The sequence below is a fragment of the Ornithodoros turicata genome, chromosome 2 (genome assembly GCF_037126465.1).
Source record: "Ornithodoros turicata isolate Travis chromosome 2, ASM3712646v1, whole genome shotgun sequence".
Taxonomy (NCBI): domain Eukaryota; kingdom Metazoa; phylum Arthropoda; class Arachnida; order Ixodida; family Argasidae; genus Ornithodoros; species Ornithodoros turicata.
Window position 1 is genome coordinate 9,976,728 of NC_088202.1, and position 144,179 is coordinate 10,120,906.

The 144,179-nt window shown below is 45.8% G+C and overlaps 6 protein-coding genes across 9 annotated transcripts in view; 3 read left to right on the plus strand and 3 right to left on the minus strand.

The window, feature by feature from the left end:
- Window positions 1-21,402: 21,402 nt before the first annotated feature.
- Window positions 21,403-55,931, plus strand: LOC135385181 (uncharacterized). The gene is made up of 3 exons (XM_064614370.1): window positions 21,403-21,549; window positions 49,416-49,572; window positions 55,444-55,931. Exons 1-3 carry the CDS (start codon window positions 21,504-21,506, stop codon window positions 55,664-55,666), a joined length of 426 nt encoding a protein of 141 aa, XP_064470440.1. The 5' UTR covers window positions 21,403-21,503; the 3' UTR covers window positions 55,667-55,931.
- Window positions 55,932-82,777: 26,846 nt separating this feature from the next.
- On the plus strand, window positions 82,778-83,632 carry LOC135384312 (uncharacterized). Its single transcript, XM_064613516.1, has 2 exons — window positions 82,778-83,045; window positions 83,121-83,632. Exons 1-2 carry the CDS (start codon window positions 82,778-82,780, stop codon window positions 83,345-83,347), a joined length of 495 nt encoding a protein of 164 aa, XP_064469586.1. The 3' UTR covers window positions 83,348-83,632.
- Window positions 83,633-89,009: 5,377 nt separating this feature from the next.
- LOC135383089 (uncharacterized) lies at window positions 89,010-91,181 on the minus strand. 2 transcript variants are annotated; one of them, XM_064612714.1, is made up of 7 exons: window positions 91,025-91,181; window positions 90,891-90,968; window positions 90,363-90,741; window positions 90,175-90,195; window positions 89,868-89,974; window positions 89,775-89,798; window positions 89,010-89,371 (listed from the first exon to the last, which is right to left on the minus strand). In XM_064612714.1, exons 1-7 carry the CDS (start codon window positions 91,095-91,097, stop codon window positions 89,286-89,288), a joined length of 768 nt encoding a protein of 255 aa, XP_064468784.1. In that variant the 5' UTR covers window positions 91,098-91,181; the 3' UTR covers window positions 89,010-89,285. The 2 variants fall into 2 exon arrangements, with proteins under 2 accessions (XP_064468784.1, XP_064468783.1); XM_064612713.1 differs by having other exon boundaries at window positions 89,010-89,798; window positions 91,025-91,178.
- A 5,635-nt stretch (window positions 91,182-96,816) lies between these two features.
- On the minus strand, window positions 96,817-98,049 carry LOC135384313 (uncharacterized). Its single transcript, XM_064613517.1, has 3 exons — window positions 98,039-98,049; window positions 97,816-97,927; window positions 96,817-97,728 (listed from the first exon to the last, which is right to left on the minus strand). The coding sequence occupies exons 1-3, from the start codon at window positions 98,047-98,049 to the stop codon at window positions 96,817-96,819; spliced, it is 1,035 nt and encodes a 344-aa protein (XP_064469587.1).
- A 19,126-nt stretch (window positions 98,050-117,175) lies between these two features.
- On the plus strand, window positions 117,176-120,802 carry LOC135383090 (sulfotransferase 1E1-like). The gene is made up of 2 exons (XM_064612715.1): window positions 117,176-117,336; window positions 119,623-120,802. Exons 1-2 carry the CDS (start codon window positions 117,231-117,233, stop codon window positions 120,588-120,590), a joined length of 1,074 nt encoding a protein of 357 aa, XP_064468785.1. The 5' UTR covers window positions 117,176-117,230; the 3' UTR covers window positions 120,591-120,802.
- Window positions 120,803-132,813: 12,011 nt separating this feature from the next.
- The window catches only part of LOC135385183 (adenylate cyclase type 10-like), an 11,870-nt gene continuing 504 nt past the window's right edge, over window positions 132,814-144,179 (minus strand). The window contains exons 3-31 of one of the 3 annotated variants that reach the window (XM_064614371.1): window positions 143,954-144,157; window positions 143,750-143,848; window positions 143,642-143,680; window positions 142,232-142,378; window positions 141,957-142,174; window positions 141,072-141,212; window positions 140,732-140,879; window positions 140,628-140,659; window positions 140,433-140,545; window positions 140,281-140,357; window positions 139,867-140,062; window positions 139,346-139,549; window positions 139,053-139,251; window positions 138,814-138,921; window positions 138,081-138,367; window positions 137,823-138,009; window positions 136,205-136,268; window positions 136,012-136,142; window positions 135,560-135,882; window positions 135,195-135,366; window positions 134,945-135,058; window positions 134,740-134,870; window positions 134,528-134,675; window positions 134,111-134,205; window positions 133,921-134,048; window positions 133,594-133,690; window positions 133,423-133,538; window positions 133,221-133,362; window positions 132,814-133,064 (exon numbers count right to left, since the gene is read on the minus strand). In XM_064614371.1, the coding sequence (XP_064470441.1) occupies window positions 132,926-133,064; window positions 133,221-133,362; window positions 133,423-133,538; window positions 133,594-133,690; window positions 133,921-134,048; window positions 134,111-134,205; window positions 134,528-134,675; window positions 134,740-134,870; window positions 134,945-135,058; window positions 135,195-135,366; window positions 135,560-135,882; window positions 136,012-136,142; window positions 136,205-136,268; window positions 137,823-138,009; window positions 138,081-138,367; window positions 138,814-138,921; window positions 139,053-139,251; window positions 139,346-139,549; window positions 139,867-140,062; window positions 140,281-140,357; window positions 140,433-140,545; window positions 140,628-140,659; window positions 140,732-140,879; window positions 141,072-141,212; window positions 141,957-142,174; window positions 142,232-142,378; window positions 143,642-143,680; window positions 143,750-143,848; window positions 143,954-144,157 (4,199 nt within the window). In that variant the 3' untranslated portion in view covers window positions 132,814-132,925. The remainder of the gene's footprint in view (window positions 133,065-133,220; window positions 133,363-133,422; window positions 133,539-133,593; window positions 133,691-133,920; window positions 134,049-134,110; window positions 134,206-134,527; window positions 134,676-134,739; window positions 134,871-134,944; window positions 135,059-135,194; window positions 135,367-135,559; window positions 135,883-136,011; window positions 136,143-136,204; window positions 136,269-137,822; window positions 138,010-138,080; window positions 138,368-138,813; window positions 138,922-139,052; window positions 139,252-139,345; window positions 139,550-139,866; window positions 140,063-140,280; window positions 140,358-140,432; window positions 140,546-140,627; window positions 140,660-140,731; window positions 140,880-141,071; window positions 141,213-141,956; window positions 142,175-142,231; window positions 142,379-143,641; window positions 143,681-143,749; window positions 143,849-143,953; window positions 144,158-144,179) is intronic. The other 2 variants (XM_064614372.1, XM_064614373.1) reach the window with 2 other exon arrangements.

The following is a 144,179-nucleotide window of genomic DNA, read 5'->3' on the forward strand; positions in this document are numbered from 1 at the left end:
CTGGTAGTTGAGATCAACTACCGGGTGTGGATTTCTCGCTGCATTGCAGCACAAGGTGGCCGCGTCCGTACTGTGGCAGAAGTCTTGTTCGAGCCAGGGTTCGTCGCGCTCTTCGTAGAGAGAGAGCTGTGCACTTTCCAAGGCGATGGCAGCCATCTTCGGTCCTCTTTGAAGGTGAGAGAGGTACGTATGTGCCTCACTTTTAGGTGGACATGTTCGTTCTGAGCACAACCAGGTTTGCTCAGGAGGAGTATACGGCAGCTGTTAAGGCTTTGCGAACTGGTAGGTCTCCCGTCTCAGATGGTCTCCCTGCTGAATTCTATAAGTGTTTCTGGGGGTACTTCGACGCCCCCTGACCGAGTTATTTAACAGTTGCTTAGCTACTAGCCTCCTCTGCCCTTCCATGAGGCAGAGTATAGTGTCTATGCTTTGCAAAGATCCTACACGGAGACGCGACCCAAATGCTTACCGACCGGTATCTTCTCTAAAAACAGACTACAAGATCATTTCTACTGCAATTCTAAATCGAGTTTCTCCAGTTCTGGGTTCTGTCATCCCTTCTTCACAGGCCTGCGCCGTCCCTGGGCGGTCCGTTGTGATTCACACTCAGGCTATGCGAAACGCAATTTATTGGGCTCATAGTCGCCACCACTCCGCAAAGCTCTGGTTTCTTTCAACCAGAACAAAGCTTTCGATAGAGTGAATTACGAGTACATGTACCGGGCGTTGGGAGATGCCGGTTTTCATCGTGCGGTGGTGTATTGGGTCAAAGCTCTCTATGCTGATGCCTTTGCCTGCATTGGAGTCAATGGGGAAATGTCTGGTACCTTTTCCATCAAATCAGGGGTGCGACAGGGACGTTCGTTATCTCCTGCGTTGTATGCCATGGTCTTTAGTCCGCTTTTGGAAGCTCTCGCAACTTCGCTTCGGACTAGTATGCTACAGCTACCGGGTTCAGTGGCCCTTCCGTTGTTTGCATATGCAGATGACTTATCCTTAATCCTTAGTAGTGAGAACGCCATAGGTCAAGTGTTACCCATTCTGGACGCCTACCGTAGAGCCTCGAACGCGCGGATAAACAGGGATAAAAGTGCAGTGCCCTTTATCAATGCTGTTCCCTCCTGTCCGTCTCCATTTGGTATTCCTGTTAAAACGGAAGTGGTGCGCATTCAGTATTACTATTTCAATAGTCGGGGAATCGTCGCAGCATCATCGTGGATGCGGATTCACTAGCGAAGCATTCCTGTTCTTCGTGACCTGAAGGGTCTGGTTCTTCCACTTATTTCTAAGGCCCGTCTAGCGGCATCATATCACCATATCATCATATCACCACATCATAGCGGTACCATATCACTTCCACCAGGTCAGGTCTTTCTTACTGTGACCCATGTAGCTTTTCAGTTCATATGGGGTAACAGTGCGGAATGGGTGTCACGCGCGCGTCTGTACCAGTCGCGGGAGGTTGGTGGCTCGCGAATGCCACACGTAAAAGTGAAATGTATTGCTTTAGGTATAAAGGCAAGTTTTGATGCCCTCAGTGAGCCTAACCATCCTGCACACGACCTTTTCCACTACTTTCTTGGCCCGGAGATTCGTTTCTTTTGTTCCTTTCTACAGAATAGGCCGCGCTCAGAGTTTACAGCTCCCCACTTGAAAGGGTACGTGTCATCAGTCCGGCGCCTCCGCGAGAGTTACGTGGACGCTGATCTTTCTACCTGGTCGGTGAGGCGGTTCTATGTGTCTCTGCTGGGGTTACTTCCGGCACCTACGGGTACATTGGGGCTATCTGTTCCGCATCAGATGGCGTGGTGCTACGCTACAGCAGGATGGTTGGACTCTCGTCGTGCAAGTTTGCAGTGGAGACTTGCGCACGATGTCCTGCCACTTAGGGATCGTTTGTATCGCTATGGTGTCACCTCGCCTCGCTGTCCTTTCTGCTGTAGCCATGAAGCTGCGCAGCACGCTTTTCACGAGTGTCTCGTTCCTGACGTTTTGTGGCACAGAGTTGAGGAGCTGTATGGAGTTCCACAGGTTCGCTGAGGGACCATTCAGACGCTCCTTCAACCACCCGTTCCAATCCGGGATAGACGGCAGTTTATTATTTTAGCCGTAGAGATAAAGTACCAGGTGTGGAAAGCACGCTGTATAGCGGTACACAGTGGTCGCACTCGGGGGCCGTCACACGTTCTAAGCCTCGTTCGAGCGGGCGAGAGCAGTTCTTGGTGCTGTGGTGTTCGCAAGACGCTGGCTAACTTCGTCTGTGCTTTTCGAAGAAACGCATGGAAAGTACAGATCCCGACAAAAGTTTACGGAACACCAGAGCGAGGTATTTCTTGATCTCAGCGACACCCCAGCGGCGAACGGGAGTGGACACACTTACTGAGAGGTGCGTCGAGTACCCGGTCACCTGTTTGCAGCAACCGTGTCGCTCAGATGACTATATATACACCACTCCAATGCTCCGTAAACTTTTGTCGGGACCTGTGCGTTGTCCACTACTAAGCATTACTTTCCTTCGTGTGGTTATCCCGGACGCAACTCTCCGCAGTCTTGGTCTGTTGCATGGCGACGACAAGCACGAACACCAATCCTTAACATGATGTGATATCACAGGCAGGAGTTGGTATTGCACTAGTTCTAGTTTTGGTCATAGTTTGTTGAGACAGTTATATGGGAACCAGTCCATGTGACTGGACTTCCGCTTCAATGCCAATACATAAGGTATATCCTCCGTAACATCAGGCTGACGAAGGATCCATGGGGGGCAGCTTGTGATTGGGATACGCAACGCTTTGTGGGGCGGAATTTCATGAAACAGCGGGATTACGAGCCTATGTATGCCAGAGTTAGTGCGACGGAGGATAGCCCTGGCAAGCGGGTGACGTCGATGACGGGTGACAAGACGAGTGTAGTGACGCAGGGCTTCAACATTTCGAAGTGTAGGTATGGGTGCCTTTCTTGCCTCAGCTAAGGTTGAAATGTTGGACGTTGCAGTAGGGATTGTGAGGCACAGCTTTACACTTTTTGGTCAGGACCCGCTGCAGAATATTTTCAGCAGAGCGGCACCAGCCAGTCAATACAGGAACGTGATACGCTAGCATCTGTCGAATTAGGGCCACTTTTTATGACTTTGGTGTAACTGTGTCACCTGGCGCTGAGAGATGCCGATAGCTATGGAGGGCCGAGCGCAGGTCTTGTAGTGTGAAGTCCACAGTCATCGTTTCACCTGAAAATAAGATAAGTTCAATATATTTGTAATGAAATCTTGAACTGAGGAGTGTACCATTTACGCTGTATGAATAAAGGTAAGGTACCCGCCTCCGAGAAAATAGAAGACTTTATACTGGCACTTCGAGATAATCAGGGCTTCAACCAGGTGTCACAGCACTCTTGTAATTTGTAAAACTGTAGTGCCACTCTGACAGCCTCTGTATGAATTTTTCTGTAAATGACGCTGTCATCCGCGTAGAGTCGCACAGAAGATGATATGCAATTTGGCAGGTCATTCACATAAATAAAAAATAAAATGGGCCCGAATACGCTGCACTGAGGAACCCCCGAAGTTACCTTTGATAGAGCGGAATTGGAAGCGTTAACGCTGGTAAAGTGCACACGATTTGTCAAAAAAGTTTAATTCATGTGAGGAGATAGGGATCAATATTGCATAACAACAACAACTTGTAGAGTAAGAGCCTGTGAGGCACACGGTCGAATGCTTATGAGAACTCGGTAGAGATAGCATCAACCTGCTTATTTTCTTTCTTTTCTTCAAAAGCAACGTGGAAATTGTGAGCAAATCATATTTTTGTCTTGCGTGACAACCAATTTCTGAATCCATGTTGAAGTTCACAAAAATATTTGTGTTCTTCTTGTAGATGCAAACAGAGCTTTGAATATAGGACATGTTTCATTATCTACAACGGATAAGCTGTGGATAACTAAAGATATCTACGGATTAGATATCTTAAGATATATTATATATCTTAGATATATTCATAAAAAATAAAAGAGTGATATTAAACGGTAGGAACAACTTATTTATTTACACATGGTAAACAAGACTTACGTGCACGAGACTGCACTTCTTCAGGTTACCTTCAGGTTACCTGGTAACCTGAAGAAGTGCAGTCTCGTGCACGAAAGTCTTGTTTACCATGTGTAAATAAATAAGTTGTTCCTACCGTTTAAGATCACTCTTTGATTTACTCACCACCGGCAACTTGACATCGCCTATTTTTTCTGCCTTCATATATTCATGTATAAGATATCTAGATATTTATGTTGTCGCTCGATCTAAACACCGGCGCCAACCGTAGCGGTGTTGACAGGAGCCACGCGAACTACCTTGCAGCCATCGTGACAGTTCTCGCTCCGCTTAACGACTGTATGGCCCCTTATAACGACAGGGTGGAGGCAGTCGTTCCCGTGAGCGACACCGTCGGTTACGGGCGACGCGCTTGGAGCGCAGGGAATACCAAATTCTCATAGCATTACGTTACGTCACATACCACGTGCTCTCGCTCCCGAACGACCACGACCTGCTATATACTGAACGACCGTAACACTCGCGCTCCTCCCCAGCGCCGCGGAAATTGCTTTGCCGAGTGGCCGCTGCGCGTTTGGGGCGCTCCATACGAGCCCCCGAGCAGACGACGGATCTCATATCAACAGCGTGGTTTCGCATGGTGGAGTGTACTTCCCCTGGTCAATTTCTAAGGTCAGACTTCACTGTGTCTTCGTTACCATGTTATGGTGTACTTCACCGTCCCTCTTTGCAAGTCAAAGAAGGGGCATTGCGCCCCAGGAATTTCCTTTCACGAGTACCCGTCGGACGCTACTTGAAGAAATGGCTGAATAACATATCCAGGGGTCCAGGTGCAGGTGAGCACGAAAACATATTCATTTCTTGGTTCTTGCGCGGCATCTTGTCCTTTGAGTCACAAACGGTTAAATACTGCTCGTGGTCATATAATCCTCGCCTTTATATTTATTTAGGCACGAATGAGCCATTACCCCCCCCCCCCCCTCAACCTACGAAGAAAAACAGTCTCTGTTCGATATATCGGCGGCTCTGGTCCTGAGACAACTCCCTTCATACTTCCCCACCGGCTCGCTGGATTTCTACCCGCGTACATTGCAACCTACGGGCTTTTCTACCGTATGCTCTCGGCACTTCGCAGACGACGACTTCGTCGTAGGTGCCAAGAGGGCTACTGCAGCTTTTTGGACTAGTTCTTTACATGGGAAGCGACAGCACCTCCGAAGCTCGCCTTTCTGACTGACATGACGTACGAAATCCTAAAGACTACAACTATGTCTACTGTTCTGTGCACTCGCCACCTCCCAGACAAAGGATACCACTATTAGTTGCGAAAATTGTAGCATGATAGTGCTTGCTTGTGAATAATGGGACTGGTCGTTAATTCTCTTCATGTTTCCAGGCTTGTGCTTCCTCATGTGACAGCCAATCCCTTGTTCAGCTACAGGAAAGATACCAGCGACACTGCCAAGCTAGTTACCCTAGTCGTAACAAAGTTTATGAGGCCATGCGTATCGCATGATGTCACGAAAACGCAAGCACCACAACGCGTTTTTTGTGAAAAGCCTTCGTCACGTAAAGTATTAAAAGTGACGACTGTAGCCTAATAGTGCGCCAATAAAAGCCTCGTCGCCCTGGTTAACAACATTTCTATGATTATTTACGTTGTTTAGGGTTCAGACCTCGCCTGGCCCCTAACCTTTTTCAAAACCTGCCGTTACCTGGGCTTCACAATTGACCAAGGCCTCACATGGTCATCTCACGTGAAGACGCTTGTTACGAAAGCCTCCAGCCAGGTCAATGTCCTCAAGCGTATCGCATGTGCGTACTGGGGCCCGTGTTGCCAGGACCTCCACCGGGTTCATACGGCTCTTGTTTTGGGCACACTGCGATACAGCCTCCCGATCCTTCATGCCCTCAGCTGCACCCAAGAGCAGGAGCTCCTGAACCTCCAAGCCCGCAGTCTCCGTGTTTGTCTTGGTGTCCCTCGAACAACGGAGACATATTCCGCACTCGCCGAAGCTCGGGAGCAGCCTATACCCATTCTGCGGGTCGCAGCCACCCTCCGCGTCTACGCCCGCTGTCTGACGCAACCCTCTCATCCACTTCGCTGCATTGCTGTGGGCTGCCCTGCATCCGCTTTTGCCAATGCTGTTGCCCGCTTACGAGACTATCTCCCGTCCTCGACACCGGCCACTACCTTTGTGCCAGCAATGTGGACCTTATAACGGCCTCGCATCCATGCCACTATACCAGACCTTCCCCGAAAACAGGCAATCAGCCCTGTGGTAGCCCAACAACTCGCTTTGGCCCACTTCACCTCTCATCCGATGCCGACAAATCTTCACCGATGCTTCCGTAATGCATGACGCATCGGGCGCGGCCTTTTACGTTACCGATACAGACCATGAACAGGTCTACAAACTGCCCTACCCCATGTCGTCCACCGAGGCTGAACTGTTCGCCATTCTTACCGCCCTAGAATACATTATACTGACTTGCCACCTGGGAAATGGGTCGTCCTCATCGACAGCAAGGCGTCCCTCCTCCGCCTGATGTCGGCCCGCCCCAACCTCATACAGGATATACCCAGCATGATCATTCAGATGTATAACAGACTCCGTGCCAATGGTCATGCTTTGTCCCTTCAATGAGTGCCCGGTCATGTGGGCCTCACCGGGAACACACGCGCAGACGCGGCTGCAAGACGAGCCGCCGCAGCTGCTACTCCTGCCACTGCACGTCCACCACTTAAACTTTCGGCTTGCCATTTAGCTATTCGCCGCCGGTGTGCAGCCCGTGCCCAAGCATTTAGATCTCAGGCCTTCGCCTACAACAGTCAGGTGCAGTCCATCGGCCCCTCGGTTATCTTTTTCATTGCGTGTCACTGCAGTCGTCAGGAGGAGTCATTGCTGCAGCGCCTCCATCTCAACGTTGCCCGCACCCCATCGCTTCTTTACAAAATGGGCCAATCCAGCTCCCCCTTGTGTTCCGGCTGTGGCGAGGTGGTCGACATTCCTCATTGTCTTCTGCACTGCAAGCAGCACATTCCCCAACGGCAAGCCCTCCATCGCCGTCTAATACAGCTGGGCTGCAACACATTGTCCATGGCCACCCTCCTCGGTTCCGTCCCCCGGCGTACTCAGTGGGCCATCACCACAGCCGTGCTCCGCTTCTTAAAAGACTCGGGCCTTGCGTCTGCCCTCTGACTGGATATTCTTGGAACTTTCTTTCGTACCTGTACGTAGTGTATGTTCGTGCCTGTATGTAGTAGGTCGTGCGAATGACGCGTTCACACTACCGACAGAGCCCGGAATAGGGCCCCTGTATAGAACGTGTGCATCGACTCGGTCATAGACAACATGGAAAAACGCGTCCTGTAATCCTGAAACTGTTCAACTTTGCAGAAAAGGTGGAAATTTTAAAGAATTGTTGACGGTTAAAAGTGACTCCCTTCTTGATCAGTGAGGACTTAATTGTTACGAGTGCGACAGGAACGTAAAACTTTGATGGCAAGCGCCCCAGACGAAAAAGTACGAGGTAATAAAGTACGCTTAATTTACGACAAGCTGTTTGTTAACGATAACATTTATATATGGAATCCTAATACTCAGCAAAGGGAGCTTGTCAATGCCAGGAACACATTGGCTTCGGCTGATGCACACGAGCAACTCACCCACACCAACAACTCTCTTTTGGATAATGAACCACACGCCTCTGCATCCCTAGCTCGTGTTACAATATCTCAATCAGGCCTCACTTCCATTTCTCGCACATGAATGCATTCTACGGGCATTTCTGCTCTCTTTGGCATTGTAGTGTTGTTGACAGAGTTGTTGAGTTACAATCACTAGTTAAAAACACTAATGGTGATGTCATTGCTTCAACTAAAACGTAGCTTCCACCCCGGTATCAGTGACAATGAAATCCTGCCTATTTTACTGTGTTCCGACGAGACCGAGAAGACCGTAGAGGCGGTGGCGTTTTGTTGGCCTTCTAATGCCCTATCACCGCAGCCCGTCCATATTCTTTGTTATCTTGAAATTTGTTGTGCTAATGTGTCCAGTAGTTGTCTCGTAACATTATTTTTGGTGTTTGCTACCGGCCGCCAGATCTTCCGGAATTTGTTGATAATCTATATGTTGTGCTAAGCATGAAATATCCATCACATGACATACCTCTTATAGGGGATTTTAACTTCCCTAACGTTAAATGGCATAGTGCTCTCCAGTCCCAATGTTCTCCGGAGGAGCGCGGCTTTGTTGAACTGTGTCACCTCTTCAACCTTCAACAACAACAACAATTATATTGTGACGCAACCTTGAACAATTGGTAACACAGCCTACTCGTGTGTGCAGTGTTTCGTCTAATAATCTTGATCTGGTCCTTACAACAGCACTGGACATTTCCTCTCTTGTATCTGTATTTACCGGCACGAGTGATCACACATTCATCCACCTCTCAGTGTCTATCAATGTCACACGTTCAACGTAACTAGTCTTTGCAAAATCATAAAAGGCTTCAAGAATGGCAATGTTGATGCCATTAACACAGAACTTGCAGTGTTCCTTCCGAAGATTTCCACAAGTTATGTAATTTAAGGTCAGTCGATGAGAATGGGTGTTTATTTAAAAACAAATGAGCTGACTTAGAGACTTCCAACGTTCCTACTGTATCCGTGAGTGTGTCGCATGCGGTATCATGGTTCAACAACACATGAAAACGCCTTCGAAATAAGAAAAAGAGATTGTACAAGAAAGCCAGACTTCGGAAAAACGATCACGAGTGGAGTAGAGATTACGAAGCTGAATCCGATTTTAGGGTTAATATGCATTCAGCTAAACGCTCGTTTTACCACCATACATTACCTTCTATGCTACGTGATAACCCCAGAAAAGTCTGGAACATGGTTGGGTCAAGCCAGTATGAAACGTTACGCACTCATAATCACTCTGGTGCTTCAGTAACCGATCAAGACTGCGCTATGGTACTGAACGATTTCTTCGCTTCCATTTGCTGCGTTGATACTATTGCAAGTACCCCTTTCTCCACGCTACCAGATCTCCCCACCATGGGTAACATTGACATAACGTACTATGGTATCTCGAATTTAATAACTTGAAGATAAGTTTATCCTGTGGACACGACGGTATAAACTCTCAAGATGCTAAAGAATAGAAAACCTAATAGCGCAGAATTTCTACATCTTATCCTAACCCAGTCATTTACTACAGGTGACATTCCTTCTGATTGGCTAATCGGGAATGTTATTCCAGTTCACTGCCATCACCACCACCATAAGGCTGGTGATAAGCTAAATCCGTGCAATTATAGGCTCATTTCCCTCACCAGTATACCATGGAAGTTGCTTGAGCACATTATCGCCTTGCATGTTTTAAATTTTCTGGAAAGTAAGAAATTATTATTATATATTATTATTATTATATATATATATATATATATATATATATAATATACAGGGTGTTACCCTATAAAAGTCTACCCGTGCCGCCATGCCGTATTCGCCAATTACTCAATGCAGGTGGCACATTGTGCGATCTTTATATAACGCTCATAAGGACAATTAATCTTGGTAAATTTCAAAGTGATTGAGTGCCGCAGCACGAAGTTATAACTCAAAACGTGCAATTCCCATAGTCAAAACAAACAAGATGGCGGCGTTGAGAAGAGCACTTGACATGCTGCTCCCCACACGACAACGTGTCGCATATCCTGCCAGCCGGATGGAACTGCAGTTTTCATTTCGCTTTCGTGTAACTGTCCTATTCTGCTCAGAACTAAGCAACGTGAGGAACGAAAAATGCCGACGCATACTCAGCAGACGACACCCAAAAGGGATGTCGTCTGCTAACTCAGAGGCGCCATCTTGGCTGTTTTGACTACGGGAACCTCACGTTTTGCGCTATAACTTTGCGTTACGGTGCTCAATCACATCGATATTTAACATGATGGAGTGTCCTTATGAGTTTTATACGTAGGCAACACATTGTACCGCCTGCATTGAGTAATTGGCGAGCACGGCATGCCGGCGCGGGTAGACTTTTATAGGGTAACACCCTGTATATATTATAATATTATATATTATATTATAAATTATTATTATATATAAATATACGGTGCTATTTTGACAAAATAGCTGGTATCCAATCCAAAATCCTCCGTCATATACTCGCGAGAAAAACGTGGCGTCGTGCACACCGGATGATACTGTCTCTGTAAAGAATGTGCTGTTAGCGTTGGTATGCGCGCGTGCCAAGCGGAGGTCTGAAGAGCGAATGCTAGAAATGGATATCGAAGCGGCGGCGGACTTTGCGAGACAGACCGAGGGACAGCTGCTTGCAAATATGTTCACGATAGCTTCCGTAATGTTCCACGGTGTACCGAGATTTCGGCGACAGCAATGGGCATTCGAGCGAAACGACCGCTGGTTTGAAGAAACACTGCCATATTTAGGAGACAAGCACTTCAAGCAGGCTTTTCGCGTTTCCCCGGCCACATTCAGGTACCTCTTGGAGACTCTTCAAAGTCTCGAGCGCCAAGACACGAACATGCGAAATGCTATTTCGCTTGAAAAGCGTGTGGCAGTCGGACTGTACCGTCTCTGTTCAAGTGCAGAGGACAGGACTATCGCACATCTGTTCGCAATAGGCCGTTCAGCTGTGAACGCAATTTTTAAGGACTTCTGTGATGCTGTCATCATCCACCTTGAACAGCAATTGATCTGTACTGTGCGCCGTAACGAAATGGAATCACACATGCGAGAGTTCCACGCCGTCACTGGCTTCCCCCAAGCTATCGGAGCCCTTGATGGCTGCCACTTCCCTGTCCCTCCACCAAAACTCCATGCCACAGACTACTATAACTATAAAGGATGGTAAGTTTATTTTGTTTTCTTACTAACCTGCAGTTCTGACTGGCGTTGCATGATGCTTTTACATGCTGCACAGGTACATGCTGGGTATGCATTGAATGAGATAGGGAGGCAAAGAACAGTGGGATTTGGGTTATGTTGGCAGCTCAATGCGTTGTTGGCTAATGTGCATTATAATTTCATTATTTTTCTCGATCATACTTCTGGCACTCGTAGACCATCAGTACAAACTCAAGTACATCAACGTTGGAAGTCCTGGAAGATGCCATGACGCCCATGTTTATGGGAGATCAAGACTTCGTTCATTGGTCGATGGTGATCACTTCCAGTCACCTGTCGTCACCATAGAGGAAACCTTGATTCCGCCAATTATATTGTGCGACAAGGCGTTCCCCCTCACGTCAAACTTGCTGAAGCCATTTGTCAATGCACCAAAAGGAACTCCGCAAGCATCTTTCAATTATAACCTATCAAAAACGAGAAGAATCGAAGAAAATGCTTTTGGAAGGGTCAAGGCCCGGTTCAGGCATGTGATGAAGAGGATGGAGTGCAACACAACACTAGCAAAGCGTTCCATCAGAACTGCTTGTACGCTGCACAACATCTGTGAGACATTAAGGGACACAGTTGAAGTTCAGTGGGAACAAGACGCACACGCACTCGATATGCTGTACGCTCAGCCATCTCGTGGTACCGATGTGTGCCACAGTGGTGGGCAAGCAGTAAGAAATGCCCTTGCCACATACTTTTGGAAAAGGTACCAGTCATAGGTACCAGTTTCATCGAACTGATCTCTCGATGTTTCACTCATAGTAGGGGACAGAGAGACACGGAACAAGAAGGACGGGCGACAAATTCTCAGACTCAACAAAAGGTTTATTACAGAGACCCAAATATATACCCAAGAGGCGACGCTGGGGGGAGAAGGCAAAAGGACGGATTACCAATCACATTGCAACGTATCTCAACAGACTGTCACAGTAACCTCCATCGTTTATCGCTCTCAACCGCAAGTCACTGGTGTCATAGAACAACCGAGCGCACGGGCAGATGAACGACCAACTCCGAGAACACTCTTGTGATGTCAAAAAAAAAAAAAAGTTCTCTGAGTTGGCCATTCATCTCAAAGAATGCAGTGGGTGTGCCCTGTTGTTTCGTGAGACCAGTGTACTTGTGGTTGACAGGGATAAAGGACGTAGGTTACTGTGAGAGTCTATTGAGATAGCCATACGTGGCAATGTGATTAGTAATCCATCGTTTTGTCTTCTTGCTCCTCTGAGTCGCCTCTTGGGTATATAGTTGTGTCCCTGCAATAAATCTTTTGTTGAGTCTGAGAATTTGTCTTCCGTCCTTCTTGTTCAGTGTCTCTCGGTCCCCTACCATGAGTCTATACCAAACTGCTTGATGTGAATAAAACTGTTTTGGATACTGTTCGTACACCAGTGTTTAGCAGATGAATGATTCGGACATGCCGGAAGGGTTTCATTTCTTTTAATAATATATTTTTGTAATAATGCCATTAAGACATCGAGAAGCTTATCCTCCCTTTCAGCAGCACGCTGTTGGAAGTGTACCTGTCGCTTCCTCAGTTCGTGCTCTTGGTTCCTCGTTGTTTCGAGTGTGTGCCTCAGCTGGCGTTGCTCTTGAAGAAGCAGTGCCAGTAGAGTGTCATGTGCTGCTTGGCGCTTCTTTTGTGCCTTTTTCTTTGGCTGTGAAGGTGGCGGCATATCCATTGATGAGCTGGTGCCACCACACAACTCTGTTGAGGAAATGGGGCTCTGTGATGGATCCTGAAGATGCACAGTGGGGGTCGCTGGCATTGGCATGTTATCTTCCTCCTCCTCGTGCTGGCCATCTTTCTTTCCTGGTGTTCCCACCATGTCCAAGAAGAGCTGAAGTTGCGTGCAGTCATCAAAATGAGACACTTGCGGAAAAAAGCACAATGTGCCAGCGGATGTAGGGCATATTGTTTCACCAGGGTGTAGAGAAAAACTTTAAGCTGTGCTATGCCTATACGAGACGTGATTTTGTTGTGACTAGGAACCCCTATCTTTTGTAAATTTCCTCTAAGTGACAACGAAACCACAGTTTGAACAGCTCTGAAGTAGTGCAAAAAGTGTGCATATCCTCCTCATCAGTGTCATGCGACATTCCGACATTCTTGTGTAAAAACTATAGATGCCGTAGTGAAAACCAATGATCTAGCCAGTGTGGATGGAATGTTTAACATGAAGATACTGCTATAGAATGTGGAATGGAAGTGCTGTATGACATCCTGCTTCCTTGCGTGTGCTCACCTTTCCGTATACGCTTCCATTTCGTTTGGTTCGCCGTAAATCTGGTAAGTGGTCCTCCCAGGTTCTAATCAGAGCAAACGTTTCTTGTTCTGACAAAGACTTGTCATGTCTTTTGGGGATTCTGTTGTCACAGCAGTCACAGCATCGGACATCATATCGCAGTCGATATTTTCGTTCGGCCAGCGATCGCTAACGATGAAATTTTCAATTATGGCGCGGTGTGATAAGCAGCGGATAGGCCTAGGTCTGCACTACAGCATGCTGAGAACAAGATTAGCTACATTCTTTTCAACAAGATTTTACAAGGCGTATAACTGTGTGGATCTAAGTCCAAAAGTAATACTACGAACTAATATTTTCAGCTACATCAGCTCTTTCTTTTTGTGTTTGTTTTAATGCGCACTTTTAGCGCTGCCGACGAGGCTACGTAATCTGCCCACTCAAGCGAACAAAGTGTGTTTTGCGAACTCACTTTGTCTTTAGTGCACTTTCCGCTGAGTGTCACTAAAATATGTCGTGTGTCGTTACATGAATGACACTAAGTGCAAGTGCACTCGTTGAGAATGACACTAAACTAGCCCGTGTGGAAGGTGTATAACTGATCTTCTGGGCACCACCATCATATAGCACATTGTTACCAGTTGTACGGTATACAATACATGAAGAATTCATTTTATCGGTTAAAGGGGCCGTAAACAGGCTGCCAAACATATCGGAAATAATGGTACCCCATGAAAGAACGCACGTCATAATACCCAAATATACATTTTGTTCGGCTCGTGCCAGCTCAATGGACCATATAAATGCTTTCAAAGATGAGTAACCCGCACGCCTCTCTCCACCACGCATACGTACACGGCTACGTAGCCTTTTGCCGTCCAATCAAGGGACCGATCTTCGAACATGACGTTTCATATCACCAGCAAATAAACAGGCTTCATTATCAGCTGTGTGGCGGAGTGCTCCGTTTGTTTGTGTGGAACTACATTTTGCGTTCCGTGGGTCTGAAATTCAGCGTCATGACATCTACAACATCTTCGGCTAGCACAAACCTCAACACTTCGGCTGCTATCATATGAGGCGATTCGAACCCGGGTACCTTCGCGTGACGACGTCATATGACCAGCGCGCTAACCACTGTGGCAAGCGAGCTGGTGACGCGATGCCGCGTGGCTCAAGCCAAAGTGCGACAGACCAGTCGTTGGAACCATTCGAAGATGACGAAGCGCCGGATATTCATTCGCGCTCGCGGTGTGCGGCGTGCTATTGCGCGGAAAACGTAGTGCGCGTGTGATATCTAAATTGAACGCATTTCTTTTCCAGTTTGAGGTTGTAACTCATCAGATTTTGAATAGAATAAGACCCACGTTCGTCTAGTCTACTTCCGCAAGTGAAATAAAATGATACGTGCAACCCTTGATCGTAATTGGTGAGGAAAGCGCCACGTCAATATGACGTAAAGTTAGAGCGCAGGGCGGAGATAAAAAGCGAAAGAGTGCAGTGAATATTTCAGCCGTATGCAAGCGCATTTTGGTTTTGAGCGCTAGTCATTGCAAGGAGCTTTCACTGCCTAAGTTGCAATAATATAACGCAGAGAAATGCGCACCTTGTATACCTGTTTACGGCCCCTTTAAGGAGTTAATTGCGTTCTGCCTGTCGTGTCATCTTTCCCGTTACTACTCATCCTTGCATAAGTTATTATGTTTTAGTTCATATAGTTCAACATATAGTTCACTTTGTCATTAAGAGAGAGAGAAAGATACATGATGACGATGATATGGGGGTGATAAGGTATTCATTTTGCTTAGTATAATTAATCATCTTCTTTGCTAGTGTTCTGATACCTGTCTTGATAATATGTAGCTCTGTCATAATCCCTGTCATGTACTTGTCATTGTCAAGCAACTTATCTTCTTAGATCTTCGTATCAAGTGTATAGTGTTTCACTAACTGCTACGATAACTTGTAGCATTGTTATTATCTCGAACTAGGAACTCACCACTCCGTCATGTAATGGCCCTGTGAGGCCTTTCATCTAAATAAACAAATAACTAAAGGGTCGACGCCATAATGGAGCTGAACCCGAACTGAATCGATAAAAAATACCGGTAACCGGTTCAAATAACGGTTCATACGAACGGAACTTTGCATGTTATGTTTGTTTGTTTATGTTTGTGGCGAATTTCCCCATTCATTATCATTAATTTATTTGTTGTTGTTGCTTGTTATAACATAAAACATTTTTTTTGTCTCTTTCTTCTTCTTTTATTAGCTTCGTAGCCTTCCTCTTTCTTGCCGAAAATGTGATGCCCTGCAGGAATGCTCTGGACCTTCTGGAGTCGCGAAATAACAACGACGAAGATGGTAACTTAAAACTCTTGTGACTACTAATGTCTAAGACATATACACATGAATATACGGTTTATAGGGATTAGGGATAAACGACAGTTTCGGGTAGCATTCATGAAATGACATATATCATAATATCCTAATGAGCATCAGCTATACAGGGTGTCCACCCTAACTGCAGAACTGATCGCTGACACATAGCGCACCCCTTACAAAGTAAAGGGCCAGCCACACTTGTCAGAATGAAAATATCATACCAAGTTGGTTTTCTTTCTGTATTTGAAACAAAAGTGGTAAAAACAACCACACTGACATCGTATTTAAGAATCGGCAATGGGTCAAAAATGGGTCGAACTCTCTGTTTGCACTTGCTCTTGCGCGCTCCACGGACACTTTACTCTAACGGAGACGTGGTAGCACGGCGGAGGACAGTGATAACACGATAACGCGCCTTTTACATAAAGACCTCGTGCTCAGAATTGCACCGTTCCAATACAACATAATTAAACACGCTAAAAAGAAACCCGTGGTGGGTAGCTAAAATGAGCCAATCCAACTACCATGAAGCGTCGTTTGCTACTTAATGCGTATTTGTGTCTATGGACTGGTAATCGATAATATCAACGACTTACACTTTACTTCAACGACTTAAATGACTTAGGCTAAGGTAGCGGGCTTGGTTGAGTGTTATATTCCTGCCGAAATTCTGCGAACAACACGGTGGGTTAGTTAACCACCGCGACATCAGCTACGTGCTGGGGCAGTCAACTCAAACCGGTAAATCAAGCTCCTGTCGTAACCATTACTAATGTTGTCTTTCATATCGCGCAAAATCTTTCAAAATCTTGAACGACCGTTGACGCGTTCCTGCCCACTTCAAGCACTGTGCCACACAAACTTTAACCTACCTGTTGTGCTTGATTCTCACCCGTGGCTCCTGAACCGGTTTGTGAACCGAACCGTTTGGAAAAAACCGGCTCGAACCATTACATTGCCTCCCTGAGTTGAACCGGAACTGAAGCCTTATCGTCGAACCTAAACGCGAACCGAACCGCTAAACATTTCGGTTGGACTCTCTGGATGCCGGTACGTCGCTCGCGCCGACGCGGGCGTTTCGAAAGCGCTGTTTCTGGAGGGTATACGACCTTTCCTGCCGAAAAGCTGACGACTGAAGGTAAGCAACCTTTTGTATTTCCATTAGAAGGGTGTCATAGAGCAGTAAACGTCTAATAAGGAGGCTAAGGCACACAGGGAACCCAGTTCCATGTGAGAGTTCGCGCTTTCGTCGACATCAACATGAACGCCCGTGCATCATGGTGAAAACATGTAGTTGCATTCCCATAGTATTCTTTGGATATTGGTATATCCTTATAACGTTCGCGCATGAACTATGTAGCGCAGTACCTGTGAACGTCCGGCGTCCCTGATTGCGAGCATGTGAATTTAAGGTTAATCGCTGTGCTCATTTAAACCACTTGGGCGAAGAGTGCAGTGAAGGACATGCGGATGACCGATATTCGAAACCTCGAGAGGGATATGATATGACCGTACATCTTCACTCTCACATGTCGAACAACAAGGACATTGCAGGACAGCAGTGAGAGGAACCTGCAGTTCCTGTGACTGTTCCACCGCAACGACAGTGATGGCCCACTAATTTATTTATTTCACAGTACCCCAAGGGCCCTAATGGACATTACATGGGGTTGGGAATGCAGTGATAATTAAGAAAGGAATGTTTGCTATACAGTTATACAATGTGTGATACAGCAGTGTACACAGTGTTACAATAAACAATAGAAAAACAAGAATGCGCACAGAAAAAAGTATGAACAGAATAAAACAATACTATACAGGGTGTCCCAGAAAACGTGTCACTGAATTGTAATGAAAAAATTACACCACCTAGAGTCATGCGGTCAACGGCATTTGTTCTTCCTAGGTTTTTGACACCTCCCGATGTGAATGTCGTGTAACGTAAGTTTAATTATGTAAATTTTTGCGAACTGAAGTCGGAAATGCATCGAAGGTCAGCCACAAACTGAACAGGAAAACCGGTTGGAGCCGCTTGCTGATTGGAGAAGAGAAGCGCCGGGACGCCGGCTGTGTTTCTGGGCACGCCGAAAGTGTTTCGCTGAACAGCCGCTAGGATACGACACGAGTGTGAAAAAGGTCCATTACTGCAGACTCATTACGCATTATATAAACATCATTGTCGAATCTAGACAGCCTTGTAAGTCGAATTTCTTATAAGAAAACACCTTTCTTCTACTTCGGGTACAAACCGACATATTCAGAAAACTTCTAATGCAAATAATCACTCAATCCTTGCTTAAGCACAGTGTAGTTGCATGCAGCCAACCAACAACACTTTGAGCTTGATGAATAAAGGAAAATATCGTGAAATTCTCAGCATCTTGCCACATTCAAGCTTCGAATTACCAGCACAACACGCACATGCACAAAGTCAACAAACACGGCTGCCTTTGACCTCGCTGCAGTAAAATGTGTCCTCCGTAGGCAAAAGAAATACCGAGGGGGCACTGCGAAAAAAATGACGTATTAATACGTCATTTTTTTTAAAAAAGAAATATGGCAATTGCAATAAGCACCAGAATCATTCTGGAGTTTTTAGTGGCTGTGATTTGGGACATTCTTGCTGTTTTCTTCTCTGATGTTAACATTAGAATTCTCTGGTGTTCCTAGTGTATTTTCTCTGATGTTCCACACCAGGATCTCTGATGTGTGTGCTCTGGTGTTACACACCAGGATCCCTAGTGCTTTCTGGTGCTCCACTGTTGAACATTATGATGTATCATGCATTCCATCCCGTGATGTGCTTGGTTCCTCAGCATCCTCACGAGACACTGAAAGGTGTGCATGGTTGAGAACGTCAGAGAAAAAAAAGCAAAAATACACAGGACAGCACAAGCACGGCACAAACACGGCACGAACACGGTGGAAATTGATGTTCTGAGGCTGGAACACAGAACAAAGACCAACACAATACACAAGCCTCAAGTGCCTAAGAGCAATGAAAGAATACGTGGGATCGAATCCTACAGCTGGCTTACCTTTCCAGTGACTTCCTTCTTTCACGAACACGTGTTTGTGCTGCCCTGTTCGTTTTTTAGAGCCTCGTGAGGGTGCTGAGTAGACAGTACCTCACAGGGTCGAATGCGTGAAACAGCATAATGTTCAACAGTCGAGCGTCAGAAAACACCATGAATACATGAATATGCAACATTCAACCAACACGCTCTCCTCGTTATTTCTTTACTAAAGCTGCTTGGGACGCACTCATTAGACATCAAAGGTTTGTGACTCATCTAATCAGTTAAAGATACAACAGGGCATCAAAGGTTTGTTTATAGTGCGAAGGTGTCCCATCTGTTAACCGGCTGTTAATTGTTTGACATATAGTATACTGAATTTAATCTGAAATAGAAACAAACAAGTACGTGTAATAAAACTGTGTGTATTATGGCTACCGTTGATGGTACACATTTAGGAGAAGCATGCACACCACAATATAAAAGTACAAAAAGGTGCGATGTTATTTCTTCTGCAAGTGTCAATATACCATATGCGGTGCAGTTATAATTTCGAAAAACATACTCGATCGACTCTACTGTCACATCTTCCATCCTCTCCTCTTGTAGTTCATAGCCAATGAAAAATCACAGTCCACGTGAAGCCGGATGAAACGCACATTCAAAGACATCACACCAACGACCAGTCGTCACATCAGCCCCGAAGGCATCGGTTATAATTTCTCATGCTTCCGCTCGTGCACAGGTTGGAAAGCAAAATAACACACGCAATACAGAACTTCAGCAACACATATTCAAAGTTGTTCACATTTGTGCGCGGTTTCTATGTTGAAAACCAGGACGGAACGCTACCACAACCACCCCGACCATGCTACCAAGCTCCACGAGATCGTATCATACACTAATGCCATTGATGCTGGCGCTGTCTTATGTGACAATGAGAGCGCAAAGTTTAATTTTCAAACTCGAACGAAAGCTGCGAAAACATTTCACTTTCGACGCTCGAGGAAATTATTTGCGAAGCGAATTATCATTCCTCTCGAAAGTTGGGCTATAACGACCTCATGATAATTGTAAATTGAGATTTTCATGGTAACTACGCATAGTGAACGTACTCTAGCGCCTGTGTGTCTGGTATCTGTTATCCACAGCAGACCGCTGTAACGGTCACATGAAAACACTACGTCAGTCAAGTGCGCACACCATGCATACTACAAGGCACCAGAATATTCTGGTGTCATAGTAGGCCACTCAAAAATAGCATACAACTCTATAGTATGCACATCAGGAGAACCCGACAGCATCAGAATAACCCTGTTGTCGCGCCAGACAATTTTGACGTTGAAGATAGACCAGAAGCCAGGAGTCATGTTTAATAGAAAGATAGCACTGGCTTACATAACAAACAAAGTAACAAAATTTGTCTGGACGTTTCGTCGTCTATGCAGACGTCATCATCAGCTAGAAAGAAGAAAAAAAAAACAGCGCGCGAGTTTATGTGGGTGAAACAGGAAGAAAGCCGGCCACACGACTGAAAGAACACAAGCTCAGACCCGTGGCTCAGATAAAGAAGCCGCCAGCTGATAATCGCCGCACAGAACTCGTGGAGCATGCAATAAAAAACCAGCACACATTCAATTTCGACAATGTCACCACTCTGGCACGTGAACAAAGGTGGGCAGCGAGAAGATTCCTTGAGTCATGGCACATCCACCATGAGAAGAATTCCCGTAACAACCACAAGGGGCCATTGCCAGATTGTTATAAGACCTAAGGACTCGCGCGCTGTTTTTGTTTTTCTTTGCTGATGATGACGTCTGCATAGACGTCGAAACGTCCAGACAAATTTTGTTACTGTGTTTGTTATGTAAGCCAGTGCTATCCTTCTATTAAACAATTTTGATGTGCACATTACAAACACCACAAGAGTATAGTGTTAACGCCAGGAACACCAGAAAGCACCGGGATAATTCTGGTGCTTTTTTTTTCTTGTATTTTTTTAATCGAGATTCTAGAGGGTACAATATGCGGATCTGCAATGTCAAATAATTTTGATGGAAACGTTCGCAAAATAATGCAGTGTCAAGGCAATGGGTTTCGGAATCTGGCCTCCCAAGGCACGCGAGCGCCGCGGCGCGGCCGGAAATTATGCGGTGAATTACGGGTCAAACGTTGAAACGTAGGGGTCAAGCTGGGTGAAACGGTCTCTTTCCATTTGGTGTGCGAAGGAGACTCCTTCTTTCTACTCCGTGTATCCGCTACATTGCTTTCCGAGCCACGCCGTAAATAAAACAATGAAAAAAGAATTCTCCTCCTCCACTTTTGTTCTTGCAGCTGTTGTTAACGTTTCGGTGGCGTGGCGGATAAGGCTGGCGGGCAATCAACAACAGCAGCAAAATATAAATATACGCCTCTTATCCGCTCCGTATCCGGCACTGGTTTCAGAGTGTATGCATAACCTTTGCTTGGTGCGTTGTTGTGGCGTTTCTTTCTCACATCAGTAGCTTCAAGGCTTTTCGAGTAATGTTATTGCGTCATTTACTTTTGTGACGGGTACAACTTTCAGAAAGGCAAAGCGACGTCCGGACGCTGTGCTCCTCCCGCAGTCCATGCACACTGCTTTCCTTCACGTCTCCAATATCGCGCAAAGACGCACACATGCAGCTTCACGTTACCCCCTTGGAAACTTTCGAGTCGAGGTCTCCCGTAACGAGCGATATATACGCGATGACCACGCGTGAAGGCATGTGACTCCGTTCAAAGCCAAAGTGTGAGGGAAGAAGAAAGGGCGGAAGGAAGCAGCAACGTTTGTGCCGCGCCCTGACGCATTAAGTCTCACATGCTATTTCAGCGAAGGCCCTCCTGCATTCAAGATGAATCCCATATCGGTGTACGGCATCGTTCTCTTCTTTATGCTTGGTGGGTTCGTATCTCTCGTTTTGCAATTCGAATGTCGAGTAGACGCGCGGACATTTCGATGTTCATTCACCGCAATGCGCTTTTCAAAATGGCTATGAAAACCAAAAGCAGCGGTTAGGCGAAAGTAGGGTTGCCACCAGGCCGGTATTATACCGGCACGGCCGGTTATTTGCTCGCTCTGCCGGTAGCCGGTAGGTGGGTGATACCGGCAGCCTTTTGCCGGTATTTGCGGCTCAAAACCTTTCATAGGGCGGGCTTTTCCCTTCAACATTCCACTACAGCTTGAATAAATCTGGACCACAGACCCAACTCCGCGCAGTCACCAGTTGTTTCCTTAGTTACTCATTATTATTATTATTATTACTATTACTGTTATTATTGTTGTTATTACACACAGGAACACGTTTCCTCCTATTGTCTTGAGCTCTCTCTCTGGTTTTCTGTGTGTGGTTTTTTACCCCTCACACACTTCCCTTTCCCGCGAGCATTTCCTCCTTTCCCTCTATTCCACCTCCTCTCCCTCAGCCGGTATTTTTCACTACGAAAGGTGGCAACCCTAGGCGAAAGTGAGCCGTGAGTTGCTTTCGGGGATCCCCGGTTAGCTCGGAGACGTCCCAGCGAAGTAGGTCAACCGGCTGCGGAACTCTCCCCCCCCCCCCCTTTCACACGTTTGTGCAGGGCGTGGTGTCCCTCCCTGGTGTTTGGTCTGGAAGGGCAAGGAAGACTGCGAACAACGGTGTGTGTGTGTGTGAGCTGTGAAGGGGGGGGGGGGCGAGGTGACAACGCGTTTTATGCAATGCACACTTTGATGCACTAATGAAGGTGCAATTGCGGTTTGCGTAAATGAGATTCAGTCCAGTCTTATTTAACAAACGGGAATTACTTAAAAAAGGATATGTGACGATATCTGTATATGTGCATCAGGGCGAAACGCTGTTAACGTGTCAATCAGCATCGAACTAATGTTTAACGTTTCTTACCGATTAGTTGAATGTGCCGTTGATGACACATCGGAACCAATGTGCTATTGAGCTCTTTCAAAACGGCAGAAGGGTTCTTTGATGCGGTACATTCCTGAAATGGTACTGTTGAAGATGACAACTTGTGACTGCATAGTTGGGTGTGAAGTAACAGACGCTGCCTTGTTTATCTAGGCAGGTTCAAATGCACTTCAGTGTTCCAGTAGGAGGTAGAGAGGTAGGTTTTAAGAGCGATTTTAAAGGGAACTCACACTTGCGTAACGTGCGAAAGATCTTTAGTTACTGAAGCTCTTCCTGGATTTAGAGCGGGCATTTACTAGAGATGGCAACACAAAAGCGAGAAGCTTTACTTACCTTGCTTAACCTATAGGACACACTTCGAAAAGGGTTTATTCTTAACAGTAGATTGTGATGAGGGCAAGCTTGTGTTTTTCTCTCACTTTCACTCTGCAGAATATAAGAATAAAACCCCCCAGTTAACTTACTGCTGGTTAGGCAGTGCACTTAATGTCGAGTCGCTGCGGACTATAGCATATGTTATTATAAACTGACATATGTTCAACGTCGATATCCGTATAGTAAGTCAAGACTAGCAAACGAGCGAAACGTGCGTATTAGACGTAGTGAAAAAACGAACAAACAAAAAACACACACATAACAGGTCACCCTGGCCAGCAAAAATGCACAAGGAATCAACCAAACCAATGAGTGTTTCTTTTCCTGCCAGTTGTCGCGACCTTGGCTACCACCCACGCGCGAGTATGATGCGGCAGATATTGGGTAACCAGTTTCCTCCACCTTCTTTCTCCTTTTCGTAAGAATGCAGGTGTTCGGTCTTTAATGTGATGGCCAACATCGTATTTGTGGAGGAACCATGTTGATGATGCGGTGGTTTGTGAACACACAGAGCCAAGTCTTATGCTATCCCGCTTTTGCCAGTTCATGCGCACCGAAAATCTGGCACTGAGACAGAGACGCCCTGGCGCTACCTATCAGTTTCCACAAATATAACACGTTTTATCTTCGATAACGACACGCGCTCCTGTTCGTGGAAAAGTGCGAAGAGTACCCGCTTCCAAGGCAACTAACACTAATCATTATCTAACGAATCATTATCTCGGAAAGGTTAGCCAACATCGCTTTTAACGACGCTAGCTGAAAAGGGGCGAAATATTACTAATAACCAGTGATGGCCACTAACTACTTCTACAGTAGTTTAACTATAACTGCTAACTACTTTGCGATTGAGTAGTTTAACTAGTAGTTCAACTACTTTTCAGTGGTGTAGTTAAAACTACTTCTTTAACTACTGCAATGTAGTTTAACTACATCTATAACTACTTAACGTTGTCCATCAACACCAATCCCTTGTAGTGTTCTTGGACACCTAAATATGAATCACAAGCAATGATAAACTTTGGCTCAAACCATTGCTACGATCGTCAAACACAAAGCTTGCGGCGAAATTCTTTTTGTGCCTACGCGATAAACTAAATTGCAGAATTATTTCACAGCAAATGAGGCTTCACTAGACAAGCATTATTTATTTATTTATTCACATACCCCAAAGGCCATACCCTGGGGGACACCAGTTGATACGTGACAAAAGGACGAGGAATGGTTGTTCACGAAAGTGGACTGGAGGCGGTCAGTTAAGAACATATTAATCCACGAGAGAACATGTGCATCAAGGCCTAGTTGTGAGAGTTTAACCATTAATCTAGCGTGCGGTACAGAATCAAAGGCTTTAGCAAAGTCCAGGAACACGGCATCTGTTTGAGTAGAACTGTCCATATTTGAGTGGAGGTCGTGGATAAAACCAGCTATATAGTTGTGAGAAATTTTTACGGAAGCCATGCTGGCAGGGGGAAAAGTAAGCATTTGACTGTAGGAAGTTGATTACCTGCGAATATATAATGTGTTCCATGATTTTGCAGGGGACGCGGGTAATGGAGATTGGTCTATAGTTCAACGGTGAATGAGTGACACCACTTTTATGCACTGGTATTATCATTCCCCGACGCCAGTCTTCTGGCAGAACTGAACTATTAAGTAGGAAGGGAGTTGCCTCAGGAGAGAAGCCGCCGATATTTCGAACAGGGACTGTTCTTTTTCTGGGCACCGTCCTCATCATTGGCATGGTATATAAAGGGTTAGGTGTGACGTGTTCAAAGGTTCATGCGAATTGTCCCTTTAAATCATGCCAATGATAAGGACGGTGCCCAGAAGAAGAACAGTCTCTGTTTGAAATATCGGCGGCTTCTGTCCTGAGGCAACCCCCTTCCTACATCTCTACCGGTTCGCTGGATTTCTACCCATCTATGAACTATTAAGTGATTGTTGGAATATTGCAGCAAAAAATCTGCTCGAGTGAGCCTTTGTGTTTTTAAGAATTTTGCTGTTTATTCCATCGAAACCAGCAGAGGAGGAAACCTTGATGGACGAGATAATCTTTTCAATGCCAGCAGGAGATATCGCTATCGGTGACATGCTATTGAAGATGGATGTGGGAGGCGCGGCAGGGGGAGTTGTGTCTTCGTTGGTGAACCCGCTTGCAAATGCGTTATTGAAGATAAGAGAACATTGGTTATCTCTAACAAAATTACCATCACGATCTTTCAGTTGGATGTTTACCGATGGAGATTTTGGGTTTATAACTTTGTAGAATGCTTTGGGGTTGTGCTTCAAGAGGTTAACGAGGCCCTCGCTATAGAACCTGCGTTTTGAAGAAGTCACCAATGAGATGTATTTCCGGGCGCACTCTTGATATTAGCAGTGATGATGCAGACTTACAGCGCTTAGCAAGCCTGTACAGACGTTTCTTTTTACGGGCGAGCAGTTTGATTTCATGATTGTACCATGGGGCATGACAATGTGTCTTGATGATAATGGAGGGTATATAGGCTTCAATAAGTGCATTAATCTCGGATTTGTATAAATACCAGTTTTCCTCAACTGTCCGTACTTCAAAATTAGCGAGAAAGTTAGCCAAGTAATTGGATAATTCAGAATTTATTTGGTCGTAGTTACCCTTATCGATCTTATGCGTTTGCACGAGGAACGACGGGGCACGCTGGGGACAGGTATTGTAAAGTGTAGTACTTTGTGATCACTCAAGGCGCATGGAGAAAATACAGAACCTACTATATCTGGGTCGTTAATGAGGATGAGGTCTAGGATGTTTGATGAGGTGGGAGTTACACGGGTGGGTTCATGAACCACCTGATGAAGGTCAAACACATGACACAAATCAATGAAAGAACGTTCTTCACTGCCAGAGGCTGAGGTGGATCTCCAATTCATTGAGGGGTAGTTGAAATCACCAAGAATAATAACCTTTGAATTTGGGAATTTGGGAAATATATGATGTAGTGATTTGTGTAATTCTGGGATGAATGCATTGCTTGAGGGAGGTCGATAGCATGCACCAACTACTAATCTACACATGACGCAGTCAATCAATACCCAGGTTGTTGACAAAGTTACATACATACAAAGTACATACACAATACAAAGTTACTTCGATAGGAAGTGTACAATGAACAGCATATGATTTAAAACAGTTTTTAACGGCGAGTCAAACACCACCTTCTCGTCTATTTACCCGATCACAGCGATAGAAGGTAAAGCCAGGACACTCTGGTAACAGCTCACTGTCTCTTATATCTGGCGATAACCAAGTTTCAGTAAGTGCAACAGGGTCACATTCACAGGATTGCAACAAACTACACAAATCCTTACGCTTTGGAATCAAACTGCGGACGTTACAAAAAAAAACAACAGATAAAGCATGTGCGGTAGTACCGTGGTGGGAAACAGAACAGATCAGCTATGGTGTACGTTCAACAACCTGTTTTAAACATTGTTTTAAAGCAACCTGTTTTAAAGCATTAAAAGTGAATATTTAGTACACATGCACGACACAATTGCTCTGCACCTCCGTTCTCATCAAACAAGTAGCTCAAGGTAAAAGTCGGAAGCACAATCGTGCCGTAAAGGTTACGGCAAAATCGGAAGTAGTTGGCGCCTTCAGTAACCTAACTACTGTAGTTAAATACTTAAAATAGTAGTTTAACTAGTAGTTGCCACTACATTTCTGCAAGTAGTTGATAACTACTTTTTAACTACAATCAGGTAGTTTAACTAGTAGTATAACTACATGTAGTTAACTACTGGCCATCACTGCTAATAACAGCATAGCAGTATGCCTTAGTGTACTGATGCCGGGAGCCCGATAGGCTACCGTGTCTACCCACCCAATCAACAGATAAGATTTTGAGTCACACATGCTGTCGTTGATTGCGGTAGGTACGGAAACTTAACAGTGACGCTACCAACGGGACACTAAAACGCGCTGTTAATACTTTCCTAGTACTCTTACTTACACTATACTAGCGCAGAACAAATGTATTTGCATTGTATTATATGTACAAAATATGTGAACTACATGTACTACAATAGTCTCGATCTTTTCATACGATCCGGTAGCACCACTCCCACGGCAGCATTGTCTCAGAAAAAAAAAAGCAACCTTGCCAAGAGCACCTGTCCGACATTCCTAGCTTCTGCCACCAAAGCGGGTGTCTCCCCAATGTGCCGAATCCAGAGTCCAGCATAGTGTGTCGGAGATTTCCGGTGCACGTCAAACGAACCCCAGACGGTCGAAATTATCCGTAGTCCTACCCTGCGGCACGTGCACCATGTCACTACACGAGGCAGACAAACATTACGTGTAATATTACGGCACCGTTATTATTATATTATCTAGGTGCCATTGACCAAGCTGCTCCTCAAACGTTTCACCGCTACATTTCTGTTGTCTGCTTTTGTTTTCTTCTTTTCAGATGATAAGTTGAATAGCGCATTATACTTTGAAATGCCCAGTGACAAGACACCGCTATTAATAGATTATTTGACAAAAAAAAAAAAAAAGAAGCCCGTCTTTAGAGCAGTCTCAAGTGTCACTTCCTTGCTCCTTCGACTCGTTCTTGAGGACTGGGAAAACACCGACGATGGCTCCGTGGTAAATAAGCCTTATGGAACGTACAGTGTGCTCACACGTACACTTCCTCCTTATTATTTATTTATTTATGGATCACGCACTCAGTGCATTACGCAGAACGTTTGAGGTCGTATACGTTGCGTCTAAAATTGCATTTTTGACGAGAACCGTTGTAAATACGGATACTCTGTTGCGTTGTTCTGCCTCGCCGTCGTTTTTTGATGGTGATGATGATGGATAGAAGAAAAAATAGGGAGGTGAGTCACGACTAAATCGTACTGGCTACCCCGTACACCCACGTAGAGCAAAAAAGGCGATGCATCACTCGCTATATCTGACCATCACGCTGTGACTTTGTCTGTTTAGTGCCGAAAGCACAAGGCGGGAAAAAAGCTTAAAAAAACGAGCGTCGTATCTGCAATCACTAAACAAATCCAATTGATAAGTTAATAAAGGAATTGTACCTAAGTATAGTCGTCCAGTGCGTACGCTCTCCTATAGGATGTCCGCCTTGCTGTATAACCCACCTGCCAAAACGAAATTTATGTAGCTTCAATAGTATTTTTTTATAAAAAAATCTGCGCCGCAAAAAAAAAAAAAAAAAGAAAGAACTGTACATATCTGGTTGTCCAAACCTTTTGCTTCATAAATAGCGCAAAATATAGAGATTTAATAAGTTGGTTGGCGGAATATTTAGGAGCCCTTGATTGTATTTTTTTGTAAGCGTGTTTACAATGCCTCGGAAGAGTGTGTCCCTTTCTTGTAGTTTTGGCGGTAGTGGGCGCTTGACATACATATATCAACGGTGCTCCTCTCCGGTTTCTGAAATATCCTTTTTGCGTCCCTGCATCATGCGTGAGGAAAGGGGAAATTCCTCCTTGGGGGCGATTCATTCTGCTCTCGAAAAAAGTTTGTCGAATAAGTTTACGCATATACACCATTCCACAATGCACGAAATGATAAAAACGCTCCCTTAACCACCCGGGAACGGTACGAGTGGTGGTGCTGGTGAAAGGGCTCACCCAGTGCCGTGTATGCCAAAGGGAGTCTGGCCGTTAATGGGACCTGCCTATACCTGAGGCTCCACCCACTTTTTGAGGTATCTAGCCAATCACAGGTCGAAATACAGTTGTCTATTATTACATCCATCCAGTACTTATACCTCACCCTTATTTACTGGGTGCCAACATTTTGGAGAAACTCGATTGGTTTGGATTGAAATGGATATCACCGGTGACAGATCAAAACGACGGATTTTGCGCCCACTTTTATCAACGCCGTCTACATGGAGAGAGAGGCATGTTGGGAAAGCTCAGAATTGCAGAAATGGTTGCTGGCAGAAATGATTGGCCAGGAGAGCGGTACAACCATTTCTTCGTAGCAGACGACTGCCGGTATGAAGTTATAAATTACGTAATGTAAGTAGATCGAATCAAAAATGAGCAAAGATGTATGTACAAATAAAATGCAATTATATAATGCAAAGTCTTACTTGCGTATAAGGGTCTTCCTTCTTGCTATTTTCTTGGTATCACGGTCTTAACTAGGCCTAATGGTACGACGAAACATCCCATTTTCGCGTAAATAACAATGGCGGAGCGAAACTTTAAGCTGATTTTGCAGATGCGTACATGAGGATATATACTCAGAGTATGAAATTGAAGTAGTCTGTGAAAATTTTTTGTCACGAAATCTCCGCTTCGCCGTTCCAAGCACCATCCTCCATCTTGGAGAAAATTTGGTGTCATAGCAGCACCCATGGAAAACGGTAACCAATGAAATGCGCCCAAGTTTGATTGACAGGTCGAGCCTCCTCCTAATGGCCAGACTCCCTTTGGCGTACACGGCACTGGGTTCACCGTTGCCGGCCTCACAGAGGTGGACAACGTCACGACTGACGCCCTGGGGAATGTGCGTTGTGGGCCGACTTCTAAGGGAACTGTGCCGACATATGTCTGAAAGCCCGTCTGTGGAAAACTCAGGAAAACCCCAGACATCACAGCAGGCACCGGAATTCGAACCCGGGTACCTCGAAAGGCGTACGCCCCATGCTTTCCACCAATCAGTAGCGAAAACGGCATCATTCTGTGCAATGATTGGCCTTTATTGGCCGCCATCACGAAGAGTGTGGGCGCCTGTTGAGTACCGAGAGGTTTGCCTGCCTGTACATGTCCTTGCCGTGGTCATGGTTGATGTTCGGATGACCTAAGAAAAAGAAAATAGAAACACATTTATTTTTGTGCACATATTACTTATACATTAATTCACTCTCATGCAAATAAGCGCCACGACGATGCGAGACACCAGCTCATGGGAAGACGTAGCAAGTGCGCAACCTGGAAGGCTGCCAAGTCGCTCTGGCGCAATCATGCGCAGAGCAGTGTTGGTCGCCATTTTGGACACGTTCCCAAGGCAGGCGTCCTTGAGTCCCACCGGTGCAAAATACAATAAAATCTGCAAACTTGAAGCCACCTTTGTTGTTTAAAGCATAAGCACTTCGCTGACAGCTGAGGCTTGCGATATTGTGACCCGGATGCGTATTTCGAAACCCTGACCTATACAGAAGAGCGGCGCCGGCGGCGGCAGAAAACCCTGAAAACCCGATGCCGATGCGTCGCGTTGGCGCAGGACGCTGCTGACATAATGGCGGCCGTAGGCGGTGTTACGTTTTGTGGTGTTGGTTGGGTTGAGGGGGGGGGGGGGGTACAGATGGGTTGAGCGAAAAGAAACAGATAGAAGGTTGACGTGCCTTGAGATTACGCGTTAAGTAACGCGCTAGTTCTTACAACATTTATGCTCCTTGTGGTTGAAAGCGTGAGTCCGCAGAGAGCTGGTGTTTTCAGTGTATGAGAGGGGTGTTATGTTGTTATTTGGGTGGTCGTTGCCATTAGTACACGGCATGGAAGTTGAAAATGTGGAATGTCAAAGTGGGACAGAAACTGAAAATGGGTCCCTGCGACGTGTAGAGAAGTTTGAAGTGAATCTGCAAAAGCAAAGGCGCTGTACTGAAGTCTGTGCGTAGTGCGTGCACAAAGACTGTGTGTGTGGTTCCGACTAGAGTCACTCTGACGTTTTCAGGTTAAATTCTTTTTGTATTTTTGTTTTTTCTCTCGCAGAGAAAGTTGCATGTAGTGGTCTTGAGCCTCAAATCCAAATAATGTGCACCCACTTTAGTTCATGACTGAAACGTGGTTTAACTTGGTTTAACACGAACTCTTCAGAGTCTGGGGTAGAATCGGGTATAACACGTAATCAGGCTGTATTTATGGTGCATTACAGTGCACTTCACATATCTTTCTGACCAATATTTATAGGCTTTTATGACCATAGTGTTGATACAGCTTACCTTTGTGGTTACATGTTGGCAAAAAGTCGATTACACTTGCCTTTCATTACTAAATGTTGTTGATAAATGTACACAGCATGACAAAGAATGTACACATATTGCTATATTTTGCCCTTTATTCAGTATTTTTGACTGCTAACAGGGAACTGTGGCCTGAACTTGAGAAAACATTATGCGTAATATACACATGCATACCTAAAGCTAGCAAGTGCACCAAAATAGCAAGACTAAAACGAATGAAAAGCATACTTCTACAAAAGCTACCAGTAAAATCAAAAACAATAATGAAGTCAGTATCACTGCATTGGTCATCTTATGATGAGGAGTGGCATTCACATTGTTTGTTTTCTGGAGAGAGAAGGGATGCTTCGAGTTGGAACATTTAGGTATAGCCACTTGTGTCTCACTTGATATCACCAAACCAGAACTGACCAATTTTGTCAAACATTTATTCCTGAAATGTTTGTTTTCTCACTTGAACTGCACGAACTGAACGCAAGTATTAGTTCCGTCACTTGTTTTAGATTAGTTCATTACTACGCAGCTCAGCAAGACATTACTTTGGTAACTTTGTGACTTAACAATTGCATGTTCCATGAGGAATATTGAAATCGCCATTTGTGGTGTAAATTATATTATCTGATTTCATTTTTCACTATATCCCACGGCTATGATAGTCTCTGTGTCTCATGGTCCACTCTCGTCTCTGCTCATGACTGTGATGGTAATGGACAAAGAGACAAAAGTGGTTATCACCTCAGGACGAAAGATCATCAGTTTCACCCGTCACCTGTTTATGCAATACCTCACGCACATACCAGATTCACTACGGAATTGTTCATTGGACACAACCATTGACCATTACCAGTCATAACTAGAATTGTAGCTCCAGAAAAACATGTCTAAGTTAATTTGGTTAGGAATAGTGACAAGATGTATTTGACATGGTCATGAGATGCCTACAACTTGCTTTTCATGTTTGGCTGGGGCCATTGCTGGTTGGGTATTACTGGGAGCCCTCTGTCTTGGCAACTAACACATTACACATTGCTCTTGTTTTATTATCTAGGAAAGCTGTCATACAATGGTTTCTACAAGGGGATATGTAGCAAACTTAGAAACTTGTTAACTTATCAAACCAAGATGGGAAGGTGTCTAGGTTCACATGTTTACTGATCAAGGTAAGGGAGTGGGTTAACTATAAAAAAAAAAAGAATACAGTGCCAGTGTTTGCACCCACTTGACCCAATCTTGATCATACCCACACTATCACAATCTGTACGTATGTATGCACATAAATTAAGCTTTAAGTACAACATGTTGCTCACAAATGCACTGCCAGGTTATGACACAAAAAGGGCTCGACTAGACAGCAGTGTCTTCAATATAGTGAAGGTGTTGGGACTTTGGGCACCGAACACTAGGGATGCTGCGTTGGAGGCACTTGTGCACAGAGCTGTGGGATGGATACAACCTTTTAGGATTCTCTGTGCATGATCCTGGGATAATTGTGAATTGTGGGCTGCTAGTGAACGTATGACTAGTGGACTTCTGAACAGCGACCATGTGCATAGTGAATAGCAAACTTGCGAGCAGAGCACATGAGCAGTATTTTTAGGGAGTGGGGGGGGGGGGGTGAGAATTTATGTTAGGAGCAGCAGAACAAGTCGGGAGACAAGTTCAATTTCTCCTCTTTTTTTCATTACAAGCAAACAAAAGGGATTATTTATTCATGTCACTAGAGTTATACTTGCAATGTCACACAGCAATGTCGTTTCCACGAAACCCCCACATGTTGCAGGATAAATTACTTGCTTGGGCTTCATGCATGTCGTTGCAGTTGGACGGCATCAGTGAAGTCCGTAATTCCGTGTAATACAAAAACATTACAACTGTATTCCCCATGTTTTGCCGCTAATAATGGCCTTTTAATATTTCAGTTTGCTGTGCACAAACAACATATGAGTTACGATAGCGCCATATCGCTAGAGTTGCAACTTTTTTTGGTTTTCCTATGGGCTGTGTAAACACCTGCCAGAAAGCTTTAAATCGATGAGATTTTCTTTTGAAAAGTGTTGATTTTTCTGTGCTTAAGAGCATGGTTTTGATGAATACTGGTCCCACTCACTGCTATAACGTTCAGATTGTAGGGGGAAACTCGAACACACAGCCTCAACAACACAAAGACATCCATTGGTTAGTCGTATAAGGTCACCAGGGGGGGGGGGGGGATATCTTTATTACTTAAAAAAATAGGAGTGAAAGGTTAGCTTGCGCCATAGCGGGTTGCTATTCCCAGCAAAGAAAGGCAAACAAAAAGAAAAACAAACCACCAAGGGCAATGCGATGAACATGTACAGTACTATGGCTATCAGGTAACAGTTGTTTTAGTGAGCTTCAGGGCGTGTCTTTAAGCGGGCCATCGTTGCATAAGAAAGGGTAAATATATTGCGTTTTATGATGTATGGTGCTAATGCCATACAAGCATAGCCCAGGCAAGTTCATGGCAGTTAATAAGATAGACCTCAAACAACCAACAAAAACTTGTCTGGTACCTGCTACATTTTAATGTAGGTATTCTCTCATTACCTCGAGCTACGATAATTCATACTTTTGCATACTTCACACAAACTTCATGTCACCTCAATGTTTAGCCCACAGTTTTTAGTGTATTGAAAAGCTTATTAACTGAACGGCATTTTTGTCTAATCAACATTTTTCATTCCCTTGTGAAGCCCTCCTACTGGCAGAAGATGGCTTCCGCATGTTGCTGACGCCACCTCTTGAGACACCCTCCTTTGAACATAATGCTCACCTCCAGATGCCTGTCTCCTAAAGAAGGCACCCTTACTGCTTGGGCATTAGCTGACATCAGACATTTAGTTTTGAGAACTGATTTGTTAAGCTAGCAACCATCGACATGCTTCTTTTGAATATCTCTGCAGTTATTAACTTATGCCTGCTTTCTTGTGTCCCCACTCATAATAATGCTTATTTAGAGGAAAGGCTAAAAAATGTGAGCTGCAACATATATTTGGAGTAATTTATGAGAATTTGAACAAAAATATGAAATGACCTGGAGTTTGAATTAATGAGTCTACTGTAATTTGGTGTTCTACACAACGTCTTGCAATTATGCCCATATGAAAAAGTTGCATGCAGGGCCAGTCCATTCGTTTTGCTTCGTTATGCTGCTTCCTTCTGATTTGCCTCCTTTATGCCCTCAGGGCAGAGCAATGTGATGATTGATGAACTTTGGCAATTGCTTTTGTACTGCACCATTTTTTGAAACCCACAAAAAAAGTATTTTAGAAGTTTACGCAGACTCTTCTGCAAATCTTGTAGGTCATGCTTTGTGGTAAACAGGCCTCATCAATGGACGTACTCTGGAAACAACATGACAGGATGGAGTCTTTTCGTGTTGTCTTCAACATTTGCCCATTGCTCAGGGTTGTTTGCCACAGAGTTTGTCCACCAGCTTGCCTGCATTTATGCTGTTCTGTCAGTGATAGTAGGTCAAGTTTTTCTCATGCAACCACATTATTGATGAAAGATGGAAGTCACTGAAAAGGCTAGTCAGCTGTAGGACTCGAACCCACATCTTCTGGATTACCGGTCCACGGCTCTCCCAATTGAGCTAAGCTAACACACCTCCCCAGCGACTTCCAAGGGTGCGTCATCTGAAGGGACAAACCAGCGACTCTCTCTCTCTCTCTCTCTCTCACGCATCCTTCTTTCACTCTTACATTTTTGCTCACTCATACACACATTCATACGACGGTATCGACGCAAGCGGCAACTGTTGAACATGAGAGAATTAATGTTGTGAGGCTGGAACACATAGAAAGGACAAATACATAAAAAGACATTATTGTTTGTTTGTTACTGTCATGCTTCCTGCTTCTAAGACCTGCACTTATAAGCACTTAAGATAGCACTTGTCTTTGCTATACTATCTGAAAGACAGATGAAGAAACACAATGTTGTAACACAATTGTGTTTAATAAAGCTCATGTCTTGCAGCCACAGCAACCATTTTGTTGAGTGAAATGATCAAGCCCACACATGCTCTGTTATATTTGTTGTGTATTATTATACTATTATTGTTAAACTAATATTAATAATATAACTAATTATATACTATTATGCATTATTATTAAACTGCATTGTCTTATATGTGGTTGCAGATACCCAGTGCAGGTCTCATTCATCATACAGGCTACACAGCACACTTTTCGTAAAAGCAAGGGATAATGGTGTGTGTGTGTGGGGGGGGGGATATGTTCATTTTACTAAAAAATAGTAGGGAAACGCTAGCCTCTGCTATGGCGGCTTCCTATTCCCAGGAAAGAAAGAAAAGTGAAAGACAAACCAAAACAAGTGGTGTAAGGTTTTTAACAAAAGCTCTGTCTTTCCAATGCAGTCAACTTTTGATCAAACACAAGCATGCGTGATGACAATGAAAACATCATAACCACGAGGTCTATCAACGCAACCCCTTTGTTTACATTGATATAATGTATGTCTGTATGCATGCAGGTGTTGGAAGGTGGGTGCAGGAGAAAACTTTCCTCTTGATCTCAGGGCTTTGCGGGAACGGCCCCCTTTTCGTACATAAGGATTAGACAGGGCACCTTATATTCTTTCATAAGGCATATTTTTACAGGATTTACACGCATTTTGATTACTACAGGTAGCGTCTATTAAATGAGAAGGTTCTGTTATGTGTCATCAATATATTTACTAATAGAATCACTACCCCTCTGATACCAAACATACCTAAATATGGCCTCACATCATGTAAGTCCTACCAGAATTCTGCTTAGCACAATTTACAATGTTGCCGATTACATTTCAAAAACTGCAGCTGCTACATGGAATAAACTGCCAATGTGTAAACACCCCATTTAATTGTTACTCCTTTTGTTGTCCACATCCCATTTCTTTTGGACTTCTTTCGTGAAGGTCCCCAGTCTGGATAATTCATAAACAGTTGGTGCTATTGGAGAGCTTTCTTATCGCTAAAGATGAGTTGTGCAGTGAGTGGCTTATTGGCATAACTAATTAAATAAATATCATAACTTTTGAATTTTACTTTGGACACTTTTGGGTAAGTACCTGTGCCTGCTTGCACTAGACTTCTGCTAAGGTGCTAAACTTTAGGAATTCTCTTTGGCGCAGCCTTGCTAGTGCTTGTTTCACATGCTACTGACATAAACTTTCCTATAAGCGAAATGCACTGCCAGAGCTGTGTCAAAGGAAATGCCTCAAGGTTAGCATCCTAGCAGAAGTTTCGTGCAAGTGGGCCAGTACCTCCACCAAAAAATATTCTGAGAACGAACTGCATTGACACTCAGTGACTTTTGTCGCAAAAAAGCGCGCATGGATGGTGCGGCGAGAGGAGGAAGTGTTCCCGCCTCTTGTTTTATCTTTCTTTCCCCCGCTTTGACCTTGATGCCGGTGACGACGGTCTTATCACAAACAATGCAAAACAAATGAAGGCGGGTACACTTCCTCCTCTAACCGCACATTTCGCAAGCACTTTTTGCGACAATCAAGCAGGAGGGGCTAAAGCAGCATTTCTACACATTTTTTTCGACTGTAGCTATACTGTGCACAGTTTTTCTTGGGTCTGCGGTTATCCGTGAGGGACTTCATATTTCTGTAAAAAAAGTGAGGTTAGCCCTGCAATTTTCAAAGTTCGATTGAAAAAATAAATTTTTTACTCAATTACAAGATGTTCAAAGCCTTTCTCAATGGCGGCAAAAGCTTACAGAAGCTAATTGCGGAAAGTTCCACTATCATCCAGCGCGTTCGTCGCCAGTTAGAATTTTTCGGTGGAGCACCCCGTATACTTAATAATTTCTGTGACTAACTTCACACTGCAACATCTATTCAGCGCACAATGTTATGGAAGGCAGGCACCACCTATGTTTGCTTGTGCAGGCATGTAGCAGGTTTGCTTGTGCACACAGTTACGTCTTTTCCAGTCGAGCGTTTAGCTATCATGAACCTAGGACATGTCTGTCATAAAAGTGACACGACCTTCACTGCAGAAAAAAATACATGGGCACCTAAACCAGTGTATCTGGGACGCTATGCAGGTTCAGTGTACGTAGGCTCTAATCAGGTCAACGTGCAACAACAACAAGGACAATCACATTGAGTCCTACAATGCAAGCATGTACGGCGTGCATGTTTCGATGTTCCCACACCCGAAATATGCCTCTGTCTTTCCTTGCAGAGGCAGTGGCTAGGGTTGTCAATCCCGAGTAATTTTTGCAGTCCCGGGATTTGGGGATTTTTTGCTGTCAATCCCGGGATCCCGGGACGGGATTTCGGGATTGTGACGAGTCCAGATGGTGCTTCCAAGTATAGTCCTGCACAGGTCAGAATTATCTAATCCGGCATTATCTAACCAAGTCCATTTACCTCAAGTGCTTTACCTCAAGGTTTCTTCAGGTCGTGCTATATTCCCGATCGTGGGTTCCCTCCAATAACATAACTTGAGACCCTCTGGCCTAAGGTATTACCCGTGCACCGAGTATGCGATGTTCTCGCTTCACTTCTTTGAGGTCTGTACTCTGAACCAGCTAGCAATAAACATCTACCTTTGCGGGCTATTGAGAAATAAATAAGTACATATCAGCATTTATGCAACTGCTGTGACCCGATACGCAGCAACCGATACTCGTTTCTAACTACAGAGAGCGAAGTCCATAATTTCCGCTGCATGTTGAATTCCATTATCATCTCTATTCTTCTCTGATCATCATCTCTTTGTGCTCTCATCATCTCGTCTTCTGTTTGTACTTTCTTTGTGTAAGTGTACTGGGGTAGCCAGTTCCACTTCGTCGAAACTGACGTCCCCACCCTTTTTTTTCTTCTTTATCACATCACATCAGCTGCGCGTTCCCATGGCATGGAACCATGCTAGACACAGTTGATGGCCTCACCCTATACGTCGCAGTTCAAGTGTAGAAATATTGTTCATTATTCTATCATACGTGAGATCTGAAGCGGGGAAGGGAAAGAGTGGTGTATATCTATCCGCTAACGTAATGCGACCTTCTAGCGCCGATGCTATACGCAATTCATGTTTCTGCATATCATGCAACTCAAGGACTTTGATTAGTCACGGAATAAATATGAAGGCGACGAAAAATGCTTTATTGTTTTGTTTGTTTTTGCTCGAATGTGTGACACGCCTTCAGATCTTTCCTACCTTCCCAAGCAGCACAACATGTTGTCAATACTGACTCAATATAGGTCCAGTATTGGACTTGTATCCAGTACGTATCGCCTTTGCTTTCATAAGGGATAGCGTTGGTGATTCTGCACACGCGCAAAACATAAAGAGAGCTTCGCGCATTGCCCAGAACCGCCATCACGCTATCCATTCACGCAAAGGCAATAGCGTACGATACTTTAAAACTCTCCATTGTGCTGCTTCAGTTTATGCGGAGAGATACATCGTGTGTCACAGTTCATGTAAACCTATTAGGCTGATACCGGTTAAAAGTACCGCGATGAACAAAAGGTTGTAGTATTGGGTAGAAAATCCAGCGACCAGGTGAGAAATATAAGGGACATTGTATTTCACGGGTTAGGGATTACATGTTAAAGGAGTCCTGCATATTGGCGTACATGAATGGGGGGAGAGGACGATGCCCAGAAGAAGAACGATCTCTGTTCGAAATATCGGCAACTCATGTCCTGAGAGGAACGTCTTCAACAGACGCTGCGCTGTGGGCGTCTAAACTCAAACCAAAAGTGAATGACAGCTCAACTTTGTATTTTTTTTAAGATATATAATGGGCTTCCAAGAGAAATTGTCCACACCTCTGCTCACTGTGCGCAATCTGGACATCAATAAGAAAATACGTAGAGCCTTATCCTGTGCATCGCGTCACCGTCAGGAGTAGCCAAACTTCGCACAGGAGGAAAGTGCGAAAAACAGGAACTTCCCATGACTTCACACATACTGTTTTTCTTTGCAACGATTCGACATGAGGATATAAAGCAAACGGGTTCGTCTCACCTAACAGAGGCTGGCCTACACCATGGAATTCTTCATGCAAAATTGGATAAGAGTTCGGACAAAAAAAGTTATGTGATAAAGTCCGGAGCTGCCTGCTAGATCTTACGTAGATACGAATTCAGGATCCTGCGAAAATTACTGGAATTTATAGTGTAATTGTGGAAGTGAAATGTATAGGTTATGCATATTGTGAGGGAGGGGATATGTTTATTGCGAAAAAAAAGCAAGAAAAGGTTAGTCAAAGACCGACTTGCTATTACTTTCATAAAAAGAAACGAAAAAAGGAAAGGGAACGAAAAGATAGCAAGAAATCGAAAAAAGGAAAGAAACCAACAAGAAAGAAAACGAGGCAGAATCATCGTGATCATCGCCATCGTCACCTTTGCCTTCTTGATGCGAGCCTGGGTTTTCGAGCATGTGATTCTGATGGCTAGTTCTCTCTTGCTTCACTAAACACCAATCTCTTCCTCACCCTCACTCCAGTATAAAATGCGCCCCAATTGTGTTGCGTGGAAGCCGATATTGAACACTATCTATTACACTGCGACTGGTATCTCTTTGAACGACTCGTCCTCCAACGCCACTTGCGCCAACTTGGTTACCCCATCGTCACTTTGGCCACTCTGCTCGGCCCAGTCTTGCACAACCAGGAGGCGGTTACGACTACCCTCTTGAGCTTTCTTGATGCCTGTCGACGAGCCTCTAAGCCCCCCTTTTGTGTGCGCTTTTTATTTGTTTTCTTCTTTTTTTAAGGAATAGAAAGTCTGCCTACGTCTGTCTAACCTCTCCTCCCTTTTTTTTTTTCAATAAACATATTCACCCTTCTTCCTGATTCTCCTTCCCACTCATAATCGCTTGATCACAATATGAGTAAGCGAAATAGTAAGTCGTAACAGTAAGTAGTTACAGTAATGTCGTCACCATTCACGTTAGACCCCCTAGCTATGGGGTAGCATTCCACTCCTAGAGTGCTAACCCTCACAACCTCATCGTCAAAATATACTTGTTGTAATGGCAGATAGCAAAAACAAACAAACAAAAAGGAATGTAGCAAATACGCAAACTGTAACACGAAGATATCCTAGTGTGCTATGAGCTATATTGGCGTCCTATTGTATTTCTCAGTTTATTGACTTCTGTAAATAGAATTTCTGTGTCCTTCATATCCATTTGCTATGTATGTAATATTGTATAAAATTGGCCGCCGTGTATGTATCAATAGATATTATGCAATAGATACTCCGTACAAAGATACTGATACAGGTATACGGTTACTCTTACCGTCTCCACCATAATCTTCCATTCTCTACAATTGGCACTGGGGCAACGCCCAGCCAGCTGGTCGGCATCAGCCCCAAGTCACCATCATTTATTTATGTATGTACTCATACATACGTACGTATGTATGTGTGTACGTTCTCTACGTACGTACGCAGGCATACATACATAGATACATACATACATATGTACGTACGTACGTACATACGCGCACACACACATACATACGTACGTACATACATACATACATACATACATACATACATACATACATACATACATACTACGTACGTACGTACGTAGTATGTATGTATGTATGGACGTACGTATGTATGTATGTATGTATGGATGGATGTATGGACGTACGTACGTACTAGGGGTGTTCAAGTCAAGTCGGGACTTTCTGTCTCCTGGGTGTACAAATGACTCGCGCTACTTCTTTTTGGTCATTTTCACACGCGACAGGCCTCCCCGTTCACAACGTGGCAGTCCAGAGTCCAGAGAAAGAAAGACGCGTCTTCTAAGAAGCGCAATGAACAAAATAAAGAAAAAAATGGCGTTCCTTCACGATTTTTTTGCGGGCGATCTATCGAACGAATTTTTGTTCTGAAAACGGCTACAATATCAGGTGACCGAAAGGCGATGTTCTCATTGGGACAACTTTGTAGCTTTTATAATTAAAAACTTAATTAATGAAAGTTAATTAAGACATTGCCTTTGGACTTTGCTAATGCCCTGCTAGGGAGTGCCCTTCAGCATATGCTATATTGCAATGATTTCATCTTGGAAAAAAGTGTTATACATATTTTTAAAAATATGTTCACAGGACACCCTGTATATACATACATGATACATACATACATATGCATGCATGCATGCATCACGCGTATGGTTTAGGTAGGTATGTATGTAGGTAGGTAGGTATCTATGTATGCAGTCAGATAGGTAGGGAGGTAGGTATGTAGGAATGTGGGGGAGAGAATAAAAATTTGGCAGCCGAAAATCCGTCGCTGGCCGAGGCACGCTCGCTGTTATGTGTGTAGCAGTTCTCTTCACCCAGGAGCCCTTCCCCAGTGCAAGAGTAAAATAAACCACGCCGCAATCACATTTTTGTCCCTACTCATGTGTCTGTCATCAGCCAGCAACCATTGATATCACGCGTTGCACGATAGTGGTTTCGATGGTAATACAGCACCTGTCACTCTCTCCACTTCGCCTCATTAAGTCCGAATTTCAGCAAGCGCGCTTTGGTGAGCGGCGGATTTTCGAGTGCCAACATTTTGTAGAAACCTCATGAAAAACTTCCTGATTTTTTGGGGGATTGTGTATTGTAGCCAACACATGTTATTTAATTCACGAAGAAAAACGCTATCTTCACTTGGTTAATTTTCTAGTTCAATTAGCAAAACTAGCTTAATCAATGCGTGACATGTACGCTAACTACTACAACGTATACGGCAAAAGCACAGCAGGAGTAAATACCGTTGATACCATATGGCATATGCATACGCTGCATACTTTTTACTTATTATTTGTATTTTTTGCATGATTACTGAAACACCCCATGTGGTGAAAGAGTATCGCATTTAGGTTATCCCATATGTGCATGCGAATTGTGTTGGAGTTGGAGGGAAGCCAGTTATATCACTCAGGAAAGAGACAACTTTAATGAGATTTAATAGGATCGTTGTCATTTAAGTGAAGGAAGCGACAGGAAACTTGAGTCTGATTATGATTAATTGTAGGCGGGATTAACTGTCGTTGAAAGATGGCCAAGGCGGAAAGGAAAACCGCTGCTCTCCTGAAAGATAACCTAATAGTGTACAGCTTACGGATAGAAGCCTTTGTTAGTTCTGTTGTCGTTGGTTGCTCGCAATTCAGCTGCCCCTGATCGTGCTCGTAGAACGTCCTGGAGCACATAATAATAATAATTGGGCGTAGATGAACATGCCGTCCAGCGTGTAGCATAGTGGTAGTAGAATTGTGGTCTGCACATCGCTTAAAAGTACGCACGTACGATAATAGCTTTTGGCGAAATACGGGTCTTGCTGATGTACTCTTGACACAAATTTAAAGTGACCTCGTGCCCATAGTTCACAGCGTGTGCCATTTTCTTCCATCTGTTCACGGATAAGTAACAAATTACACCTACCACACATTTGCCGACACAAAGCAACGAGCCCCAAGCTTGAAAACAGAAATTGGCGATAGGGATGTAGTTCCCTATGGGCACATACGGCTCAAAAAAATAAAAAAGTAACAGGGGAAGAAAACAAGAATAGTTGTGCTACCAGCAAGAACAAAGTATCAGGAGGCGACTGCCACCATGATGAAGTCGAATGTCCTACAGCATATTTAAAAATTAGTTTGAACACCGCTTTTTTGAACCGATTCCGCTATATTTGTTCAGGAGTAGCAGAGCTGGATAATCCGGCTTTCGGAAGCGCGACGGCACCTCCTTCACAGTGAAGCAGAGAAAAAATGCTCTGAAGAAAAGGGGGGAAACGCAGGAGAAGCGACAACAGGCTTTGCGAGGACTCCCATTTGCCTTGATGACATAGTTATTGCGAGTACTTCACCCGAAGAACACGAGACTCGTCTTCGCGCCCAGTAAATTCTAAAGCACCCTCTCTCGGTAAAAAAAGTGTTTTTAAGCAAATAGACATTTTTTAATTCCACAAAGTTAACCAAAGGCCGCAAAAAGGGCGCTAAAAAAGGTGTATGAGAAAATACACTCTTTGTTACACCAAGTGCTGTATCAAAAAGGGTGTTTTTACACCTGTCTTTACACCCTTCAAGCAACAATGGTGTCGAAAAAGGTGTTTACGTTATATACACCCTTTCTACACTGGTGTTGAAAATGGTGCTTTCATTCGTGAGAGAAAAATTATGACATTGGCTTGACAGCTCCTCTCATTAGGTAATCACATTATAGACGATAGCTTGAGCTGAAAACAGAATATTCGACAGGGAGGGATGTCAGGAAGCTCGCTGATATCTTTGACTCGTTACAGACGTACGTGTTAATTGCAAAGAAACATTTTCGTCACCGTTACAGACGAGTTTTGCCGCACTAAGCTTAGCGAATGTACTCCAACGAACTGTATTTTAGTATGGGGCGGCCCGTGGACGACGATGACAACGGCGTGCCTCTGCTGCCACGCGCTACGGCGCTGGCACGGCAGTTCTACCTAGCGAACGTCCTAGCGTGAGGCCACGTCCATCTGCCCGCTTGGACATTCCATCATCGCCGGTCAGGACTCATGTAGAGGAACATTTGGTGACCCGAACAACGAACACCATGTTCGGCGTAATTCGGCCGTGCAACATCCTAAATTTTTCGGGAAACCAGCAGCGAACCACCCTCTAGCAGGCAAGGCGCACCGGGACCACTGTTCCACCGGGGACCCGCAGGGAGACCACAGTAAGCTGACTTTCCGGTCTCCACCTGCTTCATGATGGACCTCCCCGGCACTTCTCTGGTGGAAACCGGCACTCACGCTGTCGTACCGGTCGCGGTACTGTCGCCCACTCAGCAACGCACTCACCCAGCAACAATCAGCACTCAGGGACTCACTCACTCAGCAACAATCAACACTCGGCAGCAAGCACTCAGCGCACTCAACAAGGGTTCAACGCACTCAGCAGACACTCAACATAATCAGCAACCACTCAATGCACTGACGTTTTTGAAGTTTTTTCCCGAATAAATACGGCGGCAGATTTTAGATATGTTATTGGAGATAGTCCGTTCTTGAAATGGTGTGATTTTTTTTCACTTCCCAGACGTCTTCAGGTATATGATAACAATAATAAATTACGACGAATCTGTTACGAAGCAGCGACTGTGAGTGTTAAGTTGGTAGAACTTGGCAGAACAGCAGAAGGCGAAATTTGTCCAAAGGGCGATAATGGTACCTTACAGATGGGCTGCAAGTGCGCTGAGGGATCTTTTTTCTCACGTATGAACAAATACATCTGTACATTTTTAAAACTGTAAAGGAGAGGGTCTCTGGGTCTCAAAGGCGTCACTTTTTACTTCCTAGACGACCTCAACTAACGAATGAACTGCAGCGGAATATGGTGAGGGAAAAAATTTTTTTTTTTCTCGTTTAGGGGGAAAAAAGAACACCTGTAGATTTTCAACATGTTATAGGAGAGGCTCTGTACAAATGGCACGACTTCTTTCACTTCCTAGACGACCTCAGGTATGTGAAAATACTACCTGAAAAGTGTCATTGTTTGCGAATCGTTGATATTCTCGGTGGCTTAGTTAAACAATGAATATACATCGATATCTATCTATCATCCATCTCGCTATCTATATAGGTTGTCTGTTGTCGCAGTATTTATGTTTTGTTTCATTTTATGTAATTATGGTGTTCAAGTTTATTTTTTTGTACTGATTGTATGATGCACCATTGGCCCTGTGGCCGTTCATGGGCACCAGAAAAATAGAAAAAAAAGATCAGCTTAATATTTTTACGTGAAGCTAATCTCCATATAGTAGTTTATGAGCATAAATAATCTCGGGATCCTGCGGGAATGCTAATTTGCCGAAAATTAATCCAAATTGGCCAAAATTGGCTAAGAGTTCTTAAGCTCTCACCACGTCACCAGATTTGTTCCGGTTCTATGCACTTCGGAAAGGTAGGTCGACCCTTCTCCCAAACAATGAAAGCGCAGAAATGCAGTCTCCATGTGTCAGAAGGACGCGCGGAACTGACTTTTTCATATTTGGGCCGAGTCCAAGGCGCCCCACTCCGATGTACGCAGGCAGCTGAACTCCGAATAGGGGAGTATTAGGTCGGAAGAACTTACGAAAGCGATACGATAAAGGAAGTTTATCAAATCGAAGCTTATCAATGGGATGTCACCCGCTTCCAAGAAACAGAGCGATTGACTTATCATGTTTTCGTGACCGTTATCGTTAGGGTTTCCGGTTTTCAGTAGTTACCGAAAAGCACCGATCAACGTACGCATTCATCAAGCATTCTTGTTGAAATCATGAAACTGATTGAGTCAGAGCGTACGCGATAGTAAGTGGTGTTTTCTGCGTGCTTGGCCTGCCATTGGAAGCGAAACTGCAGACGTGGTGTGAAGCAACACCGTGTTCGGATTTTAGAGCAAGAACAACAACCCTTCTAGAGACGATGACGGAGTTAAATCGAGGACAGTGCGTGACAGCATTCAGTAGATTTTACGAGACTGTGCGCACAAAGTGAATCTCTACAAAGGAAAGGAACATACCTCTCACAATGGTCATTTCAGATGAGTCCTTCTGGAACGAAGTCAGGGTTATTGATCCCACCAACAAGTCCGAAGTAGGCGGTAGCGCTGAGCACATTCTTCACGCTTTTAAGTATGTCGTGTCATCCAGTGACCTACCACCACTCCAGGACGATCTTGCTGAATATCTTTTACCTGACATTTTTGCAGCGAAAAGAGCGGTGCGCGATGTCTGCCATCTCTTAACATGCACCTGGTCATAAATTCAGGCCATAGCCGTTATAACTCTTGTAAAATCTGAAAATAAAATGCTTTCTTACTGTACCTATAGCTAGCGCTAGTGTCGTTCCACGGCGATTTTCACGGAGTGCCTTGATGTTTAAAATATTTCCATCGAATTCCACCGCTTCGTGGTGAGCGGAATAACCACCTTTTTTTTTCCACCGTTTCCCTAAAAAAATAAGCACCGAAAACCGCCGAAGCCCTAGTTATGGTGAACACCTTTACACAAGATTACCACCGGCCCATTAGATCTGAAAGTTCTTCTGGGCCCTGGAGCAATCCAGCATCGCGCAACGCTTTGCGATAGACGCCTTGATACAATTCCTGACGGACGCGGGCAGGGTTTCTCAACTTTGACTGCGTCTCGACGTTGACTGACGTCTGACTGTTGTCTGAGCTATATGCTCTCCTGGTGTTTCCGCGTAAGACATCGTGTGACGTATCACGGACCTGGGGGCTTAATCACTTCCATCGTTCGCGAGCCAACGAGGGGCGGAGCTCTCGTTAACACGAACACGTGACACGTTTCACGTGACGCGTGACGCGCTTTTTTCGTTAACGGGACAAAGGCGTAATCTCTTGCTCGCGCAACGACCGACGGTGTCGTCTGCGTAACGAATGTGTTCACGTGCTCACAGGCTTCATTGCCTACATGGCTCATGATCTAACGAGGCGCGAGGCACTCGGGACCTCGAGCACGTGGTGTATGACGCGCTTTTTTCGTTAAAGTGACAGGGGCGTAATCTCTCGGTCCAGTTACGATCAAATTAGATCGTTTGCCTAACGAGTGGGTCTACCCACTCGTTAGAATGTGAAACATCTTCATTTGGAGATTTGCAGAAACGGAATTTCTGCAGAAACGAACATGTATTGCTCCACGACTGTGTACAAAATGACATGTTCTCCCTTTCATCGTATTTACACCAGTGGTTACATGAGGGCTGTCAGATATTCTCGAGAAGATGCAGATGAAGACGAGAAAGAAGACGAAGAAGTGACAACGACAAGCCATAGACAAACCATAGACAAACCATGCGAGCAATCCAAACAAAATTAAACAACCTCATTGGTCGACAAGATTACAGCCTCGTTGGCAGCTGTAGTTGGTTCAGGGCGGTGACATCACAACACGTAACGGCTCGTTACGAGCACGATAGCCTCAACGAAGAAGCTAAACGAGGAGCAGGGATTGTGCCACAGCAGGGCGTCGATATGTTTCTTCGTTTCGATATTCGTAACGACACGCTGACGTTGAAGCTGCCCAAGAAAGATGGCGGAGTGATTCTTCGCTTGGGCGACCACACAATCAGCTAACTGTGCCCCATGGTCGTGACGGCGTCAGGATGCCTTTCAACTGGACGAGACAGATTCTGTAAAGTTCTTCCGTCCGCCAAGAAAAGCTCTCCGCACCGTTTGTGAGGACTTGTGACCGTGTATTTCAATCCGTCTTGATAGCTACGGGTGTTGTGATGAACAACAAAGGCGAAATGGATGCATATAGTCGTGTCTCTTTAATAGTACATTGCGGACATAGTGTTGATGTAGCAATGAAAGGAAGAGCAAAGGATTCTGTGGATTTTCTGAGGTCGATTGTCTTGAATAGTTTCATAACATTCTCTTGCTTCGCGCTGCTAACATGGAATTAAAACAGTTCACTGACGTTCTGTTCAAGCTCACTAGAAAAATGTTGCACTGCGAATTTATTTTATTTTAGGCGTCAGGATGCCTTTCAACTGGACCAGATAGATTTTGTAAAGTTGTTCCGTCCGGGAAGAAATGCTGTTCGCACTGTTTATGAAGCCTGACTGTAAGGTTGCGCGTTGTACTTCCATGCTTGACGAAAAAGTTACATAAAGTTAATGAAATAAGTGTACACGTTGAGGAGAACGGGCGGCCTCCTCCTCTTTCTTCTTTTGATACTTCTGATACCACTACGTCTTTCCTTTCTGGTCTCGGACTCCCACGTGAACTAGAACTCAGCACAGACTAGTTCTCGTATCATACTTAAGACAATTCTCACCCGACACCATCGTCAGGGTATGAAAATGATTTACATTTTTTTTGCGTGTAGCTCGACGATTATCCTTACAGTGATGTACATGTTTGTTAATTATTTTCACACGACTAGCGAGCCATATATTGAGACGGGAAGAAAAAGAAGATGACGAACGAGCCTGGGAACGAACATTGGAACGCAATGAGCATGTATGAGAGCACGAGAATGCGAGCTATCGGAACAAATGAAACAGTCCTATTGGTCAGCGAAGATGCAGCCTCGCTGCCAGCCTGCTCTTCGCTCAATGCGATGACATCACAACACGTGAGCACTCGCAACGTGCAAAATAACCACAAAGAAGAAGCTTCACGAGGAGCAGAGATTGCGACCACGCAAAGCATCGATAAAGTTGCTCGTTTCGTTAGCCTGAACGACTCGTTCAGCTGTCTCGTGCCGTTAAGTTGAACGTGTGAAACGATTAAGCCCCAGCTGGGTCGTGTACTCAGATTCAAAGGCTGCTCTTCAATGTATAGCCAACATGGGGAGACGTGGATCGCTTGGCCCTTTTCGTCACAGATATACTGTATCAAGTTCAGTGTCTAAGCGATCACGGTCATCATATATCCCTGCAGTGGGTCCCGGATCATTGTGATTTGAGCGGAAACGAAGATGGCGACAGAGTGGCAACGGCTGCCCAACAGTCTCTGATGGTTGTACCAATAATGTTGTCAAGAGGAGACAGGAGATCACTTCTGAATGAGCTCATCCAGGCACTAGCTCGCCAGCAGTGGAATCGGGACATAACTGACAGGCCTCTCATGTATTCGGTGGATCCAACATTGTCTTTCTCAGTTGCAAACCGTTTACCACGCTATTTTACGCCCCTACTGCACAGGCTTCGTCTCAATGTAGCCTTCGCTCCCCAATGCAAGTACCGGATCGGATAGTGTGACAGCAGCCTATGTTCCAAATGTGGCGTCGTAGCGAACATTGCGCACGTCCTAACAGAATTTGAGCTCTATGAAACGGAGAGGCGGCAACTCTGTGCTCAGTTGAATACTGCTATAGCCGAGAGACGTTCAACCAAGCTGCAATGTATGGCTGCGATGTACTAAAATTCGCTACTATATCAATTTATCCATCGAACAGGTGAAAGGTAATGCAGGGTTGCGAAGAGCCCTGCCTGTTCAAGTTACCAAATTTGGTAACGCATGGTCACGACGACTGTGGGAGGGAGACAGCGTAGCATGACTTGGGAAAGGGTTTGGGGAAGAGTTCATCGCGAGTACGCCACGTGGTGGTTGCTTCATGAACGAATCTGATTTGTCCACCATCCTGTTCATGAATCTTGCACATTTCTGCTGTGAACGGTTTAGAGCAACGGGTCTCAAACACGCAGCCCACGTGCAGTCCGCAGGCAGCTACTATGTGGGCTGAGAGCCTCTGACCACAAATCAGAAAGAAACTGCCCCCGCCCCGGCTTGACAGTATATGCACCGCTCCTTTTTTAGTATACATCTTTATATTATTCATTCAGTATTTTTTCTCTCCCTCTCTCTTTCTCTATGACCCTCCGTGCTGAGTTTTAGGTCAGTGTGGCCCGCAACTCGACGTGAGTCTGAGGCCCCTGGTTTAGACATATGCCAGTTCTCCATGCGTTCGCGATGCATGGTAATGGCAGGATAATTAATTTGATTCGTTCTACTGCGCAGCTCTCCCTGCTTCATCCGGTTGCCCCCCAGAAGAGGCACTGAACCTCCAAATTGGATGCTTGCTCGCACTGGGTAATATAGAAGAGTTCAAGGAAAACAGCGGTGGTTTGGAAACCCTGGTGAGAGGAAATCCAAAGGACCACAAAATTGGATGCTGGTAAGAGATTGTGTTAATACTTGTGTCCTTCTACAGGTTTGAGAAACGCTTTCTTCGCACTGCGCTGCGTCTTCGGTTTAGTATGACAAAAAGCGGACAAAATACACGATGAACCTATTGTTGTCCGAAATTATAAGTTTTTGACGTGGATTACGTTAGGTGTGCTCGCACTTCCCAGACCTCCGTGTATTACACCAGGTAGGAAGGCGACTTCCAAGTGAAGTCACGTGTGCGGCAAAACTTGGTTCAACTTTGTGAAGTTTTCAGCTGTTCCCGCACTTGACCAGGTGGCGTTGCGCTCGCCTGAGCCATTCGGACACGTGCCGAACCTATCGCAAGGGGCGCTCGTTGCATGCCCCAGAATGGTCGTTGGATGGCGCTAAGTGTAAAATTTGACAATATCTCTAAAACTAATAAGATAGCAGTTTATAACACGCGTTTTAAAATATTTAATTCTAGCATATTTTAAATTTTCGTAAGAGCGTATAGTAGAAAAAATGTGATGACGACGGTTAGCATCGTCCAGTATGATCACCAAGCTGGCGTGGCCTGCCCACGGTTGGCATTTAAATTATTTCAACTTCGTATTCTGAGTAGGGATGATAAAATATCGATATTCTTATCGATATTATCGATATTTTATGTATGCGATCTTATCGAAATGTCGATATTCATCGATAAAAATGTCGATATTCATCGATAAAAATGTCGATATTCATCGATAAAAATATCGATATTCATAATGATATAGATATCGATACGCGCTGATCGAAATATCTGTAATTCCATGGATTCTGCGCGCGCACAGGATTTGAAGAAAGAGGCGAGTCAATGGGTTTAACCAAACTTGACGGATTTTTCCATCTCTCCCTCTTGATTTGGTTTTGCTTTGACGATGAGAAGGGGTGGGACGGGGAGACGGCTAAACAACAGGATGTCGATACTTCCTGTACAGATGTGATGCACGTTAGGGGCATATCAGTGTTGATGTTGCAGAATTTGTGAATCGCGTCGAGTTCGAGTGTATTCGAAGTTCGACTTTTCGCGTGTATAGTATTTTCAGTCACTTTCGAATGACTGTGTCTATTGTGTCGAGGGAAACGCTGTAGATGCCGCTTTTTAGAAACAAAAGGACAAATTGTTTATTCGTAAGACGTCTCTCAGGAATCTAACTCTCGCATTCCTTCGAGCCGAGTGGCGTTGTGGTTCATGTTTTCAAGGTCAGTTAGTACAGATGAACATTATTTGAGACGAAAATGTAAAGCTACGGTGAAGTGAAACCTGCAGAGAGGCTAACGGTTTTGCAGTAAGATAAATCACGCGAACATATTATACCTGATAGCGCTATTTGACGTTACTAGTGGATCAATGATAATATGTGAATAATTCACGACAGTGAATAAGCACAAGAAAAGCCATTTTCAGTACGTTACGTCTTGAGCCCAGACAGGTCGTGTGCAACTGCAGCAGAGTCGCCAACACTGTAGTCTCTCAAAGTTTCGTTTTAAGGTGCTCGGCTCGGCGGCACACGTTTTTGTATTCTTACTGTGCGATCTTCACTTAGTCGCTTTCCACAGATATGCCAAAGCGTAGGCCGTTTGGGCCCGCACTTCACTCGTGACAAGTCGGGATCGCAGCTTCGCGAATTGTGCTCACTGCGACAAGGATGTCAAGACGAAGACGAAGTTACCTCAAGGGAGTGTACTTAGTCCTCTACTATTCAATGTAGTTATGGCACTTCTTCCTCAGCAACTCCCTAAGGGTGTGCATATCGGTATGTACGCCGATGATATATGCCTATGGTCATCGGGAGTTCAGTTGCCAGCCTTGCAGCGGCGGCTTCAGGCAGCCCTTGATTGCACACGCACATTCTTGACGCAAAGGGGTATGGACATATCCCCCGAGAAAACTGTGTACCTGCCTTTCACTAGGAAGAATATGACGAACTTCCAACTGAAGCTCACCGATCAGCCGATTCAGAGAGTGCCACATCACCGTTTCCTAGGAGTTGTCATCGACCGTCGGCTATCATGGGCTGCTCACGTTAAGTGCTTGAAGGACAGAGTCGTCGCGCGTACCAACATCCTGCGTCATTTCGCAGGTCCCAGCTGGGGAATGTCGACCTCCTCCCTCCTCACTGCTTATAAAGCACTTATTCGGCAGGTGATGGCAAATATTCTACCTGTCCTGCATGGCATTAGCGAGACCTCGGAGAAGACGTCTCAAAGTCTGCCTAGGTGTACCCGTTGCTTCTTCTAACACACTGTCTACAGCGGAGGCCAGAGTACCACCGGTGGATGTATTGAGGACGCAAGAGACTCTGCGGCACTACATCCGACTGCGCACGCAACACGACAGACATCCTCTGGTACGGAAAGTGCACCGTAGAAACTCTTTTTTCTCCGAAGCTGTTTCCCCATACCGCAAGACTCTGCCTAAGAGGCCTTCTTCGTGTACGATCTCACATCCTCCATGGTCGCTTGGCTGTCCTCGCATCTACACCACGGGGCCAGGTGTCCATCATCAAAAGTCAAATCTGCCGCCTTCGGCCCTGAAACAATACTGCCTGTCCATGTTGGAGAACAACCATCCAAGAATTGCTATGTTCACCGATGGCTCCACGACGAAATCCGGATCTGCAGCGGCATACGTGGCACCGCAGCACTCCAAGGAGGGCGTAGTGCGGTTATCCCATAGGACCTCTTCCACGACAGCGGAACTGGTAGCTATACACCTTGCCGTGAGATACATAGCCACGCACGCGCGACCTGCGCACTGGATTGTTACAGCGACTCAAAAGCTGGACTGGAGGCCATGTTGGCTTTTTTGGGGAACAGTTGGACAGCTTCAACAGTGAAGGAGATCCTAACGGAATACAAGAGGTATACGGACCTGGGACATGACGTTATCTTCCAATGGATTCCGGGGCATATTGGAAACTGCAGACGAGCTAGCTGGAATTGCACACCTGGCTTCCACCAAATACGTCGTGATGTATACAGGGTCGGACATCAAACTTCTACTAAGGTCCATGACAGACGACATGTGCAAACGCAAATGGCTACAAGGTGATGGTGGGTCATCTCTTCTCAGAAGAATAGACCCGGAACTAAAATTCAGCATCCCTCCCTCGACTGCCAGAAGTATCGCAACATTTCTACATCGTGCACGCCTGAACGTCCCGTATGGCCGGCATTTCCTGCATATGGTGGGCAAGGCGGATTCCCCGGATTGCCCAATGTGTGGGATGGAAGAAAATACTGAACATATTTTTATGGTGTGCAGAAGACATCAGTCCCAACGCAAGACATTGCGGGCCGCACTAACTCGTCTGGACAACAGAGCTTTCTCCATAGAGAGGGTCTTGGGGACGTGGGACGCCAACCAGAGAGATGCCGCATTCAAGGCTCTCGTAGGCTTCATCTCAAGTTGTTCTCTTGATGTTCAGTGCTAATTCATCTGTACGTGACGCCCTGGTTCCTGTGTGGCGCGATCCTCTGACGGTCATGTTCCCGTGAACACTGCGCCGTACAGCCTAGCCTAGTCATCTCTCTCTTTTTTTCTTTTTTTGCTCTTTTTTTGTTTTCTCGGAGTAGCAGAACTTGTCAGGTGACAAGTTCAACCTCTCCGTATTATTTTTAGTCCGTCCAACTCCAACTCCAACGAAGACAAGTGGTGATACACACTAACCGCTTGAGGAGATGGCATGCTACCGTAGAAACAGAAAATGAATATGTGAGAGCAGCACTTCTAGAGTACGCTCCACGTCGACGTCATGCGGTGTGCCGGCAACAAGGGCATTTTTTTTTTGAGTTCGTTCAAGTAAAGGCCTGACGGTTTTCAGATATCGATATATCGATATTTCGTTTCAAAATACCGATATATTAATACTTTAGCGATAAGTTACCGAGAGAAATACCGATATCCTAATCGATTTTATAGATTATTTTTTACGATGTTGATATTTATCGATATCGAAAGTTTCGACATTTTTGCATCACTAATGCTGAGTTATATTCCCTGCGAGATCGACCTACGGGGGGGGGGCGACACCGTCACCTTTCTAGTGTGGATAACACGCCGGCCGATGTTCTGAGTTGATGGTTCTTTTCCGTAATGCTTATGTATATTCACCGGAAGATCACTTGTGCCGCGATGGTACGATACTGTTCGGTTCCCCAGTGATTCACCTACTGCACTGAACGCGGAAAAATAAATGTGTAAAAGCAGACGACGCGATGAAGCTACCCACACTACGGTAGTTAATCGTTTCTCCGCAGCGCGCCGACACAGTTCGATCTCGGTGCGAATAGCTCCATAGGTATAACCACGGTCCCTTGAGAGCTTCCAAGGCTGTCCAAGCGATGAAGGGACCGTGGTATAACGTTTACTCAAAGGCTCAGCGGTAACGACTTATACATGAGTAGTGCACACAACGCTTCAAATTACGTTGGGGGAAACATCAGCGCACACTTGCCAAAGTAGATGGAGGTAGAGCCCTGCACGGGCCCGGGCCAGGCCGAGCGCGGGCCGACAAAATACGCCGGCACCGTGGGTCGGGCCGGGCCTGGGCTTCAAAATGTTCACGAGAGTCAGGCTTGGCCGTGTCACGCAGCTAATTCCACACAACGGAGGACTATTAGTTCATATCATCACATGCTTGCGTCATTCCTGTGCATATATTTGCAAAGACAAGCAAAGGACACTGCATTATGCGTATGATTCGACCCTGTAGAACACTCTCAAAGCCACTTCACATTGCTCCTCACTGCTCACGTATTTCACAATCACGTTCGCAACGCTTGGTGAGAGGGGTAGGGACTTGGAGAAGGAGTTTGTCGACAGCATCCTCTACATCTGCAAAAAGTTCATAGTGTAACGATAACGCCCATACCATGCGTTGTGGATTTAATTTGGTCTCCTGCTGTTACGGTGTTAAACCGCCAGCACTTGTATGTTTGTGGCCTTGTCTTCTCTTCTCTTGTTATAAATTTACTGATACATTTGTTTGATAAGCGCCAGAAACGCGTACGTCACGGCTGGAAATACTAGGCCGGGATTTTCTCGCCGGGTCACCGCCTGTGCCTGCCGCATAAAAATATGAAGGTCCGGGCCCGGGTCGGGCCCGGCCATTTTTCGATGCGCAAGAGCCGGAAAAGTCGGCCCGAGCAGAGTTGCAGAGTTGCAGAGTTGCAGAGTTGCAGAGTTGCAGAGGTGCTGATTTTAGACAAGCGTGTCCCCTAGAGTACACTATGACCGTTTCTAGTAGCGGATAGCGGTCTTTTGACCGTGTAGACAATGCCGCACGTAAACGAACTAAGGGTGGCACAACCTTTTCGTAGGAGCTTTCATGCCTTGTGTAATGCATGGCGGCCTATGCACAAAACGAGCTTTGAAGGTAACGCGTATCTGTCATACATGATTGATTTATGACAACTCTGCCGGACCTTTGTATATCACCACGATCCGATACGCTTTGCAATCCTTGGTAGTAATAACATTCGCTGGCCACTCGTCGGGATAAGTATGTAAGTGAGAAGTTTCACTATCAATCAGTGTACAGAACTCTGTTAACCAAGTTAAGCTGCAACACAATAATAATAATTGCGATTATATTTACACGTAAGGTGAGTCAGCTTATTTGCGTGGCGACATGCTGCATGTCCCGTAGGACTGCGGATAATTTCGGTCACCTGGGGTTCTTTTGACGTGCACCGGCCAGAGCAGCAGCCGCCATGTCATGCGCACCGTCTTCTCCTAGCGCATGAAACAAGTGTCGCCTGATCGACATTTTTAACATACACTCTAAACACAGGCTGTCACAGCGCAATGCTCTTCACCGCGTTTATCACATGTCTTCCTTTGTTTCAGTATGGAGAGAGCACTGGCAAGTTGTTACAGAAGCAACGAACCCAGCGGCTGTTCTGCATACGTGGATCAGATGATCTACAAAAACCAGAATACAGTGAAGAGCCTCGGTGGTGGCGCGTGCAACTATGAATGTCCTAATGGAAGTGTTACTCTGAAACCTACGTGGGTCCTGGCTACCGTTGCCGTGCTTGCATCGCTTCTTTTCAAGAAAAACCTTCATTAGCGGAAAGAGCAGCGCGGTGTTCTCAATGATCCCAGCCAATGGAGAATTTAAAAAATGAATCCATTACAACCAACGCCTTTAGCATTGGAGTGCAAATCACTCTGCGGTGTCATTTCAAATGTGCGGTAGCCGTCTTTATAGTGGGACGTCGTTGCTTTTGTGTTACTGAATCTTTCCTGCGATAAAAGTGCATTGACCACGTCAAAGTTCATGAGTACAAGCGATATGTGCTAGATTAATAAATAAAGGCGTCTTTATCCATTTATTGACGACCGCCCTCTCTTTATTTTTTTGTATTTCTTTAGGTAAACGATACCCCCCCCCCCCCCCCCCGTGACGGAAAATGTCAATATGCGGACAGAATCACATCAGTTACGCTGATTTACAAGGATACCTGCCCGAACCTGTTGGAAGCAGATTACAGGCGTCCTGAGGGTATCCAAACGAAGAATGGCCCTGAACCCAACACAATATCCGCGTGGTTTGGACGTAATGGAGTTGCTGTTACGTGTTTTCCTCCTTCGTTTCCATTTCCTTCCTTTTTGTCAATAAACGGTCTTTTTTCTCTGGCAGTTTGCGAACTCACCGAGGCGCATTTGCAGAACTACAAAGGTCGATATTTGTCCCTGTCTTTCCGTCTTGTCTTGTCTGAAGCGTGTCTGAAGTGTGTGTCAAACGAAGGTGTTTTATTGTTCGAGACGATAAGCGACACATACGGGCTATACAGGTGTTCAACGACGAGCTCTCGCACTGGTGGGCACTTGATTTCATTGGTATGTATGAATAAACTTTACAACTGTTTTGCGACTTTCCCGCCAGCGATGTCGCCAACTATTACATGCCGCTAGCCGAGTCGTTGGATACCGTTCTACAATAGATGAATTTCCAGTTTAACGGTTAGGTGAACGAGGTGGCCACATTTTATTCGCAACGTGTACGACGTGCTGGAAAAAAAAAAAGAAAGAAAAACTGTCTATAGCTGACGTTGGCCGCCGAGTGCAGGAAAAAACTTTTTTCGATGCTGTCACATCGTTTATGCTGAAACGCAGTCCCGGGCAGCACAGGACATCGGGCCGACGTCAGTAGCAAGTTGGGCATGACGGCTCAACATATCCCCGACACTGCCAACTTGCGAACGATATCACGAAGTTGACAATGTTAGCTTGATGTTGACCGAAACAAGTAAGATGTAGCCGACAATGCCAACTTGCGACCGATATCACGTTGAAGTTGGCAGTGTCGGCTTGACGTTGAGGGACTCCAGCAAGATGACGCTGACAATGTCAACTTGCGACCGACATCCCACAGAGGTTGATAATGTCGGCTTGTTGATCACAGAAACCAGCGACATGACGCCGACAACGCCAACTTGCGACCAACATCACACTGAAGTTGACAATGTCGGCTCTATGTTGACCGAAGCCAGCGACATATGACGCTGACAATGGCTTTCGATCGAACTACTTTTTGTCCCGAGCCAAAAGCAGTAGGGAACACATTTGTAACTTTGATGTTTAGTTAATATTCTAAGCAATTCCTCACTAGAGCCTTGTTTAAATGCGTGAGCGAATTAAAGTGAGACACGTCACCTCCATCATACTGATTCCGAGATGAGCAGGTCTTTCGAATTTGAGAAACCTCATGAGACATGAATTATGTAGTATCTGTTCTCGCTTCGAAAGAAATGCCGGTATATAACAGTCCCTTTCTAAAGCTTCTTGCACTTCGTGGTGCCAGGAGCTTTTAATCTTGTTTCTTGCTTCTTGTAACGCAGCGGTCATTGCCCGCCATACGAAATACGAGAAACAAAGGAAACCATCAGAAAATGAAACGAGTACGAAACAATGGCAGAAGTAAAACGTTGTTTCCTCGCTAATAACCAGTCTAACGTTGTTTTTGTAGTTACGATTGCCAACACACGAATAAAAATGCAAAATTATGTTGGCGAAACATCGGTCACAAATCGGTAGCATGCCGGTAGCATGTCGAAATGACATCGGCAGCATGCCGAAATGACATCGGGACAATATCGATCCGACATCGGCCCAACTCTGGGCGGTGTTGCGAAGTGCATGTTGGGCCGATGTCCGGGGTGCCGGCAGGAGCACATCGAGGTGCTGCTTGGGGTACGATTCGCAACTTCAACCGGTGCGTCAAGTTTCCGCTGCAAGACTGCTTGGACGAAGCCTTCTCGTCTGGAATGGTAATATCTGGTCTGGAATTCAAAATGGGCAAGTAATCAGACATCATAGCTAGTGTATCTACTGTTTTTCTAGAAAGTGGAGCTTCGTGGAAGAAGGGGCCAGATGCGTCTGCTCGGCCATCGCACCTCGGTCCTCGAAAAGGTTGTACGAGAGTGGTGGTGGTGGTGATTAGGTGGTACCAAGGTGGTACTAGAATTGAAGGTAGCTTGACGAATGTTGGAGACGGAGTAAAACAAATTGTGCGCGTACCTGGAGACCAAGGCCTTGTTACCGTCCTTCACGCCTCGAAAATACTTAGCAGTTGGGGATTAGCCATAAAGTCGTTTCATCTAACTGACGGCATCGACAGCGAGTTATGAAGAACCGTTTGAATCCCTCTGTTAGTTGTCTGTCGAATGTCCCATGTTTACACATCTCCGTACAATTTGAAGAACCCCAAGAGTGATCTCCTTCCAACTGAAAGTGACCGCGCATGGCATGCGGACACCGTGGAAGACATGGTCCTCCGTCGTGCAGCCCGTCAATTCGGACATGACGGTCTACGGGGTGTCAGCGATGGGTTTCAACCATACGGTCGAGACAATATCAATGCGTCCACTGGCGTACAAAGGCAACAATATCATCACATAGCACCCTGCTGGTCTGCCGACAGTACGATCGCGAGCGCACCTTCATGGAAACTGCTCTGCAACGCGTCGATCAACGCCAGGTCAGCTTAGCCAAAATTCTCGGGCCATGGTCGGACACCTCACATCAGATGCAACGCTTACGAGTTGTTGCTGAGTTCCTCTCCAGCACTGGAATAATGGACGGACTCTAATGGAACAACTTTCCGTCATAATCCCTTTCTCATCCCTTCCGCAAGAGCAATTGGGCAGTGTACCGTCATAGCGGCGGTGCATGACCCACCACATCATTATCCCATATATGTGTGTGTGTGTGTGTGTGTGTCTGTGTATGGGGTAGGATTCATGAAGTGACATATATTATAATAACTAACCAGCCTCAGCTATACAGGTGTCCACCCTAGCTGCAGAGCTGATCGCTGGCACATAGCGCGCGTGAGCTTACAAAGACAATTAATAAAGTCACCCTCATGTTAGTCAAAATGAAAAGAACCTACCAAGCTGGGTTTCTTTCTGCATTTCCTTCGATCCTTATTGTGAAGGGGCTGATTATTTCATTCCCCACATCACCACCGGTGCTGGCGTAGAGTGTCACCCCTGGCGATGAAACTCCCCTCATCTTAAAAATAAAGTTGTTGTTGCCGTTGTTTCTGCATTTGAAATAAAAGAGGTAAAAAAACAGCCATACTGACATCGTATTTCAGAATCGCCAATGGATCAACAATGGGTCGAACTCTCTGTTCATGCCCGTGCTCTGTCTTTGGTCCACAGACACTTCTATCTAATGACGACATGGTAGCACTGCATAGGTGAGTGACAACGCGCCTTTTACGTAAAGACCCCGGGCTCAGAATCGCACCGTTCCTGTCCACCTTAATTAAAAACGCTGAATCCCCTAGTGCCGGGGAGCTAAAATGAGAGAGAGAGAGAGAGAGAGAGAGAGAGAGAGAGAGATATTATGTATGGGTTTAATGGCACAGAGGCAACAAAGGCCATAGATCGCCAAAACTACGGTGAGTATGTGAGAGATGATAATGATGTGAGAGAGAGAGAGTGTGTGGTAGTTCAAAGCTATCTACAGGTATGAGCGATGAGATGGACCAGAATAAGAGAGAGAGGAGGATGACGATAACAAGTCAGTATGGCAGTTAAAGCTATCTACAAGTGTGAGCGATCAGGTGATCCAGGATGAGATATTTACATGAGGAGTTCGGTGATATTGGATAAAAGCGGAGCAATACTTAACATCTACATCTGACTAACTAACCCACACATGGTCAAAAATTGGATGACATTATTAAACGTCACAAGAGAAGTGTCACCCAGTAGAAGGGCTGGGTGGAGTGGGACATGGTATCTGTAGAATGCGGTGAAATGCTGTTGGCGTTGGTGTTCGAAGTGAGGGCAGGATGCGAGTACGTGCAAGACAGTCAAGCTGTCACCGCAGTGCGCGCAAGCTGGCGGATCCTGACCTCTGAGTAGGTGGTGACGCGTGAGCCATGTGTGCCCAATCCTCAATCTCGCGTAAAGAACTTCGGATGATCTGTTGATGTGTTCAGTCCGATGCGGGGGGAAAACGTGTGGCTGTGTGACGTGTAGCTTTTTAATTTCTTCCATGTCCCACTCCTGCTGCCACTGTGTGTAGACAGCTCTCTTTAATACTGGCAGAATGTCTTGGTAGGGTAGCCCGAGAGCTGACTCCTCTTGTGCCAACTCTCGCCGAGCCTCACGGTCGGCTCGTTCATTTCCCGGGATCCCAGTGTGGCTGGGGACCCAGCAGAGACAGATTGAAAAGCCTCGGGAACAAAGTTCAGTCGCAAGCGCTCGTACTCGCTTGACGAGGTGATTCTTGCTTTCATAGCATGAAAGCAGCGCACGCACAGAGATTAGCGAATTGGAATAAGTTACTGAATCTTGAAGGTCGTTTTGTTGAATGTGCCGCAGAGCCAGGAGAATCGCGTAAAGCTCTGCGGTGAAAACTGTGGCGTTCGTGTTCAAGCGTGCCGTCATAATGGAATCACCTTCAAGGGCAACGGCCGCCACACCATTGCTTACTTTGGTCCCATCAGTGTAGATTGCATGGTGGTTCCCGAAGTTATGGTGAATCTCCAGGAATTCCTGGAGAATGACAGTGTGTGCAGTGGATTGTTTGTCAAACTGTGTCATTTTTAAATTGGATTGTATTAGATGTCTCTGCTAAGGGGCAGCATCGAGGACAGCCTGCTGCAGGGGAACGCCAAAGGGACTGAATCCCAGACGGGAAATCTCCGCCTGCACGCGAAGCGGAAACGTGGGTACAACAAAGGGCTTTGCAAGGAAGAGTCGCTCCAGAGCGGGGTTCACACTACAGTGTACAGCTGGGTCATTGCCCTGGCATCTGTACTTTAGCGCAGCCTTCACATGTTCAAATTGTCTCCGTCTGTCGAGCGACCATTCATTGCCCTCAACATATAAACTCTTCACAGGGGACGTCCAGAAGGCACCGGTGGCGAGTCGGAGCTAAAATGAGCCAATCCATCTACATCGAGTCGTTGTTTGCAGCTTAACGTGTATTCGCGTCTACTGACTCGTAATCAATAATTTCAATAACTTACATGACTTGTGCTAAGGTAGCAGGCTTGGTTGACTGCTATAGTCCTACCGAGATTCTGCGAACAACCTGGTGGTTAGTTAACCACCGCGGCATAAAGCTACGTGCTGTGGCAGTCAACCCAAACCGGCAATTCATGGTTATGCTTCTGTCGTAACCACAACTAATGTTGTCTTTCATATCACGTAAAATCTTTCAAAACATTGAATGACCGTTGACACATTCCTGTCGACTTCAAGCACTGTACCACACAAACGGAAGCGTGCTTTAACCTGCCTGTTGTACTTCATTCCCACCCGTGGCCCCTGAAACGGTTCGTGAACTGAACCTCTTAAAAAAACGGTTCGAACCATTATAGTTGCCTTCCGGAGCTGAACCGGAACAGAACACTTGTCGTCGAACCTAAACCCGAACCTAACCGATGAACGGTTCGGCTCGACTCTCTGCGTGAGCCACGTCACTCGGAAAACAATTGGGGCAGGAAGAGGTGGACATATCTGAAGGCGTGGATTCCATTCTTGCGGTGCTACCGTGATGGCAACACCGAGCCCGGGAACTCGGGCAGAAAGAAGTGAAAGAAGAAGAAGAAGAAGGAAGAAGAAGAAATGATGCGTTATTGTGGAAATAAGCTGCAGATCTTCGAGCTGCTGAAATGGATTCACAAAATCCAAATTTTCGTCTCAGGCTTGTCAAGTGAGGTGTGTCGTTAACCATTTTATCTGTAGCAAGTGAAGTGTGTCGTTACCGTGGATGAAGCTAGCTTTTATCCGAAGAATTTTATGGCGTATACACGTTAGGTGGTGCTTTAGGGTATATGTATAGGTTTGAAACCAATCGCAGAGCACATGTTCTCATGCAAATGAATTTTTTTTTCTCTTGACACGGAAATTGATTTGGAGAACGAAAAAAAAAGTATTTGGCCGTGGTTGACATGGATCATCGAGTTAGTCCCATGATGAGTGTTAATGCGTGCTTTTCAAGTTATTGCACGTTTATAACGGAAGTGCATGAATTGCTCATATTCACTGTCCTCGCGGACATTGTATTGTGCATTTTTCCAGAAACTTAACTTTAGGTATTCGGAGTTCTCTTTCCCACATGTCGATGATAGTTTCGCTGCTTCGGTCAGGGTGGTGTTTACCGTCAGGTCAATGGCCAGCGCATGATAAGCTCGATTATTTTTCTGAATAGCATAAGTTCGCGGTGACCCAGGGATATGAATGGCGGTCACGGCAGGGGTCCATTTCATTCAGTGAAGAAAGTTTTGAGGGGCTACGTCAAACAACAGGCAAGACATAGTAGGTCGCTTGTTTTGGGACAGTATAGGGTTACGCATTTCTCCATGCCACCCTCCCGAGACATGTATGTTACGTTGAAATGCGTGAAGAGCGTTCGGTAAAGGGTAAACACCGAAAAGTCACGCGAATGTCACAATAGACGATTTTAAAAAGATGCGCGAGCCACCAAGCGCGCGGCGCAAAGCATCATGGGAACTTTGAGAGACACTGCTCTCTCGTCTGCTTCGGTTATGGCTTACTCCGGCTGGCGCTGCTGCTGCGCACACCAGGAATGTTGTTGCTCTTGCTGTTCCTCCGCCTCCGGCCCTCTCATAATGTTTCAAGGCGATCTAAGTTCCCATGAACCCTTACAGGTGGCGCTTGCTTTTCTAAAAAGGTCTATATCGTACACGCGGAGAACACTGAACCGGAGAAGAACGTCATGCGCAAGGCATATCTGAGTTTTGCCGAGAATCACCCTCATCTTGAACATATTCTTTGAAATCGTGGGGACTCAGGATGTGCATCAGAATGATCCACCGACTTATTTGCCCTTGCAGTTAGTGAGTGGATATCCAGTTCCGCTGGCGAGCACAGCCGACAAGGATATTCCCAGCATATCCCCACAACCCCTCACGCCCCCCCTCCCCCAATTATATCGCAACAGGTCCACTCCCTAAAACACATGACAGAAAGACCAGAAACGCACGAAAGGCAAGCAAATATGGGTGTACCGCACCCACTTATGGGTGCGTTACACAAACACAAACTCCGCCCACCACGACATGAAAAACCGGCTGCATAGCCGTGTGAATAAAAGCATCCGCTCGGTAGTCTTTATTCCAATGTCGTCCTGGAGACTTAGAGGTGGTGGGTTCGAATACTGCCACTGGTTACAGTTTTGTGCTGTTCGAGGTTTTCTCTGGGTTTTCTGGCGGACATTCCAAACGGAAGCAGCAGAGTTCCCCTGAAGTCAGCCCAGCACGTATATCACCCTCCCCCCCATGTCTCCCACTACTTCCTCTCTCTCCATATGTCACGTCTGTCCGCTGTCCGCTCATAGCCACAGTTGCGGCGCTAAGACGGAGTTTAAAAAAACGAGAATACTGCGGTTGATAGGAACATAACACAGCAACGCCCTCTACAACCACTGTCTGTTCTCGCGTGTTGTGAGCTAAATTGTTAGTGTAAACCATTTTTAAGTGTTCAGTGGATCGACCAAAAGTTTATTTACCTGTATTTTTGTTGTTACCTCTTTTGTTATTCTTGGAGTGAGCCTGAACCTAACAGAATTCCACGAACTAAACAAACTCCACAAAGTACTGGCCGCGCTGAGTGGTGGCCCAAAAGTCAAGGGAGTCATGGCTCTCTCCACTAAACGACCGAACGCACTTCCGGAGTGCGCCACTTGAGTCCATCGCCGTGACTCCATCTCAAAAATAGAGGCACGGAGTGAAAACGACCGAAACGGAAGTGCAGAGACATAGTTCCGCTGGTTCTTCTAGCTTTCGCGCGCTTTTGGAGGCAAGGATGGACGCAGGGGAGTGCTCATCGGTGCGCCTTGATCATTTATCAACTCAACATATTGTTCTACTTCCTTCAATTGACTCCACGAACGAGAAAGCACGAGTGGAGGCAACGTACCTCACAGGGCAAGGTATGTAGCGTATTGCAAGCTTTATCTGGGTGGAGCGCTAAGTAAGGAAAGGGGGAGGGGGTGACGTGGGGAAAGGAAGGACCGGTCAGCAGTGAAGACGGTAAAGGAATGAATGGTTTATTATGGGGCGTGATAAGATGCCCGTAGATGAAGACGATGAAGGCGAGCGATAGCGATACCGCTACAGGGGTCACCGCGCCGTCAGATGCGTTGTAGACGCATCGCAAGAGCTGGAGTCCAGGAGACGCGCCTTGGAAAGGCTGCCGTTGGGGTCGAGGCGGGTGGCAGGAGCGAGGTATCGAATGGCCTGGGAGAAGATGCTGTCGTGGGCGGAGAAAGCAGGCTTTACGTGATCGACAGAAACCGTTTCTGCGTGGCCGTCGTCGTCGAAGACCAGCGACTTCTCAGTGCGGGAGAGGACTCTATAGGGTCACGAGTACGGGACGTCCAGGCATCTGCGAGGGGAAGGAACCTGGAGGACGACATGTGATGCTGTCGACAAAGTGTCTGGAACGTAGGAGCGGCGAGATGAAGGGTATCGTGGAAGACTTAGTCTGATGGACTTGAAAATGTCTCGGAGGGATATACTTTAGCAACGATGCCGCGGCCTTTTCGAACTGAAAAAGCAAGAAAAGCCAAAAATGCGCTATCTTCCTAGCAACTTAAAGACAGTCACCGAATTTACGAACCAAGATTAGTCAAAAATATGCACCTTTTAAAATATGTTTTACGAAAATGAATTTTTCAAAACTGAGCACTACGGCTATCTATATTCTACCACCATCCGACTACTTCAGCGGCACCAACAACAAACACGAAAATTGATAGAAATGCGAAACGAAATCCGGATACTTTACAGCCTTTTTTTGTGTATTACGAACGCAATTAATAAAGGTACTGCAAACAACACAAACATTTGGCAAACAAAAAAGCTAAAAATATACGAAACAACACAGCAGACGACACATAAGCGGCCGTTTTGAAACGCGAACTTGCGAAACGAGTGGAAAAATGAACCTCTTCATGCTAGGCCGTGTGCTCACGGACACCGACACAACTGTATCGTGGATCCACTCCAAGGATCTCCTACCCAATAACATGAACTGTGCCCGTTGCGAACGTGAACTAAGCGTGAAACCGTCGCAGCGCACATTCGGACAATTGCGATGTCGGCACGGCCATGCCCAGTTCTCACAGTCTGTGACTGTGGGAACATGGTTCGAGAACGTGAGACTCGCACCAGAACAAGTCTTGATTCTTACGTACTGTTTCGCCAAAAAAAAAAAAGAAAAAGACTTTTCAACAGGCCCTCGACGAGGCCTCCATATTTCCGGAGGTAAGTGTATCATCAGCTACCGTTGCAGACTGGTACTCATACTGCCAAGAAGTCTGCACGGACTCGGTGGCCAATGCGCAAACTCGGAAAATCGGCGGCCCTGTCCACGTTGTGGAAATCGACGAATGTAAAATTGGTCACCGCAAATACCAACGTGGTCGTATCGTCGAAGGGACATGGATATTGGGGCTGATTGACGTCGACACTAAACAACTGTGCTTGGAAATATGCCCGCAAAACAAGAGAGACAAGGAGACACTCCTTGCCCTCATTGACAAGCACGTCGAAAAGGGCACAACCCTTTACACTGACTGCTGGAAGGGGTATGCCGGTCTGTCACCAGAAGGTTTCCAGCACATGACGGTCAACCACACATACAACTTTGTTGACCCAGACACCGGCGTGACCACCAACCACATTGAATCTCAGTGGATACCACTACGGCATAGGTTGGCCCGAGGTGGTGTGACAAGTGAAAACATGGCACACCACCTCAGTGAGTACCTTTGGAGGTCTGACTGCAGCAACAAAAATGAGCAGCCTTTCGAAAGGCTGCTAAACGACATCAAGAGTCTCTACAGTCCTCAACAGGGCTCTTAAAGCCCTCCATGGACCTGCATGTATATATTTGTAAATATGTTTCAACTACAACGACCCTCTTCGGCAGCATATATACTCATTCCTATTTAATGCATACTCTAACTGTATACCTACTCTACATTGACCATTCGGCAACATGTGGAATAGCACGCATTATCCTGGCCTAACCTAACCTCAGTGACTCCAGATGCACAGTCTACGTCAGCCCCATCGACACATGGAATACGTATTCAGCTTGCCTAACCTAATCTCAGTCACGTCGGATGCACAGTCTACGTCAGCCCCTCGACACATGCAATACGTATTCACATGGCATAACCTAACCTCAGTCACGTCGGATGCACAGTCTACGTCAGCCCCCTCGACAGATGGAATACGTATTTACTTGGCCTAACCTAACCTCAGTCACGTCGGTTGCAGTCTACGTCAGCCCCTCGACACATGGAATACGTATTCACCTGGCCTAGCCTAACCTCAGTCACGTCGGATGCACAGTCTACGTCAGCCCCCTCGACACATGGAATACGTATTCACTTGGCCTAACCTAACCTCAGTAAGGTCGGATGCACAGTCTACGTCAGCCCCTCGACACATGGAATACGTATTCACCTGGCCTAACCTAACCTCAGTCACGTCGGATGCACATTCTACGTCAGCCCCCTCGACACATGGAACACGTATTCAGTTGGCCTAACCTAACCTCAGTCACGTCGGATGCACAGTCTACGTCAGCCCCTCGACACATGGAATACGTATTCATCTGGCCTAACCTAACCTCAATCACGTCGGATGCACAGTCTACATGGGCCCTCTCGACACATGGAATACGTGTTCACCAGAACTAACCTAACCTCAGTCACGACGGATGCAGTCACATGGGCCCTCTCGACACAAGGAATACGTGTTCACCAGACCTAACCTAACCTCAGTCACGACGGATGCAGTCTACATGGGCACTCTCGACACATGGAATGCGTGTTCACCAGACCTAACCTAACCTCAGTCACGACGGATGCACAGTCTACATGGGCTCTCTCCACACATGGAATACGTGTTCACCAGACCTAACCTAACCTAACCTCAGTCATACCACTTTTCCTCCGATTTATTTGCGCCTCTGCTAATAACTTTCAATATTAAATTCAATACATTTCAATAATAAATGCTGCTAATAACTTTCAATATTAAGTATTATATTCAATACATTTCAATAATAAATGCTGCTAATAACGTTCAATATTAAATATTATATTCAATACATTTCAATATTACATGGACATTCTACATGGACCCACTCTTCGACATGTGCAATACGTAATCACATAACCTAACCTAACCTCAGTCACGCCGGATGCAAATTCTACATGGACCCACTCTTCGACAAGTGCAATACGTAATCACCTAACCTAACCTAACCCCAGTCACGCCGGATGCTCATTCTACATGGACCCACTCTTCGACATGTGCAATACGTAATCACCTAACCTAACCTAACCCCAGTCACGCCGGATGCTCATTCTACATGGACCCACTCTTCGACATATGCAATACGTAATCACCTAACCTAACCTAACCTCAGTCACGCCGGATGTTCATTCTACATGGACCCACTCTTCGACATGTGCAATACGTAATCACCTAACCTAACCTAACCTCAGTCACGCCGGATGCTCATTATACATGGACCCACTCTTCGACATCAGTACCTAACCTGGGAAAAGATGCACTCGCTCCACATCCAGGTGTTGCTTTTTGCTTGAATTTGTAGCATTTATTTCAATCTTCCAACATAAAAAGTTCCATTAAGCAATAACGACGCAACCCTACCATACCTATAACGCTTCTCGTACGACTACACCCGATAGGGGACGATTATTAACCTCGCCGTACTCAATACACGTCTCATGCGACTATATCGGATAGCAGACGACTATGCGACACATAGCCGATCGCCGACCACTCGCCCGTATGCACTCGTATCGTCTGGCAACAATGACAACGTGCCAAAATCGCCAAACGCTAATTCTACACCTATCCGTCTGCCGCGGCATCGTTACTAAAGTACAGCCTCTCGGAGTAAGGAGACATAGTCGGAGCGGTCCGATGGGTTGTGGGTGGAGGTGACGAGGTCAGCCGGTAGGCGAAGCGGGGTCCCAAAGATGAGTTCGGCAGGAGAGCAGCCCAGATCTGCCTTTAGACACGCCAGTAAGTGGAGCAAGATGAGGGGGAGGGCGTGAAACCACTTGTCAGGATTGCGGAGGGCGCGAAAACTGCTCTTCAGGCGCCGGTGAAAGCGCTCGACAAGGCCATTAGCGCAAGGTTGGTATGCAGTAGTTCGGGTGCGTCTGTATCCGAGAAGACGGCAGAGCTCGTGGAATAGACAGGATTCAAACTGTGCCCCACGGTCCGTGACTATTTGGCCTGGGGCTCCATATCTTGAAATCCACGTAGTCGGGAGGGCAGAGGTAACGGTTTCAGCACGGATGTCTGCAACGGGGACAGCCTCGGGCCACCTCGTGAAACGATCAATGATGGTTAGGATGTATCGAAAGCCGGATGAGTGGGGAAGGGGACCGACCAGGTCAATGTGGAGAAGTTGAAACATTCGGTCGGGTGGAAGAAATTTCCCTGGTGGGGAGCCCGTGTGGCGGACCACCTTGGTGCATTGGAAGATGGCGCATTGCAATGTCCACATACGAATATCCCTAGCCATGCACGGCCAAACATAGCGGTCCGAAATCAGACGCCTGGTGGCGCGGGTTCCGGGATGGGAGACGTCGTATAAAGCGCGAAAGGTGAGATGGCGAAGACTTGGTGGAAGGTAAGGCCTCGGGGAACCGGTTGACACGTCGAAGACAATCGTGGAAGTGGCGCCGGGGAGAGCTATTTGTGTCAATTGCAGCGACGTTTGATGAGACGTGCGGAGTGGCTTGAGGTCGCCGTCGTGACGCTGCTCGTGCGCAAGGCGCTCCAAGATAAATATGTCTGGGGGAAAGACGGATATGCGGCTGAATGAGTCCGCAGGGATGTTGTTTTTCCCGCTGATGTGCTCGAAGGTTGCCTGGTACTCCGCCAGGAAAGACAGCTGTAGAATATCGCGTAGCCAGTGGTGCTGCCAGCAGCCCGGAATGCGTGGATCAAGGGCTTGTGGTCTGTGAACACTATGAATGGGCGACCCTCCAGAAAATAGCGAAAGTGCCTGATGGCGGCGAACGCTACAAACAGCTCGCGGCCAAAGGCACTGTATCGTTGTTGAGCGTGCGTGAGCTTCACCGAAAAGAAGGCGATGTGCTTCCATTGATAGTCGAATAATTGTTGAAGGACGGCCCCGGTAGCCGATCCTGACAAGTCCACAGCCAGGGACGTAGGAGCATCATGGCGCGGGCAGACCAGCATAACAGCGTTAGCGAGTGCTTCCTTGGCTGCGAGAAAGGCTTCCTCAGAGTCTTCTGACCAAGCGACACTAGTAGATCTGGAGGCCTGCTGGGGTGTACGAAGCAGGTCTTCAAGGGGGGCGAGCAGAGACGCACAGTTCGGAATAAAACGCCGGTTGAAGTTTAGCAAGCCGAGGTAGCGGCGGAGCTGGCGAAGAGCGGTTGGTCTCGGGAAGTCTCGCATTACTTTGGCTGTTGATGGTAACGGCTTGATGCCGTGGCGGTAAAAAAGAGGTGTCCCAGAAATTCCAAGGAATCTACCCTGAACTGGCACTTTTGGACGTTGATGATGATGCCGTATTCTTCCAATCGAGCGAACAACTGGCGCAGGTGGAGGCGATGTTGGTCGGGGCTCGTGCTGGCAACCAGAAGGTCGTCCATATACGCAAACACGAACGGAAGGCCCCTCACGACAGAATCAACACATCGTTGGAATGTTTGAGCTGCGTTCTTGAGTCCGAAGGGCATTCGAACGAACTCAAATAGCCCAAATGGAGTTGTCACAACTGTCCTGTGAACGTCTTCGGGAGCCATAGGAATTTGGTGGTAGACCTTTGTTAAGTCTATTTTGGAGAAGAGGGTAGCACCTTGGAGATTTACGGTGAAGTCTTGAATGTTGGGCAGACGGTAGCGATCGGGTAGCGCGGAAAGTTTGAGCGCGCGATAGTCACCACATGGTCGCCAGTCCCCGGCCTTCTTGGGGACCATGTGCAGCGGTGACGACTAGTTGCTCGAGGATGGTCTCACCACCCCGATGTCCATCATGTGCTGGAATTCTGCCTTGGCAATTACTAGCTTCTCAGGAGCTAAACGAGACGACACCGGTTGGCCGGAGGTGATGATGCGATGGACTACATCGTGCTTTGCGGGCTTGCTCCAGTCGGTGGGCTGCGTAAGGGACGGGAAATCCTTCATGAGGTTGGCATAAGGAGACTCGAGTGCGGAAAGAGGCTCAGTTTGAAAAAAGGGGGCCGAGTGAGCAGTAATCCCGTGCACCGCGAGGGAGGTAGCCGAGTCGACGAGACGGCGCCGAGCGAGGTCGACTAAGTGCTCCAAAAAGGCCGCGCCGAGGATGGGCTGGCTGACGGAAGCGATGGTGAAGAGCCATTTGAACTGCCGCTGGAGGCCAAAATCGATGGTAAGAGATTTTTGTCCGAACACCGGGATGCCCGTGTTGTTCACCGCAGTCAGGAACCAGATGGGGTTCTGATGACGGTGGGCAGCTGTTGCGGGAAGAACGCTGACTGCGGCACCGTTGTCGACAAGCATCTTGAGTTTTGGGTTCCGGTCGGTCATGTAGAAGAGGCGACTGGTCTTGGGGGTGTCGCCTGTCGCCGCTAACGACGCCCCGCGCCGTTTCCTGGCCACTGGCACTGCGGAGTGCACTTGCGTGCAGAGGCACCGAAGTTGTAGTGGCGCCAGCAATACGGGCAGTCAGCGGGCAGGTCGGACGGGCGCCTCGAGTTAGGGGATGGCGAGCGGGAGCGGCGAGGGCTCCTAAATTGAGGGCGCAAAGGTCGCTGAGCAGACGGGGGGCGAGGGTGAGGATCTTGGGAAACTCCGCACGTGAGGCGTTCTTCGATGAGGTGATGCAGGTCTTGAACTTCCTCGCAAAGCTGCGTAACAGAATCCTTTCCCGAGGGGGGAGCTTCTGAAACCACAGGGATGGAGGAGACGGAGAGGAAGTCGTAGTGGCTCGCGATACCTCGGTTATTCTGTCTGCGACATCAGCGAGGGTCTCGATGGTAGAGTCGGGCAGGGCCGCGAGCACCATACGAGTCTGGGGAGGTAAGAAAACGTTCCTCGAGGAGCGATTGATCAAAGGTTGGGAGCCGTGTACCTAGAAGGCTGTGCATATGACGGAGCAATTGGCTAGGCTTGCGATCGCCAAGTTCTTCGGCCGAGAGCAGCAGTCGCAAACGCTCGCGCTCCGAGGCCATTATTCGGTCCGTGATAGCCTTACAAAGAACGTCGTATGGGTTGGGCGTGGGCGGAGCAGTCAAAATATACATGACCTCGATCGCGACTTCTGGCGGCAGGTTGCTGACGATGTGATGGAATTTGGTGGCCTGTTGAGTGACGCCGGCTAAAGCGAAGGAAAAACTGTAGGATCGATACCACGACTTCTAGAGAGAACAAATAGCAACAAAACCACAAGAAAAACATGCGTAGAGGCTGATGGTAAAATTATAATATTTTTCAAGGCAAAATTACTTTTTAAAACGTCGATTTCTAGAATTTATGATACGAAATTAACCTTCAACGTTGCAGACCAAACAACCGTAATCCAGGCATCTATTTCTCACCCCTACCTCACTACTTCAGCGCCACTATCGAGAAAAAAGGAAAAGTACACACATTTTTGAGGTTATTATGTAAAAGCTTCGTATTTTTGAGACCTACTTTACATCGGAACCACTAAATAAACATATATTACACAAAACAACAGCAATATTTCACAGAAAATCAAACTTTTATAACATTTCTAACCGTAGCGACAGTAAAGCAGACGACACACCTCGAGAAGCTCCGCAAATGTCCGTCATGAACCTCTTCACTCTCGGACGACTACTTATAGGGACACTGAAAAAACAATGACATTGATTCAGGACAAAGGATTGGTCCCTACCACAATGACGTGTCCCCGTTGTGGCCACTAACTGGCGTCAAAGCCGTGCCAGCGCACTTTCAGTCGCCTTCGGTGCCGCCGCAACCACGCGGAAATTTGCCAGTCCACCACTATCGGGACCTGGTTTGAGAACATTCGATTGGCGCCGGAGCAAGTACTAATACTCACCTACTGCTTCGCAACAAAAATGACCTTCATGCAAGCAGTACAAGAAGCATCCCTGGACAGTACCATGTCCGGGGCGACAGTCACGGACCGCTATTCGTACTGCAGGAAAGTCTGTACTGACTCCCTTTCAGACGTGCACAGGAGAAAAATCGGCGGTACAAACCACGTCGTAGAAATCGACGAATGCAAAATAGGCCGACGCAAATACCAACGTGGTCATGTCGTGGAGGGGAGCTGGATCCTGGGCCTTATTGATGAGGACAAAAAGGAGCTACGACTTGCCATTTGTCCTGACAACAAAAGGGACAAGAACACGCTCCTTGCCCTCATCGATGCCAATGTGGAAAAGGGGACCACAATATACACATGGGCGCTCTCGACACATGGAATACGTGTTCACCAGACCTAACCTAACCTCAGTCACGACGGATGCACAGTCTACATGGGCACTCTCGACACATGGAATACGTGTTCACCAGACCTAACCTAACCTCAGTCACGACGGATGCACAGTCTACATGGGCACTCTCGACACATGGAATGCGTGTTCACCAGACCTAAGCTAACCTCAGTCACGACGGATGCACAGTCTACATGGGCACTCTCGACACATGGAATGCGTGTTCACCAGACCTAACCTAACCTCAGTCACGACGGACGCACAGCCTACATGGGCTCTCTCCACACATGGAATACGCACTTAGCTGGCCTAACCTAACCTAACCTCAGTCATACCACTTTTCCTCCGATTTATTTGTGCCTCTGCTAATAACTTTCAATATTAAATTCGATACATTTCAATAATAAATGCTGCTAATAACTTTCAATATTAAATATTATATTCAATACATTTCAATATTAAATTCTGTACAAGGTAAATATAAATGGTAGCGAAGGCGGGAAAAAAATACGAAATCTGTGTTAGCAACCCTGCGCCCTTCATAATACACATGCGAGCGTGGTTGTTGAGGGGCACACTACGAAGATAAACAAAAATAATTTAATCGGAGGCGCGAATAATGCATGTTTTTAATATAGCAATTCGTGCGTAATCTGCCAGTAACACGTAAGATCATAGACAGAGCCGAGTACGCTTCCGGTTCCTGTCGCTCTCCATGTTGTTAGCTACGAGTTTGCTGTACGTTGACTGGGGGAGACTCTTTTCGGCTGTAGTTCGAGTCACGGGCTCCGCCTCTCGGCGGACGTCATATGTCACGTGAGAAAGTCGCTTCTGCTTTCTGCCCGCGCGCCGGCCACTGGGGATTGTTCTTGCTGCGGAGAGATGGGGAATATGCACATGTAACATGTGCTCGTACTTTTATAATGTAAATTATGTTTTACGCGTACTACTGCATGGCCTTGCTGGATAGAGATGACATGAGTCTGTGGAAAACCGACAGTGATTCGCTACACTGAGTGCATTCAGGTGGTTCTTTATCTCGAACGAAACTGGGTAGTGTCTGAAGTTTCACCGCTACCCCACCTTTCCTCCCCCGCCCACGTTTTTTTTTCATTGGTCTAATATCCCCCCCCCCCCCCGCTTCCCCGGGCCAAAGCCGTTATACATGGCACCGGCACTGCCCTGGCCAAAATAGGGAAGCCGATCGGCGACAGTGCTGGGTATCTGGCACTCAAAATAATTCATACGGCAAGGAAAGCTTTTGTTCGTTTGCTAAACCAAGCATACCATTCCAGATTGCGACAAGAAGAGTAACTCGTTCACTAGTCCTTTCTTCGCAGGCAAGATGGGGGGGGGGGATATATTTATTAGATGAAAGAAAAAAAGTGGGAGGAAACGCAAGATGGAGATTAGTGTTTGCCGAACGGAAACACAAGTGCCTGCTGCTGAACTTCGGAAAACTTTGCGATCAACAACTACAAATCACAAGGGGACTGTTCTGAACTCCCTGAACTTTCGTCTTCTGCAGCATAATACAATTGAGACTAAGTGCGACAGGTGTGAGCAAGCAGTTGTGCCTGTGATGTGTGATTCAAATGTGTGCTTAAATCGCTTGAAACATAAAATAAAAGAAAATAGTAAAAGAATGGACTGAGAGCAATATACATATGCTTAATGTATTCTATTTAATGAAAGAGTTTCTCTGTATATCTCGAAATTCGGAAGCATGTACAACAACAACAATAAATGATAGAAAAGTTATGATGAAATGGGATGTTTACCCCTGGTAGCCAAAGGACCCTACCCTACTTCAGAGAGGTTGATATGAGAGGAAACACAAAGATGTACAAAAGTTCCACATAGCTATGATAATCTATACTATTTTGTGAAGTAAAATAAATGTGAAAATCACGGTGTATTGAATCCATAATACTGAATTCGAGAAGCCGTAATGGGTAACACGCGTCGGACAGCGGTACACAGGCAACGGCGTAAATAATATTTCGTGACGCGTTTGCAAGTGTTCAACGGAACATTTAACGGAATGTTTATCCTGTTCTCAGTCTGATGGGCTGCGTACATATAACCGCTCATAATACATTTTTTTAAGTTAGAACTTCCAAAAAGCTCGAATAATATGCCCTACTTGCAAACAGTTCTGCCGCCGGGCACATACCTCCCCATCTCCATCTTTGGTGTTCCCGCCATTCCCGCTCCATCCCTTGCTCTCTCTTTCCCTCCTCACGTGACATATGACGCACGCCATGAGGCGGAGCCTGTGTGACTCGAACTACAGCCGAAAAGAGTATCCCGTTGACTGGGCACTTTGTGACTGTTCACAGCCGTTTCCTTCCTCATCGTCGTCTTTTCAATTTCAAACCACGTCAACATGGTTCAAACCAATTTCGAACCACGTTCAAACCAAGTCCAACATGGGACATTGCTCGGAGGAATGCCACATTTCAGGACAGTAGCCAGCTGTTGCTTTATTTGAGTATCAAGAATGTGGACAGTACTGACTTTGGAGCTGTCGATTCCTCTTCCTGCCTTTGCGACTTTTGTGGGTGCGTGTGAGGAAGCCTTCAAAGCCAACGTCAAGACATTAATCACCTCCCGAGGGGTCATGTCCAAGCTGTGTGAAGTGTTGGACACACTTGTGCCAAGGACATTGAGTTTGTGTTCTTCATCGGAGTATGATGATCTATTTCACTTTTTTCTGAGGGTACGACTGTTCTGGTTTGCACGAGAAAGGAATGAGGAAGTACGGAGTAGTACGTTACATCAGAAGGCACTGCAGCAGGCAGCGAGACTAAGTTGGTAATCTCTGCACGTTGTTGTGATGTAACCAGAAGTTTTCTTTCCATGCAAAAGGATATGCATGGTTCTCTTGTCTATCCAGTGCTGGCTAGTTCCATCTCAAATCGAACAATCCGGTACACTTGATATCTCGAATGAACGGGAAAAAATATATGTTGAAGCCATCGGTGAGTTAGGAGAAATACATGCTTTCGGAATTCTCTGCGATGCGCGGTTCGGGAAATAGGAGAGGAGGCAAAAAGTGCCTCTCAGAAAACGATGTCGTCGCGCGCAGGTTTCAGCGTTCCCTACAAGGCTGTTTATTGTCGCATTGTAGTAATTTCTTGATCTGGCTTTAGACCACCTAGGGCACAATTGGCTCCTGGATTGGCAGTGATGTGTCGGTTTTCGTTTGTCTGCAAAAAAAATATCAAAGTTGACTCAAAGTGCCGAAAAGCACCATTTTCACGGCAACTTTGCGGGCGATGTAAAAAACGGATAGTATTGAGATTTATGCCGTTTAATTTGTCATTCATGGGGCTATCGAATTATATATAATTTGTTACTATACTCTGTCAAGAACGTGAGCGATACCTCTTTAAGTAGCACCATACCACCGAAAAATGACGAAGTTCGGGAGCCTTGATCTAAAAAAACCCCACCAAAAACTTGCCTCGAAAATTTTATATGTTGTAGGTAGTTCCTTAGACTATGCACAGAAGAAAAATCAAAATTTGGACTTGATCGGTAGGCACACTGTGAATTTTTTGCCACCCCTATACGCGGAGCGCATTCAAGCGGTGGCACCGTGTCCCGCGTGTTGCAAACTCGAATTTTCGAAAGGAGCTTTCAACTTCTGTCTTCACATGAAGGTAATTGCTACAGGTTGAAGCCGTTATGAGCTTTTATATCCAAAACAGTGTTGTAATCGCTGAATGTAGATTGTGGAGCAACCAGAAGTGCTCACATTTTTTTAGGGATGTCACGCATGCATTGCAAGTGCTGGGAGCCCGTGAAGAACAGAATGCTTTAGAATGCTTTTGCGTCTTTATCAAAGGTATATTTGTTCACGTTGATCATATCGAAGCATATTTACAATATACAGAATAAATAAAAACAACTTGACAGCGAAGAAGACAAGGTAAGAAGGTAACGTAAGTTATGCAGAGCATCCCGGGTGAATGAGAGTGCTCGTGTCGTGAACTGCTATAGGCTGTTATAGGAGCCACTTTCCTTAATGTTACTTTTGATGGCAGGTTCTTGTCAGATTTTCTTGATCTTCTCACGTTACATGCTAACTCGCTGAAATCCTGGCAGTTACTCCTGGATGTTCCTGGCGGGGCAACACCGAAAGCGGTCTCCAGTTGACGGCCTGTCTTTCTGCCCATTTCTTCACGTATTTGGGAGTGTTAGCGCTGTGCATATGCCTCCACCGATTTCTTTCTTTACTTCAGCGGTGTGACGTTAATGGCTTCAGATGATATATACCCAACGATATCTTGGACCACGTCGGGCTGGTGCACAAACGGGTCACCCTATGAGCTTCCTTCAAATGTGGACGACATTGCTGCTTGCTGTGATCCAGCCACCTTTGCTGTGAAGTACTTGAAGCAGCTTCTACACAGCTAGACCATTTCTGTTACGCCTTCGGTTGGATCCGCTGGAACCAGATCCTTTATGGCAGCTACGGCGATCACCAAAGCAAAGCGAAAGTTCTTCGTCCGAAACACTTTTTTTCCTGTGTACGAGGCGGTAGTCAGCGCAATACACACGGTCAGCGCTGTACAACGAAGAGGCCATGAAGGTAGGTGTGATGCGAGGACGACACAGTACACTAATGCAGATGCCTTCACATACTCTGTATAAGGGCACTCCGTGCACTTCTGTAGTCGAGGATGATGCGAAACTTTGCGCAGGATATCTTCCGAGAGTTAATCCGACTAGGACCTTCCCATGGTTGCAGCATGTTGAACCGAAGAACATATTGGACAGCGGCGCCAGTCGGGCTGTTCCGGCAAGGTTCACAAAAGGCACCATGACTTAGCCTTGAATGTGCAGCGTAAGACACTGCACAACGACACTTTCCTCTGTGCGATTTCCGCCGTTCGAGGTCATGCAGTCGTAGGAAAGGAAATGTTTTAAAGAATGCTGGATGTTACTGCGTCTCTCCTGACATAATGTGTACAGTAACTCTGCTTGTTTATAATCACCCTGAACAGATATACCTCTTACAAAGATGTGAAAGCATTCTGTTCTTCACGGCCTCCCAACACTTGCAATGCATGTGTGACATCCCGCAGAAAAGTGTAGCACATCTGGTTGCTCCACAATCTACATTCAGCGATTACAACACTGTTATGAACATAAACGCTCAGAACGGCTTCAAACTGTAGCAATTACTTCCATTTGAAGACAGAAGATGAACGTCCCTTTGGAAAATTCGATTTTGCAACAAGCGGCACACGGAGCCACCGCTTGAATGTGCTCCGTGTATAGGGGTGGCAAAACATTCACAGTGCGCCTACCGATCAAGTCCGACTTTTGATTTTTCTCCTGTGCATAGTCTAAGGGTCTACCTACAACATATAAAATTTTCGAGGCAAGTTTTTGGTGGAGTTTTTTAGATAAAGGCTTCCGAAATTCGTCACTTTTCGGTGGTATGGTGCTACTTAAAGGGTTATCGCTTACGTTCCTGACAGAGTAGAGTAATAAATTATATATAATTCGATAGCCCCATGAATGACAAATTAAACGGCATGAAGCTCAATCTTTTCAGTTTTTTACATCGCCCGCAAAGTTGCAGTCAATATGGTGCTTTTCGGCACTTTGAGTCAACTTTGATATTTGTTTGCAGACAAACAAAAACTGACACAACACTGCTAACCCAGGTGCCTATTCTGCCCTAGGTGGTCTAAAGGCAGATCAAGAAATTACTACATTGCGTCAAGAAATAGCCTTGTACCTGCGCGCGGCGACATAGTCTTCTGAGGGGCAGTTTTTTCCTCCTCTCCTGTTTCCCGAACCGCGCAGCGCAGAGAACTCGGAAAGTGTTTATTTCTCCTAACTCACCGATGGCTTCAACATATATTTTTCCCCGTTTATTTGAGACATCAAGTATACCGGATTGTTCGATCTGAGATGGAACTACCTGCTTTCAGTTGTAACCTAGATTACACATGATCTCTTGTAATTCTTTCATTCCTGTGTAGCACACGATTTGTCAAAGTGCGCTTTTGCACATAGCTCCTTACTGTGTTATTTGTATTTTGACAGCCATGCAGAGTTCAGTAGTCTGTGCCTATTATATATATGTTTGGCGTATGTACACCTGTGTACACAGATACCTAGCATACATTTTCTATTTTGAATCTTCAGCAGTTTGCCTATTCTTTGACACAAGTGTATACATGTGTACATAGATCCCTAGCACGTAATTTTATATTTTGAATCCTGCGCTGAGTTCAGTAGTTGTGTGCAAGTATGTAGGCGCAGTTATGTGCAGGGCTAAACACCTTATGCAGCTTGAAAATCTACACCACATGGCAAAATGTGCACAAAATAGCAGAAGCACAGAACATTGTCGATGCTTTGACATGCCTTTAATACAAAAATGCTGTTGTAAGTAGAAGTAGTCATCAGCAGGGTGTGTACACACTGAACAAGGTTGTCATTGCTGGAAGCTGGTATTATTGTGGCTGTTTTGCAAGATAAAGTATCACAGACTTCTAAACTGAGCTAATGGACTTGTGCCTTCTTATTCCTCCATAGCATTCGTTACAGTGCCAAAAACTGTGGGCAGACAGAGCACCACACAGTATGCAAATATCATATAGTGTGATCTTAAAGTGCAAATATGTTCACTTCCACCTTCTTTGTATAGCAGCATGCATTGAACATTAAGGTCATGGGCCCCACCCGTGTTTGCTTGAATTTGTACATTATCCTTCCGTGCTTATTCAGTACAAGGACTGTCATACTGGTTATTTTGCACATTATTCTGTCGTGGGTATTTATGATGAAAGATGGAAGTCACTGAAAAGTCACTGTATTCCAGCCTCAGAACATCAATTGTCTCATGTGGGTGCTTATACTGTTTACAACGGCATGGCGAATTTACCTGTGATAAAAGAAAGCAATCCCCCACCTGGTCTCCTGTTTCCTTTGTTGCACGCATGTCGCTAGTGTTGATTCTTCTCTGTTTACAAATTGTTTATGAGTTTTTGCTCTTGGATTTGCTTTCAACAGCTGTTGTGATATTCCGCGGCTCGACATCGCGATGGAAAGAACGCGCAGCGCGAGCGCCCGCCCCGCGCTATACGTAATGGTGACGTACCAGGTGACGTCATTATAATGGAACCTCGAGTTTGCCCCGCAACGGATAGATGGCGCTGACGGTCTTTATCATGGCCGCCCTTGAAGACGTGGTGATAAATGCAAGCTTCGCTACCATTTACCTTGTGCTGTATTCCAGACATCTACAAACAAAGCACGCCTATTGCTCATTGTCGTCTTTGCTTGGCGTGCAGTTTTCTGTTTTACATCACAGTTGCCCTAGGAGCTTTAACTATTCTAATAACCCTGTTCTGCCTTTCAATTTCAAAAGAAAATATTGCATTGAATGTCCGTATTCACACGTATCGTCTGGCAACAATGACCGTGGCGTACTCCTGCTAAAGCTACATCCATCCGTGCGCTGGGGGATCGTTACAAAAGTACAGCCAAAGCGAATTGCCTGTCGGCCATCTGGAACCATGCATAGGTCCGGATGGGCGCCGAAAAATGGGGGAAGGCGGACGCCAACCGGAGCGATGGTGGGGCCCGAGACGTCGGAGCCACCGGGAGTCGGAAGCATTGGTAGCATTGGAAGCCATGTTCGTTTCGGGTCACCAGTTTGTGGAACGCTAAGTAAGGAAGGACCGACCAGCAGTGAAGACGGTAAAGGAATGAATGGTTTATTATGGCGCGTGAGAAAATGCCCGTAGATGAAGACGATGAAGGAGAGCGATAGCGATGCCGCTACAATCTCTCGCGGCCGGGCTCGCCCTTGCATCAAGCAGTTATTCGATTTAAAAAATAAAAAGAAACATCCGTACACAAGATCCGAGCGCTGTGAAGACAAAAAAGCCAATTCCGAAGTGCATTTTTCGGCGCGATGCATATTTTTTGTTAGGTGCTCAGATTGCTTCATGACCACTCGCTGGACTGTCGCAACCCACAGTTTTGAAGCACTACCCTAATTACATCTTATCGTATTCGGATTGTGCACAAACATTGACAAACTGTTGATTTGTTGGGAAATGTTTTAGGATCAACTCCGAATATGTGTCGTTTTGCTCTATCTTTCCTCACATCACTCCTAGCAGGCAAATCTGTGGTAACCTTGCGTAGCGGTGTTGTTTAACTTGTTTCTTCCACCTGTACCTGACGTAAGTTTTCAATTTCAGGGTCGTCACCGCTGCTGCATTCAATAAACCAATGGCTACGTAAGTAAATAACTACTCTTGCCAAATTTGGTAAATTTTTTCACTCAGCTAGAGTTGAACATGTATCTATTGAGGGGAAAAGGCCAATATGTATTCTTTTATCCTTGCTGTAGCATCTCTGTCTTAAAGGAGCTCGGAAAGCAGTTTAATCACTACAATTTTTTCTAACCAAGTGGTTCGTATGCTTATTAAACGGACCATGCAAAGTAATTCTATCAACAAGTGCACTAATATCGCAGTATTCGACTTTGAAAATCACGACCATGCGCAACGGTGGCAATGCCCGGAACGAGCCGTCGAGGCGCTTGCGTCATTTTGACATCGAAAAAGTCGAGCCGCTGATTGGTTTCGAGGAACGTCGTCTGATATTTTTCACTCGGAACCCCGCCGCCACGGTGGAAGACTTTTCTTTTTGCTTTTTCTTTGATTTATCATATACAGTAAACGAAGACTGGTCTACAGACACTGTTCAAGGTTAGGCAGTGAGATTGTGGAGGCCATCCTCATTGAGCTCTCCGAGCAACGTCAACCAAAAATCGGTCAACGTCTCCCCGCTCGACCTTGTTTTCCCTAAAGCGACCTTCCGGAGTAGGAGGATTGTGAAAATAAGCTTCAGGTGCCAGTTGAACGCTGTTCGGTCCATGTCGGTGTTTTGTATGCTGTTCGTTATCGTGGTGACTGTTTGTTGTTGTGTTGTTGGCGGCATTAAGTATAAACACAGTGCAGCACTAAGCGCTGGTTCATTTCACGCCTCAAAATGATCGCTGCATCGCTATGATCACTAATTCCGTTCGCTATGTCACTAATTCGCTATGATCACTAGTGCCCGTCACTTCGACTAGCAACTTTGCTTTGCTAGCTATTCAGTTAATTCCTTATTCAGCTGGAGGAGTGTTCTTGCCGATACGCTGTCAGATACAATCCAGTGAAATCTATCGCAATATGCCGTCGCCGGCACGTCGTGGCATCAGGCGTTGCACATTCATTGCCTGAGTTACACATCAACATAGCCAAGCAGTGTCATAGGGCCACCACAACTTATGGTCAACTTACCAATCATCGAGCTAAACGAGAATTGGCCGATGCAGACTACAAATGTGGACGACGGAGACACGCAAGATTGAGTTCATCCGGGCTCGTCGCCTTTTGTTTTGTCACCATATAGTGACCGACAGCGCAGGTTAAGTTTGCGTCCGCCGACATATCAGCGTGCACTGATACAACACGTGACTAGCGTAAATTTTAGCTAACTATAAAATGCACATGTCGCGCGCGGGAAACTGCCATCGGCAAACTGTGATTAACCCGGTCATAATATTGCGAGCACACAACTAACTAACCAACATGCCGCCCTGCCAAGCCAAATGGCTGCTAAAATGTGTCTTTCGTTCGTTAAGACGACTGGGACACATATCGAAAACCTCTGAGTTTGAGTGGTTAAATAGTGATTTTATGTTCTTAATCGCGGCATATCATCTTACGGAGCAGTATTTCCCCTAGTTTTCCTTGTTTCAAGAACATGAATTTCGAGAACGGGGGTTTCACGACCAGGAATATCGAGGTCATCCCTTATTCATCGCTTGACAGGGAGAAAGCAGGGGGAAAGAAAACGGAAAGAAATCCAGTCAGCACTGACACGGATAGAAGCGCGGTCGCCGCTTTCAACTTTTATTACGTCACCAATGACGTTTTTTTCATTCTCCTCCTCGTTTGACCCGGAGGTGCGAGTCGAGTGGGAACGCGCGCGGTGATGTTTTCTTCTTCAAGCGTCTTTTTTTCTACGGAAAATATCGCGTACAGAGAAAATGTTCGTGTTAATCATCAAGTTAAGTTATCTGCTTCCACAACGCATTCGGAACGGAAAATTTTTGAGATGGTTTTCAGAGCTCCTTTAAAGCCAGACACTAGTTCATGGGGAATTTTAGAGACAAAGGCTCTGATCACATTCGTCGGGGCACAGAAAGAAAAGCAGCAGATATTTGGAGCGTAATCAGTGCAAAGCTACATCGGTTAGGATACAGTAGAACTGGAAGTGACTGTGAATCAAAATTCAAGTCACTGAAACGCACGTACACAAGGAAGAAGCAAGAAAAGGCAACTGGGCGTGAAGGGAAGAAGTGCGAATTCTACAGTCTAATGGATGTCCTCTTTTGCAGAGGATGCAGACCATACTGCTCCAGTAATGTCAACTAGTGCACCATTCATTGGTGTTGATTTACCTTCAGCTTCGGCAACATCCGAAAGTGAATCTGTGTGCTCCGACTCATCCGACCTGTCTTCGACAAGATCCGAAGCACAACGTGGGCTTCTAACGAACAGTGCAAGCGGCGACGCCCTGTACGCGTGCTGGAGGCCATTCTCCAGAACCTGCAGAGGTGGGGGAAAGAAGAGAGGGAGCGCTACCGCCACCAACTGAAGATGCAAAGAATCAAAATGAAACTCTTGACAAGGCTGGTCGACACGCAAGTGCACAGGTGCTAAGAAAGTTGCAAAAAAGATACTTTTTTGTGCCTTGTTCTTTTTTATTTATTTGTTGCTGTGCTTTTACCAAGCAGATGCGCAGTTCACTAGTTCAACTTTGTTAATTAGCAATAGCCGACAATTCTTTACGCAAGAAAGGTGTGTTCGAATGGTAGTACAGTTCGTAGTTGTCAGTTGCTACCGGTGGTTAATTCTTTATGAGGCTGTGCTATACACTGTGCTAAAGACTGTGCTAAACACCAATTGGTGGTAGACTGGTTATATTGCACTTTCATATTTAGTCAGATTTTGTTTCTACGCTGCATCAGTATTTTTCTTTGTCGCAAAACACTGTGATGTGCTATTTTTATGTACAGCACAAAGCAATTAAACTTGAAATGTGCAAGTCTCGTTGTACTTCTCATATTTACCAGAACTAATAGCACAGTAAAGTATGCCTTTCCCCAAGTGCTGTACAAGATGTACCATCTCCAAATGTGCAGCTATAGTCATAATCTAATTAGCATAGCATGGCATGTACTGCTTGTGACACACTTGTCTGATATCTCCAGCCCCCGTAAAAGCGGGTTACCGAACGAAGTTGCTGTGCTACCGTCGCCTTCGCCTCACTTCCGTTCCCTTGGTGGCGGCGGGGCTGCGCAGCACCACCAGACGGGAGAGATGGCGATCCGATAACCGCGCGCCGTCTGCTAGCTCCAAATGCGTCGACGGAGCAGTGCTTGCCTCGGAATGCGGAGTGGAATGGGAATTGTAACCTGTTTTCTTTTGTTCCCGTTTACTGTTTTTGAAATATAAGTACACCGAGATTAGGCCACGTTTGAGCAGTTCTTGCGGTCGTCAGGACTTTTTGTGAAGGGTGTCCCAGTAATGCAAGAGACCACGGCTGCTCCATGAAACTGGCACAAACGAGAGATTACCTCATTTTATTTACTGTTGTAAATTTTAGAAGCAAGCCTTGCTTGCTGGCTAGGAGAAAAAAAAAGAAATAATAAATTTATACAAAATGAGGAAACGCTGTGGAACACGGGACCTCAGTAACGCGTTGGTGCACCTCCACTCTCAATCACTGGGCTCATTCGCGTAGGCAGGGAAGCGTAGAGGTTGTCGATCAGCGTTGAGTCACGCCGCAGGGACTCCCACTCTCTCTCCACAGCTTCCCACAACTCCTGTGAGCTTCGCATGACTTTCCGTCTTGCAGACATACGGTACTTCATAATGCCCCAGATGTTCTCAATTATATTGAGATCGGTACTGTGAGGGGGCCAGTTGAGCTGGTGAACTCCACACTCCTCCAATTACAGGTTACAATTCCCAGGTTCCTCCAGGTTACAATTCCGATTCCACTCCGCATTCCGAGGAAAGCGCTGGCCCGTCGACGCATATTTGGAGCTATAGCGGACGACGCGCGGTTATCGGATCGCCATCACTCCCGTCTGGTGGCACTGCGCAGCCCCGCCGCCACCAGGGGAACGGAAGTGAGGCGAAGGAGACGGTAGCACAACAACTTGGTTCGATAACCCGCTTTTACGGGGGCTGGAGATATCAGACAAGTGTGTCGCAAGCAGTACTTATGTAACTGTAGTTTGCCGGTTGAAGATTAAAAGCCGTTAAGCTTCTCAATTTGATGTGCATAAATGCCAAGCAAGATGCAGAACAAGGCCGTTTATACGTGGCAAGTGTAATATACTTATTACACCTTTATGAATTACCAGTGACGCAGTACAATTTAAAGCTTTCAGAGCATTACAGGAAGAGCCAATTTTACAGTGCATTCAGCTTCCTACATGATGTACCTCTGCCTTGACAAACGAAAATGTCATCAAAGAAGACTTGCAATTCTGTCACGCTTTTGCTTTGCAGAAGCCTGTGCTCCATTAGAAGTGCTCTCTTGGTGTTGCGCAGGAATGGGGTCATCCATTGTGTCCACATCAAGGATGAAGGGCGCTTGGAGCTCAGTACCAGATTATGGAGCACATGTGCAGCCGCCATTATGTGTTTTGGTATCATGACACTGTCCCTCATGTTCAGATATTTGAGTCGTCGAAACTTTCTTATTAGCTGAGCGAAGGCCCTCTGAATTACTGCTCGTGATCTGCTATGTTTTGTGTTGAAACGAAGCAGCACATTCGACAGGTGGACGTTATACCTATATCCCTATATTATCCCCATGTCGGACACAAGTATTTCCTTCCACGAGTTCCCCTCAAATACCTCCTTACGTCAGAAGTGTCTGGAAATATATCATGGGGTCCTGACCTAGATCATTGACCAGACATTGCGATTGTTTCATATTTCACATACGGTGTAGTTTACGGATGGCAGTACGTGCCATAAATAGTTTTATCTAATAGCTGCGTACCTTTTACGCATCTCTCTCTGAAAGAACGGATGAACCATGGTCTCCGACAGACTACTCAACAGCGTGTTCTCGGCATTTCAAGGCCGAAGACTTCAGCATCGGCGCAAAGCGCAAAATTCTCAGACGTGGCACCGTAGCTACGGTACACTCTAAATCGTTTGACACCTTTAAAGGTGTAAAATAGGTGTATTAACAAAGATCACACCCCTTTTACACCCTACAACTTTGTTTTGGAAGTTCCTGAGGGTGTAACATTGGTGTACTACACCCTCAGGTGAAATATGGTGATAGTGTGTCGCCTGGGTGTAGAAAGGGAGTAGGTTTGTTTTCGTTCACATGAACAAAAGTAAATATATACAACAACAGGAAACAGGAAGTTACATTACAACAGTGCATGGCCTGGATTTACAACAAGTCTACCATCTGGTAATGCATGCAGATTTAGAAGATCTGTTGAGATAGTGCTTAAATTTCTTAAAACACGTTGCTCCTCATTGCAAGACAGAACAAATACATGATAGTGCTCATCATACTTAACTGCGGTAAATGTTTGTATGAGAAAAATGGTATCAGAGTTAATAACATGTATGCCTGCAATCTCAATGAACACGGGTAAGTCCTCCTCTGAAGATTCTTTGGCAACAACAGCCAACAACAAATGTGTTATCATTATCAACTGTATTTTTCACATAGACTATAGATTCTGCGTGAATCTCCTTGGAAGCATCAGTAGATGTGGCATTTCTGATGAAGGGCTGCGACCACACATACATTTGATAAAATTGATGTCTTCTTGCTAATGAAAGGGTTATGTTCTTAAAATGTCGAGTTTTTCTAGCAACATCCTTAAAATGCTGGTGTTTCCCTTCGAAACGCGTACAACCATACAGATAGGAAAGGACCAAACATCATGACGAGTCGCGGATAATGAACAACGCAATGCATTTTACAGGGGTTAGATATTTGTGGGTACAGCACTGCAAAGCCTTGAAGAAACGAATAAATGCGGCGTTCTAAGTAATGAACATGCATATGGGGGAGGTGTCTGCTCATGAGAAGGTCTTCAGTTTCACGAAAAGCTATATACAGCCGCCATGCTTCATTGCCCTGCACAGCTGCCATGCCATACATGATTGTCTGTATGTCGGCTGTGTATGTTTACACACATATTTAATCACCTTGATGTGCATACATATATATGTACCTTAATGTGATTATACGCAATATGCTGGTAATTGTGAATAGACAGTTACCAGCTTATTGCCACAAACCCAGCAGATTTATTCGGCGTTACACCCTTTACACCCCAATTGCCATGAGGGTGTTAAAATACACCTTAAAAGGTGTGCGCCATGAACATTTTAATTTACACCCTTTAAGGTGTAAAACGATTTAGAGTGTACTTACGGTGTTTGAAGAATACTCCCAAAACAAGCAACCTGCAGTGACGACTCCGCGACGTCGTCTCACCAGGCATCCAGTGGAAGTTGGGAGTAAGAGGAGGTTGCCTTCTTCAGCCAGTAAGCAGGATGTGCCATATTCTCCTGACGTTGCCCGGCCAACATCCCTTTAGGAGGTGACGACATACTGGCGACGTTAGTGATCACGAAGTTTACGCGGCCTTGCATCTCCCACGAGGGAACACAAAGAAACAGGCACCACAAGATAGTGTCGCCAAAAAGCCATCAACAAGAAAAGTTCTCACAGTGGCTTCCATCCGAACAGCATAATGAAGGTTAGCAGAGCATTGTAATAACAGACGACAAAAAAAGTAACAGTGAAAATAAAAGGGGACCAATACGTAGGAAAATAAAACAAGTAACTGCTGACTCAAAACCCAAAATGTTTTCCGGTTTCATACAGTGTAAGTCCACCCCCATTTTTTGCAATACACCCTGAGTTTTCGGGTCTTTGATGCACTGTTAAAACAGAGGGGGGGTGTCGAGGTAGCTTGCCGTTGTTGGCCGCACTCAAGTGGGCATCGTCACGACTATAGCCAACATCACCACCACCACCTGTTAAAACAGAACTTCACCACATAGCACGCTCTTAGTCAACCATCATTCCGAATAATATCATTCTGTGTCCTGAGTTCTTCGAAACAGGGGGGAGGCGCCTATCTGAGGCAAGATAATCTGTCCCGGATAGGCGCCTCCTCCCATTTTCAACAAATCAATATACAGAATGATATCATTCGGAATAATGGTTGGCTATGAACGTGCTATGCGGTGAAGTTCTGTTTTAACAGTGTACAGTACTGCTTTGAACCGAGATCCAAGGGTTTGTTAAAACTTCAAGTGAACACTAAAATCTTTTTACAAACGTTAGTTGGTGATGTGATGAATGTTTCTGTGACAACTTCGTTAAATTCAAGTTAAAGGACCATTGACCTCGCTTCAAATGTTAAAACGGAGCATTTAACAAACGGAGCAAACGGAGCATAAGTTGTCTATTCCTTACCTCAAAAGTTCCACTGCACATGCGTAAATGCTCTTTAAATTAATGTTAATGTTTCCTGCACGAATAAAAGACCATTGGCGGACAAGAGCTCGGAGTTTGGGTGCCTTGACAGAAAGCTTACCATCGTCGAACGCTTGTGTTAAAGCTCTTCACACAACTTTCCGGGGCTGGCTTCTCTGCTTCTCCACCGCCTCACACAACTCGTCAAAGTCATCCACCAGGATGTGGACAATTTGGGATAGTGAGAGTGCCACAAAAAAATGAGTAAGCGTTCACCGACCGGACGGGGGTCTTCCCCCGGTTTTTCGAGCGCAAATTTCTGGAAGCGGAAGTGGCCAGAAGAGAGGTCAAGGTTTCTTTGGAGCTGCTTTGGAGCGTTAAACAGAGACTCCTGCCGGTGTCTGACAGAGTCACTTCATTCGGAGCGCAGGCGTCGCGATTCAACGCGGCCATTGATTTCTAAACACCCGTCATCACGGCATCCAAAAGCGTACAAATGCTGCGCTGTCGTGTAGATTCAAAAATTCCAGGAAGGCCAGCTTTTGTTCTAAGTATTAAAAATAAGAAAGAAATCGAAAGCACACTGCTATAAGCAGATAGCTTCCGATCGACGTTGACACGTTTTCTCATGTGTTTCGGATGTCGTTGTAGGCTTGCATTTGTTCATATTTCAAATATCCGACGACAGACAGTCTTCTTGCTGAGGCATGGCAGTAATCACCATGTCGGCTCACTGCCACCGAATTCATTGCAAAGTGGTATACTTTCGCGGTGCTGCCATTTATGTATTCAACGCTTAACGCTACTCTAGCCACAAAATTGGTATGGAGAAAGCAATACATATGTGGGCAGCTACTTTAATATCACACAGGAGCCGTCAAAATATTGCGAGGAAAAAGGCTCGTAACGAAGCTTTAGAAATTCTTCGACATTCTTCGGTAGTGATGTCGTCCGTCAACCAACCCTCGTCAGGACTGTACTGCCGCCAGGCTGTTGAAACCAGAAGTTGATGCACGGCCAGCAGCGTGTACAATATACCCGATGCATTAGGACTGCTGCAAAACAATGCAGTTCATTATGATGAAAAATATCACCAGACACATTTGTGCGAAGGAACTTTTATACGTTGCACGCTGCACATAGCACACTTTTACCAAGCACGGAGCACAGAGCGAAGTGGTGCCATTCATTCAGCAGCGACACCTCTGAAAAGGACCGTGAAAAATGTCACAAGGGCACAGTATGCGGACTGCAACATTAGTCATAATTCCTCTCAACTAGCATGACGTAACTATCTCTGAGACTGACAGCAACCAGTAACATACTTACGTGTGCATTCGGTGAAAAGTTAAAGCTGCAGTATTTGCAGAGAAACAGAGGAACAACCACCAACGTTGAAATAATTGAAGTACATGTCATCGGTGCATAGAGAACAAGGTCACTTCACAGCGGACACCAGAGCTACTACCACCACCACCACCACAAATATCACACAACTCTCGACAAGCGAGATGCATTCCTAAGTGCATTTTCGAAATTCCCAGGCTGCATTATACATGACCTTTACCTTTATAAACATTTGCGCGTCGCCAGCACTCCACGACTTACCAAACACTGCTTCGTTCTGTGAACCTGAAGAGATTGGTTCTTTAGAGACTTGCTATCACAAACAAGAAACTATTTTTTGTACATTAAAATTACCTTCAGACAGCAACTTGAAAAGAAGAGCGAAAAGGGTCCCGCCGATGAGAAAAAGGACCAAGCTCATGAGCGTTACCACAACTTTCTCATGTGACTCCGACAGCTGTCTGAGAAGAAAAAAGAAAAACACTGACGTCCAAAGATTTCAGTGTTTTGTTTAAATGATCCTGAACACGACAGCTTGGCCACTCTAACCTGTGCTCACGCACCGCCGGTTATTACAGTCCCCCCCCCTTTTTCTTCGTAGTTTACGATATGCATAAGAGTTGCAATAAAAATAGCTGGTAAAAAAGAAGCGTGTACTTACGCTTCCCCACGGGGCGTGTCTCTGAGCAAAAAGAAGAAATGAGACTGCAAAAACTGAATAAAACGGTTATTTTCGTGAACTGTGTTCAACCGAGAGCGGCGCTACAGGAAACACTGCAAACGCTTGTATTCCGTTTAACCTCACAACTGACGGCTGAATTGAGTGTCTCAACCAACGTTGAACTTTACCCTGTACGGTCTCGTTCCTCTTGCTCTCGTGATAACTCTAGCGCTGGTGAAAACTCTAGCGCTGGTGAAAACTCTAGCGCTGGTGAAAACTCTAGCGCTGGTGAAAACTCTAGCGCTGGTGAAAACTCTAGCGCTGGTGAAAACTCTAGCGCTGGTGAAAACTCTAGCGCTGGTGAAAACTCTAGCGCTGGAGATAACTCTAGCGCTGGAGATACCGCTTGAACTGGTGATGACTCTTGAGCTGATGATGACTCTTGAGCTGGTGATGACTCTTGAGCTGGTGATGACTCTTGAGCTGGTGATGACTCTTGAGCTGGTGATAACCCTTGAGCTGGTGATAACCCTTGCACTGATGCCATGATAGTGGGCACCGTTGCCTCTGTAACAAGGTCCAGGCCAGTACTATAGAAACTAGGGCAGCTGCGACTCTGGGTCGTATGGGTCATTCAGCGCGCTGTTGATGCCGTGTTCAACGGCCGTGTCGGCCGGCCGTTGGAAACCCGTGGTGTGAGACGCGGAAATACGCACCGGGATCCTCAATGGTAGGGAGAATAATAAAATATGGTTCCACAGGCGCCTGGTGGAGGCGGCGCAGTCGTCGTTGGCCTGTAAGTCTTTTTGATGACAGCGCAGTAGGCTACAAGAAACTGCCAGCAGATTACCTTCAGCGTACGCGTACGGCTTCTCGTTGTCGTCTTTCTCCTCGTGACAAAGTGCACTGCCCAAGAATCCCATGGCCCATGACCAGGTGCTGCTCGTGGTGGTGGTGGTGGTGGTGATAGGGCTTGCCGTTGTCGGCCTCACGTATGTGGGCAACGTCACGACTCACGCCCTGGGGAATGTGCGTCCTGGGCCGACTTCTAAGGGAACTGTGCCGTCATATGTCTGAAAGCGTCTGAGGAAAACCCAGGAAAACCCCCAGACAGCACAGCCGGCACCGGGATTCGAACCCGGGTACCTCCCAGTCTCGACGTGACATGTGCTGCTCGTGGGTTTTCTTCAACTTCTGCAAAAGCGCAACGATACTATTGGCAACCAATAAGAAACCAGCCTTTGCAGCCACCGCTATCTCTGTACACTTTAATGCATCGGGACATGATTTTAATACTCATCTACCAATTGTACTCCTTGAATCCAGATATACAAATGACATAAAACGAAAAAATTGCGAATCCTAGCTGATATCTAAATTTTGCTCACTTCAGCCACATGGGTTAAACATATACGCTGGCCCGTTACAGTTGTAAAACTTCTAATTATGCTTCAAGTGGGTCGTCCTTCCGTTATCCAGGAAGTGTGGATGTTGGGGATGGATGTGTTTGCAGGCCGGGAGGGGGGGGGTCTGGCAGCGCGGCTGGCTGGTGACCGCAGAGCGACCTTGAGCCTTCCCCGAAACTCCCGGGTACAGGGAGCATCGGGAGGGTCGCCTTGCGTTTTTCGGCTGTCCGCGCTGTGAACTTTCCCCTGTTATGTGTCTGTGACACATGGTCCTGGGTTGTGGTTTTTGGTCTTGTCCGGGCGGCTTCGCTTTTTACTTATTTCACTTATTGTTTTTCGAACTCCATCAGCTAGATAAGTGTCTTCGATTGTGTTTTTGCTTTTCTATTTCCCTTTCTCCCTCCCTTTCTACTGGTATATATACGACCTGTTGTACGGCTACTCTTTAACCTGACGAAGTGCAGGCTCTGCACGAAAGCCTTGTTCATCTTAATTGGTGTTGCGGACTTGGCCGCTCATATCGGATTTAAATCAAATCCACATTTTTTCTGAAGGTAGTAAATCAAATTCAAATGAAGTTCAGATTTAATTTTGGCACGTTAAATCAAATCCTTTTAAATCCTGATTTGTTTTTCCATACCTAAATCAAATCAGCTTTTAAATCCGGATTTATCAAATCTTTTGACAAATCCGGGGGCCAAAATTCGTGCAGTAGCATTACTAATACAAATTACAAATTACTAATACTGCATGCATTCACTAAACAACGCTAAAATAACAGTGTGACGTAGCACAAAGAGCAATAAATTTCGTCTGGTTGACGAGGATATAAGGAGCCAACATATCAATCCGCTGGCTGAAATTTTATTCGTATTTTCGGACATAATTTTTTTAGTTTAGAAAGACATTTTCGGTATACGCCTGCTCGGCGTATACCAGCCTATCAGTCACCACCTATTAGCCTGTGTGCTATTCAGCTCCCGAGCTGCGGTTATATGTTACGGCCGCGCTCCGCGCAATAATAACCTACTAACGAAATTAGACATACGCAGTTCCACACAACACAGCACAGATAAGCTTCGTTCGATCTACTCGATCTATGCATGCACTACAGCCTGAGGCCTCGTTTTACCCGCCTTTGCTTGGTTATGAACCCAGGGCATGGGCGCCGCGAAGGGAGGACCCCGGAAATTGTCATTTTGACGGCATTTTGGGCAAAATCGGAGACACCACCCCCTGGACACGGCGTGGATATAGTTTTGCCCCCCACCCCCATGGAAAATAATCCTGACGGCGCCCATGCCCTGAGGGCGAGTGCGGTCTGATGGCCGAGAAAGGTCCCTAGCTGAAGGAAAATTCCGGTCCAAACTTGTGCCATCGTGAGAAGCCCCACGTCTCGAAGTCCTGCCAAGCTCAACCCAGGCCAGAGTTCATTAAAAAGTGTGTCTGTCACGGCCCGTCCCACACACGGCCAATCTGAAGTCGGAACTGCTCCCAAGAGACGTGCAGTTACGTAGCCGGCGGTTTTAACACACAGCAAAGTATAGCCTTTCATTGATTACGATGACTTCGATGCACTCGCAGCGCTTCTCACATTTGGAGGGATGCCCTACCTATCCGAGCCCATGTTTTTTCAACGAATTCAATGGTAACGGAGGTGTGAAAGACAAAAACAGAAAGCGTCTACAAAGCATAAAGCAAAGGTCAGGAAATGCAGTGGTCCCATGTTTTACAATCGCTTCACCTGCAAAGGAGGAATGCACCCTCTCGAAATATTGCCAGAGCTTACCGTGTATTGGATTACTGTGCTCCAAAATATGGAGATAGGTTTCCATCACAGATTAAGTTAGCTCTCTACAGCGTGTACGTACCGCGACGAACTCCCTGACATTCCTGTCCAAGATGCTAAATGTCTGCATGTCGGTGTACATGATTTTGAATAAGGCGGTGTCCAAAGCCCTCTTCCTTGATGCTGATGAGGAGGCAGCTTCAAATGGACTTGACGGCACCACGCTTTGGCACCACGCTCAACTCTTGAGGATGACGCCTTCTCAAATGCCGTATGAAATTGGATGTAACACGCGGCTTCGACGACACCTTCTTCTAGCAATGCTTACATGTCCCGTGAAACGTCGTTGCGGAGCTTTTTATGTTTGTGTAATGGAATCTCCAGTTCCATGGCTTCATACTGGCAAGCTGCACAGTCCACTTGAGAACGGAGCTTACGCATACGACGAGCGCACTACCTACTACAGGACTACAGCAGACTTGTACGTATTTGGAGTATAGGGACGTATGGCTGGGCCAGGTGGCGCGTCGGTGCTGCGCCACCTACGGCTGGTTTCGAAAGTTTTCTCAAGTAAACGTGCCCATTCGCCGCATGCTTGCCAGCGAGAGTGGTGTACGGTTGACCGCGATTTGCGATGCTGCGTCTGTTTTGTTCTTTCAGTAGAGTGCACGGAGCTGAGGACTTTTTCTCCCCTACCAATGTGAAGAAGGGCAATCTCCTCGTTAGGCACGTTTATGCGACTGAAGAAAGAATTGACGACGGTTCTGTTAGCATACATGCAAAGTGCGTTTCACAAGTGAAACAGAGCGTCGTCTACGATATCACCATACAGGTAAATGCGGTTCTGCTTGCTCACATGTATTCTCAATTTGCACTGGCTGTGCTGCATAGCAGCATCAACGATACTATTGGTACTCAACACTTGCATTGGTACTCATTACGAAGATGTGTACACGGCTAGTCGTAGCTACTGATCAACCTTTGGTTCATGTGGTTTCTTATGTTTCAGCTGGACAGTGCGACGCGCACTCTTACCCAAGGCAGGTGCACATGCAAGGCAGGAATTAGTGGAAAATGCAAACACGCGGCCGCAGTTTGCATGCATATCAACACTGCAGAAGATGACTCCATGACAAGTAGGCCGCAAGAGTGGGGAAAACCGAGTAAGAAGCCGCAGCGGGATCAAGGGAAAAAACTGCTTTGTTCCCAGGTATCAATAAGCCTTCCCTGTTGGTGCCTTTTTGCATATTACACCCTGCCATAATATAATTATGCTAAATGATAATTGTGATAAATTATTTCCTAACTTTGCATTCACACATTTACTTTTTTCACAAATTTGAGCTTTTCATATGGTTTCCTGAATCTTTCCTCTCTGTCACTGAAAAAGTACTGTCTCTCCTTGTCCTCAGCTGGGCCCCTAAAGTGTAAGAGAGATACAGTGCCAGCTCCTCCGGCACCTGTCATGCAAGCATTTCCTTCCGTGCACTGCTCCCTTGCCCAAGTTTTGAGCTCAATGAGGAAGACTGAAGTGGAAAGGGACTGTGAGGCTGTCCTCAGGGATCTATCTTGTATCTGAAGTTTCTGAAAAGGTGGAAAGGGCACGGCTAGCTCCATTCCTGGCAGATATGGATCGACGTGACAGGGTGTGGCACTTGATGGAATGGACGAGAACATGCGAAAGTCGACTCATGCTTGTACCAAAAGATTTTCTAGCAAGGTTAGATGACCAAGCACAGCAGTTTTATTGCAACAATGTGATCTTGCAAGATGACACAACACACCTGGCAGCATGCACGATGGGGCAGTCAGAAAATGAGCGGTAGGTTATTGCATACTTCATCTATTACACAGATAATAGGTGACAGGACAATATTACAAGGTACTATTTACTGTGTAGTCGTTCTCGTTTACCATTTTGGTCCGATACCCTCAGGTGGTTCAAGGAACGAAAATGTAGAATAACAAGTTCTACTGCCCACCAAATCAAGACCCGGCAATCAAAATTTAAAGAACTGGCCGTTCGCATGATGTCAAGAAAAATGTTTAGCAATGCTTCAACCCAGTACGGTATGTGAGATGATACTGCCTCACTTGCAGAACTTTTTCTGAACGTGTCTGAATAGTGCAATGCAATTCTTTCTTTCACAGGCATTGCAACTGAAGGTTGTGCTCGGGACATGCTTCAGAATCAGCTGGGTACTCCAATCATACAGGTAGATCATGAAGCATCTCAATGTGTGAAAGCATGTCTTGCTGATTACATCCAATATTTACTGGCATGCGTTTTTGTCTTTAGGATACTGCAGCACCATTACTGTGCATCTTCAGTTGCTTCTCATCTATACAGAAACATTACGATTGGTTGTGTGATAGATAACACTGCCACACGTAAGCATGTACAGTCGACCCCCGTTTATCCGGACTTTGCCGTTCCCGGCGAAATCGTCCGGATACCGGGGCATCCGGATAAATGAAACGACCGAATAGAAACGTCCTACAGAGCAAGGTTTAATTAAAACACAGAAATCTCGTCAATGAGAGCTGTTACATAGTAGTGTAGGCACTCGATTCCTGCAAACTTTTGCTAATTGCATAGAGTTGAGCCACGCTGTTGCGCTGCTCAAAGAATGTCAGTGCGGAGGCAAAGTGTCAATGTCGGAGCCTTGTTTCTCACTGGTGTCATCGGCACCGTCTGGCTGCACATCATCGTCTGGCTGTACATATATCTGTGAAGCCTCAGTACAAGAGTTGCAGGACTTAGTTGAACTATGCAGTGCATTGAGCTGTTCTGCATCCTAGCCATAGTGCAGCGAACTCTCCACAAGTCAAACATCTGACACAAGGAACCCCTGTTCAACTCACACACTCTGGTGAACCACACTAACTATCGTAACGTGCACTGAATAAGTCACGCCATTCCTTAATCCAGACCAACCTGTCTGGACACTGATTGTTTGACTTATCGAGGGTTTGCTCTGTAGTCCGTAGTAAAATTTCACAGTCCACTCATTAATATCAAACGTGTTTCAGACTGGCGTGGTCGTTATGTACGAGCAGCCATGGCTGTGTTGCAGCCCTGACGGGATTGTGCAGGCAGGAGGCATGAATGCTGTGATAGAGATCTAGTGCCCTCATCGCTGTAAGGATACAGTCATTGTCGACTACGAAGCAAGATCCTCAAATGTGGATTACCTAAAGTTTCTAGACGATCATTTAGTTCTAAACAGGAATCACAAATATTTCACACAGCTGCAGCTTCAGATGTATGTGCTAAATGTGTGCAAGGTTTTTTTTGTGTGTGTGTTCTCCCCAAAGCAGTCAGTCATCCTGGAGATGACATGGGATGATAGTTTTCTTGCTGAGCTCGTGCCCAAGCTGGAATTCTTTTATTTTACACACCTGTTGCCTGAACTAAGCAAATAAAGGTTGTCTGACAGCTTCCTTTTATTGCGTCTTTATAATTGGGCTTTGCAGATTAACAAGGGCTGCACAGACTTTCATGACCTTGTACATGTGTGGTATGAGGGAAAGGGGTATGCAGTTACTTAACACCTGGTAGATCTTCAGCCTTTGTATCACACGCTCAACATGTATCCGCACTTGAGCAATAACCAATGTTGGCTCCATGTCTTCCACTGACAGCTGTCCTCCTCCTCTGTTAAATGGTGGCATCACAAGAATAGCACCATGCTCTTTCATCGTTGTAGCAATTGATGGAAATCCCTTGTCACTAAGGATTAGGTCGCCAGGCAGCACATGCGTGAGAAATCCGGAGTTCGTCGTGATATAAGAGTCTGAGTGCCTTCCGCCATAGGGGTCCGAAATAAAGGCAATCATTCCATTGGGAATAATTCTCACCAGCCACTTCAGGGTGTAGCAACCTTTATAGTTAGAGTATAAGTAATGTTGCTGCTCAGGGTTGGATGGGGTTTGTGTCTTCACTTCCGTGCAATCTATAACAAAGGTACACTCGGGATAGTTCCTTGTAAAGCATGGGGGCATGGTGTCCTTGATGGTACCTCTGGGAGGAACGAAGACCCACTGTTCCAGCTTAATACTCAGGTGATCCAAGGTGATGCGGAAAACGTGTGCTGCAGTTGATTTGTTGATCCCAAAGAGTGCAGCAAGCGCCGTTAATCTTATACCTAGCTTCAGCTTCATTAGCCTGAGGACCAATCTGTCTTCCTTTGTAACATCTGAAGCACGATGACGCTGGTCCGGGAGGAGGCTCAGCAGCAATGCAAACACAGCCATTGATACACCACAGAGGTCGCGCAGTGCCTGCTCACATTTCTGTAATGTATCAAACCCCTTGAAGCCACACTTTCTTCTCCACCTTTTGACTTTGCGTGGTACCTAAGGTTGCAAGGAAACAAAGCAGATTACAATGTGGTACAGATCACATGTCACATGAAAATAAATTTAAATTATTTGGTTACATACCTCTTCCTCTAGCTTGTCGACATGGGTAACTTGAGTCATTCCAGTCGAGCCGTCTGTAGCAGATAGCAGTATCTTCAGCTGCCCACTTGGCAGTGGCCCATCTGTCTGTTTCCTGGCACAAAAGGATGAATACATTTAACACCACCACCCAATAGTAACAACAATGCTGACACTGGAAAATGATATACCAAATGGGTTTAATATTGTAGGGTTTGGTACCAACCATGTCCACATGTTGCGTCAGAGAATGGGCTTCTGCTGCATAATGTATCTCGCGTATTAATGGGTACAAGTATTCCTTTAATACGTAAGATACACTGTGGCTCCTGGCGTCAGCAGGGATGTCGTACCAGTTGTTTCATGGGGCACAGAGCACCTGCAGCTTTCGCAGGCACCGCGGTCCTCTAGTCCTCTGGCACATTTTTTGAGAAATGTGCCAGTTGATCAGGCGTCACCTATCCGTCACTGGGTTTAGAGTGTACATTGTACTGCTTGCGACGTACTTGTCTGAAATTTGCAATTGAAATTGGGGAGTGCAATTCTACAACATTTCGCTCTTTGTACTGTCACACGGATTTACAGTTTGCAGCTGCTGGCAGCTCAGAAAACTGACATTTGGTGCTGCGTACATGCGCGAACGCCCTTTTTTTGGAGGGTGTAATCCTGCGCAGGGTGTTCACGTACACCCTTAAGGGTCAGCTATGCCGATATCCCAAATAGTCGAAACGGTTGTGATATTCTGAAAGCCTACATCCAGCTCTCCCCAAAATGCACCTTCATTCTCTCCGTTCGGTACAGTACCATGTAAAAAAATAGATAATTCATTCCGAAACACACGTGGGCGCAGCCATTTTTATGACGTAGATGCACCCGAAAGGGCATTGTGACGTGTACGCGCCTTCGTACTTGTCAGTGGATTCCACCTACGGCTTCTCGCGGCTTCATGTCACGACCTACTACTATACTAGAGACCTGGCCATCCGCAAAGCTCCCAGCACCGGGGTAGTAGTTCTGACAATCGCCGCTTGGCTATGAGATTTGGTGCTAGCTCGCACTATTCGTTACCACGTGACTTGCCGAAACCGCGGCAATACATGGTAGGCTGTGCTGACGACGGCAAAGCAATAAGCGTAGCGCGTGTTTAGCAATAGCCTGTGTAGCACGAAAGACGGTGGCAAGAGTGACAGTGTCATTCCCTCTCCCCAATAATAGGGAGCCTCCATGGGTTGCTGCGGCTTCTCCGCTTTTCAGGGAGGAGACACCCTTTAACCGTGCCAACGCCGCCTTTCCTCCTCGCCCTGGTGCGGAGCGCGCATTTTGACTCCCAACTTGGTACGCGCTGCCCATTGCCCGCTGTGCATTTTGCGCGTTCGAGTGGCCATTCGGCACATGTACACGCAAGTGATTGCATTTCTTCTGTATCTTAGCGTCATTATATGTTTTGGGAACAAATATCGCAACTCATCCCTCCGAAATTTTAAATCCAGGTATCTGTCGTCTGTTTTTCGGTCCAAGGAATATCCAAACTCAGCTTGTAAACACACAATAAGCAGTGAACCTGACGTAGCTGTAAAAAGAAAGGGCACTTTCCTAAACACGTAGCACAGTAATTTCCTGACAATCATTGTAATTCTAACCCGGCCCTTGAGTTGCACAGTTGGTTAGGGCCTTCGTAACTTTCACGGGGCATTCGTCGTGTGTGCAGAGGTGGGGAAATTACTTTTATTTTGTAATGAATTACCATTACTCATTACTTGTATAAAAACTAATGCATTGCATTACTCATTACTTTTTGGATATTAGTAATGCATTAGTAATGCCATTACTTTTACGAAGTAATGGCATTACTCTGGCATTATATTTACGTTTTAGGGCATAAGCCTCAAAGGTGCTCTGCATTTTTTGCAGTTTTTTCATTGCTTTTTTTGCTATACGCAATATCCACCCGAGTGTCCCGAAATCGGTGCCACTAAATCCCCGTAGAACCGAGTCTGATAAGCAAAAGCTATAGATATGATTTATTGCAGATTATGCCTTTTCTAGCATTATGGAGCCGGCGGATGAGGCCAAGCTATATAGTTCTGTCCTGGCAGAAAAACTACCTCTGACAGCACAGGAGAAGCTAACACGTTACCATACCAAAACAGTGAATCCCTACGGCAATTGTTACGTATTACCCTCATAGAGGCTATGTTTCTAATTCATTGATTTTCCTTTACTCCAAATGCGCACAAGAGAAAATCGGTGATATCATCATGTAGACACTTGTGACACACACCGCCGACTGTTGAACTCTTGCAGAATTCCCTAGGCTGCGCCTTTCTCTTTCCTTGTTGCCTTGTGCTCATTGTTAAAGGGGGGTTGAAGAAAACCTGGATGTTCCCAATCTTCACGTGGCGCAATGAACATTCGACAAAAGTAATGACCCAAGCAGCACACAATATTGGACCCATATTGGCTAGTCATTGGCGATACGGGTCCAATATGGGACCCGTTTCGCCAAGATTTTCCCCATATTGGCTGAAAATGGGCAATATGGGCCCCATATTGCCCACTTTGAGCCAATATTGGGAAAATCTTGGGAATATGGCCCCCATATTGCACGCGTACACCCCATATTGACTGAACAGGGTACGTAGCCGTGTTGTACAAATGCCCAAGCAGCACGGCAAGATTGAACGTTGAAGCGTGTGAAATACCCTATTCACTACATCGTTACATTCAACAACTCCCCGCAGATCATACACATTGTTCGAAACAGTCAACGTACTTGGCATTCCCAACGTAAAGTTCGCTAGAGTTCGACACCTCAACATTCCACGTCTTGAAAGTCGCCGCCATCTTCCTTCGCGATGCCAATGCCAATCGGTCGAGCCGACTGTGAGCAAGCGAGTTGTTTGAGCGTAATCACGCGTCCTACAACTAATGCGCATGCGCGACAGCCCGAACGGACGTTTCATAGGGCTAAAATGTCGCTGGGTGCTGTAATGGTAACGAAATTGCGGCAGGTCCAGTAAAAAACACAATGTTTGATAAGAAGGAATGGCTGTTCTGTAAAGTTAGGTGATTTCAAGTTGCTGCAAGCAGTGTAAATTGCTCTGGCGTGTGTCCGTCACCGCCACGAAAGTGTTTCGATGCTTTGTATTCTCGGAGCGGGTGTGGAAATTGTTAGTCCACAGAATATTGCAATTCCAATGAAGGCTTCTGAGGGATCTTAGGCTTACTTCCCGTGCGATGGGTGCCGTGATTGAGGGATCTTAGGCCAATACACATCGCCGCCTCGATGCCAATACACATCTTAGGTATTGGCAGTTCTGTGGGACTGCTTGTGATCTTCAGCGCGGGCGTAGCACCTGTTCTTCGTTTTTTTTTGTGTGTGTTTGGGCAATGCCGTGTTTCTTTCCTTTTTTTCGTTCTTTTTTTTTGCAGTGATGTGAACGTGGATCAATTAGATCCGCAGAAATAAAAAAGCAAAAATCATACAAAAGTAGTGAATATTATACAGCATAATGCTTTATTATTACACGGGCTCCCCGTAGGTGCTATCACAGAAATATTGGCAATATTGGCGCAAAATGGGCTTGCCAATATGGGAAGCCCATATTGGACCAATATGGAGCCTGGTTGCACTCCCCATATTGGTCCAATATCGGCAGCCCATATTGGGCCAATATTGGCAATCTTGGCAACCCATATGGGTCCAATATTGGACCAATATTGGCGTGCTGCTTGGGGAGTAATGCCACCCTGCATTACTCAGTCGAAATGTAATGCATTACTCATTACCTGCTGGCAAAACGTAATTCATTACCTGCTGGCAAAACGTAATTCATTACCATTACTCATTACTCAAAAGTAATGCATTACAAAGTAATGCATTACTCCCCACCTCTGCGTGTGTGCAAACAACGACGACAACTACGAAAATAAGGATTGCTCGACGTGCCTATCTATCGTGGGCACAGTAGGCGAAGACTGTGATCGTCGCTGCAATACTGCGGTGGATACACCACCAGAAGTTCTGTCCGATGACAGAGAGCTGGGAACAAAGTGTGATGCGTGCGTGTGGTGCGTGCCGTCATTGCACAACTCTGCCACTTCACCAGCACTGCAGCATATAGGTACTCATCCGGTTCCTGGGCCGCACAAACACTTGGATTGTTTCCTGCGTCGTAGTGTGAGTGAATGTCACGGGATTAAGTATTGAGCACTCCGATCATGAACGTACCTAAAGCAGTGGTCATCGTTCTGTTGCGCTAACGCAGCTGCGGCACGTACATCACCAGCGACTTGCAAAAGAAGCGGATCCGTCGAATATGGGCTGCCATCAAACATATATATTCGTCACGGGAGCTATTACTAAAGGCATTTCACCAGCACGATTCGCCACTTCCGCGTTCCGAGTCCGCCATCTCCGTATGTGCCTTCGCCTTCGTCTCCCTGACCTTGCTCATGCAAGCTGCAAGCCGCGGGGACTCCTCTGGCTCGCCGCGTTCTTATTGGTCAGATTCCATGTGACGTTGCTAAAGATTCTCAGCAGGGAGTTCCGCTTGACGCCCGCATCCGTCGTCTGCTGTAGCGCCGCTTACACACGAATTACGCAAAAAGTATTCCGTCGATCGGGATGGGACTTTGGGAGTCATGGTCAGTGAAGGACGGGGAATCTCATTTCACTGTGGTTTCGGAATCGATCTGTCGTCGATGCGACTGTCCCTTTAAGACTGTGTCAACTTTCATTCATAATAACGTGGACAAGAATCTTCCGGCTTGTCGCCAACATAATGAAGAACTCTATCATGTAATCATCGGCAAATTTTTACAACTACGATTGAGGGTGCACTTGCGATAGGAGCATGTCGGTAAAACAACGTCGTTTTCAAACAAAACGGCAGCAGGCGTTGAACTTGAATGAGACGTTGTAATAAAATCTGCTTGCAATTAACATATTTCTGTTGTCTGTACACATTCCCATGTTTACTATTGTAATTCATTGGTCGAGACACGACTGCGTGTGCAGATGCAGTGACGAATTTATACAAACGTCACAAAGCATTAACAACGTATTTTACGACCCATGACCAGCTCCACTAGCATATATGATAGTATGCTTCATTCCGCTTTTACCCTCTTCCTGTCGCAAAAAATCGAGAAAAACGCAACCCCGCAGCTGACGCCCAATGCGATGTGGGAGTCAAAATGCCGGCGCTCGTAGCAGACGACGGAGTTGTCGCCTCCCTGAAAAGGGAACGCACATGGAGGCTCCCTACCCAATAATGCTATGTGGCGCTTGCAGTGGCCACTACCGTAACTATCCCATGACCCGGCTCTCCCATAGGCGATCGCCAGTTGTCCAGTTCTCTAGTATAGAGTAGGTCGTGCTTCATGTATCTGTGCTTGAAGATGGCGGCCAGCCGGGTTCCACCGTTCCGCGATAAGTAAGCAGTGCAGCAGCTGCGAACTCATTCACGAACCAACCTCTGTGCGATGTTGTGACTGGAATTCGTCGTTTGTGTTTTGTGAGCACGTACAATTTGTATCAAGTCGCGTCTGCGTTAGCCCCTTTACAGAACTTGCCCATTGTAGAGACTGACGTTTCGACAGCCATTTTAGCAAGAAAATGCCGACAGCGTTTTATTCTCGCAGAAAAAATGTGCTATGTATTTGAGAAACCGCATACTGCTATGGGACAAGTTTTCCGTACAATTTATCAATGTGCAACACCGTCGACGATGGTATGTAACGACGAGAGACGTAAAAACGAAATACAAATCACATTTTAAACTTCTTGTGGGATTCTGTGCATTTTCCAGAAGCTTTCTTTGAATCACACACTCCCATGTCACGCTGCGTTATGTGGCACGCTACAAACTACTGCATTTTATGTCTAACATCTGGATGTTGTTGTACACTCTTAAACCCGTACCTTTTATTGTAACTTTTAGAAACATGTAACTTCTGTATAGACGTAGATTTCGAGATTTCTTATAGGTTACACCACTGTAACGTATATTTAGAGGTTAAAAGCGACCAAAGTCATGTCTTTACAACACGAATAGAAGTTACATCTCGGAAAAAACAAAAACATCTTGTTGTAACTTATAAATGTACCCTCTACTCCGACACTGTAACTTCTAAGCGAAATCTCCAACGATAATCTCTTTGCTAGTTTCTTATCGTTTGTTTTCCTTTTGTTTTTCAGCATAATGCCGCGTTTCAGCCTCCCATTCGAGACGACAGTTGCGAATCTACGCTGTTATTTTTTATCTGTTTCAGCGTCACCTATACGTCAACTACATGTTATCAATGCTGTATGAACACAGATTATAAGTTCGCAGTCTGAAATACAGATAGTATGTTTCTTTTTAAAGGGTGGAAAACAACTGTCAATGCCGCAACCACCAAGATTTCCGATTTCGCTGCGTAGCCGAGCCTGGTCTAGGTCTATCCACACTGAGAGCGGTTTCCTTGAAACGCTTAACGCTCGTCGTCCGTCCGTTAACAAGTGTAATCTGTTTTAATCAGTGGTTTTCCTCGCGTTTATCATAGTATCGTCAGGAACAACGGAAAAGCTAGATGTCGTTAGCAAACAAGTATATTTTCGGTGTTCTGAGGGGAAAGTGTAGTGAGTGCGAAGATTGCAAAGAATATATAACCGAAAACGAACGTCACCACCGCAGCCCTAATTCACACACTTCATACACTGGGTAAGTGTACAGTTTGTGCTAGGTGCGTGCGTTATTTTGATAGCAAGAGCTTTTAGCGCATGTTTGTTGTGATTATGGCAAGCGTTTTGCGGCCCTGCATATGAACGCCACTTACGCTTGCTACTTTTCTGCTCTTACTTGGTCGCCAAGTCATTACACCGGCGTGCATTTTGCGAGCTGCGGATATATGCATCGAGATGTACACTCTTAAACCCGTACCTTTTATTGTAACTTTTAGAAACATGTAACTTCTATATAGACGTAGATTTCGAGATTTCTTATAGGTTACACCACTGTAACGTATATTTAGAGGTTAAAAGCGACCAAGGTCATGTCTTTACAACACGAACAGAAGTTACATCTCGGAAAAAACAAAAACAGCTTGTTGTAACTTATAAATGTACCCTCTACTCCGACACTGTAACTTCTAAGCGAAATCTCCAACGATAATTTCTGTGTTAGTTTCTTATCGTTTGTTTTCCTTCTGTTTTTCAGCATAATGCTACGTTTCAGCCTCCCATTCGAGACGACAGTTGCGAATCTACGCTGTTGTTTTTTATCTGTTTCAGCGTCATCTATTCGTCGACTACATGTTATCAATGCTGTATGAACACAGATTATAAGTTCGCAGTCTGGAGTACTGATAGTATGTTTCTTTCTAAAGGGTGGAAAACCATTGTCAATGCCGCAACCACCAAGATTTCCGATTTCGCTGCGTAGCCGAGCGTGGTCTAGGTCTATCCACACTGAGAGCGGTTTCCTTGAAACGCTTAACGCTCGTCGTCCGTCCGTTAACAAGTGTAATCTGTTTTAATCAGTGGTTTTCCTCGCGTTTATCATAGTATCGTCAGGAACAACGGAAAAGCTAGATGTCGCTTGCAAACAAGGATATTTTCGGTGTTCTCAGGGGAAAGTGTAGTGAGTGCGAAGATTGCAAAGAATATATAACCGAAAACGAACGTCACCACCGCAGCGCTAATTCACACACTTCATACACTGGGTAAGTGTACATTTTGTGCTAGGTACGTGCGTTATTTTGATAGCAAGAGCTCTTAGCGCATGTTTGTTGTGATTATGGCAAGCGTTTTGCGGTCCTGCATATAAACGCCACTAACGCTTGCTACTTTTCAGCTCTAACCGGCGTGCATTTTGCGAGCTGCGGATATATGCATCGAGATATATAATTCGCAGCTTCCTACTTGTTGTATTCTTACGATATTCTAAGACTCAATCGCGGAGTGGACGCCTTCCCGCATTTATGCTGCTTTATAGCTTGTGCTTTGTACGGATTTGAATGGTTCCGTAAATGCTACTCTCATTGCCCAAACTTTTGTTCCCAGGATCCCACATGCAGGTTCACATACCGTCACCAGCGCGATGCAGTACCTCACAAACTCGTCCCAGAGCGCCTCCAACGCTGATAACGCAGTAAGGTAGTGTCTTCTGCGTTACTGTACACTCATATTCCTCAAGGTTGTGTGCGTTTTATGTAATACTGTATTGCCATTTGCGCTCGCCTCTGCAACACGAATGTGGAATAAATTTTTTTCTGCTGCAATTCTCCATTTCGTTGGGTCTGTTCAGCTTAGCAAACATAGGTCAGTTGTTTTGACTCGCTGGCTTCCTCGCACTTTTATGCATTGCTTCTCACTTAGAAGATAGTTCTTTTTTCCACATACATGGTAACGCGACCATGGTTTCTCCTCACATCAGAATCGCACTTGTGCACAATGTGTCACCTCTCGACAGACTTCTGTTTTTGTAATATACATATGTTCAAGATCTCCTTTTCTGCTTGTTCATTTTGGTACCTTGGTGTGTTCTGTAAAGGCCTGTCCATATCCCACGCACAGGGTGTTTGTTTTTATTCGCATCACACCAGCGCTCATTTGAGAGGTGGGTTATGTTAATTTTCGCAAATTAACCCATCCGTAGTTACAAACATTTCCGACATTTCCTGACGCATGTGTTTGTAACTACGGATCGATTAATTAGCAAAAATTCACATAACCCACCTGCCAAATGAGCGCCACTCTGTTGCGAATAAAAATAAACATCCTGTATAAAAAGCCGCACGTTGGCGTAACCTTTACGGGCAGGTGCTGGATTGAAGGCCGTAACCTCTAATTAGTCTGTTTCCTTGTAACTTTTATAAAAGGTACTGCTTAGAGGGTACCTGGTAGCTTCTGAAATAGAGGGTAAAATATTGCGATTTTTTACCCTTTACTAAAGGGTACCGAGTTAAGAGTGTATAATTCGCAGCTTCCTACTTGTTGTATTCTTACGATATTCTAAGACTCAATCGCGGAGTGAACGCCTTCCCGCATTTATGCTGATGTGTACCTTGTGCTTTGTACGGATTTGAATGGTTCAGTAAATGTTACTCTCATTGCCCAAACTTTTGTTCCCAGGATCCCACATGCAGGTTCACGTACCGTCACCAGCGCAATGCAGTACCTCACAAACTCGTCCCAGAGCGCCTCCAACGCTGATAACGCAGTAATGTAGTGTCTCCTGCGTTACTGTACACTCATATTCCTCAAGGTTGTGTGCGTTTTATGTAATACTGTATTGCCATTTGCGCTCGCCTCTGCAACACGAATGTGGAATAAATTTTTTTCTGCTGCAATTCTCCATTTCGTTGGGTGTGTTCAGCCTAGCAAACATAGGTCAGTTGTTTTGACTCGCTAGCTTCCTCGCACTTTTATGCATTGCTTCTCACTTAGAAGATAGTTCTTTTTTCCACATACATGGTAAAGCGACCATGGTTTCTCCTCACATCAGAATCGCACTTGTGCACAATGTGTCACCTCTCGACAGACTTCTGTTTTTGTAATATACATATGTTCAAGATCTCCTTTTCTGCGGGTTCATTTTGGTACCTTGGTGTGTTCTGTAAATGTCTGTCCATATCCCACGCACGGGGTGTTTGTTTTTATTCGCATCACACCAGCGCTCATTTGACAGGTGGGTTATGTTAATTTTCGCAAATTAACCCATCCGTAGTTACAAACATCTCCGACATTTCCTGACGCATGTGTCTGTAACTACGGAGCGATTAATTAGCAAAAATTCACATAACCCACCTGCCAAATGAGCGCTACTCTGTTGCGAATAAAAATGAACATCCTGTATAAAAAGCCGCGCGTTGGCGCACCCTTTACGGGCAGGTGCTGGATTGAAGGCCGTAACCTCTAATTAGTGGGTTTCCTTGTAACTTTTATAAAAGGGGTCGCTCAGAGGGTACCTGGTAGCTTCTGAAATAGAGGGTAAAATATTGCGATTTTTTACCCTTTACTAAAGGGTACGGAGTTAAGAGTGTGGTGCCCTCTTCCACAAGGTTAAACTCTGTGCAGGGGATCTCCCCTAAAGCGCCACTCCCGCCCGGTTCTTAAGTCATGTAGCATGCAGAAGAGATGTAGAGAAGAAGAAGAAGAAGAAGCATGCAGAGAGAAGAAGATGACTTCAATTATCCCAACCTCTGAGCTTTTTTCTTAATGCCGATTCATAGCCCGGGATAACGCCATCTGCGGCGGCATTAACCATGCAAAATAGGGGGGTGGGGGATGCTTCGCGTCCCTGACCATGACTACATATTCTTCGGCAGTCTCCACGCGTTCGAGTCGCTGTTTCTTTCTTCCGTACATACCAAATCTCCAATCGCACTGTGAGTATGCACACTGAGTGAACAAGGACGGGAAACAAGTGGTGTGTCTTTGGTTATCGCTGCAAGCACAGAAAGGAAGGAGAACACTGTGTAGTTTCTGTTCTGATCTCTGCAGGCGTCGGAGAAGATGCTGCCATCTCTATGACGTACCTAAAAAAACCTTCGAGAACTCTCTTCACAACGCTACACAACCCCTCAACGGCGCTTCACAGAGGCTACACAACTCTTCACACTCCGTGGAGCGCGCGCGGACGATCCAAGTCACCAAGTGCCTGCCGAAGATTTTGCCGGAAGACCACTTCCTCCCCCAAACTCAGACACACAAGTCTTGGGCCAACAGCTTAGCCAACTCACTCAGCTTGTGGCTACACTCGTCACCGCTCGTCGTCGGGTCACCAGTGTTGCGCAGGCGCGAAGAGACAGGAAGAGGTCACTACCATGTGCTGCCAGAGCTAGCGAAAGAATGACCGCACTGGCCGCACGTTTATTTGGAACGCGCACTCGTCGTTGGAGCGCTAGCGATTGAGCTGCCACAACCCTACACAATGCTAGCGCAAGATAGCATTCGCAGTCAAACGAGCCTTCCGGGCGTACTCCGATTGAGCTTGGGGGCGCGGTTTCGCAGCCTTCTTTCGCCGCCGCTTCTTCGCACAGGTTTTATAACCCATGGCGCGCCCACGCAGACACATCCGAACCTGTCGACCACCACAGCTGCACTGTGCCGAGTGCTGACGCGCCGGCGCCGTGGCCACGTCGCACTCTCCACGCGGCCTCTCCTTCCCACTCCACTTACAGCGCATGTGCGCGCCGCGCCGTGGCTACAGAGAGACCACGCCGCGATTCTTTCGTAGCGAGGACTATAATGCTAACGCATTAAAAACTGTCGAGGACTGATGCTCCTTCTTCGCTATGCCCTCCAGGAAATAGAACATAATATAGATTTCTACAGAGCTGTGAAGATGTACATCGAAAATTTAAAGCAACACATTCGTAGAATTGCTCCACTACGGGAACCTTCGTAAGAGAGAGGTTTTACACGGAATCAAACTCCAATACCAATGCCCTGCTCGTGTTGGTCAGCATATTCTTGTATCTCTTATACGACTCAACCTTTGTTTTCTGTGCTATATATGTTTTCTGGTGAGTTGTTTGTGGTCTATCTACATATTTCGACCTTGCAACACGTGTCGCAGACGTCCACTCGGGCCGGCTGAAGCTGAAGTTTACGTCAAGGTTGAAATATCGTGCATATAGTGGAATATGCTATGGGGATAGCTTTCACAGCCAGTTACAAGTTCGTAGAATTCCCAAAAATTTCAAAGAGATGCTTTACATCAAGGTCAGTGTTCAAGAAGTAGTTTAGTTCAGTGACTTGGCTCTTGTAGTGCGACGTGCTGTGAGGAATAGACCTCTACCTGTTTGTAAACAAATGACGTCATAATGTTCGACAGCGCCACGAGTTTGGTAGAGTTGAACTACGTTCAAAGCTAGTGGCGAACAAGGTCGCGCCTGAAAGCCACGGTCTTGAGGGGATTACGATGATCTCTGAAAGGGACGCGACCTTCGGCCCTATTTTCTTTCAGCGAACAATTGCTCATTCGTGGAACCCAGCTTTCTCCTTCCAATCTGTTTTGGTTTCGGTCTGTCTACCAACGTCATGATGACGTTTGTCGGGTAGAGGTTTATAGATTCACAGTGCAGAATAATAATATATTTGACATGTTTTGTCACTTGCTGTTTGTGGTGCTTGTGTCTTCCTCTGCCGTCAGAGAGATCGGCGTCCTACAAACGCATATTCTACAGCTTTTCCACACGGCGCTTGTTAATTCCAAAAGTGTTGCAGGAGAAGTACTTGCAAACGAGGACTTCTCCCATAGGCAGCTCGCCTTCGTATAGCTAGGTCCACTCTCCGTGTTTCTTTGCATTTGCTCTCTTGGTTTTCTTCTCTGTGTTCTTCACTAGCCTGTACAATAGTGCGTTCTGCTTCGATAATCTCCAAGGGACGAAAACTCCTGGTGAAGTGTTCGCGTTACGTCTTGTGCTAGTATTCCGTAGAAGCTCTTCATTCGACAGCAAAACGTAACCTGCCCAACTGTCTTGTCTGGTACAGCGTGTCCACGGGAGGACCCCTGTGATTAACCCTGAAAGACACATAAGTATATGTGAGGTTGTCCCTGGTATTTAACGCCTCTGTGATGAGTTCGATATACTTATATCACCTGCGTTTAGCGAACTACGGTGCGCAATATTCGTGCGTTCACTTTATTGTACGTTTAGCGTGCGAGCAATGTGGAGTGTCAACAGAGTGTCATGAGGTGCCACTTTTTGACGAACAATAATTTCACACATGCACACACGAAGATAATTTCAACACAGAACTTCCGCTAAAGCAGAAGTGCGAAATGTGTCTCAATGCGTCCGTTAAGTAGGCGCTCAGGAGCGACTTTACTTAACCTTACTTAACGCGACACAAGCGCCACTCGCGCACCCGGGAGTAGAGACTCCGAGAAGCTTTTCACGCTCCCGTTTCATTCCGATGCAAAAAAACACACGACAAGCGCTCGAGTGATTCAGATTTTCCGTGACGTACCTACTTCCTGTTGAACGCCGGCAGGACGCCTCCGAAGCGTGGACTCGGAAGCAAAATACGGTCTTACTATATTATCCGATGCTCCCTTTACGAGAAGCTGTAATATTTTTATAACTGTTATCATGCTTTTCCACACTTTGTGTCGGCGGTTATTGGCGGGAAATGCAGTACTTTAATGCAGCCGTCTTCACGCGATGCAGTCATCTTCACAGTAAACAGCTCCGATTATGTTTGTTTGAAATTCCCATCTTTTTCATTTCATTCTCTGTTACAACGGGAACTCTTCAGAACCGCACTCGTCTCTTCCAACGTTACTGTAGGTTCAAACTGAGCCAACGTGTTCTCCGTCTGTGGATTGCATGAGCAGACAACCAGAAGCGGCATCAGCAAGCGAGCAGTGTAGCGCTTCAAAGTAGCTTTTCGCTGTTTATTGGCCGCTCGGGGTGCGTCATACCCCCGATTTGAGTGCGCCAAGAGAGGGGCGCCTGCTTAACGCACTCAATGTGTGCACTTACTGTGGATCGGTGGCGCCTTCCAGCGGAAATTATTGTAACTGCACTGTTAGAAGAAAAGGTATATAGAAGGCATAAAAAAGGTATAAATAAGGTCTAGAGTACGACATTTATACCCTGTTTAAACCATGTGTAAGGTATAGATCTCTGATTCGATACCTTCCGCGGCAGTTGAGGGTATAAAAAAGTATTTCTATGTTACGATTATACCTTCAGCGTTTTGTATACCTTTTCTTCCGCAAAATCTGGGATCACATTAATTTGTGACGGCGACTATATCATCTCAGTTAAACAATAAGTTGATTTAAAAACATAGTAAGTAAACCAGTAGCATTCTAATTATATTGGGTAGTGACATCTGGGATCCAACTGTTTGATCCCAAAATAAATAAATCTACACGCCCTCACTTCTTAAGTTGCTTCCCGGGCGAAGGATGGTCTCCACGATGTGTAGCCGCGGTGTGTTGTATATATATATATCTGTTCTCCAGCAAATGCTAACTGCTCCTGGAAATATTTTTCCTAATATTTGTTGGTGTTGCTTCTTGGTTTCCAATTTAATGCTAATTGTTACTTAATTTCTTTCCTCTCCGATTCACATCCATGCTTTGTGAGTTTGTGCGCGAGAGTTTCCAGGTATTATTTTTCTTTTTTTGTTATCGTTCCTTTGGTCCTTTTTTTTTCAATATTTGTGGAAAGCTGCGCTGGGAAGCCGCCACTCGGATATGACGCTGGAAAAAATCGAATATTACCGTTTTCTTCAATTATTTATTTATTTATTTATTTATTTACTAGTTTCACGTGCCCGCCAACAGCGTGAGCCTACATAGAGGTGCACGGAAAGAACCAGCAAAGAAGGTGCAAAGACCAACTTACAAAACGATAAAAAGTTACAAAGAGGATAAAAATAAAGAAAAATTAGCAAAAATGTCCACACTATCGTTCTCAATGTCATTAAAGCAACACTGCATGCGCGCCAAAGGAGAAGACGGGTGACAAAAACGTGGATAAAAAGTACGATGAACTCTACAATGTCTAGATGGCGCATGAAAATCGACACTGGCTAACAATAAAGGAGCATCTATTTTACCATGCACGACATTGAACAAGAAAGTCATATCCCGAATATAACGACGTTGCTTCAGTGATGTCATCTTAAGCTTCGCAAGGAGGTGATTGTATTCATAAAACCATTTTCTTTGTGAATACCTATCGTAAATAATTCGCACAAACTTCTTTTGCACATTTTCGATGCGATCTGAGAGTGTGTTAGAGAGACAGTTCCAAACGACGGATGCGAACTCCAACTTGCTTCGTACTAGACAATAGAACAAGCAGACAACAGTATGAAAGTCTCTAAAATTCTTGGATATGCGACAAATGAAGCCCATCATTCTCATTGCGGAGCAATACAGGAATGATACATGGTTGTTGAAATTCAGTGCCGAATCGAAAATGACCCCAAGGTCACGAATGGTTTCCACTCTCTCTATTTGGACGCCTTTAATGTCATAATCAAACAGTAATGTCGATTTTTTCCTTGTATAAGATACAACTTTGGTTTTTTTCACATTTAGAGACATGCCGTTTAAGTAACTCCAGTCGCTGATTGCATTTATGTCTTCCTGAATGGACAGGTGATCGCCGTAGCAAGATACGGAACGAAAAATCTTAACGTCATCAGCAAACATTAACAACTGGCAATGTTTCACGACACCGGCAAGATCATTTACGAAGACCAAAAATAAGAGAGGACCTAGGTTACTTCCTTGCGGTACTCCAGATACAGACTCGAACGGAACGGAAAAAGTTCCGGCAACTCGTACCACGTTCCTCCTTCCGAACAAGTAATTTTTTCAACCATTGACAATATCTATTACACAATCCAAACTGACAAACCTTTGAAAGTAACAGCTTATGGTTAACTCGATCGAACGCTTTCTTGAAATCAAAATATACCGTGTCAACTTGATAACGATTACAAAGAAGTGGAGATGTGTAATTCAAGAAAGAGCATAAGTTAGTTTCGACAGATCTGCTTTTCATGAAGCCACACTGCTCAGGACAGATTCGTGTACAAAAATGCGTGTATAATCTATCGTGAACTATGATCTCAAAAACTTTTGAAAAGGCACACAGCAATGAAACTGGTCTATAGTTATTCACCAAACAAGGGTCACCTGACTTGTACAAAGGGACAATTATAGCTGTCTTCCAGCATTCAGGAAAAACGCCAGAAGACAAGGATATATTGAAGATGTGAGCAAGTGATTGCACGAGCAGTTCGGAACAACCCTTGACAATGAAGTTCGGGATTCTATCTATCCCACAAGACGACTTAGGTTTCAATTTCTTTATCGCTAAAAGAACGTCGGCCTCACTAACAGGCTGGATGGTAAAGCAATCAGTAATACGATCTAAGTCGTATTCACTCTTATCGGTATTCGAAAAACACGAACTGAAGTGAGCTGCAAAAATGTTGCTCACCCTATCTGGATCTACAACTGTAGATGATTGTTCTCTCAAGGCAATTACCTGGTTATGGTTGTCTCGTTTATGTTCACGAACGTACTTCCAAAAGTCTTTTGGATTGGTAAGAAGGTTTCGTTCCACAAACTCCTCGTGCCGTGCTTTATCACACCTGAACAAACGCTTCGAAGTTGCTCTCTCACAGCTAAATTTTTGATACCAGTAATCAGAAGAAGTTTTCTTGAACATACGATGGAAGTGGAGTTTTCGCTTCAAACTACATTTCAGCTCAGCAGAAAACCACACAGGGTGTCTGCGTCGTTTTGACTGCGCTTTTGGAACAAACATATCAATTGCATTTGACACAATGCCTGATAATTTCTCAGCTGCGGAATCGGCATTCAGGTCTAGTGTCACACTGTCAAAAGATAGTTCACTAAGGTGCTTGTATAAACCCAGATAATCACCATTTTTATAACGATACCACGTAGAATCGTATTGAACCCTATTAGAGCGAGGTACTGAAAAATTAACCGAAAAAGGAATATGGTATACATCAACACGAGAAAGGGGTATACTCGCCAGTTCCAAAGATTCCACCGAAAATGTGGACAAAGCTAAGTCAAGAATATTACCAGCACGATTACAATTCATGTTGTATTGCCTGAAACCACACATGCTTATAAAATCTAACAGATATGTTGACTTATGTACGACTTTTGTGTCAGAACTAGTTATGGTGCCGAATTCCCAGTTCAACCCAGGCAAGTTGAAATCACCAAACATTTGGACTCGATATTTCGTGAAATCAATTTTCGACATCAGAGAATCGAAATGTGCAACAAATCGCTCGCTGCAAAAGCCAGGAGGGAAATAATAATTACCCAGTAATAGGTTAAAACCGTCCGAAATAGATATTTCGATCCAAACACATTCAATATCACTCTCAAGGTCGAATCTTCTTGCAGATCGCAGGCTACTGTCCGTGGCAATTAAGACACCACCTCCGAAGATTTGGCCTGTGCTAGCGTAATCTCTATCTTTTCTGTGGACTACATAACGGGAAGGAAAGTACAGCGTACTCGGGATATCGCTTCTGAGCCATGTCTCTGTGAAGCAGATGACATTGTAACAACTTGAGGAGATTTCACACATAATTTCATCACTTTTTGTACGCATCCCACGAACATTCTGGTAATAAAGACAGCAATTCATTATATATATATATATATGTGTATGTAGCTATGCACTACTGTCCAGAATACGTGTCGCGTCTAATGTGCCAAAAAATTCGTGCATAAGGCATCCTTCCGGCCAATTATCAGGGCAATTGACAGTATCGAAAATCCCCACATCGCACGTAACATAAAACGACGAATACGAGTCGAACTTAGTTTTCAATTTCTTACATGATACTTGTTTACCATTCAGGACTGGCTCAAGCATTTTACAGATGTCCTCCGTTGTGGTGCCCGGGTGGAGCCGTGAAACGAAAAGGGCCTTTGGCTTGATATGACGAGGGACGACAGAGACAGTAGAACTTTTCGCAGTACCTAGCGTCGCTTTCCTGCGCTTCCTTCCAGTAACCATAGTAAAACCATCTTTCTCCAAGGCCGACTGTTCAGCAACGGTACGGCCTCCACTGGTGTCGTTCCTACTGTATTGTTTTGGAGGCACCGCAGATTCACGGCCAGAATAAACAGATGGAATAGAAGGGGTCTTTACAATCGCAGCAGCTGTGTCGGCCCAGGAAGGAGGCGTAGGAGGCACAATACTTGCAGTCGAGGTACCAACTGTTTGGCGCAAGCATTTTATCTCGTCTTTTAGACTAGAAACTTCTGTCGATAAGACTTCTATCTTTTCGAGGAGCAGACGGAAAATATGCACTGCAGATGATGGAAGGCATTCCACAGAGTCAAGGACACTTGCTGCAGATGCACTGTCGTCATGAGTTGGGTCTTTGTTTGCATCCATGTTGGCGTTAGGCTTATGTATTAGAGAAGTCGAGCGCTGTTTGAGGCACTTCGCACATTTGTACGAGCAATTACCTTCTGACATGTAGAACTCGTATTCCGTAGGTCCAACGTTGACGCATTTTAGGTGAAATCGCCGACCGCATTGCCCAGCACATTCAAGGTATTGTTGCCGAGGGTAGAACCGCGCGGAACAGGAGCCACAAAAACCGTCCGCACCAGGCGCCGCCATCTTTCGATGATTATATCCACAAAGTCTTCAACATATACCCTCAAGGAGGTATATCTTTATACCCTGAGGTGCAAATAATATACCTTCAGGGAGGTATAAAGGTAGTATACCTTGAGGAAGGTATAGCGTTTATACCTCAAAAGGTATGCGCCCTGGGACAAGCCGTTTATACCCCAAAAGGTATAAATTTTTCTAGAAGTGTGCCTACGTGCGCCAGTTTTGGCGAATATCAAAGCAGGGAAACGCCGAGTCACGAAAATAATTATCTTGATAGTGGATTAGGCGATTTCTAATCGCGTGAAACTATAATACTCAAAAGAAGATAAGTCGACTTATCCCCTTATGGCATCCAGGGGTTCAATTGCTCAATTGACCTCTGCAATTTACGTTCCTTTCGGCTCGTCGGGTATACGTTGAGGTACGAACCCTTGGATGTGGTAACTTCACCAATAATCCTGGCATAAGGAGGTTACCGTGGTATATGGAGCATCCCCATGAGGACTATTGAGGGATGCTCGCATGTTTTCTGTGGTGGGTAGCCCAAGAGGACAAGAAGGCTGCATTAAAGTACTGCATTTCCCGCCAATAACCGCCGATTGGCAAATCCCAGAGCAAGAGGGTTAGCACACCCCTCCCTCTCCTGTGCCACTATTGTCACTCCCCTCCCTCTTTCACCTTGACATCTTCTCCCTCCCCTGGGTGCACGGAGCCACCACTTCAGAGCAGGCTGACTGCACCTCAGTGATTTACCCAGACCCCCTACACCCCCCTAACACCCCCAAAATCTGGAGGAGACCCCCCTAAAATTTTGTGAGATTGCACAATGTGTCGTCAAAAGCATGTAAATACACCCCCTTGCGGAGCCGACCCCCCCTCCCCTCCCTCCCCACGGACGAAATTCTGAGTAAAGCACTGCCGCCCCTTCCCTCTACATCACCCCCCCCCCCTTCCTCCCACGTACTCTAAACGCATTTCATGATTAAAACGCATTCGAGAGTGAGGCAGAGACCTGTTTTGCATAGGGTGCTCAGGATACAGTGTCGCACCTTCGCGTAGCATCAAACAGTCATTCAGCGTTCTGCGCTCCGTGTAGGTAGCTGCATTTTTATAAGGCCAATAAAGCATGACGGTCACCTTTGGCAGTCTGCCGTACCCCTGAATTATCTTTTAACACTGTACAACAACCATTAGTACGCGGAGGAGAACGGTCGCAGATGAGATAACCGCCCCAGATATAGCATGTGGAGCCGCTGTCGTGTAAGCGACGAATGCAGACGGGGACCTCGTCTGAAACCCTGCGCTACCCTCTGTGCGAGCCACACGGTCTTGCGTTCAGGTTAAGTGTTACGACGGCGGAAAAGCCTTTGAATGCGGGTAAGTGATTTAATCTACGAAAGTGTGACAAGCGGTGTATCTTGCGGAGCGTTTTGGGGGCTGGTATAAGTTCAGCTCCTCGTTTGAGTGTAGTGGCTTCTCGAAGATAAAGCACGCACCACACTTTTTTTTGTAAGTTGTCTCGTGGGGCAAAGACACGAGTTATCATTAGGGAGTGTTAGCAGACAGTTGAAAACGTGGCTTCCAAGGTACTGCATCTACCGTATCGAATCAACGCGTAAGATTCTGAGTCATGCACGCTGTCATTCGTTCCGGTACACTCTAAACCCAGTGACGGATAGGTGCCGTCTGATCAACTGGCACATTTTGTTTTTTAAATGTGCCAGATGACTTCAATAGGCACGTGGTGCCTGCGAAAGCTGGAGGTGCTCTGTGCCCCCTGAAACAACTGGTACGACATCCCTGCTAACGCCAGGAGCCACAGTGTACCGGACGTATTGAAGAGTTACTCGTACCCACTAATACGCGAGACACATTGTGCCGTTCGAGTTCCCTAACAGCAAAATGACCACCAGGCTTCGCAAAAAAAAAAAAAGAAAGAAAAGAAAAAGAAAAGAAAAGAAGAAAATGCTCCAAGAACATCGAACATGAAACACCAAATTTTATTGGCTTTAACGTACCTTTAAATTGCATCCAGTACACCATCGTTTGCCGAATGGAAAGCGTACGCGGTTCACTAATTCCAACACACACATATGGAGCACACGTTGGACGGACACACAACCCTGTTTCTAGACGGTTACGGCTGTGTACCGGCTGCACTTTCTGAGGAAACTTTTTTAACCGGCACGTGTCCGTCACAGGATTTAGAGTGCAGGTACGATAATTTCACGGTGACGATTTCAGCTTGTACTAACACTATATCTATTAGTATCAACCGTTTCCTTCTCGAAATACACTCTTGGGGCGAATCCGGTATGATACAGGTATATTGCGAGTTTTAAGCATATGCAATAAAGATAGGTCGAGCAGTTCAGATAGTAAGAGGGAAAATCATGTATCACCATGCGGGGCACAGCTTGACAATGGACAATAGTGACGGTGTTCGCAGGTGTTCGATAGCAACTGGAACGATACTGATAAGAACTCAAACGTTCAGTTGGTAAACCGCAAACGATAAAAAAGCTAAAGAGCGACCAGAGCTACAGAGCGATCAGAGAGAGACGATAAACGGCAACGTGTTCACACTTTGGGTGAGTGACATCTGCAAATTTGCGCTCCATTGGCTTACTTCGTTTCGATCTTCTTGTAATTTACTTGCGACTGGGCGGTAAACGACTACAACGGCATTGCAAATGAAAGCCAAAATTACAAAGGAATGAGTTTGACTCTTCAAGAATTTTGCCCAATTGAAGGCCGCTACTGACAGGCAGTATTTAAATACGTTGTAATTAAAACAGTATTTAAAATATAAATACATGTATTTATATTTTGTATTTAAATACAGACCTAGAAAACGTATTTATAATTATATTTAAATACCAATTTCAGGGTATTTATTCTTGTAAATAGTTTATAAATACTGCTAAACACAGAATATACTGACTGATATATTAAGGTTGCCGTGCATTTGACCATTCGGGAAGAAGGGCGAGTTTTGGGAACGGTTATACCGTGTTTGCGCCAGTATGCGCATGCGACAACCATTTTAGATGGCGAGTTTTGCACTGCTGTTGCAGACAACGGTTGCGACAACCCGATTACCTTGTTGTGCGAAGCATCTTTGTCAAATTTAGTACAAGCCTTTGATCGGCACCTGTGGAGATGCTGTTTGCCTTTGAGAATCTGATTGTACGAACAGAAGACGCATAAAAGATACAGTCTTCGAGAAACTTCTAATATTGAGATCGCCATGATACTCTAACAAATAAATGTTATTGTTGCTTGCTGATTTGTTGTTATGATCATCGTTATATCTGTAATTCAAAATCCATCTGCCTCACAGTATTTGTGGTAGTAGTTACGGTATTGAAATACTGTATTTATATTTTGCATTTAAATACTCATATTGAAAAGTACTTATGAGGAGTATTTATATGCCCTTTTCTACAAAGTATTTTGTATTCAAATACCCGAAACATCTATTTATGCCCATCCATGGCTACTGAAGGCACTTCATGATGATCATCTCGCCTGCTCCTTTTTGTTCTTGTAATAGCACTTTCGTTTCTTTTCTTTTTTTTTATATATTTCAGTTCAGTACCTATAATTGCCTCATTTATTCATTGGGTAGTCGTCGCATCTATAATTGCTCTCCCATTACAGGAGTCATGCCACGCAACCATTACCACACAGTGGAAGGTTTATTCGTCCCGAAGTTTTTCACCGTAGAAAGCGTTCGCCAAGCCCTCAGGTACAAGCCTCGTCCGGACGACGTCTTCATAGTGTCCTACCCAAAGTGCGGAACAACATGGACGCAGCACATCGTGTACCATATCTTCAGCAACGGTACTCTACCAGAAGATCCCGAGGAGTTTGCATCCAAAACGCCGTTTCTGGAGCTCATGGGAGAAGAAGCGGTTGAACACCTTTCCCGTCCGGCTGCGATTAAAACGCACCTACCCTTTCACAAGCATCAGTATTCCGCCGAAGCCAAGTACATCTACGTCACCAGGAATCCCTATGACTGCTGTGTCTCATTCTTTCATCATGTGCGAATGGTGGCTTCTGACGCCGAAGATTATACTTTTGAAGAGTTCTTCGAAGAATTCCGCAAAGGCCAGGTCTCATTTGGCTCCTATTTCGATCACCTCTTGTCCTGGTATCCTCGCAGAAACGACCCTAATGTTTTGCTCTTAACGTACGAATCCCTTAAAAAGGACATCAGGACATCCATAATAAAAATCGCCAATTTTCTCGGAGATGAATACAGAGACAAACTGTGTCAAGATCCTCCTTTGCTCGAAAGAATTGTTGACCTAACATCGTTTGAAAGCATGCAAAGGGTTGTCAACCCTGAAATGCGGAAATTGCACGAAAAATTCAACGGCGCTTGCAACGAAATGTTGCCGTTGTGGGCACAGCGGATGGTCCAGGATTGCGGGGATATGTTCAGTAAGCCGATGCGAGGAGATTTTGTGCGTGCAGGCAAAGTGGGAGAGTGGAAGAGTTATTTTACACCTTTACAAGTGAAAAGAATGAAGGAATGGATCGAGGAGAACACTGCTGAAAGTGACGTCATGGATCTCCGGAAGTCTGACGACTCGGAGAAATCTGTTTTTTTCTGTGGATAATGATTACACTGCGACGGTTGCTGTGAGAATACATAATCGTTACGTATTGGAAAAATCTAGGGCTCGTTGCTCGTGGGGCACGCAGCGTTTCCAAACGAGTGTTATATAATATTGGAAATTTTCATGTTAAACATGGAGTGAGAACGGCATTCTTTCTTGAAAGAGATGTCTGTCTGTGTAAGAATAATAAGACAATGTGTTTACAGTCTGCACAGCGCCATATGACGGAATGTGGTATGCGGTTATGACGAAATGTGGTAAAGGGTGGTAGGCGAACCAACTGGAAAACAGGAGGTGCACACATTTGACAAGACTGCGACAGTGTTCATATATTTATCTGAGAAACTGGGTCTTCGTGAAACGGCTTTCTAGTCCCTGCTTTTCTGTTTTGATAGAATGTCGTCGGGAGCCTCAGCACTAGTTTGTTAGCACCAGAAATCGGCGCTGTAGCATACCATATGCACCTACGAACATTCTTTCACGGTAGCGAACAGATAGGTCGACCTCTTTTCAAAAAACCTTCCATTTGGACCCCGGACCCTTCCAAAACTAGCCATCAAATTGATAATTACATCAAAGCAGTCTTTAATGACATCAAACGCACACTAACGTCTTCAAGTAACAGTATAAGTTGCAATTTCTCAAAATCTGAAAGAATTGCATTGAAAAATCTTAAATCTTGGAATGATTATTTATCATTATTAGGCCCGCTGACAAAGGCGGCGGCATCGTTGTTATGAATACCTCAGACTACATTAGTGGGGCTAACAAGCACCTGGTTAACCCTTCGTTCTACAGACCCCTTGACCATGACCCTACGGCATCGTTTTGTAAAATTATCAACAAAAGTATTACCGAGCTCCTTGACAAAAACTTGATTCCACGCAACATTGCAGACTTCATCAAACCAAAGAACTCCACACCTGGTTCCTTCTACCTCCTCATCAAAGTACATAAAGAGAACAACCCAGACCGACCGATAATTTCAGACATCAACACACCGACTGAAAACATATCCCTTCTTATTGACCACTGCATAAAACACATTCCGTTGCTTCTTCCATCATACGTCAAGGACACCAATGATTTCCTAGTCAAAATTAACTCGTTAGACGACCAATTTATGGATTTTAGTAACATGACTCTCGTTACCATGGACCCATCACTATACACCAATATACCACATGACGAAGGTCTTAGCGCCGTGGAAACTTACCTCTCTTCATTTCCTTCTGAGATCCTCCAAACTTCCGCCATTATTCACCTTCTTCAACTCGTTCTCCAATATAATAACTTTACTTTTAATGACAACCATTTTGTCCAAGTGCAAGGTGCAGCTATGGGATCACGTGTATCCCCGAACTATGCAAACATTTTTATAGGGCAATTCGAACTGAAAGCACTGGACTCTTTCTCGACGAAACCTCTAGTTTTTCTTAGATACATCGGTGACATTTTTGTTATTTCGTCTAGCGATGAAGATTCACTGCGCTCGTTTTTTGAACATTTTAACTCTGTTCACGATACAATCAAATTCTCTTGTAACCATTCTAACACCTCGGTAAATTTCCTCGACGTTAATATATGAATACGATCTGGCAAACTTATTACCGACCTCTACAAGAAGCCAACGGATAAACGTCAATACCTACACTTCCAAAGCCATCATCCAAATTTCCAAAAAAGGAATATACCGTACGGCCAATTTACACGCCTTAAGCGCATATGCTGTAACGACAATGATTTTCTTGAACGCGCTAGAGAAATGTCAGTTGACTTTCAGAAACGCAATTATCCGCCGAAACTGATAGAGAACGCTCTATTAAAATGTAGTTTTTTGAAGAGAGATACATTGCTCTCCCATCAGCCTATTAAACAGCGCGATCATATCGCTTTTGTCACCGTCTACAACAAATCATTGAACAACGCTAGATGCATTTTTGAACGTCATCTGAACATACTGCACAGCGATGAGAAACTTAGATATTTTCCCAACTGCTCCAGTTGTAACTTTCCGCAGATCTCGCAGTATTCGCAACATCCTCACCTCCTCCCGGTTAGTGCGACAGCAACCCGGTTGCTCTCCTTGCAATAAAACACGCTGTCAAACATATCATTTCATAAACCCATGTACATCTATCTCTAGTAACGCTAATTCCTTTACGTTCAAGATACGACACTCTTTACATTGCAATTCATATAATTTGTGCTATTTGATTATGTGCAAAAAATGCAACGTCCAATATATTGGTGAAACATCAAATTCCATGCGAGAAATATTTTATGGCCACAAATCTGACATAATTAATAATCGCCCCACCCCTGTCTCTGTACACTTTAATGCATCGGGACATGACTTTAATACTCATCTATCAATTGTACTCATTGAATCCGGATATACAAATGACATAAAACCTGAAATTTGAAAAAAATCCTACCTGAAATTTAACTCCCTTCAGCCACATGTAGGGTTGCCACCCTTCGTAGTAAAAAATACCGGCTGAGGGAGAGGAGGTGGAATAGAGGGAAAGGATGAAAGGCTCGTGGGAAAGTGGATGAGGGGTGGACGAGCACACGCATAGCGAGAGAGAGAGAGCGTGCTCGCTCAAGATAACACGAGGAAACATATGTTCCTGTGTGGTGCTGTATCATTGATGCTAGAAATAACAATGATAATAGTAATAACAATGAATAATAATAAGAATGAATAACTAAGAAAACGACTGGTGACTGCGGAGCTGGGTCTGTGTTCCAGATTTATTCAAGCTGTAGTGGAATGTTGAAGAGAAAATCCCGTAAAAGCCCTTATGAAAGGTCTTGAACCACAAATACCGGCGAAAGGCTGCCGGTATCACCTTCCTACTGGCAACCGGCAGAGCGCCCAAATAACCGGCCTGGTGGCAACCCTAGCCGCATGGATTAAACATATACGCTGGCCCGTTACAGTTGTTCAACTTCTAATTATGCTTCAGGTGGGTCGTCCTACCGTTATCCAGGAAGTGTGGATGTTGGGTGTGGATGTGTTTGCAGGACGGGAGAGGGGGGGGGGGGTCTGGCAGCGCGGCTGGCTGGTGACCGCAGAGCGACCTTGAGCCTTCCCCGAAACTCCCGGGTACAGGGAGCATCGGAAGGGTCGCCTTGCGTTTTTCGGCTGTCCGCGCTGTGAACTTTCCCCTGTTATGTGTCTGTGACACATGACCCTGGGCTGTATTTTTTGGTCTTGTCCGGTCTGCTTCGCTTTTTACTTATTTCACTTATTGTTTTTTCAACTCCCTCAGCTAGATAAGTGTCTTCGATTGTGTTTTTGCTTTTCTATTTCCCTTTCTCCCACCCTTTCTACTGGTATATATACGTCCGGTTGTACGGCTACCCTTTAACCTGATGAAGTGAAGACTCTGCACGAAAGTCTTGTTCATCTTAATTGTAATAAAGTGTTCCTACCCGTCATTCCTTCACTCAGCGTAATCACAGTTAATTGGACTTCGGTGTTGTTTTTTACTTTGTATCATACCATACAACTAGACCCCTTGGCCAGGCGACAACAGAAGAAGGAACGAGACAGCGACGACGCAACTTTCAACCGTTTACTGACGCTGAAAACAAGCGAAACATACATTCAAAGGGCCAGTTCTCACTTCGCGACGCCCGACGCGACGTCGCGAGCGGGCGGCGGAAATAGACGTGCATTTCCGGCGTTGGAAGAGGAGAGACGTCGAGCCAAAAAAATTGCCATGCCGGTCTCTTTCACGACGTCGGCGAGAGGTGGTGAGAACGATACACTGACGACCAATAAGATGACAGAGAAAGGCCACGCCTCTTCAGTTTTCGTCTGCTTTGGGCGACGGAATGCCACTGTGGTGGGAACATGAAAATCATGCGCCTTGACGGGGCGGCGGAAATGCCCGTCTACTTGCGCCGTCCGTTCACGACGCCACGTCGGGCGTCGCCAAGTGAGAACTGGCCATAACCGACACTCCCCCCACATGACGTTAAGTCACAGATAACACTCGATGGCAAACACCGATATCACCCAAACCAACAACCTTTCTTTATCACTTCTTGATTCTTTGTAAGCACCGCGGTGGGGGCACTAACACAATCTCTACCTTGTTCTACGATGAGTTCCGTTTCCACGATCTGCCTGAGATACACATCCTTTGACCTAAACTTTATCTGAGTGGCTTCAAAATCCGGCTCGCAACCGCAACCCATTACGTGCTCCGCTAAACGGGAAGAGCCGGCCTCAGCATTTGATACCTTATTTGCATGCTCTCGTAAGCGCTCATTTACGCATCGGCCCGTCTCGCCTATGTAGCACCTTCCGGATCCCAGAGGAATGGAATAGACCACCCCCACTAAGCAAGGGACCTGTTATGCCGTACCGTACAGACACCCTTCCTCCTTCATTCACAACGGCAGGAAGGGATCCCATTTTCCTGTTGACAGACACTACCACCTTTATACCATTTGTAGCTGCAACTTTCTTTAACCTGTGGGTGGCAGTATGGATATAGGGTAAGGTGACTGTCGGCTGACTCGTACTGATACATTCTCCTTCCTCTGGGGTCCTCTTACTCCTCAGCAGCCTCGTGACTACCCCCCTGACAAAATCCGGGGGAAAACCCGCTCTCGTTAACCTTAGTATCTGATCTTTAATGCTCATCTCTACCTGGTGCGAACAGGACTTCGCCACTGCGTTGCTCAACAAACTCGACACCACCCCAAATTTTACAGTCTTGGAGTGACCAGATCTGAACGGGAGAACTGCCTTCTGCATCTTCTGCCCGTTACACCAACATAACTGGGTCCCCCTTTCCCTGGGAATAGTTGATAACTTCAAATCAAGGTAGTGGAGCATTCATACGTGTGGCCTTTCTACTGTGAACTTCAACTTGAAGGGATTGCCTTGCAAACACTTTGACTAACTCATCCCACCTTACACCCTCCTTCCCCACAATCAAGAAATCATCAACAAACCTGTAAATGCGTAACACCTGAGACCCATCCCCCATCAACTGTCCTTCTAACCACTTGTCTACTACCTCCATGTACACATTACTTAAAGCTGGGGCGACCGACGAGCCTATACACACTTCCTTCCCCTGCCTTAATGTTCTGCCCTGAAATTCGACCGAGGTAGACATTATGTAGGTGGCGAGCAAACTTACAAACAGGTCCGGTGAGCATTCAGTCTCCGAGGAAAACTTCACCTGGTTCACCCTTCCTATGGACCCATTGACCATGTCCAACAAAAGATCTATATCCAAGTTAAAATACAAATCTTCAACGTCCAAAGACAACAAGTCCACTTGTTGTCTTTGTCGGTTAGAATGTATGTTTCGCTTGTTTTCAGCGTCAGTAAACGGTTGAACGTTGCGTCGTCGCTGTCTCGTTCCTTCTTGTGTTGTCGCCTGGCCAAGGGATATGTACCAACCGGCCCTATACACTATGTGCATACAACTACAATCTCGATTATACTAATGGATGTATAAGGATTGTTCAAGGTTGACCGAGACATTTGCTCGTGAAAAGTCAGTGAGTAAATGTAAATGAATAACTTTCGGAAGACGAAGTGCAATCCTCCTCGTGTCAGCGGCATGTGCAGCAGCGGCAGCTATCATGACGGCGAGTACTGTGTCTGTAGCTGTGGAACAGCGATGCATAATCAAATTCCTTGTGAAGGAGGACGTCAAGCCAGCTGAAATTTTGCAAATATTACAGGTACAATATGGGGAACAAACGACGTCGAGGCGAAGAGTGTACGAATAGTAGAAAATTTGGCGATGGGCGAGATATGATGCCAAATTAACCACATGGGCACGTCGGAGAAGACTGCAGTCACGCCAATAAGCATCGCAGGTGTTGAGCAAGCCATCCTCGAGACCCGGCGAATAACAGTTCAGGACATTGCAACCCAGCGTAAAGCGGTAACCGCATACGACGATTTCTCGACGGAAAAACGGCGGGATGAACTGCATGCACAGATTTCCGCTGTGCCGGACTCGTTGTGCCCTAGCGGGCGTTTCGTGACTCCGCGTTAAATGTTTACTTCAAATTACGTGATAAATATTTTCCTACACATATAAAAGTTATAGTGGCACACAGAAGAAGTTCTTGCGGTCAAAGCACATTCGCGAAGTAGGCGCTACAAAAGCGCCCTCAGACAGCAGCGGTTGGGCGACAGCATGGTTCCCACTTCCTAGGTTAGCCGTACGGGGATCCGAAATGCCCGCCACTGGCCCGGCACGTCAGCTCGTGGAACGACAACGCGTGGAGCTGTCCCATTTGCTGCCGTCGAGCGGCCGCTTCCGCTCTTCGCCGAATTTTTCCGTCCACCGCTGTCGTCGAGAAAAAGTTCCCATTGCTCGCGTCGGCTCACCGCAAAAACGGTTACGGTGGCCGTTTTTCCGTCGAGAATTCGTCGTATGCTGTTAGCGCTTAATAGTAGTAGACGACAACGGTACTCTACGTATCCGCTATCACTCCACTATCCCGGTGACAGAGGTGCGGATATTCCGAACGAACAGCACGACCACCATTTCTGGTGCGTTTCATGACCGCATCGCTCATCGTGCACAGCGGAGCTTCCCCACCAAGCGACTCGACAGTCTTCCACCTTAAAATGACCGCAGAGAACTGCTGGTGGTAAATGTACCACACTATTGGCGATACGACCACCGGATGCGTAGTCTCGATTCAGCAGACAACAGGTGCAGTGAACACAAGCTCTGCATATATGCTCATCATACCGTGGTTGTGCGCTAAGCTAGTCTCCGAAATAGTACAAATATGCGCACGTAATAGTGGTTTCTGTGAACGTCAGTGTTGTTTTCAGGTGCTTTTGTGTTCCAACAATGAACCTGTAGTTGAGAAAATACTCCATAGCCTACTTCTTCGTGGATAAGTAGGTTGATTTTCGCCTTGGGCTAATTGTGTGCAGAGGATGCCGCCTGTATATAGGTGGTGAAACGTCCACGTTTTATTGTTTTAACTTATCGCGTCAAGCCGGAGTAAACCCAAGCAGCAAAATGTACTGAAAGTCGAGTGCAATAGGGCTGGACGGGTTGCTGGAAGACCTTGAATAGACTCGCGAAAGTAAAAAAAAACATTGATAAGACACATACCGTCCACCCCTATCGCACTCTACTTTCAGTACATTGTGCTGCTTGGGAACGTAGTTTTAAGCGTGATAGCATTTCTTGAACGCGCTTTTGGGCCTCGACGAAGCGTAGCGTGAGTGGAGAGGGGTCCTTTCATTCTCGCGATATGCTATCTCCCCTTCGTCCGTTTCTTTATCGCGGCACCCGTTCAGTGGGAAGATTTTGGAGGATTGGATCGGAAGGTCTCTACGATAACGGTTCCCAAAACATGATAAGCCAAGCACATGATCCCTTTGTAGTGGCTTGCATCCCGTTGCTGACCTTGAATATCACAGCTTGCAAGGAGACAAGGAGTGGAGCAGAGTGGGTTGGGCCCTGGGCTGATCAGAGGGTACTCTGTACGTCCATGCTGTGTATGTATTCGTCCATTCGCCGCAAGTGATAGCATTCAAATACACTACCTCATAATCTTACGCACGACCTTGGCTTGCCCCTACCCACTCGGCCATGCCGTTGTCGCTCAGTGTGTCACAGCGCGTCTCAGGGGTCGCGGTCCTAGCGTCATACAGCGCGGTAGGCTCATCATAAGCTCATCATAGGCGCGGCCATACAGCGGTCTGGGGGTCGCGACAGATTCAGCGGAGTAGCTCGCGAATAGGCTCATAAACTATAAAGAAGAGATGTCCATAGATCGTGTTCTGCCCCAAAAAAGCTAGTGTTAGCGGGCCAAGAGGTCCACAAAGGAAGCTCACTTTAGTAAATAGGAACGGCCATCCGCGCTTCCACGCGGTTATTTTTCTGTCTGCGATGGTGTCTGGACCGGCGTACTACGCCTGACACTGTTAAATGAAATATCAGCGTCAAGCTTGTGTATTACCCTTCAGGCGTTGAAATCGACAAGTTTGTGTTATCGCGAAATCAGGGGGGAGGGGGTTCCGACACGATATCGTGTAGTTCTTTGTTGATGGGTTGTAGGGTAGCTAGGTTTGGGAACCACTGGCGTAGGCAATGTTTTTTTTTAATTCCGTGTTAGCGCCGCGTAGCAACTGTGGCTATGAGCTGCTTACGGACGTGAACAGATGACAGCAGGAAGGAGTGGGAGACAGAGGGGTTAGTATGCATCCTGGGCCAACTTCAGGGGGAACTGTGCCGACATTCGTCTGGAAAGTCTTCGGAAAACCAGGGAAAACCTCAGACAGCACAGCCGGTGACAGGATTCGAACCCGTGTCACTTCCCAGTCTCTGCGTGGAAAGCGATGATCCTAACCACAATGCCACGGGAGCTGGTCGTAGGTAATGTACTGCGGAGGTAATGTACTCAAAGTATGCGGAGCATTCGCTTGAGTGGAACTGCAGCAAGGGAGGCCGACAAGTGTGTTAAAACATAAACGACAGGAGACCTGCAGACTCGCAACTAGCAGAAGTTTAATGAAAGGAGACAATTACCGTATTACCGTACACTGTTAAAAATAAATCCGTAGAAAAACGGGAATTTTACTCGATATGATATTGCCATACATTTGTCCGTTCCCTGATCAACGGAGCACAGTTTCTTTACAAACAAATGCTCCGTTGCAAGACGTTACGAAAGCGCCGTAGAAAAACGGACATTTTTACCGATGCCGTACTTGAAATTTGTCCGTTCTACGGTGTACGGCGCGCTGTTTCTTTACCGCACATTTTCCGTTATAAAATGTTAAGGTGTGCCGTTTTTCTACTAGTGATTGCTGCTTTATAATGAAGTGTACCAGCTTTTTTCTACAGCTCCACATGTTTGCACTAGCTCCTGTACGACGCACATTCCAGTAGTACTTATGACGAGGTACTGCTATTCAACCCATACACAATTGTACTAACGGAGACCGCATATAAATGCTTCACAGGAACAAAGATGTGTAGACAAACAGGAGAAGGGCATCGCAGCCTCTGACCGATATACGGTAGGATGTGCTTGTGCTCTGGAGTGGTGATACGTCTCTTCTAAGCTGGAAAACTTACTTTAATACATCCACAATGTAACATTCGCTGCTCAGATTACTTGTCACCAACACAACCGGTGCAGGAACTGTGCTTTCTAAAAATATTTATTTAACAAGTTGGTATTGTTGGAAGGCGCACTTCGTTTGACGCAACAGCTCAATCACCTTAAGTGCCTTTCTTGAATGTGTCTTCCTGGTTTGTTTTGTGCCCCGATCCTCTGGCTGGTTCATGATATGTCTAAAGGAAGAAACACGACGCATTTAAGTAAGGTACAAATGTCGTATGTAAGACTGATAAACGTTCGTCCGTTAGTGAATTGTAGTTTCAGTGTCCGACTAGCCGATGATATGTACATTGGCTTCACAGTATAATATGTATACCAGTCTACATGAGGGACGTGAATTTGACCAAACAAATTGGAGGTTATTTGAAAGGATGCAGCAAATCAAATCAAAATCAAGTATGGGAAAAATTCCAGTGAATTTAGATATAAACTTCATTTTAGAAGCAAATTTAGTTTCAAAATGAATAGTGCATCTAATAAAGGATTCAAAATTTTATTGCATTCTACTTCTGTCGAAGTATAAGGATTTAGATTGGCTAGCTGGGCTTGTTCTTCCAGGAATTTTTTCTATGTTGCCAGACTTCTGGATTTCGCAATGGATATAATGAATGAATGGAATGATATGATAAATACAATAAATAAAGTGGGATTCGATTTCATTCAGATTTAAATCGTGGCAGGATTTAAACTTTCACTACACTCGCAGTGCAGAATTCTGTTGACAGGTATCAGCTGGTCATGTCCTGCACATGTTGCTTTTCATTATCGTTAATGAAATACTGTATTATGCGTATAAGTAGTGTCATACACACGCTGGCTTTGTAGGACGTTGTCAGAAACCATGCCGCTTAGTTGGTGAACAATAAGTGGACAAGTATTACATTATTTTGTCCTTGAACGTACCTTTCAATAATGAATTCCAGTGAAGCATTCGCATGCATCATTGGTGTTTCATGTTCAGGGCAAAGTATGCAGAGAACATAAGCATCGCAGCATCAAGGAACTTCCGAACTACTGTGCGGGACAGTGGAAAACACTGAACATACCATCATGCATTGTCCAAAACATGCTGCACAAAGAGGCATCTTGAGGCTGACCCTTGGCCATCTCGACAGCAGGGACTTCAGCATAGAGAAAGTCTTAGGCGTATGGGACGCTAACCACAGGGACGCGGCCTTCAATGCTCTTGTCAATTTCATTGTGAAATGTGGACTAGAAACTCTATACTAGACGGAGCGTGGACATTACGGCGGATGTGAACGGCGCGCTCGGTCCTGCGTTGTCGCGGTCGAGACGCTCACCCCGGTGAGCTTTTGCGGTGCGCTCGCACATTCTGTGGTGCAATCGTACCGTTTCCTTTCTTTTTTCTTTTCTGCTTTGGGGTGTACCGTCTTTCTTTTTTTGGGGGTAGCAGAATTCGCTTGCGCGAATTCAACCTCCCCTTGTTATTTTACCAACCACCACCACCAACTTCCGAACAGCTTCAAAGGGTATTGCTCGTTTCACGTCAAGAAAAAAAGTGCTCTGACTGAAAATGTCACCACCTGAAACGAGAATGTATGAACCTGAGCTTAATGGTTGGGGCAGCACATTCCCTGGAAATAGAAAAGGGGTTCTACTTAAAATCTGGAACTTCTATCCAAGTCTGTAAAAAGAAGAAAAAGTCACGTCAATCAGACGGCAACAATGATTTAGGCAAAGACAAAGCCTTGCTGCACTACAAGAAAGACATGCAAATGAGACGCTGACTAATGCTGCCGAGCTGTGTATGGCGTAATCGTATTACATTCGGCCTTTCGTTTTTTGCCCATTAGGAAAATACACAAACTTCTGAATATACCTACACTGCAGCGGGTTGTGAGTGCAGGATATAACAACGCGCATGAGACGAACCACAGCCTGGGGAATAAGAAGTCTGGCTTATGTTGATTTTAGCCGACATGTTTTTGCGATACACATTCATGAGCACTGTGCTATGTAAGTAACAATGAGTATACGGTCAGTTGCTCACCTTCGGTGGTGCAAGCAGTGAAGAAGCTCAAGGGCCCAAGTACTAGGGTCTGGCAAAAAAAAAAAAAAAAAGACCGATACGCGTCTGTCGCTGTCGCCGCCATTGGAAATTTGAAAAGGAAAACAAGTCAACGGTCAACGGCACAACCGTGGTCTCCTCTAGTGGGAGGATTTCGAAGATAGTACCCCTCTCTGTAACGCAAAGAGCGCTGGGCGAATACGGACGTTCTACCCGTTTATTAAGCATACGGACGAACGTGCTTTTCACACTGTTCCAGTGGAAACGGACGTTATGCACCGCTCGTACGAAGCGGCCGAGCGGCCGTCAGTTTTAACGGACAACCAGTCGTATTAATACATTTTTTCTAACAGTGTACCCAGAGCAACCAACCAATTGCAACACAGTGATAACTTGAAGGAGCGTTCGCGCATGCATATAGTTCGCAGATGTGCCGGATGTGCTGCTGCGGGAGACGGAGACGCGGTGAGTGGAAATGTGCAACGCGAGCGACGTGTTGCCCATAGGGGTTAGTTGGTGAAGAAGTTGGTGAGGGTTCTCTCACGCGTGTCATCTGTTTGTGCGCTTTTTTTGTGTCTTTATAATGCTAGGGTTACAGTGACTTCAACAAGAAGTGAAAGCGTTAGCAGGTGAAACCCGTGTTTCCAGGCCAGGTCTATGATCGGGCTTGCCATTTCGTCGCACAGATATCACGGACCATCGTCCTTCTGCCAAATGCTCTCGCATTTCGCACGCGTTTGTCGGTGCGCCATATACAGTACTTTTAGTTGGCGATAATCGTAGCCACGCTATGTACACGCTATGCCGTATTTACAGCTGTCCTTCAAGTGTCATTTTACGCAGGCTTGGTTCTTTTCAGCAGTGTCAACACGAGAAGTGTGCTCCTTGTAATTCTGTTCCTCTGACAGCGCATAGTTATGTTATGTCAGGAGGAGATGCAGCATGTGTACATGCATTACTTTCAGTTCATTTCGAAGTAATTTTTCAGTTTTTTTCTGTCACATCAGGGTGCGCTCAAAACAGTCATACGCGGTAACACAGAGACAGAGCTGGAATGATGAAGACTGAATTTATGTTCATAACGCATATTATAATGCAGGTTATTAATATTTCAATTGTAGAAAAATAATGGTAGCAGCGGTTGCGTACAGAGATTCCACGTCTACTTCCACTTGATCTCTGAAAGATGCCGCTGAGCTCTTCTTCCCCAATAAGAAGAACGCCAATAGAAGGAACTCTTAAGCTTCTTTGCACGGCAGAGCCATTCCTTACAACTTTGGTCGAGGCCACAAGAGGAGGTCCTGCAATAAAACGGAGGATGAATGCGAATAGCCAAAGTAATGAAGTGGTGTAATATCACTATTCTCAAGTCACTTGAGGCGCTCTGTGGTCCACAAAACGCCTGAAGTGACTGTTCTGAAGTGAGTGAAGGGTTCTATAACCGAAAAGCAGCTTACCACATAGCCATGGCCGCAGTGAGGTAGAACTCTATCTCGTTGTTGCGAGTGTATGGTACCTTGGCACTTTGACTGATGGCAAACTCCAGGCACGTCTTGTAGAGTTCTTGCACATTGTCCAGCGCTGGCACATCGATACCAACTGCGAAAACAAAGGCAAAGCACTAAATGCATTGTACGATTGATATATCTTGAAACGTACACTGATGAACGAGAAGTTCTGCCAATCCACCATAATAAAGAGCCATTCCGACTGTGTCTTCGGCCACCTCTGCCACGTGTTTTAGATGGCTCAGCACTTCCCGACATTTGCTGTGACTGGAAAGAAAATTCATCATTGCACGAAAGTAGTCATGCCTGCGAAGTGACCTACTTTTTACTATATAGCAGGGTCTGTGCGAGGTATGGCAAGATCTTCAGTAGCATTGAAGTGTAGTGGACGTTCAGAGCGATTCGGAACGCTTCATAACCTGTGGAGAACGGGTGAGTTTGTCAGGCTGGACTGAGAGGAAATGAAGAGATTGCATAGACGCAGGGCAAGCTGATGGGTGAGATCCGTGAAGAAAACAGCCTCATCAGCCATCAAGTCAAATGACAAAGACATTAAATTCCACATTTATGCTGTATCCTAAAATTGAATAATCTTTGTGTTATGCGTTCTCGTTCCCGACACTGTTATGCTTCATCTTGGTCTACTCACCAACGTCGACGGCAGAGTTTATCTCCGTGCGCAGAAATCTAACCTCGACAATCTTGATCAATGTATTCAACACTGACACCAGGTCACTGACCCTCGGATGCTTTTCCACTTCGAGGGCGTGGATGCAGCTGTATAATGGCAAGGAACGCCTTTGTTAGGACAGTGTTCCAAAAAAGGCATGCATACTTACTCTTTTATTGCTGTGTCTTCTAGCTTTTTTTGCTTTTTGTAAGCAATATGCACGTAATGGCTGCTCTCGATCACCAAGGCTATAGCAGGCATTTTCTGAAAGAGGAACCAAATTTCGCCATGTACACAACACGCTCATAAAACATGTTCTAACTACAGTTGCCTGCGTTCTACGGAGCTACTGATTAGTTCCGATATGACTGCCCTGTTCAACATAGCACTCCTCCCAGCTTGCCCTATATAATAGAAACTTTGTACGACTTACTCGAATACGAAACTTACTTTGTAAAACTCGTGAATATTATACATGAAAAATATATGAAAATATAACAGCGACGTGATAAACCCCTTGTATTCAGAATGGCTGCAAACCATGACTTCGCTGGCACCCTCTTAACCCCTCTTCTAGACTTCGTACCTTGTACAGAGGTGCATTTCTGCACGTGACCAGTTCCCAGAAGTGGCTGGAAACATCCAATGCCACCCTGGGATCTCTGCGGTTGAGGAACACCCTTGCCGCCGTGCACAAACAGAACTCTTCTTCCTCAATTTCATCCACACAACAACTGAAAACGATATATCCTCACGTAAGCAAGTTCTTAACGTAGGCCACACTACGTTAATGCACACCACTTCACCACTCGCGCGGCATAGTTGGACGCATTTTTCCTGTAATCTTTCGGGATGTTGCGACCAAGGAGCTGAAAAGCAGTCTTGATCTCTTGAAGGGACTCGTCAATGTTGCCGTAGAACATTTGAATCTTTCGGTAGAAGAACGCACGTCATTAAAATGCGGAAAAACCTTGCTATAAAAGCACAGTCAATTTTTGCTTACGCTCGCCCTCATTCTGCTTATAGCGATGCGCTTCAGTTTGAGGTAGCGATCATCGACGTTTTCCCAAGTAGAGGCCTTGAACACAGACCCGCTACTTTCGAGATACTCCTCCGCCTGTTGCAGGGAATGCAAACGCTGTGATATAGTACCCCTACTAGCTGTACTCGTACAAGCCTGGGTTTTACGGCGTGATGATAGGTTATAGAGTTGCGTTGGTAATTTACTACGTCTGCAATGAAATTCGAATCACCTGCTTGATATCGTCGACCTCCAGCGAGCACTGTGCAGCCGACAGAAAAGATTCTAGCGCACGGCCGCGCATTCCACATTGGAAGTAGTGGTTGCCCATCTGACCGTACGCATTCGCCTTCATCCTATGGCATTTGCATACACGTAGGTCGGCCCTGTCTGGTGGCGATTGCCTGAGTAGGGGAATTATTCTTAATTCAGTGTACGGAACACGTACACGAAGTCTACCACAGGACACCGGTGCTCCGTGCTTCCTTAGCATGTGCTAACTAAGAACTGGCAACATATTTTTCATAATATAGACGCGGATCCAGTTATACAGTGTAATGTGCTCCTTATCTACACTACATTACACATCTGACTAACATTAATGCTTCATCTGTGGCTTCAGTGTAGACACCAACGCTGAGGTACTCCTTGCAGAAGCGACACGACAGAGCGTTCTCTTCCAGACACGTCGCTATATCCTGATGGATTTCCGATCGACTGTCGTACGTCAGCGTCGCGTAGATTGTTTTGTGGACGGCGGCAGAGTGAAATCTCATAAGCGAACCTGCTTGGCCGCACTGAGGACATTCAGGAGGGTCGGCCACTTTGCCCTCGAGCAGGAACACAAAGTTCGACATGGTTGTATTAGCGGCACAGGTGATGAAGTGCTGTTCCACCAGTTTCTTTATGGCCACATTAATCTGGAGAGCGATAGTCAGTGTCACTTAAGAAGTGTACGCCCTAGACAACATTGGTTAGTACTGCTTAGTCGGCTTTCTGAGCAGATGTGCATAGTTTTCTCGATTAACGACAAATATTGCTGAACGTACCTCGGCGGTGGTCATAGTCGCGCTGAGCAGTTTAAGAAGCGACACCTCGAACACTTTCCCGCAAACGGATGCCTTCTTGAGCAAGACTATTTCCTGTTCGTTCAACATTTCCATTCTCACCACAGTCAGCGCTACAGAGAAAATTGCCCGGCGTGACACTCAAATCATATCGTGGAGTATGGGAAGTGCATACCTTGAAGGGAATCTGGCACCTGAACGTCATCCATTAGGCTTTCGCCGACTGCGTCACAGACGAGCTGAATTTGAAAATTGTGTATTCTGCAGTAAAATGCAGTACGACGGAAATACAGGGAGTTTATTTTTACCCTTTACGTAATTTTGTTTAAAAAAAAGTATGATTGGAGTAGGTGCTGATCCGACGGCAGATAAACCGCTTTCCGGCCCAGCTAAGCCTCCGTCGGCGAAGGCGATGCGCCCCTGAGGCGCGCTTTTTCGGTTTCGGCTCATTTGCATACCGAAATTCAGCGGCAGATATTTCTTGGCACGCGCTGTTTTCCAGATTTTTAAAAAGTGGAATGGCTTTCAACGAGGATTATCTCCCGTTCGGCCATCTAGCTTTTGCCCAAAATTAAAGGGGCAATAAACAGGTACTTATACAGGCGCACTTTTTTAAAATGCATCGTGATACGTTGCCGACGGTGAACCTTTTCAAAAAAATGGTAGTAAATAATTGCTCCAAACCGACTGAATATTCACTGCACTATTTCGCCCTCATGCACCGCCCTGCGATGTCCTGGCGACAATAGCGACGCGTCATTTTGACGTCGCGCATCATGAGCCATTTAGAATGCAGGGCGCTTATACAATAATTTTGTTGTAATATCGAGAAGTGAGGTTAATTCTAGACATATTTAAACTTGTACAATCCAAGATAGCCAGTTCAAACCGTACGAAAAAGCCTCAATATTCTGTTTCACGCGCGCACTATGTTTTTAGTGCTGTATTGCTCCGCGAGGTCACCGCGATGTTCCCGCAACCGTTTCCCTCGCGAGCTGCAGCTTGTCTCAGTGGGGTACGTCATTGGTTGTGAGAGCGAAATCTCCCCCACCCCCCTTCCAGCGCCTAGAATTCGGTGTTGCTATACGTTCGAACGTGGTGACGTGACCCGGTTCCAAGGATAAGGAGAGACTCGCGCGGATTATGCTCTTTAAATGGCAAGACGCTCGCTAGAAGCAAAAGAATTTCATATTTGGATATCGTGTGCTACGTTCTTTTATTGGGCATAATAATTGGAGAATGTTCGTCGACTTGTTTTGTGCCCCTTTAACGAATTTTGGGTAATTAGTAATCTTGTAGTTACTCTCTTCCAGAGGATGCCCGCCTGGCCGTATAACTCGACTAGTATTGAAAAAACGACTATGCTGCTCTCATAGATTTTTTTAATAAAAATAACGCCCCATATATTGTGGCGCAGTAATGTGGTTGCAGCAAGGCAGCACTAATCGTATCAGTGATAGACTGGCTTCGGTGGCTGTGTTAAGAACATGTGCCCTCTGTGACCAAGGGAGCAGTGCAGAGGACTCTGCAGTACGGTAAATCATTCTTAGGCACGCCTCCAAGGAACTAACAGCATCTTAGGGCACATTCACGAGCATGCAGCGTCGCTATGATAATAGCTCTCCCGAGACAAGCTATTACCAGTGACTTTATCGCTGTTGAATTCTAATCATACAGTTTAGGGAACTACCGATGCGGCGATAGAGTGATAGCACTCAAGCGGACAAGAATGGGATGAGAACAATAGCAATAGGTGCCTTCCACTACGGATTTATCTATCCTAACACACTTACGTATCCTTCTCCGGGTTTGCTCTCCCGGGTCTCATGTTCATCCTCACGAGCTACCGTAAACTCCCGTTTGAGCCTCGCCTCCGGTATCGTGTTAGAGTTGACGATCTGAATGAGGTTCTTCTGCTTCAGAACTTGCAGAATCTCTACCATAGCTGCGGGATTGCCTTTGGTGTATTCCTTCAGCAACCTAAAATGATACAACTAAGATGGTTGCTCAGCAACAACAGGTCGCCCAAGATGAATCTGTCAGGTTTATACCTCTGTATCTGGTTGTGCACTCCTTTGACATTCAGCCGTTGGAAGCAAAAATCTGCCAGAAATTCTTTACCCAGCGGTTGTATCTCCACAGTGATCACAGATTTGGCAAGGCACTTCTGAATGTGTGGCGGTGGTAGTACCCTTTCGGAATGCGGAATGCTCGTCATTGCCACGACGCATGGGTACTGGGCGGTTACTTGGCCGAACTTATCCAGCAGTTCCCAGGACAGCATGTCCATATAGTTCGCGTCGTCCACTACCAGAATGTTGGGTGCCTTGGTACACAGCTGAAACAGACGGTGGATTTATTATGGCGAGACGACCTACTGGTTAGTGTGTGGAAGTATACAGTACCTGTTGTTCTACTGCTTTTCTATATATACCGGGTGTGTGCAGTTAAAATATACCCACATTTGCGCACGTAACTAAATATGCACACACCCTGTAGATGTACACTCAGGAGATACCGCGCCTAGACGACGCCCCTGTTCCTCGTTTCGAGAAGCAAGCGAATGGCAACGTAGCTTGAACATGGGAGCACCTGCCTGCAGACGCATCAGTAAGGAACGGAGTACGCTTCGATATAAGGAAATAAAGAAGCTCTGATTGTGTTTGCTTTCTGAACAACAGAACACCTGGTACGCGCGTGGAATGCGATGGAAAGTTAATAACCACCCGTAGGTATGCATTAATTATCTATGCTCGAACACCCTAGTTTCTGAGAGACATATACCCTTTCCATGAGTATGATGAGATGATCCTTGGCTTGCGTAACAGCCTTGGTCTGCCATGTTACGTCCGCAAGACTGCTGGCGCTGGCAAGCTTTAGTGTAGGCGCATTCTAAAGGAAACGCATGTACTGCACTTGTTAGAGCTCACAACAAACATATACACAACACAACACAGCCTCTGCGTCATGCAGCAGCTCTGCGTTCAAGAGATCACCGAAATTTGACAGCAACACATGCTAACCTTAAGACGAATAACGCCTTTACTGATGACGAGCGGCGTAGAACTTGCAAGTTCCATTCCCAGCAGGTCTTCAATGACTGTCTGGTTGTCCTGGTTGGGCTGGATGAGACCGTGGCTTAAAAGGAGCCCACTCAGCAAGAAACATGCAGAGCAGAAAGGCACTCGCATTGTGCGAACACCGGCCCTCACAGAAGCCGACCTGTTGGCAATGCACAATGAGCACGCAACATAGAGCACAACACCAAATTCAATAGCTATGTCTTTTCTAATATGTCTGTTTAGTAAGCGCTCACTTGTATCCTTTGCGCTCGGCACACTTCATCGTCCAGTAGACAAGATGGCTCTTTCCACAGCCAGTTTCCCCTCGAAGAAGAACCATATGCTTGGCACAACGACGCTTCACAATGAAGTCAACCAAGAAGGACTCGATTACTTCCTTCTCATTGAGCATTCCCATTACAGTTCCCTTGTATTCAGGAACCGCTTCCATGACTTCCCTACAAAGTGGAGGAAATGCGTTTGAACGTTGCGCAGCCAGACACACATGCCGCGATTTTTTTTGCATGCGATCTCTTTTCTTTCTTTTTTTTTTTTTTACATTGGCCCGCACAGGTCGAAGGTACTACACATGTAGCACTACAAGGGGGAAAATGAATTCGTTCAGATACACCGCTCGTGATACAAACAGTAGCAAAATGGTCTCCTTCACGTACTTCCCATACGCTCAAAGGAATGCGTAGCCGAACGAGCGTTAAGTGCAGGCGTTCCACTGTATTGACTGTGTATGAAGTAACGCAATTGTCGTTTTACTAACTCTTCGGTGGCTATTTGCACCTTGAAGACCCTTCCCATGTGTTCTATGCCCTTGAGTTTTCGCCACTCAAGCTCCTGGAAGTTGTTTTGGCCCATGAGCAGCACGGAACGTTGATATGTGTCCTCGTCGCACACGATGCGGTGGTCCGAGTAACGGCTCATAAGGCGCGCAGCAAGGTTCACCTTTCGACCGATCACTGCACGACGTATGGTACATTAGACGATACAGTAGAAAATTGCCACAAAAATCTAATCCCACAATACCGACGCAAGTTAGTCTTAAGTCTGTGTCGCCACATAGGGTAACCAACATCGACCAAAAATCGAGAACGTCTAGCGAAAGTGTTTGCACACGCTGCATCCACTACATGGAGGTGCGATGGTCAACTGTGTGAGTACTAGGGCGACAAATTACCAGTATACTCCTGCCGTAGTGGATGGCCAATGATTCCGCAGAAGGTCATGCCAGACGTGATCCCCGCTGTCACTTTGCTGGAATTTTCCCGTGCCAAAGAGTTGCAATTCAATTACCACGGCTCGTACAGCTGTCGCTACTACCGCACTTACATATTCATGGCGCTGATCTCATGCACGAGCTTGTTTGAACACATGAGTGCATTACAGGTCTCATTCTTTCCCTTGTAGCCCGGCAAGCCGAACACAGCCAGGAAGGAACATCCCTGAAATGTAAGTTTACCTTGATATGAGTACGAACCCACTCGAATTGCGAATACACTTGTAGCTTTTTCGAAGCAGACGTACCTTGTCAAATGTAATCACCTTGTTGAGCACCCCTGTAACGACAAGTCTTCGTTAGCAACTGAAAGGTTACGCTGGGCACGGGGGGGGGGGAGAGAGATATTTACCGTCTGTTTCCTTCAAGGCTGCGCTCACAATACGGTACATGGCTGATAATGTTAGCAGGTCTATATCTATGAAGTCTGGCATGCAAACGAACACAATAGTCACATGTCTCATCTCCGAGAGGAAGATGAGCTCTTCTTGGGTCTTTATCTGTGTATAGAAACGATAATACAAAGCAGCATTCGATCACCCGCGGAGAGTGTCTGTGTGGAATTGTTATACATATGCGTACAGCTATCACTTGAAAACAATCGATCTCATACACCACTTTCGACACCGCTGCTAGCGAAATTCCTTAAGACAACACAGATTTGATAGAGGAGTACACGAAACGAACTTTACATTGACTACAACAGGAGATATGAAGCGCTTCAAGAGTGGAGCATCCTCGAAGTTGAGAGCATACAAAGCTGGTCGGACACCCGAGAAAGCAGTGAAGGACACTTTCTCCTCTTCGGATATCGACGGATCAAAACCTGTAATCTGGAAGGAAACGTTTACTCCAATACCGCACATGGACGGGAATTTAACTGGTGTACACTTGTGTGACAAACAACTTTATTTCATGATGGTGATTAGGGAGTTTCACCGCTAGGTGCGCTACCCTACCCCATTGCTGGTCGTCATGTGGACAATGGAATAACGAGTCACCACACTGTGGGGACCACAGTTCTACGGTGTTCAAAGAGCTCAGCTTTGAGGGCCGAGCGTTGGTGGGCTGGATTTTGCGATGGAGCAAGCAATTTTGACAAAGAGAGGGGGGCTAGAGGCTATCTGATTGAGATATTACTATTGACAAAACAATCACGTGGGCCTCACTTGCTCATATTGCGTCCAACTACAATATCTTACAATGTGAAGCTCGAATTTGTTTGCTCGATTTGCCACAATGCCGGCTCTTAGGAAAGCTTACGTCGAATTTGATGTGCTGACCAGCGATGCTCCCTGCACTTCCCTGTTAGAGTTACTGGTGAAACTCGTTTACAGATTTCTTTCGCTATAAGCAGGATCTCATCACGGGAATGTGCTATACTTGTTCTACGAATGTTGATAAAAACAAAATCATTTTATTCCTTTTCATCCTTCATTATTCATATCGTCCCATAGTGATAAAATAACCTGAACGTCGCTGAATATGCATTGACGTTTATGGTAGCACGACCTGCAATGAGGACACCCCAGCACCACTCGCTTGGGCATCCCCACAACTGTTGACAGCATTCTTACCTTGACCATTTCGTCCTGTAATGGTTCGAACGTGTAACGCTGATGGATGTTCTTGCCCTGAAGGTAGCCCCAGGCCTCCTTTGACAGGATCGTATCCCCTGCGGTGCAAAGCATCTCAGCGTTGCGGACGTGCTCCACTACCTGCCCGCTAGCCGAATAATGGACGGAGTCGTAGTCGTCGTTGAAGAAATGATATTCGAGCATTCCTGTTGCAATACCTGTGAAGGTGAGATGCATACTGATGCTACGGCAATCTTTCTGCGTCTGTATATAACCTATTTTGACTCGTAGAGTTACGCCGATGCATGTCGGCCACTCGCCGTAGTTCTTTTGGATGTTGAGGCTGCAGTCAACGACAGTTTGAATGGTCTCAGCCACCTTGTCCTGGTCGTCAACTTTCCAGATACAGAACAGGGCATCACCTGATCAGAATACAGACAGTTTTCTTCACTGTTAAAGGGGCCGTAAACAGGACGCCAAACATCTGGGAAATAACGGTACCCCATAAAAGAACGGAGGTCATAATACCTAATATACATAATACCTAAATATACATTTCGTTCGGCTCGTGCCAGCTCAGTGGTCCATACAAATGCTTTCAAAGATGAGTAACCTGCGCGCCTCTCTCCACCACGCATAAGTCACATGGCTACGTAGCCTTTTGCTGTCCAATCGGGGGCCGAGCTCCGAACATTTGAAATTACCAACCAATAAACAGGCTTTATTATCAGCTGTGAGGCGGAGTGTGGAACACATTTTGCGTTCCCTGGTTCCGAAAAAGCGTCATGACACCTACATCATCTTCGACTGGCGCAAACGTCAACACTTGGGCTGCTATCATATGACGCGATTCGAACCCGGGTACCTCCCAGTCACGACGTGACATGACCACCACGCTAACCACTGTGCCGCGCGAGCTGGTGACGCGATGCCGCGTGGCTCAAGCCGAAGTACGGCGGCCCTGTCGTCGGAACCATTCGAAGATGACGAAGATAACCCACGCGCACTATGACACGCGCACCTACCTAAGATTCCGGAACCGTAGCGTGGGATATTCATTCGCGCTCGCGATGTGCTCCGTGCTACTGCGTGGAAAACGTAGTGCGCGTGTGATATCTACATCGAACTGATTTCTTTTCCAGTTTGAGGTTGTAACTCTTTAGGTTCTGAATGGAATAAGACTCACGTTCATCCAATCCATTTCCGCAAGTGAAATAAATCATACGAGCAACCCTTGATCGTAATTGGTGACGAAAGCGCCACGTCAAAGTTAGAGCGCAGGGCGGAGCTAAATAGCGAAAGAGTGCAGTGAATATTTCATCCGTATGCAAGCGGCTTTTGGTTTTGAGTGCTAATAATTGCAAGGAGCTTTCACTGCCTAAGTTGCAACAACATAACGCAGAGAAATGCGCACCTTGTATGCCTGTTTACGACCCCTTTAAGTTGGATTACAGCTCCCGCAGCTAACTTCGCATGAAACAACTTTATTTTGCTGATGATTGCGGTGTTTCATCCATGCTCTACACCAATGTGGTAAGGAAACTTTTAACGATAATTTTGCATTGTCCAGTTGTATTGAAATAGAAAGTCGTTTTCCCGTCAAGTTTATTGCAACATATTCGGTTTTCAAGAACTAATTGCACCCCGAGGGGATAGAAAGAACGTGAAAGCGATAGTTGTCTCACCGGCAAATTTGAAGATGTCCCCACCGGCCGTGAATATATCTGCGAAGACGAAAACTACATAAACGTTTGCTTAGCAAAAAAAAAAAAAAAAAGGCGGAGAAGTCTTACGCTGAATGATGTGGCCGAAAAAATGGTTCAGCGTCCTCGTCAATGCTTCAATCCCCAGCGCTCCGGTCAGAGAATAGGTCTCCGTCAGCGCCGTAAATCCTGCGTATCGCGAATAACAATGATTCTGCGATAGAACACTGTCCTGTAAGTTTATAACAAGAATTTGTGCATCCTGTCGGTGCATGCGTTGCGTGCCGCACTTGCCGGAGATGTCAGCAAAAAGGACGACAGTCATGGCCAGCTTTGGAAATGGCAGCTTCGAAAACGCACGCTCGTGGACCACTTCTAAACAGATGTCGGGCAAGAAGGTCCCGTTGAGTAGAGTGCCCGACACAGTCTCTGATACAACTGGCATAAGGTTCAGCAGACAACGACTGGCGGTCTTGTGGTCACATTGTACGAAGGGCTCTGAAAAAGTGGAAAAAGAGCA

Bases quoted from the DNA above. Each gene is read 5' to 3' on its own strand.
- LOC135384312 (XM_064613516.1), top strand. From the start codon at position 82,778: ATGGGGAATTTTAGAGACAAAGGCTCTGATCACATTCGTCGGGGCACA. The intron at 83,046-83,120 runs GTAATGTCAACT...AGTGAATCTGTG, and splicing joins ATGCAGACCATACTGCTCCA to TGCTCCGACTCATCCGACCT.
- LOC135384313 (XM_064613517.1), bottom strand. The intron at 97,729-97,815 runs GTATGTAACCAA...TTGCAACCTTAG, and splicing joins TCGACAAGCTAGAGGAAGAG to GTACCACGCAAAGTCAAAAG.
- LOC135383090 (XM_064612715.1), top strand. From the start codon at position 117,231: ATGCAGACGGGGACCTCGTCTGAAACCCTGCGCTACCCTCTGTGCGAG. The intron at 117,337-119,622 runs GTAAGTGATTTA...CTCCCATTACAG, and splicing joins GGAAAAGCCTTTGAATGCGG to GAGTCATGCCACGCAACCAT.
- LOC135383089 (XM_064612713.1), bottom strand. From the start codon at position 91,097: ATGGGATTCTTGGGCAGTGCACTTTGTCACGAGGAGAAAGACGACAAC. The intron at 90,969-91,024 runs GTAATCTGCTGG...AAAGACTTACAG, and splicing joins GCCGTACGCGTACGCTGAAG to GCCAACGACGACTGCGCCGC. The intron at 90,196-90,362 runs GTAAAGTTCAAC...CTTTTTGCTCAG, and splicing joins GAGGAACGAGACCGTACAGG to AGACACGCCCCGTGGGGAAG.
- LOC135385181 (XM_064614370.1), top strand. From the start codon at position 21,504: ATGAATCCCATATCGGTGTACGGCATCGTTCTCTTCTTTATGCTTG. The intron at 21,550-49,415 runs GTGGGTTCGTAT...TCTACTGCGCAG, and splicing joins CGTTCTCTTCTTTATGCTTG to CTCTCCCTGCTTCATCCGGT. The intron at 49,573-55,443 runs GTAAGAGATTGT...CCTTTGTTTCAG, and splicing joins GACCACAAAATTGGATGCTG to TATGGAGAGAGCACTGGCAA.